General features: G+C 54.0%; 3 protein-coding genes across 5 annotated transcripts; 1 reads left to right on the top strand and 2 right to left on the bottom strand.

Moving 5' to 3' along the window:
* Positions 1–17,530: 17,530 nt before the first annotated feature.
* On the bottom strand, positions 17,531–46,360 carry ALDH2 (aldehyde dehydrogenase 2 family member). Its single transcript, XM_008272245.5, has 13 exons — positions 46,209–46,360; positions 36,993–37,097; positions 35,378–35,518; positions 34,410–34,489; positions 32,230–32,341; positions 31,644–31,772; positions 31,247–31,360; positions 29,345–29,447; positions 28,776–28,960; positions 26,211–26,375; positions 24,637–24,794; positions 23,378–23,492; positions 17,531–17,950 (listed from the first exon to the last, which is right to left on the bottom strand). The coding sequence occupies exons 1-13, from the start codon at positions 46,332–46,334 to the stop codon at positions 17,918–17,920; spliced, it is 1,566 nt and encodes a 521-aa protein (XP_008270467.4). The 5' UTR covers positions 46,335–46,360; the 3' UTR covers positions 17,531–17,917.
* Positions 46,361–53,815: 7,455 nt separating this feature from the next.
* ACAD10 (acyl-CoA dehydrogenase family member 10) lies at positions 53,816–102,224 on the bottom strand. Of its 3 annotated transcripts, XM_051826813.3 has the most exons (22): positions 101,042–101,163; positions 98,654–98,779; positions 97,311–97,510; positions 94,076–94,224; positions 90,837–91,031; positions 88,254–88,412; positions 86,345–86,507; positions 85,152–85,293; positions 79,815–79,883; positions 78,191–78,372; positions 72,233–72,383; positions 71,240–71,385; positions 68,720–68,893; positions 66,731–67,116; positions 62,806–62,946; positions 62,319–62,456; positions 62,149–62,239; positions 61,203–61,361; positions 60,408–60,580; positions 56,062–56,205; positions 54,863–54,940; positions 53,816–54,469 (listed from the first exon to the last, which is right to left on the bottom strand). In XM_051826813.3, the coding sequence occupies exons 2-22, from the start codon at positions 98,701–98,703 to the stop codon at positions 54,329–54,331; spliced, it is 3,231 nt and encodes a 1,076-aa protein (XP_051682773.3). In that variant the 5' UTR covers positions 98,704–98,779; positions 101,042–101,163; the 3' UTR covers positions 53,816–54,328. The 3 variants fall into 3 exon arrangements, with proteins under 3 accessions (XP_051682773.3, XP_051682774.3, XP_051682776.3); XM_051826814.3 differs by lacking the exons at positions 98,654–98,779; positions 101,042–101,163 and adding an exon at positions 102,058–102,224; XM_051826816.3 differs by lacking the exon at positions 98,654–98,779 and having other exon boundaries at positions 101,042–101,181.
* BRAP (BRCA1 associated protein) lies at positions 101,217–138,716 on the top strand. The gene is made up of 12 exons (XM_002719751.6): positions 101,217–101,497; positions 103,373–103,534; positions 105,257–105,443; positions 106,588–106,777; positions 114,685–114,798; positions 117,588–117,736; positions 125,691–125,766; positions 126,911–127,049; positions 127,385–127,494; positions 130,207–130,296; positions 132,694–132,797; positions 136,309–138,716. Exons 1-12 carry the CDS (start codon positions 101,416–101,418, stop codon positions 136,670–136,672), a joined length of 1,767 nt encoding a protein of 588 aa, XP_002719797.1. The 5' UTR covers positions 101,217–101,415; the 3' UTR covers positions 136,673–138,716.
* The last annotated feature ends 213 nt before the right edge of the window (positions 138,717–138,929 follow it).

Raw genomic sequence — 138,929 nt, 5'->3', positions numbered from 1 at the left:
TACCCAGAACAGCCAAGGCTGAGCCAGGCCGGAGCCCAAGTAGAAGCCCAAGAAAGAATTTGTGGGCGTGCCTTGTTGTCTAATGGAGGGAACCTCAAGAAGACTCCCAGGGAAGCACAAAGCCCTTGAGAGAGTTGTATTTGGACTCTAACTGAGGATAAGGCAGAATGGCAAGGCTCCTGGCAGGAAGCGGACCGAGGGCCGTGCTCTATTGCAAGTGTGCTGGTTTCCCTGGAAGGGTGACTCCGTGGACCCAAGAGCTGTGGATATGGCCCGTGCCACAGCTCACTAGGCTAATCCTCCGCCTGCGGCACCGGCACTCTGGGTTCTAGTCCTGGTCGGGGCACCGGATTCTGTCCCGGTTCTCCTCTTCCAGTCCAGCTCTCTGCTATGGTCTAGGAGTGCAGTGGAGGATGGCCCAAGTCCTTGGGCCCTGCACCCGCATGGGAGACCAGGAGAAGCACCTGGCTCCTGGCTTCGGATTGGCGCAGCGTGCCAGCTGTGGTGGCCATTTGGAGGGTGAGCCAATGGAAAAAAGGAAGACCTTTCTTTCTGTCTCTCTCACTGTCCACTCTGCCTGTCAAAAAAAAAAAAAAAAAAAAAAAAAAAGCTGTGGATAATGAGTTCTCAGTCCCTGGGAACGGACTGTGGGTTTTCCAGCCTTTACCCAGCTTTCTCGGAATGGCTAGGCCCTGGGCACTCCTCTGTGCCACTCATTTTCCTCCTTTTTTAAAAAAAAGGTTTTTTAATTTATTTATTTGAAAGAGATACAGAGAGAGGCAGAGACAGAGAGAGAGGTCTTCCATCCGATGGTTCACTCCCCAAATGGCTGCATCAGCCAGAGCTGTGCCAATCAGGAGCCAGGAGCTTCTTCCAGGTCTCCCATGTGGGTGCAGGGGCCCAAGGACTTGGACCATCTTCTGCTTTCCCAGGCCACAGCACAGCTGGATCGGAAGTGGAGCAGCCAGGACAAGAACTGGCGCCCACATGGGATGCCAGTGCTTCAGGTCAGGGCATTAACCCGCTGTGCCACAACACTAGCCCCTCATTTTCCTCCTTTTTGAACAAGGAGGTCTGTTGCTGTTAGCTTTGTTTTCCTCTGGTGGCAGGGGTAGTTTACATCCAGACTGGAGCCCTTGATGATACCAGACCTAAACAGTTGAAGACCATACAGTCTCTCCCTCGCCCCAAACTCTTTTCCTCTAGTGTAGACTTCGGTTTCAGAAGTGTTGTGTTTTTTAGATGTCAGGGATGCAGAAAGTGACTGTCTGCACCAGAGACAGCCCTGTCACCCTGTAACAGCAGCCAGCCTTGGGGTGCATAGTGCACACCCTTTCCCAAGCTGCAGAAATGCGGGCTCCCCCCTGCAATGGGATGGACGCCTCCAGGGTGACTTCCACCTGCCCTTGTATGTTTCGCCTCCTAACAGCGTCCCTGGGCACTGCTCAGCATCCCCATTATGAAGGCTCTCGGTGCTTCATCCAGAAGTGATTGCTGCCTCACTGTGCCCAGCAAGGGGCCGGATCATTGAGCTGCTGAAGTGGCAGCTAGTCCTCGCCTTGAGAGCAGACCCCCACTCTGGCCACTGCCCCGTTCCTGTCCCTGGCACCCATTGGCTCAGCCGAGACTCAGGGCTTCCATGAGCTGCTGAGGGTCCCATCACCTTCTCAGGCCAAGAATAAGTTCAGGCCAGTGCCGCGGCTCAATAGGCTAATCCTTTGCCTGCAGCACCGGCACACCGGGTTCTAGTCCCGGTCTGGGCGCCAGATTCTGTCCCGGTCGCTCCTCTTCCAGGCCAGCTCTCTGCTGTGGCCTGGGAGTGCAGTGGAGGATGGCCCAAGTGCTTGGGCCCTGCACCCCATGAGAGACCAGGAGAAGCACCTGGCTCCTGGCTTCGGATTGGCGCAGTGCCGGCCGTAGTGGCCATTTAGGGGGTGAACCAACAGAAAAGGAAGACCTTTCTCTCTGTCTCTCTCACCGTCCATTCTGCCTGTCAAAAAGAAAAAAAATAATAAGTTCAGCTGTGCAAGGTCCGGCAGCACCTTCAGGGACAGCACTTCCAACATCTCGATGGGCAGGCCGGGCGCCTGGGGATCCAGTTAGACTGCGATCCAGAGTCAGTGCGTCTGAGCCGCGGCCTGAGACTGCATGTCTGACAAGTGCCCAGGTGCCAGTGCTGCTGGCCATGAATCCATGAACCGTACTTTGACCGGCTAGTGCCCTCTTCCGCCTCGAGAATTCGTTTTCCACACCTCCCTGTCCAGGCCTGCATTTCCTGGTTCAGAATAATATTGTCCTTGAGTAACCCCCAGCAGAGTTTTCCTGTCTAGGTATTCTAAACGTGTCTGCATGCCCTTCCGAGTGTGTGTGTGGTGGGGGGAGATGACCACAGATACACAGACAGGAACCGCAAGTCTTCATCAGCAGCCACCAGTGTCACCTCAGAGGTCTCCCAGGTCTCTGCAGGAGAGGGGAGAGGCCGAGTGCACACTGCACCCAGCCAGCTCTGTGGACCTGGGTGGAGGGAAAGAGGAAGAAGAGGAAGGAAGAGAGAAAACCCTGAGATGGTGGAGGGATGATTTGAGGAGAGCCCCGGGGGACGTGACGCTCCCCCTCCCTCTGCCCTCCCAAGACCTGCGACAGCTTGGGTTCAAGCCATGTCTGTTCTTTGGAGAGGATCTGAAACATCCCATGTCTTGTGCACGGCTAGCGCTGGGCATTGGCAGCAGCTGCCCAGCAGGGCCCACTCAGTGTTTGAGTTGCTGCAATGATTACTGTTTTTAAGACATGGTCTAGCCCAAGAGATACGGAAGCATGTTCACACAGGCCTGCTCAGAGCAGTGGACGGACACAATGTGCTCCGCACATACAGTGGAATATTACTTGAGCACGAAATGGAATGCTATACTAACAGACTGCAATGTGGATAAACCTTGAAAACATTACACTAAGTGAAAGAAGGCAGACCACACACAGCTACTGCGTGACTCATTTATATCGTGTTTAGAATAAGTATATCTATAGAGACAGTAAGTAGTGGTCATGCAGGGCTTGGGGGAAAACGGGTGCGATTAGGGGATGATTGCTGACAGGTAACAGGGTTCTTTGGGGGCCAGTGGAGGTGTTGTAGATTGTAGCATGGGAGATGCACAGCTCTGAATATATTAAAAGTTGAATTCTACACTTTAAGTGGGTAATTTATATAGTGTGTGGGTTTTATCTAAAAGCTGTTTTACATGGAAGGAGAGAGAAAGGGAGGGAGGAAGGATGAGAGTCCACTGCCTTTTCTTGTAGACTGGTGTCTCTGAAAACTGCACAGGCTTGCCCCTGGGGACCGACTTGGAGTTGTCAGGTGTGGGGCAGAGCATTGGGTTTTGCGCTGCCGAGACTGCCTTCATGCAGAGCAGCCGGCCAGTCGGGGACCATCCCTCAAGCAGCAGGTGCAGACAGATGCACGCTGCCCCATCGCCCAGCAGCCTGTTTATGGAATAGGCCTAATGTCATACGTCATGTGAACTCCTCCCCTAGCCAAATTGGCTTAAGAATGGACATCTGACCCACGCTGGGCCCATCAGAAATAGCATAGTCTGTTTTCCGTTGCTAAACCAAAACACTTGAGAGCAAGTCATGTACCAAGTGTAGAGGTTTCTTCAGCTCGCTGTTCTGGGGACCGGGAAGTCCAACAGCATGGCGCTGGCACCTGGCACAAGCCTTCTTGCCGCGTGCTGACATGCCAGAGGCGCCTGGGTGCCAGCTCGGCTCCGTCTTCCTCTTGTGGAGCCACCGGTGCCATCGTGGGCTCACCAGTCCACGCCGCATGACTCCATCTGATGGCAGCGGCCCCACCTCCAAATGCCAGTCCCGTATGAATTTGGGGTTCAAGTTTCCAACACATGAACTTCGGGAGGACAGCTTCAGACACAGCAGCAGGTTCCTGGGAACTGAGACGGGAGCAGGAAGCCGACTGTAGGTTGTTGCAGAACGTCGTGCAGAGTGGCGGCAGCGTCCCACTGCCACGCAGACCATGTGTGCCTTGTGAACGGGGGAGTGGTGGGAGCCGGTCTGCAGGGAGAGAGAAGGCTGTGGAGGAGCAGGAAGGAACAGCCGCCCAGCCTGCACTGCCTGCTCCGCGTCCTCCCCGGCGGTCACTGAGGTCGGGAGTTCCGTGGTAGCACAGACAGCTCTGGCTCCAAATGTGCTTCACGCACTTGGCTGCCTGTTTTCCTGGTCGTGGACGGCCCCCCAGAAGTTTGGACTGAGTGACGTTGTCCTTGTAGTGTGACAGCACCACCTGGTTTCTGACTCAACTTTCTGTCCCCCAAGTCTGTCCTATTTGATCATGTCTGAGTCCGTGGATGGAAAGTCCTCAGAGGCGGAGTAGGAAGGAGCCTGCTGACCATGAAGGCCTCCCCTACCCCCCAGCACAGCCCACCATTCCCACAGCAGCCCTGCAGGGGCGCCCCAGGTCCGTCTGGAACACGTCCCCTGACCTGGCGCAGCCTTCTCTGCGAGAGAGCCCCCACTGCCTTCCCTGGCTGCTTGCTGACTGGCCTAGGCCTACCTTTGAGAGCTCACAGAGTAAAGACCATCCCTCCTGGGGCAGCCCAGATCTCTGACTCGGTGACCCCCCCCCCCCACCTTTAAGCATATTTATGTGAAAGACAGAGTGATACACAGAGAGAAGTCTTCCATCTAACGGTTCACTCCCCAAAGCAAGAGCCAGAAGTTTCCACGAGTGGCATCAGCCTAAGCGGTTGAGCCGTCATCTGCTGCCTCCCAGGGTACACAGCAGGAAGCTGGATCAGAAGCGGATCAGGACTTGGTCCCAGGCACCCTGATACTGGATGCAGGTGTCCCAAACACAGCTTAACCCACGGCACCACAACACCCAGAACCTCTCCCATTGCAGTGACAGGTGCACAACAGGCGTACCCTCCAGCCCAGTAATGGCAAGTGCTCACCTTGCACAGCCACTGCAGAACACTTCCTGCTGGAAAATTGAAACTCTACACCCAGGAAGCAGCAACGCCACCTGAAAGCCTCGCGAGTCCCAGGTGGAAAGTGGGACACTGAGCAGGCACGCGTGAGGTCTCACTGTGCAACTCGGACTCAACTTACGGCTGGAAAAGAGGCGGAGAGCACTGCGAATGCACAGGGGCACAGCACTCCGGCTTAGCTTGAAAAATTAACCAATAAGCTCGGTTCATTACTGCCAGCTATCCTCCTCAGGCCCTGCATAGATGATACGGCAGGTGTCAGAGACGGCTGAAGGTGAGGTCCTTTGTGGAAAGAAACCACGTGTGGCCACGCATCCCAGCCATGCCTCATTCCAGCGTATCTCCAATACAGCCACTGGGCATGCTGGGCCCTGTTCTGGACACTGGACTACATTAGTACTAAAGAGGCCCTACGGGGGGTCAGCATTGTGGCACAGCAAGTTAAGCCAACTCCTGCAGCACCGGCTTCCCATAGGAGCACCAGTTCGAGTCCCAGTTGCCCCTCTTCCAGGCCAGCTCTCTGCTGTGGCCCGGGAGTGCAGTGGAGGATGGCCCAAGTCCTTGGGCCCTGCACCCCATGGGAGACCAGGAGAAGCACTTGGCTCCTGGCTTCGGATCAGCATGGTGCACCCGCCGGCCGCAGCAGCCATTGGGGGGTGAACCAACGGAAAAGGAAGACTTTCTCTGTCTCTCTCTTTCACTGTCCACTCTGTCAAAAAAAAAAAAAAAAAAAAAAGTGGTTACCCAGCTGACTTGAAGTAAAGAGGGGTTTCTCTGGTAGACCCTGGGGGCTGATTCAGTCTCATGGGTGGGCTCAGGAGTTCTGTGGTGGCTGCAGGATGGAGGCCAGGCCGCTGGCTGGCAGCTGCAAGCTGCCCTCAGGCCCTGGATGAGCCTGTGGCTCCCTGCCATTGGCTCTTGCCTTAGCCACTTGTGTAGTGGAAGTTTGCTCCTTCACAGCCAGTGGGAGTGTCTCTGTGTATCTGTTAACAAAGGGAGCCATATATATTATATACAAGAGTGCTCCTAAAAGAGCATGGGAAATGAAATTAAAAAAAAGGTTATTTTAGTAGAAAAAAATTTAAATCCACGCACCTAGTTTTTTCATACTACACCTTTGTTGGAACTTTCTGAAGACCCTTCATATGCTAATGACTCATAAAGTGATGTCCCGTCACCTTTACATACTGGTTAGAAGCAAGTCCCCAGTCCTGCCCGTCCTCACATTAATCAGAAAGTGGAGAGCATGGATGGTTATTCAGCCTCAACACAACAAAACTGCATCATGAAAAAATGCAAAAACCCATAGGATTTCATTGTACAGCTTTTCCAGAATTTATTAGTCAGATGTACAGAGTACTTTGGGCTGCATCCCTTGCTTTGCTGTTATAAGAAACACTATAATGTGTGTCCTTAACAGAATGGATCTCTCCTGTGGACATTCAGTGTAGGACGTTCACCACATGCACGTACTCTGGATTCTGTGTGTTGATTGTGTCACCCGCTGCCCTTCAGATGGAGCATCATGTGTGCACCCACTGCTGGTTCTACATGCCCATTGAGCACCTGCTGTGTGCCAGGGGACTGGAACTGGGGGAAGAGTGACGCCCAGGATGCATTAGCAGAAGGCGGGATCAGAAGTGGAACGGCTGGGATTCGAACCAGCATAATAATGTGAGACATGGGTTTCCCAAGCAGCAGCCCAACCCCCTGCACCACAGTGCCTACCCCAAGGTCTATTTTCCATGTTTCAAATGGAAAAGTTCATGTTCTAATTAGGCTTCTGTTTGATTGCACTTAGTTCTTTTTTTTTTTTTTTTTTTTTTTTTTTTTTTTAGACAGAGCGACAGAGAGGAAGGTCTTCCTTCCATTGGTTCACCCCCAAAATGGCCCCTACAGCCAGCGTTGAGCTGGTCCAAAGCCAGGAGCCAGGTGCTTCCTCCTGGTCTCCCATGTGGGTGCAGGGCCCAAGCTCTTGGGCCATCCTCCACTGCCCTCCTGGGCAACAGCAGAGAGCTGGACTGGAAGAGGAGCAACCGGGACTAGAACCTGGTGCCCGTATGGGATGCCAGTGCCGCAGGCGGAGGATTAACCAAGTGAGCCCCTGCACTTAGTTGTTAACCACTCCACTGTGGTGCAGACCATGATCTAGGGTCTGTATGAGGTCCTAGGTGCTAACTCCAGCTGAACACGAGAATAACAAGGAGCTTTAAAATATATATATACCCTTATGGATTCAGGATCAACACACAAAAATCTGTAAACATTAACAGTGAATCCCCCAAAATAAATTTAAGAAAACAATCGTAAAACATCAAAAAGACTGCAGCGCACCGGCTGCAGCAGCCATTGGGGGGTGAACCAATGGAAAAAGGAAGACCTTTCTGTCTCTCTCTCTCACTGTCTACTCTGTCAAAAAAAAAAATCAAAAAGAATAAATATTTAGAAATAAAACTTGGGGCCAGCACTGTGGCACAGTTGGTTAATTCTCCGCCTGCGGCACCAGCATTCCATATGGGCACTGGTTTGAATCCCGGCTGCTCCTCTTCCGATCCAGCTCTGTGCTACGGCCTGGGAAAGCAGTGGAAGATGGCCCAAGTGCTTGGGCCCCTGCAGCCACATGGGAGACCCAGAAGAAGCTCCTGGTCCCTGGCTTAGGATTGGTGCAGCTCCAGCCAAGGCAGCCATTTGGGGAGTGAACCAGCAGATGGAAGACCTTTCTCTCTGTCTTTCCTTCCCACTGTCTTCTCTACTTCACAAATAAATAAAATCTTAAAAAGGAAAAAAAGACAGAAATAAAACTTAAGGAGATGAAAAATGTATGCACTGAAACTACAAAACATTGCTGAGCATTAAAGAAAACACAAATGGAGGGACACCCATGTGCATGTATTGGAACACCCAGTACTGTGAAGGAGTTAGTACTACGCAAAGCAATCTGCAGATTTGGTGTGATTGCTATCAGAATCCAGGCCAAAGCCAGGAGCCTGGAGCTCTACCTGGGCACCCACGTAAGTCATCTGCCTCCCAGGATGTGGATGTCCCTTAGCAGGAGGCAGGATTGGAAGCAAGCTGCTGGGACTTGAACCAGACACTCTGGTCTGGGATTTGAGCATCCCAAGCAGTAATTTAAGCCACTGCACCGAACCAAACGCTACCCCACACTTCCTGCTGTTAAAACTTCCTGCCACACTACAGGAATCAAAACAGTGTGCTACTGGCATAAAGACAGATTTGTGGACTCATGGGATAGCATAGAGCACGCCAAGAACATAACCCTCACGTATATGGCCAGATGGTTTCCAACAAGAGTGTCAAGATCTCTCAACGAGGACGGGACCATCTCACCAACAGATGGTGTTGGGAACACTATCCAGATGGAAAAGAATGAAGCTGGACCCTTATCTCCTATTCAGAAATTAACTCAAAATGGACCTCACACAGAAGGTCTATCATAAGCACTTAAGCTACAAAGCTCCTAGGAGAAAAGACGGGAGAAAAGCTTATGACATCGTATTTGGCAATGATTTCTTGAATATGACACCAAAAGCACAGGCAAGGGGCAGGCTTGAGATGCTGCCTTGGGAACTCCCACATCCCGTATCGGAGTGCCGGGGTTCACGCCTCGCTCTGCGTCCAAGCCCAGTATCCCGCTGAGGAGTGCTGGGAGGCACCAGGTGAGGTTCCCATCCTTAGGTTCCAGCCTGAGTTCTGAGCTCTTGGCTTCGGTCTGGCCCAGACCAAGCGGTTGTGGGCATTTGAGGATATAGGTGAAATAGCTCTGTCTCTCTCTCCCTCTATCAGATAAATAAACAAGAAATAAAGAATGAGCAATGGTGGTCATCCATGAACAACAATCTAACTTAAAAAAACTTAAATCTATTTAAATTGCCATCAATTTTATAAAACCATAGACAGTAAACGTGTAAACAGATTGGACTACAGCAAATCTGGAAACTTCTGAGTCTTAAGGGATCACAGTGAATAGGGTGAAAAGGCAACCCATAGAATAGGAGAAAATACTTGCCAGTCATGTGTCTGATTAGCGTCTGGTGTCCAGCATGTACAAAAAGCATGTGCAACTCAATAGCAAGAAGATGAACATCCCAATTAAAAATGAATAAATGGGACCAGTGCTGTGGCACGGTGGGTTAAAGCTCCGGCCTGCGGCACCACCATCCCATGTCCTGAGTCCCGGCTGCTCCACTTCCAATCCGGCTCTCTTCTATCGCGCCTGGGAAAGCAGTGGAAGATGGCCCAAGTGCTTGGGTGCCTGCACCCACATGGGAGACCTGGAAGAAGCTCCTGGCTTTAGCTAGGCCAGCCCTGGTCATTGTGGCCATTTGGAGATTGACCAAGCAGATGAGGGACCTCTCTCTCTCTCTCTCTCTCTCTCTCTCTTTCTCTCTCTTTCTCTCTCTTTCTCTCTCTTTCTCTCTCTCTCTCTACCTCCCTCTGTAGCTCTGCCTTTCAAATAAATAAAATAAATCTTTTAAAAAAGGGAATAAAGGACCTGACACATCTCTTCAGTGCCAAGTACAAGAGGTCTACAAGCCCAGGACCAGAGGCTGGACCTCACTGATCAAAGCCGTCATGAACACACCTCACGCCCACCCGGGTGGCCGCTGTCATGAAGGCCAGAACAGAGCCAGCGCTGGTGAGCAGGTGGACAAACCGGCCCCCTCGCGCTTTGCCTTGGGGAGGTAAGCCAGCGCTGCACTGTGAAGACAGGGTGGCAGCCCTCAGAGAAGTGAACGGAACCGTCCTGCGAGCCCAGCGCACTTCTGAGAGAGCAGGGCCCTGCCCCACGTTCACGGCAGCGTCGCCCACCGTAACCAGTAACCGAAAGGTGGAGGCAGCCCGACGGCTTTCCCCGCACTCGGCCTGGCCTCTCCCCTGCCTGCCTGCACACCAGCTCCGTCATTCTCTGCTCTGCTTCCATTTCCACGCTGCACCGCGGGCCCCACCGGCTCCACGTCCAGTTCCACAGTGTTGAGGGATCCCACTGGCCCAGCCCCGGGTCAGAGGGCAGTGCTGCACGTGCCAGGGTCCCCATTCCAGGACCAGATGAGGAAGACGATTCTGATGGGGCCGTGAGCTAGGTGGACCCCCCAAAACTCACCGAGGAGACAGAGTGGCTCCAGGAAGCATCACCTGCGTCTCCTTGGAGTAATCCCGCCCCTCGGATGTTTTCAACATTTTCAGAAATTCCCACAATATTGAATCAATGTGGTTCCAATTCGATTTCCCAGATCTGCTAAGCATGTAAGAGAGCATCCCAGGAAAAATGGCACAGGAAACAATGTCAGGAGGTAAGAGGGCTTGGTGCCTGCAGCCTCCTAGGCGGCCCCGGGGGGACAGGGGAGCTGTGTTTGGGAGGTGAGAGGACGGTGGGGCTGGGGAGCGCAGACCAGGTGGGCAAATGCCAAGGGGTGGCCCTGCGTGCAGGGCGTGTGAGAGGTGGATGTGTTGTTCTCACAACTTCTCTGTACCTCTGAAGAGGAGACAAACACAACACTTTCTGAAGGGAGCTGTGGTCCCCCATGCGAAGGTGGGGCCCCTCTGTGATGGGTCCAAGTGGCCGAACGTGCTCCCAAGCGCGGCCCCGACCGCCTGGCCAGAGACGCAGGCGTCAGCCCCTCGGGGGCTTTCACCAGCCCCCCAGGGGACACTGATGCACACGCAGGGCTGAGACGCGCTGTCCTGGGAGGAAGGAGAACGGGGCACTGGGCAGCTCCAGTGTGGAGGGAGCTCCATTGTGGCGCAAGCGCACCGCCATGCACCTGGGGAGGCCAGGTTCAGTCCGGATGTGGCCAGCTGGTGCTGTGTGACCTGTGGGTTACCCCTGCACCCCCATTTCCTAATTGAGGCTAGGGCAGGCTCTTGGCACAGTGGTTAGGATGGCACTTGGGACTTCCATGTTCCCTACTGAGTCCGCGTCCTGGCTCCTCCGCTTCTGCTCACGTTTCCTGCTAGTGCACACCCTGGGGGAAGCAGATGTTGGGGCGAGTGTTTGGTTCTGTCACCCACAGGGGAGCTCTAAACCGAGTTCTAGCTCCTGGCTTTGGCTTTGCCTAGGCCTGGCCATTGCAAGCCTCTGGAGCCTGAACCAGTGAATGAAGGATCTCTCCCTCTGCTCTTTTCACTCCCCTCTCCCTCCCCTTCCCTTCCCTTCTCTCCCTCCTCCCTCTCTGCCCCCCCCACGTTTCAAATATAATGTAAATAAATAAAAAAAAGTTAAGTATATAAATGAAGCTCTTAAGAAGTAAGATCTGGGGGCCGGCGCTGCGGCGCAGCAGGTTAAGCCGCCACCTGCAGTGCTGGCATCCCATATGGGCTCCAATTCCAGTCCCGACTGCTCCATTTCCCATCAAGCTCCCTGCTGTGGCCTGGGAAAGCAGGAGAAGATGTCCCAAGTCCCTGGGCCCCTGCACCTGCGTGGGAGACCCAGAAGAAGCTCCCTGCTCCTGGCTTTGGATCAGCCCAGCTCTAGCTGTTGGGGCCACTTGGGGAGTGAACCAGTGGATGGAAGACCTCTCTGTCTCTCTGTCTCTCTCTCTCTCTCTCTGCCTCTGCCTCTCTGAAACTCTGCCTTTTGAATAAAGAAATAAATCTTTAAAAAATAGAAAAGAAATAAGATCCCAAGTTTCCTGGCACTTAGTAGGAAAAAAGTAAATATTTCTACCTGGGGCTTGTGACTGGGCACCAGATTTCTATTTCACTGAGTTATTTTTTACCTTGTGTATATCCGTTGTGCTTTTGTTAATCCCTCACTAAGTAGCCAAATGAGACCTGGGAGTGACCTCAGGCACTGTGAGATAGCGCAGGCCTGGAGGTCATGTGGTTTGCCCAAGGTCCCAGGACCTCCCCCGACCTGACCAGCTCTGGGACACTGGATTCTTTTTTTTTTTTTTTTTTTTGAAAGGTAGAGTTACAGAGAGGAGGGAGAGCTCTCCCATCCGCTCGTTCACTTCCCAAATGGCTGCAACAGCCGGGACTGAGCCAGGCCAAAGCCAGGATCCGGGAGTTTCTTCTGGGTCTCCCACATGGGTGACAGGGCCTCAGGTTCTTGGGCCATGTTCTGCTTTCCCAGGCCATTAGCAGGGCACTGGGTCAGAAGCTGAGCAGGTAGGACATGCATGGTGCCCACATGGGATGCTGGCACTGCAGGCAGCGGTTAAGGTAAACATGACCTGAACTTGCCATTTTAGAGTGGCGGACTTGTGGCACATAGTCACCGTGGCAGAGCCGCCTCTTCTACCGAGTTACCTACCGCAGAAGGCCTCCCTCGCAGGGGCGGCCCGTCCTCTCTGTCTCTCCAGACTGGCCTTTCCGAGCATCCACAGCATGCGAGCCGTGGAACACCAGAAGGTGCAGCCACTTGGCTGCATGTGTCGGGGTTTCATTTGTTTCTGTGGCTGAAGGCTACCCCAGGGCACGATGCCCACGTGCGGCTTGTCTCCACCTTCTGGTTGTTGCTGCTGTGAACTCTCGTGTAGGGGAGGTGTTGGAGTCCAGGTTTCATGCTCTTTTGGGTGTGTGGCCGGGTGGGTGTCTGTGCGGTCCGCTCTTGTGGAGACAGCGTTGCAGTTCTACACACGGCCCACAAGGTGGCGCCCAGGCTCAGGCAGCTTGGAAAGCTCCCACTGTCTTTTGTTCAGCTTTTCCTCTCGGGGACCTGGCAAGGCTAACCCCAGAAACAGCAGCTGTTCACCCAATCCTCCTGGGACTGACCCACATCCAGCTACCCAGAGAGATCAGCTCTCAGAACCCGAGAGCTTTGTTTTCAACTTCAGACGGCTACATAAGGTTCTAATTGGTTCCTGTCACTGAAAGTGCAAGGAGATTAAGAAGTGTCTAAGGGGGGCCGGTGCTGTGGCACGCAGGTAAAGCCGCTGCCTGCAGTGCCGGCATCCCATATGGGCGCTGGTTCGAAACCCGGCTGCTCCACTTCCCACCCAGCTCTCTGCTATGGCCTGGGAAGGCAGTGGGGGATGGCCCAAGTCCTTGGGCCCCTGCACCCCCATGGCAGACCTGGAAGGAGCTCCTGGCTCCTGCCTTCGGATCAGCCCAGTTCCAGCTGTTGTTCACTCCCCAAAGGGAGTGAACCAGTGGATGGAAGACCTCTCTCTCTCTCTGTCTCTGCATCTCTAACTCTGCCTTCCAAATAAATCAATACATAAGTGTCTGGGCTGTCAAAATCAACCTTGAAGACATTTCGTCCTGGCTGGCATTTGCTAATCATCCTCTTACAGTTCAGTGCGTGCCGCTCACAGGCCTGGGCAAAGACAGGAGCCTCCAGGGTCCTCCAGGTCAGCCGACAGGGCCTCTGGGTCACTGAGGCACACAGCCCCTCAGTCGGGGTCTCGAGTTTCCGTGTCCCCTTCTTCAGCAGTAGCCCTGGTCATCTTTGGGGATCCACTCCCTGGGTAGACTAGGGGGCTTCGCCCCTGGCTGCAGAGGGCACCGCCTGAGCCAGGTGAGCTATCCCCTGTCATCCCTGGCCACAGCACATGGTCAGGGGAAGCGGCGACAGGCCACACCCTGGGCCAGCAGTGTCGACCTCAGGGGCTCTGCAGGGCCCTGCTCCCCACAGTGGACAGCAGCCATCCAGGAAGTCAGACTGCAGCTCTCCAGGGCGGTTGGGTCTTCTGAGGATCCGGACCCGCCAGGAACCAAAATGGACACAGCTGGAAATAGAGGCGGGGCCAGGAGGTAGAAACTTTGGAACCCCTGAAGTAGGCGGCGGCTAAAGCCACGATTGCAGGACTCTGGGAATATTAAAGCCAACGTCTTTCTTACGCCGGCCCGGACTTGGCTTCTGAAAAAACACCGCGTGCGACTGCGGTGTTTTTCCCAACCTTACTGACGTATAATCGACAAAAATAGGGTACCAGGTTTTGGCTCTTAAAACATAGGCAGCCATTCTTCTAGTTTCTAGAGCAATATTTATTTAGAATTGTGATAGCCTGAGTTTATTTCTCTTAACGTTTATTTTCATCTACTTGAAAGGCAGAGGGAAAGGGGGCGAGAGGGAGGTCTCCTTGATTCACTGGTTCAATCCCCAAATGTCCACAACAGCCAGGCTGGGCCAAGGCAAAGCCAGGAGCCCTGGAAGCCCATCTGAGTGTCTGCGCGGCAGGGCTCAGTAGCTGGGCCATCCTCTGCGGCCTCCCATGCATTACCAGGGAGCCGGGCGGAGGCGGAGGCGGAGGCGCAGGACTGGATCCCAGGCACTGGGACACAGCGGGGACATCTCCCACCAGTGACCTGCCCTGTGCCCGCCCCGTCCAGCCGCTTGAAGCTTACTGCAGCAGTAATGAGTGAGTGGATAACATACAACTTAGAAACGTCTAAACCAAACTTCGGAGAGATCCGGGAGCCACTGTGCAAGGGGCCGATAACCTCCAGTCTCCTTTCTCTCTACCGAGCGTGCTCGGCCAGTTCCCACCCCCTGTCACAGACCTGACGCTGCAGGCGGCCTCATGCAGCTGTTTGCTGTGACAAATTCCGTTTCCCGAAGAACGCGTTGCCTCCCGGGGCTGTTGCGGAGATGGCCTGGCTGGGACCAAGGCAGTCAGGATCACGTATCTGTGAATGATCCAAGCTTACGGGGTGAGCGCCCGCCAGAACACTGTCCCAGCAGAACCGGCAAACCGTGGCCCACAAGCTAAGAGTGCTTTTCCCATCTCTCAGTGGTTCTTAAACAGTGTAAAACAAAAACAAAATGTGACACATTATGTAGCCTGCCAAGCTCAGCATAACTTATCGGGGCAGGCGCCGTGGAGCAGTGGGCTAAGCCTCTGCCTGCAGCGCCAGAATCCCCTAGGGGCGCCAGTTCAAGTCCAGCTGCTCCTCTTCGGATCCAGCTCTGCTGTGGCCTGGGAAAGCAGCAGAGGATGACCCAAGTCCTTGGGCCCCTGCACCCGCGTGGGAGACCCGGATGAAGTTACTGGCTCCTGGCTTCAGACTGGCTCAACTCCAGCTGTTGTGGCCACTTGGCGAGTGAACCAGCAGATGGAAGACCTTTCTCTTCTCTGTAACTCAACCTCTCAAATGAATAAATAAAATCTTTAAAAAAAACTCATCTTGGCCTTTTATAGGAAAAAAAAAGCCAGGAGATTGTATAATTGTTTGCATTTTCTGTTTACTAATTACAAGCTCAGATGTCAGGCCAGTGCTGTGGCACAGTGGCTAAAGCCACCACCTGTGACACCGGTTTTCCTACTGGGGCCAATCCAGCTCCCTGCCGGCGTGTCCGGGAAAACCGCAGCAGATGACCCAAGTACGAGCCAGGATGGAGTTCCAGGTGCCAGGCTTTGGCCTGGCCCAGATTTGGCTGCTAAAGGTCATTTGTGGAGTGAACCAGCAGATGGACAATCTCTCTGTGTTACTGTGCCTTTCAAACAAATCTTTTTTTAAAGACATTAAGCAGCTTTGTATCTAGCTCAGCAATTTTTATTTATTTACTTGAAAGGCAGAGGGACAGAGACAGGCAAGCAGCCATCTGCCATCAGCTGACTCACTCCCCAAATAACCACCACAGCCAGGACGGGGCCTGGCAGAAGTCAGGAGCTTGGAATCCAATCCGGGTTTCCCACGTGGGTGCAGGAGCCCAAGTGCTTCAGCCTTCATTCACTGCCTCCCAGGGTTTGCATGAGCAAGAAGCTGGTGTCAGACGCGTACCTGGGCCTCGGGTGTCCCGTGCAGTTGTGAGGGCTATGCTGGTGCCTGTAGGACAAAGCCCAGTTCGTCCCTAGGACTGTGGCACATTTTACCAACAACTCCCTGTTATTTAGCAAGATGAACAAATTCTCTGCCCCGTGACACCTGTGCAACGGGGACTGGATGTGAGCGAGCTTGGGGTGAGCGAAGCCTCGCCTCATCTGTGGTTCAAATTACCCACTGTCATCCAACTGCAGCCCAAAAACATTAAGCGGAGAATTCTAATAATAAATGACGTGTCAATTTTAAGTCGCGCCCCATTCCGAGTGTTGCGATGAGACCTTACCCTATCCCGTTCTGCCTGGCTGAGTCGTCCTGTCCACTGCCCTTGGCCACTTAGAAGCTGTCCCGGCTGTTCGGTCAGCTGCAGTGGCTTCACCGCGCTGTGGTCACGGCACCTTGACTTGACAGTGGCCTGGGCGTGTCGGGAACCCCGTGGGGGGGGGGGGCGGCGGTGTTCAGGGGAGGGGCGGTGCTCGGGAAGCTGCCATCCTCCCAAGTGCCTGGCTGGGGTCCCAGCTGCGCTTCTAGGCTGGGGTCCTGCGATCGCACAGCCTGAGGGGCGGCCAGTGATGGCTGCAGCGCCCGGGTCCCTACCACCTACACAGGAGCCTGGGGTGGAATCCTGGCTCGGCTTCGGCCTGGCTCAGCCTTAGCTACTGCAGGCATTTGGGGAGTTAACCAGCAGGTGGAAGACCTCTCCGTTTTTCTCTCAGAATAAAAAATGAAAATAATTTAACATTCATGGAAAAGTGGAATTAAAACAATGACCTCGAGGTCCAGGAGGACAGCTGGACTGAGGCAGGCGGCGTTCACACGGGAGACTCGAGGGCTGCTGACTCAGGAGGCACACGCCACCGAGACGGACTGACGTCTGGTCTAGGACGCCGCCGCACGCGGCCTCGGCAGCCCTCAACTTCAGTGTCTCTTTCCCGATTCCCTCCCTCTCTGAGGGCGGGAGCTGAGTGGGGTTAGGTTTTGTTTTGTTTGTTTTTTAAGATTTATTTTGGTTAATCCTCCACCTGCAGCGCTGGCATCCCATATGGGTGCCGGGTTCTAGTCCCGGTTGCTCCTCTTCCGGTCCAGCTCTCTGCTGTGGCCGGGGAGGGCAGTGGGGGATGGCCCAAGTGCTTGGGCCCTGCACCCCATGGGAGACCAGAAGGAAGCACCTGGCTCCTGGCTTCAGATCGGCGCAGTTCCGGCCGTAGCGGCCATTTTGGGGGTGAACCAATGGAAGGAAGACCTTTCTCTCTCTCACACTGTCTATATCTCTGTCAAATAAACTAAAGAAAAAAAAATGTCAGACTTACACAGAGAGAGAGAGAGAGGCAGAGAGACAAAGAGAGGTCTTCCATCTACTGGTTCTCTCTCCAATTGGCCGCAAAAGCCGGAGCTGCGCCAATCCAAACCCAGGAGCTTCTTCCAGGTCTCCCACGTGGATGCAGGGGCCCAAGGACTTGGGCCATCTTCTACTGCTTTCCCACACCACAGCAGAGAGCTGGATTGGAAGTGGTGCAGCTGGCATTCGAACCAGTGCCCATATGGGATGCCGGCACTGCAGGTGGCGGCTTTACCCTCTATGCCACCGCACCAGCCCCAGGGTTAGGTTTTAATCCTAGTGCCCAGCTCAGGCCCCTCCATAGGCAGACAGGCCAGAGATCTCTGTTCATTCAGTGCATGGAACAAAAGCATTTTGCCGTCAGTGGAGGAGGGGCCGTGATCAACACGTGGGACCAAGAGCAGGGCTGGCACCGCCCTGCAGCACCGTCCTTGTTCTCGGAGACGCGGAAGTCAGTCACCCAAGGAGCTGAGGACGGCACTGCTTTAATGAGCTGTATTTAGTGCAGAGTGCAACGCGCGGCGCTGGCTGGCGTCTCAGTGCCGACCCAGCCGTGAACAGTGACTTCTCCCATGAGGCAGGTCACAGAAGCTGTCAGCAGACGGATAAGGTATCTGAATCTAAGTTAAAAATCACCCGGAAAGCTGGGAGTGTCGGTGCAGTCTGAAAGCCTTCCTGACCCCCTCACCCCACCAGCCCACCCTGGCGTCAGGCCAGACCCCAGACTTCCTCGCCCAAAAACGATTCGTGGGAAAATTTCTTCTAAGTGTGCAGCATGCGTGCAAGGGTCCTCTCTCCTGCTTTCTGGCCAATCTGTTGAGCAGCTGCTCGGTGCACAGGGAGGCAGCGTGCTTCCTCACGAGTTCTTCTGGGGAACCTTGACCGTGACCTGTAAGAGGGGAGCAGATGCGTTAAATCCCCATGCTCCCCTGGGTGCACCCTGGGTGCCCCCAGCCAGTGCTCCCCGAGGGTGAACACGAGGCCTACGTCCCCCCATCTCCTCTTTTAATTTTTTTTTATTATTTTTATTTTATTTTTTTGACAGGCAGAGTGGACAGTGAGAGAGACAGAGAGAAAGGTCTTCCTTTTGCCGTTGGTTCACCCTCCAAAGGCCGCTGCGGCCGGCGCACTGCGGCCGGCGCACCGCGCTGATCCGATGGCAGGAGCCAGGAGCCAGGTGCTTCTCCTGGTCTCCCATGGGGTGCAGGGCCCAAGCACCTGGGCCATCCTCCACTGCACTCCCTGGCCACAGCAGAGAGCTGGCCTGGAAGAGGGGCAACCGGGACAGAATCCGGCACCCCAACCGGGACTAGAACCCGGTGTGCCGGCGCCGATAGGCGGAGGATTAGCCTAGTGAGCCGTGGCGCCGGCCCCCCCATCTCCTCTTACCCCTGTGGTCCTCAATCAGGACAATACCCACTGATGGCCCTGAACAGTTTTTTACATTTGTCATTAATTTTATTTGAAAGGTAGAGTGTGAGAGGCAGAGAGACCTTCCATCCACTGAGTCACTCCCCAGATGGCTGCAACAGGCAGGAGAGGGCTAGGCCAAGGCCAGGAGCCCAGAATTCCATCTGCGTAGCAGGGACTCAAGTCCTTGGGCCATCACAAGTTGCCTCCCAGGGTGCACACCAGTAGGAAGCTGGATTGGAAGTGGAGGGGATTTGAGCCCAGGACCCTGGATCCGAGATGCGGGCAGGAATCCCACACAGCAACTCAGCCGCTGTGGGGAATGCATGCCCCAAATCCTTAATTTTCGTTAGCATTGTTGTGAATACAGGAAGTTTTTAGAAAAATATTTTTATTTATTTGAAAGAGTGACAGAGGGAGAGACACAGAGATCTTCCATGCGCTGGTTCACCCCATAGATGGCTGCAGTGGCCAGCACTGGGCCAGTAAGGGACTTAATCCAGGTTTCCCACATGGGTGGCAGGGGCCCAAGCTCTTGGCCCATCCTCTGCTGCTTTCCCCAGGCCCTTAGCGGGGAGCTAGATGGGAAGGGGAGCAGTCAGGACACGAACCAGCGTCCACATGGCAAGCTGGCATCAGAGGCGGCGGCTTTACCCACTACGCCACAGCGCGGGCACAGTGCGGGCACTTCCCACCAACCAGCTGGCCTGACCCAGCTCTGCCTCCTCCCCCTCCCTAGAGATCCTCCCAGCTATGCAGTCCTGCCAGTTCTTCCAAAACTGTGGTCCATTTGCCCTAACATCTTGGGTCCTGGGGCCACCAGCATCGCCAGCCAACACCTGGTTCCTCCACAAACCACAGGTCTGTGATCTCCGGGCAGTCCCAAGACACAGCGCTTCCTGCCTCTCACGCCACAGCTAACGGACTCGCCGTGATAGGCCGCCCATGCTATCTGAATCTCTCTCTAATCTGGGGTCTGCTCCTTGACTGTGGCCCGTCTCCCCAATTCCCACAGCCACGCCCACCCCTTCCCCAAGGGAACAGACGCATGTCAGTGCCCCAGCGCACCGCGGGTCTGGCTGGAAGCCTGGACTGCATCCGGGAGCCCTGGTGTGGCTTCCCTGCGGATATCCACACTAATCCTCTCGAAGCTTCTCTCTGATTCCTGTCAAACACACTGGCCTCCTTTCCCTGCTTGGCCACGCCGGGAGCCAGCCTCGCGTCCACCCCCGGTCGGCCAGCACAGACGTGGTGAGCTCCTGCGTTCTGAGACAGCCTCACAGAGCTCTCATGTACACACCATAAAGTCTGTATGTTTAGAGTTGTGCAATCATCACCATGCTGATTTCAAAAGACCTGCATAATCTCCAAAAGAAACCTTGGACCCATTAACAGTCACTGCCCACGCCACACCCTTTCTGTCCTAGGCGACCCCGATCCACTCTGTGTCCACTTTACAAATGCACGTGGAGTCCCTTCATCTGCTGCCCTGTGCTTCCGGGGCAAGCCCACACCGCTCTCAGGAGACGGCCCTCTGTGGGCACCGCGTGGAGCAGGCACTGCGGGCGGCGGGGCGGGCAGGCCGGCTGGGAGCTGAGCTTCGTCACAGCCTCAGGACGGGGGCGTGGGGGCTCGTTACGTCATTACCCCTCCTCTTACGTTATTACACCTTGGAACATTCTGATAAACGAGCAAATATGTGGCTACGGCTTGAACGAGACGTGGCTCGCCAGCTCGTGCAGGCACTTACACCCCAGAGTCCTAGGTTAATGGTGCCAAGGGGTGGGGGAGTATGATCCACTTTCAGTGTTCACAGGAGGTGGGCCTCATGGGAGGGCCTGGGCTGGGTGGGGGGAAGGAGCCCTCAGAAAGGGACGTAAAGGCCTGGGTCAGGCCGTGTCTCCGCTCCCTGGCTCACCACGTGGTCTTCCCTCCGCGTGCTGCCAGCCCAGCCCGAGACTGAACCAGCGGGGCTTCCTGATCTTGGATCTGAACCCCAAAAGTGCGAGCTCCCGCAACCTTTTCTGTCTAGAGTGACTCGCTCAGGCGTTTCATTACAGCAACCGCAGCCGACTACTACACACACTCTGTACCCCAGGGAGTGTCTCCCAGCCTGTCTCCTCACATACCCAGGTCCCCGCGTGCCCCCCTCACTGCCTCCCGGGTGGCGGGCCACCCACAGCCTCCCTTTCCTAATCATGGGAGAACCTACCCAGCTTGGCCCATTTCTCTTGCGTTTAAATGTCACCTCTGTGATGTTTCCTGGTTAAACTCTAACTGATGTCATCGAGGGAGAAAATCATTTCCACTTTAGTATATTTCCTTCCTGTCTTTTTAATGTCTATAGACAGACTGGGGTGTTTACAAGGTGCATTATGTTGTTCTAAAATTGGGCTTATGCAGCCTACGAGGCAGCAGGCGATGGCTCAAATAATTGATTCTCAGCCACCCATGCAGAAGACCCGGATGGAGCTTCTTGCTCCTGGCTTCATCCTGATCCAGCCCTGGCTGCTGTGGGCACTTGGGGGATGAACCAGTGCATGGAACATATTCTCTCTCTCTCTCTTCCTCTCCTTCTCTCCCTCTCCCTCTGCCTCCCTCCCTCCCTCCTCTCTCCCTCTGTTTCCTGCCTTTTAAATAAAAAATTAAAAATAAGTAAAAATTAAAAAAAAAAAAACACCACTGGGGCAGGTATTGTGATGTGGCAGGCTACGCCCCCACTTAGGATGCCCACGTCCAGGATCTGAGTGCCTAGGTGCGAGCCCTGCTGATGCACACCCTGGGAGGCAGCTCAAGTACCTGGGCCCCTGCTGCCCACGTGGGAGACCCAGCTGGAGTTCCTGTCCCCTGACTTGCCCTTCACCCAATCCCAGCTGTTGAGGGCATTTGGAAAGTCCACCAGCAGATGGAAGATCTCAATCTCTCTCTCTCTCTCTCTCTTTTTAAAGATTTATTTATTTATTTATTTGAGAGGTAGAATCACAGAGAGAGGGGAGAGACAGAGAGGTCTTTCATCTGCTGGTTCACGCCCCAAATGGACACAACAGCCAGAATGGGACTGGTCCAAAGCCAGGTGCCAGGAGCTTCTTCTGGGTCTCCCACACAGGTGCAGGGACCCAAGGACTTGGGCCATCTTCTACTGCTTTCCCAGGCCACAGCAGAGAGCTGGATCAGAAGAGGAGCAGCCGGGACAGGAACGTTCACCCATACGGGATGCCGGTGCCCCAGGCGGAGGCTTAGCCCACCACGCCACAATGCTACAACACAGGCCCCAGCTCTCAATCTCTTGTCACTTTGCCTTTCAAATAAATTAATTAGTTTAAAAAATACAATTGGGCTTACACTGCATGCACAAGTATGTAACTTTGTTCTACTTTTTTTTACTTTAATGGATGAGCATTTTCCACACCAAATATTTTATAAAAACTTTTTTAAATTATTTTTTTCACTTATTTGAGAGGAGAGAAAAGACAGCTTCCATCTGATGGTTCAATCTTCAAATGCCTGCAGCCGCCAGAGCTGGGCTGGGGCCAAAGCCAGGAGCAGGAACTCCATCCAGGTCTCCCCGGTGGGCGGCAGGGACCCAAGGACTTGAGCCACCACTGCTGCTTCCCAGGGTGCACTAGCAGGAAGCTGGGTCACAAGCCGAGCAGGTGGGATTCAGCCCCGGGCAGGCGCATCAGTATGGCGTGTCGGTGCCCCAAGCTGTACTTAACAACTACACGAAATACCTGCCCCTCAGAAATATTTTAACGGCTACTTAGTACTCCATGATTGGATGTTCCAAGATTTAGTGTTTAGTTTACCTCTGGTTTTCTCCCTCTTACAGGCAATGCTGTGATGAACATTTAAGGAGCTAAAGCTTTCTTTGTATTTCTGATTGCTTCTTCAGGTGATGGTCCTATCACTAAAATTGCAAAATAAAAATATAGGGATATCTTCTGGCCTTTGATAGCCAAACCCCCATAGCCTGCTTCTTTTTTAAAAGAAAAATTATGGGGCCAGTGCTGTGGTGTAGTGGGTAAAGCCACTGCCTGTAATACCAGCATCCCATGTGGGCGCTGGTTCGAGTCCCAGCTGATCCACTCCCGATCCAGTTCCTTGCTGATGTGCCAGGGAAAGCAGCGGAAGGTGGCTCAAGTCCTTGGGCCTCTGCATCTACGTGGGAGACCTGGAAGAAGCTCCTGGCTCTGGCTTGGCTCAGCCCTAGCCATTACGGCTATTTGGGAAGTGAACCAGCGGACGGTAGACTTTCTTTTCTCTCTCTCTCTCTCTCTCTCCCTTCCTCCCTCTCTCTCCTTCTCTCTGTAACTCTGCCTTTCAAATAAATATACATCTTTTAAAAAAATTATTTATTTAATTTATTTAAAAGGCACAGAGACAGAGAGAGAGAGAGAGAGAGAGAGATCTTCCATTCACTGGTTTACCTCCCAAATGCCTGCAACCACCCAGCTGGGCCAGGCCAACGCCAGGAGCTGAAACGCAATCCAGATCTCCCAGGTCGGTGGCAGGAAACCCAAGCACCGAGTGACCACCTGCTGCCTTCCAGGGTGTGCACGAGCAGGGGGCTGGACAGGAAGCGGGGCCAGGACTTGGCGCAGGCGCTCTGATAAGGGACAGAGTGCCCCAGCCAGCACCTCGACTGCACCCCGATGCCCTCCGGGAGCTTCTCCTCCCTGCCTCTGCCCCCGGGGCCTTTCCTTCCTCTCTGGCGCTGCAGCCCTTGGGTGCCACAAAGCCTAGCAAGCGACTGTGGGCCCAGTGGGCTCAGTCTCTCATTCCTCACAGCGGGGGGGAGCCTGGGTCTCTGCCTTCCCCGGTTTACAGGGAGAAACCAGCAGTCAGCAGCCGTGGCCGCAAGCCCAGGGAGAGGCTGCGGCCCGCCCGCTGCAGGCACCGTACTCACCGTCTTCACTTCGGTGTAGGCCTGCAGACCGTACTCGCCCAGCTCCCGGCCGCTGCCCGACATCTTGTAGCCACCAAATGGGGACTGGGCCCCAAACACATCATAGCAGTTGACCCTAGAATTGGACAGGGGGTTACACGTTCTACATGGTTCTAAATCGTACTGCGGGAAGACGGAGGGCGGAACCCGGGTAACAGCTGGTCACGGACAAGGCCACAGCAGGCCGTGGGAGCCGGGCCTGATGGCAGTAGCACACGGCTGTTGGGGCAGCTGCCTCTGACTGATCACTTCGGCTAATTAGCAGCTAAACTTCGTTATTTGGGGATAATTCTTAAAAATTCTTAAATTTCTTTTCAGGTGTACAATTCAGTGGCTTACAGCCTACTCACAGTGTCCCGCAGCCGTCACCACTGTCTGATTCCAGAGCACCTCTAGTACCCAAGGAAAGGGACCGTGCCCGGTAAGTGTCACCTCCCATCCTTCTCTGCGCTGACCCCTGGCAGGCACTAGCCTTCTCTGTCTTCACGGCTCTGCCTATTCCGGAAATGGCAGAGAGGATCACTCCTGCGCGGCACTGTCGCCTTCGTCTCTCTAAGTATTACGTTTTCAAGGTGCAGTCACCCCAGAGCGTGCACGGGTACTCAGTCCCACTGTGGCTGGGCCCTAGTCCACTGTGAATGTATGGGCCTGATTTTGTTTACCATGATTTGCTGATGGACAGATGTGTTGTGTTCACCTCGGGGTACAGGAGTGAGGCCTCCGTGCACACTCGTGTGAGTGTCTCCGTGTGGGAGTGCATCGTCCCCAGGGCACGTGCCTGGGGTGGAACTGCCGAGTCGCAGAGCGACTCTGCTTAACTTTGTAAGGACTTGCCAGACCGCCTTCCGCGGTGGCTGCAACGTTCCCGTTCCCAGCAGCAATGAATGAGGGCTCCAAACGCTCTACATCCTCCCAGACGCCTGTTACTTCCTGTGTTTGAAAGTTATCACCACATTACTGGTGTGAGGCAGATGCTAGGCTTTTGAATCTGCCCTTGGCACAGCTGGCTGAGGATCCCAGTCACTCGTCTGTGCACCCAGGGAGAGCTGCAGGGGCAGGTGCATCAGACGCAAAGGGGAAGGCTGCAGATCTCTAACCTATTGGCTTTCTACACCCCGGGCCGGGAGAAACCGAGCCCAGCACCCCAGATTGCGGGGTTCCAGAAGACGTGGCTTTGGGGATCTGTGCTGGGTTGTGAGGGGCAACTGGGAGACTCTTACCACACAGTGCCTGCCTGGAGGGCTTGGGACAGATAATTGGCCTTGTCCAGGTCCTTTGTGAAGACAGCTGCAGCCAGCCCATACTTGGAATTGTTGGCTCTCCCAACAACCTCCTCGATGGTCTTGAACTTCAGGATCTGCATCACTGGCCCAAAGATCTGGGGGGGGGGGGGGTAGGGGACACCATGGAGGCATGGCCCTCCAGCTCACCCCGTGATGAGCAAATGACACCAGATACAGATGAGCCCCCCGCCCCCAACATAACCTAACAGTCCCGGAGGGAGAGGACAGCCGCAGGGGGAGCTCACGGGGATGATCACCTCCTGTGCACCTGCGCTTCCCATGCAGAATCTTCCTATCAGTCCTGCAGGGTAAGGGTTGTCTGCACAGGACGTGTGGATTCACGTCAAAGAATTTAAGCCAGCCATCTAGCGAAGATAGCCTAGGTGCAAGGCTCAGACGAGCCACTGAAGAGACTGCAAATAATATGGCCCTTGCTCCCGGGACATCCCTGGTTTGTCCTGTGCTTCTCTGCCCTTTTCCTGGATGAGCCATTTCTTCAAGGCACTCCAGTTCCTATGCGGGGGAATGGTGTTTAGAAACCAAGGTGCAGGTGCAAGGTGTGCTCACTGCCACTGGGCGTCCCTGCTCCCAGGCCTTCTCAGGACATAGCCAGGGGTGATGACAGTGCAATCACTAGGGCGGTGTGGTGAGTGGAGGGCGCAGACGGGGAGGAGCTGGCAGATGACAGACAGGCCGTGGCGTGAGGTGAGGAGCAGCAGGGCAGGGAGCAGACCCAGGCGTGAGCCCGTCATTCTCCACTGAAAGAAAGCAGTGGCCAACTCTGGGCCTGGAGGACGCAGGAATGGGGCTGGAGGGAAGGCAGGGGCTCATCCGGGGCAGTAAGGACTGGGAGGGGCAGCTGTGCTACCGGCCGCAGAGAGAGGCTCCCGTCTTCCCAGAAAGTTCGTACTTGAGACTAAAGAAAGAAGAGCAGCAAAGTAGTCACAGTGGGTGGAGAAGCGGCAGAACCCTCAGCCCGAGCCACGTGGCCGTTTTGTTTGGACTTAGGCGGGGAAGGACGAGGCAGCGAGCCTTCCCTGCACAGGGCCTCCAGCTGAGGCGGCGAAGTCAGCGCCACGTCCAGAGGGCAGAGAACAGAGCCCGGGCAGCCCCGCGTCTCCAGGGTCTGTGCTGAGCTCAGCACGCAGGAGACGTTCGCTGCGCACTTGTGCAATGGACGCGCGGCCGGATGAGAACTGCCACGCCGTGTTCACGGTGAGCACCGAGGGGCGTTTCCAGAGCAGCCTCCCCAGGGCCCAGGGTCGGCCCCCCGGTCTGCTGCGGCGCCCGGCTTGTCTCAAGGCCAGGAAGCCAGATTGAGGGCTCGCAGGGGCCAGCACCCCCAGGCCTGCAGGACATGGGGGGAACTGAGCCGTTCCCTCGTCACGCACTGCAGGGGGGACGAGGTCGGATGGGGGTCACAAGCAGCGTGTTCTGAGCACTGAGATTTCGCCCGGGGCCAGCAGCTGGGCCACGGCAGCGTTCCCTGGAGCGCAGGCCCCGGCGCTCACCTCTTCCTTGGCGATGGTCATGCCGTCCTGCACGTCCCCGAACACGGTGGGCTGGATGAAGTAGCCCCGCTCAGCGGCCGCCCCGCCGCCGCACAGCAGCTTCGCCCCCTCCTGCTTGCCAGAGTTGATGTAGCCCAGAATCTTCTTGAACTGCGTCTCGTCCACCTGTGGGACAGGGAGCGGAGTTACAGAGAGCCAGGTTCAGCCCCTCCTCTGCTTCAGGCCACGCGGTAGCAAGACAAGGGGGATGCGGGCCAAGGTCGTCCTCAGGCAGGGTCCGGAGAGGAAGGGCACGGGGCAGGGAAGCGTAACCATCAGACGTTCAACCTCGGTGGCCATCAGGGAAATGAGCATCGGACCCACGGCTTTGGTTCTCAACTATGAAACCAGCACACCTTTAAGACAGTAAGGAAGCACACGGATAAGCACGCTGTTAGGGCTGCGGAACGGCGCAGCCCTCGCGGCGGGTGGCTTATCCATGTTGGTCAAATTCCATGCGCGCATATCCTTTGACCCAACTATTTAGCTTCCGGGAGTTTATTCTACACATGCACGAAAAAAATGAACACGGGTAATCATTCTCTATTTTGCCTTTACTCTGCGCAAAATACAGAAGCAATTCTAAGTACAAATCGGTAGAAGTGCTGGTTAAGATAATTACAGTGCAGCCATACATCACGTGGTCGCTAACAGAACTGTGAACTGACAGGCAGAGACAGCCCAAGACATCAGAAAGACAGGGAGAAGCTTGTAGGACGAGCCATACCGGATCACCCGAGCACTGGAATCAGCAGCGCAGACACAGAAGGGAGCGAGGAGGCCTTGGTTTGTACTTCAAACACTTGAAGTCCTCCCTCCCTCCCTCTCTTCCTTCCTCTTTCCCTCCTTCCCTTAGTTTTTATTTATTTATTTTTTTTTTAATTTTTTATTTGAAAGGCAGAGTGACAGAGAGGAAGAGACAGATCTCCCATCTGCCGGTTCATTCTCCAAAAGGCTGCAACAGCGAAGTACGGGCCAGGCCAAAGCCACAGGCCAGGAGCTCCATCCATGCGTGGCAGGGGCTCAAGCACTTGGCCGTCTCCTGCTGCCTTCCCAGCTGGATCAGAACCAAACCAGCGCTCTAATATAAGATGCTGATGTCCCAGGAGGCAGCTCCTTCTAGCTCCTTCCACAGCCTTCTAGAACAATTTTATTCATTTAAAGGCAGAGACGGAGACAGACGGAGACCTCCTCCCATCCACTGGTTTACTCCTCAAGCGCCCACATGACCTAGGGTTGGGTCAGGCTGAAGCTAAGAGCCAGAAACTCAACCCAGGGCTCCCCCGTGGATGGCAGGGACCCAGGTACTTGGGCCACTGCCTGTTCCCTTACAGGAAGGTGGAACAGGAGCAGAGTTGAAATTGGACACAAGCACTCAGCTATGGGTGCAGGCGCCCCAAGCAGTATCTTAACCAGTGCGCCAAACACCCAGCTCTTCCCAAATTTCTTATAAAAGTGTGTGTTATATTTATAGTTCAGTAACCACCAAGAAAAACAAGAGAAAAAGATGCTGAGGTTTCCAGCAGCACTATTAACAGCAGCCAAAAGACAGGAAGGCCCCAGCGCCCATCGCTAGAAGTGGGAAAGGCGATGGGCGTTGTCCGTCCGACAGTGGAACATCACTCAGCCTCAGGACAACGAGGTGAAGGGGGCAGTGCACAGGGCTGCAGGCTAAGCTGTCGCCCGCGATGCCCGGCCTCCCGCATCAGAGTCCCGGCTGTCCCACTTCCAATTCTGCTTCCTGCTAATGCGCCTGGGAAAGCAGCAGAAAATGGCCCAGTGCTTCGGCCCCCACACCCACATGGGTGACCTGGAAGAAGCTCCTGGCTCCAGGCTTCGGTCTGGCCCCGCCCCAGGCACTGTGGCCATTTGGGGAGTGACCCCGCAGACGGAAGAGCTGTCTCTCTCTCTCCCTGTCACTCTGCCTTTCAAATACATAAATACAAATCTTGAAAAAACAACCCGCACGAATGAAGAATGACAGCTGCTCCGATACGGAGGGCCTCCAACACATCGTGCCGGGCACAGGAGCCAGGCACTGAAGGCCACGCCTCCTGCGTGAGTCCATCCCTGTAAAATATAATCAGGCCTGCCCACAGCGGGCGCACGGGCCGGCGGCTGCCAGCCTGGAGGAAGGAGGACTCCGAGGGACTGCTGGCGGGTGGGGTGGGGGGATGAACGTGCTCTGGAATTAGTGGGTCAGTGGTCAGGCTACACAGCCTTGTCACTGTAAAGCAGTGTATCTGTGCTGTATGAATCACACCTCAGCAAGGCTGCCGAACAGACAGGCACTGGGCATGCAACCCTGTCCACGGCAAGGTCTTCAGACGGGCTGTGGCCCCCTACGGGCTGTGACCGCATCTCCTGTGCCCGCCGATGGCAGCCGCCACACGGACGGCGGAGTCGGCAGGTGGGGCCTCCAACTTGCCCCAGCAGGGCACCAGCTCACACACAGCAGTCCTGCCCGCTGCTCCACGCCGGCTCCGGACACTGAGCCCCCCCCACCCCCGCAGCTGCCCGGCTGACCTGCGGCCCCTGCTCGGTCTGGCTGTCAAAGGGGTTCCCGACCACGCGGGCCTTGGCCCGGGCCACGCTGCGTTCCACGAACTCCGCGTAAACGTCCTCTTGCACGAAGGTCCGGGAGCCGGCGCAGCAGCACTGGCCCTGGTTGAAGAACAGGGCGAAGTGGGCCTGCTCCACGGCCCAGTCCACTGTGGGAGGGGACAGGGCCAGAGGGGCAGCGTGAGAAGAGGGTCCCGACCCAGCAGCTGCCTGCCCACTTAACACACTCACACCACCCTCCGTGGAGGCGCCTGCGCGGGAACAAGACAGAGCCGTCCCTCCCTCCATGGCGTGGCCGTCCCCAGGGAGGGGCAGCACGAGGGTGAGAGGGAGGCCGTCAGAGAGCAGGTGCGTGCAGGCACTCAGCCTGGCTGCACCCCGGGGAGCCAGGAGGAGAGAGGTGGGGAGAGGCCGCGCTCGGGCAGCTGGCTGCATCCCAAGGCCCTGTGGACGCTGCGCATGGGGGGAGTGATTGGACCACAGCGGACGGGCGGCGCCGCCTTCAGCCCAGCCCTCCTTCCCCGAGGACTCACTGTCGGTGTCGGACATGATGATGTTGGGGCTCTTCCCCCCCAGCTCCAGGGTCACTCTCTTGAGGTTACTGCTCCCTGCGGCAACCTGGATCAGGTGGCCAACCTGTGGGGGACACAGCACCAGACAGGCCCTCAGCGCGGGGAACAAAGAAACAAAGGCTGTGCACGGACAGAACACACCCCAGCACTGGAGGCAGTCACCGCGCGACAGGAGACAGCAGGGTGTCCGAATCCAGCCCCCATTCGCCACTGCCGCCCAGCCCGAGCCTCCGGGACAATGATGGCAGCAACAGCAGGCGTGTGTAGCTCCTGTGACGTCAGCGACCCCTGTACACCAGCACCACACTACTTTGGGCACATGGAATTCACCCCTCCAACGACCCTGGGGTGCCAGGCGATTCCCCTCCACTTGGAAACATGGGCGCCAGGGCTCAGACTGGCCAAGTCACGTGCCCACAGTCACACAGCCGCTCAGGGCGAGCTCAGAACCCACGGTCGTAGTCCCCAGCACGCTGCAGGCTCCGAACTCGCAGGAGCTGGCACAAAGCCACCTGACCTTATCTGTTGGACACACGTGACCCCCGTCGGGCCCCGCCCCCTCTGTGAGCTCCGCATCGTCGCCTTCCGGCGTGGAGTCCACCTGCGACTGGGCTAAGAGCAGCAACGCATCGTCCTGCCTGTACCACGTGCAGGCACCAGCCCAGGGCCCGCGCGCAGGCCTTCATTACGGTGCCCGGTGTCCTCCTGACGTCCCAGGGTGAAGCCCTCCGAGATTTCAGGGGCAGGAAACTTGATCCCCTTCCCAGGAGCTCTGTGTCTGCTTCCATGCGCTTCTCTGTCTCTCCAGGGTCAGGCATGCAGCGGCGCAATGCGCGCCATTCACGGATGGAGCAGACTGCAGGCTCCACGCTCCCTGCGCCTGGTCTCCCGCCAGCCCTGGCCGGGCTGTAGCCATTGGCCCCATTGTGCGGATGGGGCAATGGAGGCTTCTGGAGATAAAGGATTTGCCTCTGGCTACACAGCTAGGAAGTGCTGCTCAGGGTTCGAGTTCTGCTTCCAATTCAGCTCCCTGCGAAGATGCCTGGGAAAGCAGACGACGAGCCAAGTATTGGGCCCCTGCACCCACGTGGGAGACAAGGATGGAGCGCCAGGCTCCTGGCTTCAGCCTGGCCCTGCCCCTGCCATCGCGGCCACTGGAGGAGCGAGCCAGCTAATGAAAGATCTTTCTCGCTGTTACTCTGCCTTTCGAATGACCACAATAAATCTTAAAAGAAAAAACAAAAGGCAGTGCTGCTCAAATAGCTGATTTGGCTCAGCAAGCCTTCCTCCCCCTGCGGCGCTGTGCACGCCGTCTCCAGCTCAGACTGCGCCGTCCTCCCTCCCCCAGCGGGTGCATGCCATCTCCAGCGCTGACGGTACCGCCCCCCACCCCCCCACCCCGCGGCGCTGTGCACGCCGTCTCCAGCTCAAACTGCGCTGTCCTCCCTCCCGCCGCGGTGCTGTGCACGCCGTCTCCAGCGCTGACGGCGCCGTCCTTTCCTCAAACAACCTGAACAGAGCCTCAGCGAATCAGCCAGGTCATACTGGCAAGGCCGGGATTTGAATTCCTGTCTTTCTGAAGCCCACAGTCTCTGTGATGGCAGCGCCAGTCAAGGAGACTGACTCAGCCAAGGTGCTTTGGCCTCAGGCTGGCGGCCGGCCCTGGGCTCTGGGAAGTCCAGCCCTGGGGCTCCTGGTTCCGCCAGTCAAACCACAAGGGCTCAACCCGGCTGCATCACTACCGGCCCACACAGGTGTCTCCCACAAGCTACGCGGAAGAAGTGCTGGAGGCAGAGACGCACACCGCTGCGGGGGGCTGATCCGGAGGCAAACGCGGGGCGCGCGAGGACCCGGGACACCTACCTCGGTGGAACCAGTGAACGCCACTTTGTCCACGTCGTGGTGGGAGGCGATGGCGGCCCCGGCGGTGGGACCGAATCCTGGGACGATGTTGACCACTCCGGGGGGAAAGCCAGCCTGCGGACGAGCAGCCGGGGGACACTGGGGTCATCCTCCTGCGCCAAAGCCCAGACAGGGGAAAGTCCACCCCTCCCGGAGAGGCTGCAGCTTCCTGCTGACCACTCCCGCGAGGCAGTGCGATGGCTCAAGCCACTCAGTCCCTGTTCCTGGGTGCAGCCTCAGCCCAGCACGCATCTGGGGAGTGAACCTGCGGCTGGAAGCTCGCTCTCACTCGCTCTCCCGCTCAAATAAATAAAACAAAATAAAATGATGGCTGTCCGGACAGAACCGCGCCACGCACCTCCTTGATCAAGTTGGCCACATAGAGGGCAGTGAGCGGCGTCTGCTCGGCCACCTTCATGACCACCACGTTTCCAGTCGCCAGGGCGGGGCCCAGCTTCCACGCTTGCATCAGGAGGGGGAAGTTCCACTGAAACAGACAGCAGCCGCCCCCAGACCCAGCTGTGCTCAGAGAGGCCTGCCCTGGGCAGAAGCCGCGCCAGGCCTTCCTGAACGCTCCCCACAGGGTAAGTGGAAGCCAGCGACGCGGCCCAGGGTGGGTGATGGGAGGACGCTGGCGAGTCACCACCACGCTGAGTGACGTGCGGGAGCCACGTTAACGCTCCCGTGTGCCAGGCGCCAGGCCTCCTCAGCACACGCACCATGTTTGTTCATGTCCACTTCAGGGGACAAGGACGTGCTCCAGGTCACCGAGTTCCTGAGCAGCCGGGCTGGGACTTGAACCCAGGGTGGCCTGTCGGAGCCCACGCTCAGCCGCCATGCTGGCCGCTTCCGACGAAGCCCCCTTGGCAAGGAGCCTGGCAGATTGCGGCCCTCAGGACCCAGCAAGCCTTTGGGGGCAGCGGCCAGCAGCGGCCAGCACTCACCGGGATGATCTGCCCGCACACCCCCACGGGCTCGTGGCGCGTGAAGCTGAAGAAGTCCCCGTCGATGGGAATGGTTTTCCCGTGGTACTTATCAGCCCAGCCGGCATAATACCTTTATAAAACAGAGCAGTCCAAGCCTTACCCAGGGGCTGCGGCAGACCCCGGCAACCCCCAGAAGAGAGAGGAGAAGCAAACGAGCCAGCCGTCTAATCCCTGCCGCTGCCTTTGTTATTCCCAGAGAGTCTCGCAGGGCGGCGAGGTCCCAGCGAGCCCCTGTAGGTAACCAGTCCGTACACCCTCGAATCAGCTAGGCTGCTCGCACAACAAACAGCAAACCCCCGGATCCGGCGCTCTGGGGCAGGTGTCCAGGAAGCAGCAGTGTCAGGACACACAGCTTTATGGAAACGTGGCTGCTGTGCCAGCCCAGCGCCACACACCAGCACCGAGAGGCACGGATGAATGGAGGAGAAGCGTGGACCGGGGTGGGCCGGGGTGGACTGAGCAAACGCGGCCCCTCCCTGGGAGAAGCCCAGAACTGAGATGGACAGTCGGACAAACGAGGTCCCCAGCGGGGCCCCAACCCCGTGAAGCTTGGTACATGGACACACGGGGACAGAAGTGACAAAAACTTGCTTAGGAGACAAGTGTTTCAGACTTCAGAATCGGGGACCTGGGACTCTTTGGAATATGTAATGAGATACCTTGGGGATGGGGCCCACATCTAAATATGAAATCGATCTGTCTCACAGACGCCCTATACACGGAGGCTGTAAGTAACTTCACAGTATCTTTTGGTGCACCTGCGTCTCCACTGCGACCTGTCCCGTGAAGTCATGAGGTCGTGAGGTCGGGGGTGGAGCTCTCCACCTGGAGTGCCGTGTTGGCACTCAGGAAGTTTCCGACTTAGAGCGCCTGGGGTTTGCAGACTGGGACTCTGCACCTGCGGTACTGAATGGCTACGTTTTCAGGAAGTAGGAAACGGGAAAGATGGGGAAAAGAGGAGGCGCCTGGTTTGGTAAAAGAAAGACTTCTGGAGTGAGTGGTGTTGGGCCAGGCCAGCCCAGGAGCACAGCTGGCCTGGGTCTGGGTGGGCGCATGGGTTTGCGACCCTGGAGAGAACGAGGCGGGGGTGATCTGCCCCTGGGAGTGCAGGCCTCGGCACCACCTCCCTCGCAGAGCCACACGCAGATGATGCCCCAGGACACTTACTCGGCCAGAGAACAACGCTGAAACGCAGGGGGGAGTGTGGCTGTGCCTGGGATTCGGGGGGCCTCCAGAGGGGGTGCTCAGCCCCGGCAGCATCCCCGCCCCTCCCCTGGGGTCATGACAAGCAAAACCGCCTGCAGCCGTGCGTGGGCGCCCTGGCTGACCGTGGCCCTTCTGAAGGGTCACTGCTATTTGGTGTCCAGCTCCTACTTTCCTGGCACCGCTTCCACCCCCACCCCGTCCCCAGGTCACATGGGTGCGGCCGTTATTTGCACAGTGGGCCGTGTACCTTGCCCACTGCCGGCCAGACTCAAGGCCAGCCAGTCAGGGTCCCTCCCCGGAGACTCTGGCTTCAGGACTGAGGCTGTGGCTCGGTCAGGTGGCGTGGACAGCTAGGAGCCGGCACCAAGGCCCACCCTGAAGGCGCAGGAGCCACGGAGCACATTTCTCTTCCCGGCAACCCTGAGGCTGCTCACAAAGCTCCTTACGCCCAATCCCGAAGGCGCTCGGGATTAAATCCAAGGCCGGCAAAAGGAAGGGACCAGTGCGAACAGGACAGGGCCAGCGAACAGCGGCGAGCGTCAACAAGAGCAGGTGTGGCTCTTTGAAGACGACACCCAAACTGACAGGCCTTAGCTGAACCAAGACGCAGACGGCTAAAAGCAGAAAGAAGTGGGACCCCACAGCCCCACAGAGGTAAAGGGACCATCCTGTGATGGCGTGACGTGCGCCGGCACACGAGATAACACAGAGAAAATGGGCAGGCTCTAAAACCGCCAATCGCCACGAGTGACCAACAGAGAAAGGCATTTATGTCCAGGTCACACTTTGCCACAGGGGGCTTTTCCCTGTGAAATGGAGTCTAACGCAGCAGGCTGCTCTAACACCCGCGTGGTTCCCTCTCGGCCTCCCACTGTCACTCCCTGCCCTCTGGCAGGGCCAGGACAAAGACGACGGGAAACCAGCGCCCTTACCGCAGGCACTTGAGGACCATGTCCAAGTCCACCAGGTAGGAGATCACGTAGGGCTTGCCATTGTCCAGGGTCTCCAGGGCCTGAGACAGAGAACAAGGTCAGCAGAGGCGTGGTGGTGCTGGAGGGAACGCAGCCAGCGAGCTGCTGAGGGCTGCCAGTCCCCTGTGTGCCACTGCCGCAGCCCCTCCCGGGGAGGGAGGAGGAGGGAGGGCAAGGGAGGGGCGAGGCATCAGCTCCCCACCGATCGTTTCACAAAGCGTTCTCTGCTCCTGCACCTGCAGGTGGTAGGAACAGAGACAAGCATGCAGCCACAGAGCAAAACAGGCAGAGAATAACGGCCCATCAGCCAGATGCATTCCGAGGAGGCCCAAGGCTGGCTGAGCCAATCCGAGAACCAAACACCTGCCACAAGGCCCTTCGACTGAAACCTGCAGGACACGTAGCAGGCAACCAGGCCAACAGGGACGGTGCAAACGGTGATGAAGCAAAGAGCACCCAAGACAGCGAGAACCACATGTGCAAAGGCCCTGCGGCTCCAAGAGCTCGCGGAAGACTGGTGACTGTGCCGTGTGGGGACGCAGTCCAGCGTGACTTGGGTGTGGAGCCAGACCAGGATGGATCCTGTGGACAGCACTGAGGACTTTACCCTGAGGGTTCAGTATGCCGTTTAAGGATTAGAGTGCCCCGGCACAGCTGGCCTCCTGAAAGGGTCCCTTAGCAGGACGGACTGGGGCGGCAAACGGAGGCCTCCCGCTTCCTCTGCCTCTGAGGTCGGGGAGGAGGACCTGGGGGTGTGACGACCCCAGCAGAGCTGCCCTCACTCCTCGTGGTCTCCTGCATCAGAGAAGCCCCTGGGCTTGCTCACGCCCGCAGGGCTCTGCCCTCTGCCTTCTGGTCAGTTCTGGGTCCGCCAGGCAGCCCTGGCGGCCCTCCGGGTCCCGCAGCGTGTGAGCGGGCTGCGCACTCACCGCCAGGTAGGTCCGGTCGCGCTCGATCAGATCCGCCAGGCGGTAGAGCAGCCGGCCCCTCTCGGACGCGTCCATGCGGCGCCACGGGGAGCCCAGCTGGAAGGCGGCCCTGGCGGCCTTCACCGCCCTGTCCACATCTTCCTGCAAAACACACACCGTGCTCAGGCCTCGGCGGCGGCGACCACCTCCCAGCCGCCCCGCCCCCACCGCAGCGCCAGGATGACAGGCGCCGGCGCCCCAGACGTGAGCCGCACACCCTCCCCTTCCAGGGGTCACAGGCACTGAGAATCCTGATGGCTTCTACTTCCGAATCTTCACTTTAAAATCCTCCGAAAAGGACTGGGGCCCAGCGCTTGGCTTCTGGCCACTTCTGATCCCCAAGAAAGCAAAGGGAACCTTTCCCTCCAGGTCAACAGGCGTTGTCCAACAAATGCAGGCTGCACCGGCATCGCTCTCCCGGGGAAGCCGTGGGACTGCCACGCGCGCCACCGCTAGGCTCCGTCCCCTCGGAAAGCCCAGTTGAGACCTGACAGCCAGCGGCGATGCTGCCAGGGGGGCATGTTAGGTGGTGACTGGGCGGGGAAGAGGAGCTCCTTGCTACAACGTGAGGCGGCCACGTGGGTCCGTCTCCTGCGCAGGAGGCCGCCTGCCAGAGCGGGGGGCTGGGGGGGGGGGAGACGACAGGAGGCTCTGCCCCAAAGCCGGGCAGGTGCTGGCGCTGCGCTGCAGACTTCCCCGCCCCCGGCACCAAGAACCAAGACAAACCTCGGGCCTCGGCACTCCGCTGTGTGGCAGCCACACTAGGATGCCACCAGGCTCCCCCGTGAGCTTCGCTTTCAGCAGAGGAGGTGAACCTCACCTCCCACAGCAGAGGGCGCAGCGCACGCCTGCATCAGTTTTAAACACCTTTGCTATTAAAAAAACAAAACATGTGGGGCCAGAGCTGTGGCGTAGCGGGTAAAGCTGCCGCCTGCGGTGCATCCCATATGGGCACCAGTTCGAGTCCTGGCTGCTCCACTTCTGATCCAGCTCTCTGCTATGTCCTGGGATAGCAGTAGAAGACGGCCCAAGTGCTTGGGCCCCTGCACCCACGTGGGAGACCCGGAAGAAGCTCCTGGCTCCTGGGTTCAGATTGGCGCAGCTCTGGCTGCTGAGGCCATCTGGGGAAGGACCTCTCTCCGCCTCTGCCTCTCTGTAACTCTGCCTTTCAAATAAATCAATCTTAAAAAAATAAAATAAAACTTTACTAAGACTCTAATTTGTAAAATTTTAAAACACTGTTACTTTTTTTTTGTTCTCCCCAGTATGTGTCATCCAAACTGTCGCCAGGGCCAGACCTCAGCGGACCCAGACTCTGGCCCACGAGGTCCGCGTGTAGCTGTGCATCTCACGTCACAGCCTCCGGCCTCTGGGTGTGCAAAGCACACACTGGCCTGGCCGCTCCTTGGTTTTACTCCAGCCTCGGAGTCCACACTGGGATCCCAGATGCACAACCAAGCACTTGTGTCTGTTTCTTCACTCTATGGCTTCAAAGTGGCGTTTTAGTTACAGTAGGTCATACAGGACCAGGGAAGAAACGAGACGTGCCCACCCGCAGGAAGTCACCAGCTCTCACCTTGTCCCCTTCAGCCACCTGACAGATGACCTCGCCGGTGGACGGGTTGACCGTGGGGAAGGTCTTCCTGCTGGCCGCATCGTGCCACTCATTGTTTATGAAGATCTACAACGAGAAGGGAGAAAGTTCTCGGACCGCCCTCAAGCCAGTCCTGCCCACTGGCAGCACGTGCAGCTCAAACGTGCAGAAACCTGAATCAGCCAGAGCGGCACGGCCCGGAGCTTAAAACACAAGCCATGGCGGCATTGAGGCTGGAGCCGCCCACCTGCCAGGGACCTGGGCCAAGTCATCTGACCTTGGAGTGCCCTCGTCTCTTTGAAGAGAACGTTCCCACCTACTCCAGTCACCTATGGCCACGTGACAATCACCCCCCAAATTCCGTGGTTTGAAGTGACTGAGCGTCTGCACGGATGTGTCCATTGCCTGGGCTCCCGTGTTGAGCTGCAGCGCAAGGGCGGCCGGGGCCGGACGCATCTGAACTTGACGCAGCTACGCATGCTCGACGGCCTGTCTGGCAGCGCGTGGCCGCAGGGGCTTCCAGCCTGCGTGGGGCTCGAGCCCGTCCGAGGTCTCACAAGGCAGCTGGCTTCCCCAGAGTGTCTGTCCCAGGAGCCCAGGTGGAGGCTGAGAGACTGCTAAGATCTAAGCACAGAGTTTCTGCCACCAAATTCTTTTTCCCCTAGAAACCTTTTCCTTAAGGTACACAAACTCCATGCATTTCATAGATACAACCAGAGGAACACAGGGACCCTTCCCACCCTACCTTCCCTCTTCCCGCTCCTTTCCCCTTCTTATTTTTCACTAAGATCTATTTTCAACAACTTTACACACATATGATTAACTCTACACTAAGCAAAGAGTTCAGCAAATAGTATGAAAGAAAAACTGTTCCTCAACAGTCGAGACAAGGGCTGTTCAAGGTCATCACAGCTCACGGTGTCAATCCCACTCCTACAGATTACAAAGTCATCACAGCTCACAGTGTCAGTCCCACTCCTATAGATTACAAAGTCATCACAGCTCACGGTGTCAATCCCACTCCTACAGATAACAAAGTCATCACAGCTCACGGTGTCAATCCCACTCCTACAGATTACAAAGTCATCACAGCTCACGGTGTCAATCCCACTCCTACAGATTACAAAGTCATCACAGCTCACGGTGTCAATCCCACTCCTACAGATTACAAAGTCATCACAGCTCACGGTGTCAATCCCACTCCTACAGATTACAAAGTCATCACAGCTCACGGTGTCAATCCCACTCCTACAGATTACAAAGTCATCACAGCTCACGGTGTCAATCCCACTCCTATAGATTACAAAGTCATCACAGCTCACGGTGTCAATCCCACTCCTACAGATTACCTTTCAGGTGCTCCATCAGCCACCACGGGTCAGGGAGAACACATATGTGTCCTTTAGGGACTGGCTTATTTCACTAAGTATAATGTTTTCCAGTTGCATCCATTTTGTTGCATTTTATTTTTTACCACTGTGTAGCATTCCATGGTGTACATATCCCATAATGTCCTTATCCAGTCTTCAGCTGACAGACATCTGGGTGGATTCCATGTCTTAGCTACTGTCAACTGAGCTGCATGCCACCAAATTGTACTGGTCCAAGTAAGCCAGGGGCCCGGCCCAGATGCACAGGTAGGGGAGAGGGGAGAGGGCGTCCCCTGCCCGTTGGGACTGGAAAGGACTTGCAACCATCTTCAGGGCACCACACCAGCATCCAGGCTGTCGTGAGCCCGGAACCGGGCTGTTGTGTCAGCTCTGTGGTGAGCACCCGCCATCGGCCTGGCGCTGCTCTAGGGCTGAGACACACGGGAGGCGAAAGCAACAGAGACGTGTTCCCCTGGGGCTGTGGTCCTGGTGGGCGCAGACAGGCAGGCAGCAACCGAACAGAGCAGGTAACCTTGGGCAGCAGAGAGAACCTTAGACAGGGGAAAGCGGGTCCTGAGGACGTGGTTCAGCGGGGGCTGGGGAGGGAAGGTCAGGAGGCCCCTGGGGAGCAGGTGCCTGCCTCCAGTCTGAGCAGCCCCGCGTGCTATGTGTTTGCACCGAACCCGGCGTGGGTAAGTGTGACAGTGACAGCTGATGCCAGGAGCCCAGCAAGGAGCCAGTCAGGCAAGGGCCTAGCGGCGGTCACTTCCCCAGGCTGAACCCCAGCTGTGCACCCTCAGCGAAAGGCCCTCGGCACCTGGCAGGAGAATGGGGCAAACATGAACGAGATTTTTTCCAACCACAGTTGTATGGTTTCATGTTAGTGGGTCAATTATTCATCTCTACAGAAATGACACCTGGGGCGGGGGGGGGGGGGGGGGCTGCAGAGTTTCCATCTGGGAGCATGGGTGCGGCTGCCAGTGCTGGGGCCCTGGGCCAAGGCAGACCCCACACCTAGCTCAGTCTGACTCTGCTGTACCGGGGAGGGGCCTGGCCGCATGCTCCCCCCCCCCCGCCCCGCCCCCGTGAAGGTGGAGGGCTGAGAAGCTCTGGGCCGGCAGGAGTCACAGCTAACACGGGGGCGGGAAGGCTGGCTCGGCAAGCAGCCCGTGACCACAGGCTGAGTGTGGTCCCTCTCCCCTGCGGTGCAGCTGTGGGTGCAACAGCACTGGGCGGGGGGGGGGGGGGGTGGCTGCAGCAGGCGGGGTGAGCTCAGTCGGTCTCGCACTGTCCCCTCCAACCTCTGCTCCGCCACGCCTCCCGGCCACCTGCACGTCACTCGTACTGAATCTCCCTAGCTCCTCACATGGCAGCCCCGGCATCACTTGGGCCGTTCCCACTTAAACTCTCTCCACTTCGCAGAGGGCACGGAGGCACAGCCAAGGTCGGCCAGCAGCAAGGGCAAAAGTCAGGATCTGAACCCAGGTCTTTGGGACTCCAAGCTTCTGCTCTTTGTCCATTTCTTCCAGGTCTGCCTTCAAGGAAGCAAAAAGTCTCAATCCCAAGTCTCCGTCTCTGTGGTTTACCCACTGCCCTGCCTTTTAGTCTGGATATTGTAAGACAGCACCAACTTCAAGGTCAGACAGATCTGGGTTTGGATCCTGGGCAAATCCTGCTGGGGGCTGACATGGCACAGGACAGGGCAACAGTTCCAGCCTTCGGCCAGAGCCTGGCCTGGGCGGCCTGGGTCCTGCAGCTCATGCACCCTGGAGACGGGAGCAAAGACCACCGCTTTCTGTGCTGTTCCCCGCACACAGCGCACTAAATGTCCTTGCCCCCAAAGCTCTGCTGTTTTGTAAAGATCAGGAAGTGTGGGGGGGGGGGAGGCAGGCCGGGGAACTCCCGCCAGCTGCACCCCTCCCCGGCACATTTGCCTTGGGAAGCCCTGACTTTGCTGAGTCACCCTTCGCTGGTGAGTTTTCAACAATCATCCTCCCTTGCCAGCTGATAAGATAAACCTGGGCTTATCCAGCGGGAACCTGGAACCTTCTCCCAGTTTAGACTCCACGGCGTGCCCTGGGTGGCAGAGAGGCTGGGGCGGGAACTCTCCCCGCGGAGCCCGCCCCGAACTTTGGCTCCCAGGGAGGAGTTCCTCTGAATAAACACCGGGCAAAGCCCAGGCCAATGTTTTCCAGCCTCCCAGCCCGGCCCGAAACCCAAAGCCCGACTTACATAACAAGCTCAACACAGCCACTTGCGGGGAGTGCGGCCGAGCCCGCATTTTTTAAAGTGCTTCCCCCTTGGTTGTGTAAAAGCTGGATTCATCGTCCCGTGCGCCCCATCCACGGCCTGGCCCGGGGCTGAGCGCCTGGGCACTGAGGTCCTGGCGGGGAATGAGGCCAGCAAGGAGCGGGCTGGGCTGCAGTGCCGTGGGGGCGGGATCTGGGGTGACAGCAGAAAGCACCCGGGGACACGAGGGATGGAACGGGCCTGGGTGGCCGTGAGGGAGGCGCAGGGGTCTCGATTCCGCCGCCCGTGCGCCGGGGCCTGCGAGGCCGGCCGGGTGTCCACTCAGCGTGGGTAGCACTGGCTCTTCTAGTGCATCCTGCACAGGACTTGGCCAGGGCCGCTTCGCCAGCTGCGGCTCAAGTAACCATTTCCTGGCACCATGCTCTCAGCACAAGCCTTCGCTGTCCCCGGCGCGGCTGCCGCCAACCCCCCTCTTCCTCATGTGTGGGGGGTCAGCCTTGGGCAGATCACGGGGCAGGAGTCGGAGTTGCTGAGTCGGGGAACGCAGTCCTCAAGGCCTTGGGTGCCTTGCTTCCCTGGCCCTCCAGGTTACAACTTGCAGATGGACACTAGGAGCTGGCAGCTGCAGGAGGGGAGACTGGGCTCTCTGGAAGCTGGGGCACGGTCAACAGGGCCCTGGGGGCAGAGGCCACTGCTGCCACCCCCCTCCCAGGACAGTGACAGTGGGCAGTCCAAAGCGTGGAGTTCTTCAATAACGTTACGTTATGTTCAGCAGCTCTGACTTAAGGAGGCAGCACACATTCGAGAAAATTCCCTCTCCAGCTTTGCTGTCACCTAGGAAATCTGTGTCCCCGGATGATCCTATTTGCCCAAAAAGTGAGTGAGCGCAAGTTGGGGTTGAAGTGGCAGTGGGAAGCAGATGGCGTCTTCCGTGTTGCAAGATCCCAAGGAGAGAAGTTCAAGGCAAGCAGGGAAAGCCACACACGCACCCTGAGGTTACTCTGGGGTCAGGGCCAGCGCCAGCCATCTCCCCAGACTTGCCAGCTGCTTTCTGCCAGCTGGCCTCAGCCCGCCTCCCCTCTCCCCTGCTCCCTGGGGCCTGTGGTTCCACGATGGGACTGTTGGCTGGCTGGGCGTGGCTTCCATTTGTCCCCGCACTGTGTTCATGGGTGGCGCCCGGCCGCCTTGCCCTGGACAACTGAAGCGCACCCTGCGCGTCCCCACACTCTCCATCAAGTTCACAACAAGCCCCTTCTGAGTGGAAGTGCTGGGTTCCCACTCCGCGACTTTCATAAACAGCAACCATGCCTGCCTCCCATAAATATTTACTGAGCAGCAGTTCTGTGCCAAGCTTGCATCAGGGCTCCGTGCTGGGAGTGCAAACAGGGCCCCTCCTTTCTGATTTCAAGCATTCAGTTCAATTGTTCTGCAAATATTTACTTCCTTGCGTGACCGACAGGGTCTGCTCCTGAGGCGGCACCACTGTGGCTGATGGCACGCAAATCTTGCAAGTGAACCTGAACCTGACCTCTCTGAGCCTCCGAGAGCACAGAGCAGCAGGCAGGATGAAAGGCAAAAACATAGGCTGCATCCTCAGCACAGGGCCGTGGAGAGAACAAGTGCCCGCAACCACGATCCCGGGATCAGGAATACACGCACACGTCCACTGCGCTCACCACGACCCGACGCCAGACAGCGCTGCAGCCCAGGCCCGGGCCCCGCGTGTGTCCACTGACCGCTGGCGTTTCCTGCTAAGACACTGGTTAGCAGGAGCAGGAACTGGCGGAGCCCAGCGAAGCCCCCAGCTCCCCAGGGTGGCCTGCATCTCCCAGAGGCTCTCAGAACCCCTCCCAGGCAGCCACCAACACGGTTTGCCTGATTCACCCAACAAAGACCAAAGCACAGCTTAGCCTGCTGCAGGTTTCAGCTCATCCCCGAAGAACCACCCAGAAAGCAAGAAAAATCCAGTTCCTGCTCCGTAGACACTGCCGACAGGGATTATCCACGGCAGGGTGGCTGTCAGAGGACCACTGTTGTCTCGTGTGCTCACCGGGCAACTACTGATCTCCAGCGTCCCAGCTTTCCCTAAACCAACGCCTTCGCCAGCGCCCCGGTGACCATGGACGTCTGGGCAAATCCTTTGTTTGTTGCCCACGAGTTTCAAGCTTGCAGACTTCGGTACTGCTTGGTTCTTCTTGTTCTGATGATGTGTTACTGTTGGAATCAGAAAATTCTATACAGGACGATCCTTTCTTTATCCATTTTTTAAAGATTTATTTTTTGGGGCCAGCCTGTAGTGCAGCTAAGCCATCCTCTGTGACGCTGGCATCCCAGATGAGTGCTGGTTCGAGTCCTGGCTGCTCCATTTCTGATGTTCCAGGCTCCTGGCTTTGGCCTGGCCCAGTCTCAGCCATTGCAGCCATTTGGGGAGTGAACCAGAAAATAGAAGACAACCCCCCTTTCTGCCTTTCACATAAATAAAAAGCTTTATTTATGTGAAAGGCAGAGAAAAGATCTGAAAGGCAGAGTGATGAGATCTTCCATTTGCTGATTCACTCCCCAAGTGGCCACAACAGCCCGGCGCCTGGAACTCCACCCAGGTCTCCAGCATGGCTGGAGGGGCCCAAGGACTCGGGCCACCTTCTGCTGCCCTCCTAGGTGCACGTGAGCAAGGAGCTGGGTCAGAGGCAGCGCAGCTGGGACTTGAACTCGTGCCCCAATGTGCGATGTCATTTTTGCAAGCAGTGGCTTAACCTGCTGCACCACAAAGCCAGCCCGAGAGCCTCACTAAGTCCCTTTTGTCCACTCTCTAAGGGTGGGGTCAGGAGGCGAAGCACGGAGGCGCGAGTGCAATTCCCCGCAAGCTCTCGTTCAACCTGCCCACAGCCTGCTGACCTCTTCAGGAAAACAAGCCAGGCAAGCGGGCCGCCCGTCCGAGGGCGGTGAGCTCAACAGCGCCACCACTCTCCAGCTCTGAGGCTGCCATCCATATGGAGGCGCCGCACCATGAGCCAGGCGCTGCCAACAGCTGCCTGCGAACGGCTGGGATTCGGCCCCGCAGCAGCCCTACGAAGATGGCATCCTGACCCCATTTGACAGACGTGGCGCAGCCGCCCCTGCACACACCGGCTCCCTCTCCTCTGCTGCACTTCACTCGAGCGCATCTCCGCGTGGGTCCGTGGGCCGCATCCTTGTCTGCCTGCTCCTTGGGACTGAGGGTGCCCGGGAGGTGTCTGCTGACTCAAGGAGCCTCCCCAAGGCCTCATCGCCCTGCTCACTTGTTACCGTACCCGACGAACCGCACTGGAGAGGGTAGACATGATGACTGCCCGAGCCCCAGGCGGAGGGGCTGCGCTGAAACCCCGGCCCAGAAACCAGGATGGAGACGGACGCCAGTTTCCTTGCCACAGCTCTGTCCCTGGAGCCCCACGAGGCTGGGGACTGTGGCTCTGCCAGAAGCACAGGGCGGGGCTCCTCCTGCAATCTCCCACATCCAGCCTGGAGATTCGCCCACCCTGCGGCCAGTCCGCCTCCTCACCCTCCACCGGGAAGAAGACCTGCTGCCCGACCCCATCTTGGTGAGGCCCGACAAACACAGCATTGCCCAAATGCCCCAAACCCCCCGAAGCCGTCAGGAAGAGAGCCCCACCCCTGTGGAAGCCACCCTGGCTAGCAGCTCCTTTGTGAGAACAGTTCCCTGAACTTCAAGGAACCCATAAGTCCGCAGGACCTTGTCCAAGCAGGAATCTATTCCCATGCCTCCCCCTCCCCCACCCCCCCACCCCGGGTTTGCAACAAAGTAACACTGGAAACAGGCAGGGAGCATCAAGTTCCAGCAAGGTGCTGCCATCCCTGGTGAGAATTTAAAGGGAACTGACTGCACTCAGAGCCGTCACAGGTCAGCCACGGCACCCCACTGCTGTGAAACAAGCTGGCGCAGGTGCTCCGGCATCCTGAGATGGATCTCTCTCTCTCTCTCTCTCTCTCTCTCTCTCTCTCTCTCTCTCTCTCACACACACACACACACACACGCTTGCGAATGCTAAGGAAGTGTCTGCAGGTTCACACAGCCACCTCTCCTCGGTGCTCTTGGAAGGAGTCCAGTGGCGGATCCAGAGACACAGCCAGCACTCAGCATTACTGACAGTGAGCAGGCGCTCCTGTGATGGTCTCACAAAGTCATCAAGCAGAGCAGCTGCTGGGAGAGCTCACTGCTCCCCCAACTCCCTGCCGGGCCGACGCCCACCTCCACGTGGGAAGAATCCGGGCTCAGGTGCTGCCTCTCCCCCGATGGCATTGCTGCTGGGACTCCCGATGTTCAAGTCTTCCGGGCATGAAGCCAGCTGCCTACCTGCGCTCCAGCTGCTGCATCTGTGGCTTGTGCTATGCAAAACGCGTTTCACCTTCCCCGTTCCGTTTACTCCCTTTGCGCAGGGCTTTGGTAGCAGTCCTTAAAATCACCCAGGTGCGCCTGGACCCCACCTGGTTCCCGGCCAGACCCGAAGGCGCCCGACGAGAACTCTGAGCTGGGAGCTGACTCGCAGCACCCTAAGCCCCCGTAATCCCAGAGGCTGGGTGGCCCCTTTATTCCCACTCAGGGCTTCCGCGTGCCACACCGTGTTCTGGCTAGGACCTGCTGTCGGGAGCCAGGACGAGAACCCCACCTCTGCCACTGACTTCAGACTTTTGACAAGTCACTAAACCTCTCTGTGACTCAGTCTGCTCGTCTGTAAAGTGGAGATAATTACAGTACTTACCTACAGGACTGAATTACAGGACAACACAGGTCAAACGGCTAGAACCTGCCAGGCGCCAGGGCCCTACACAGGGCACAGGAGCTGTTACTAACCACGAGGGGCTACAGCCCGTGCGTGAGGCCTGTACTAAGACCCTCCGATGCACGGAAGAACGGAAGCCAGCGAGGAGCAGCCAGCTCGCAGTTGTTGCACAAACGAAACGAACTCTTTCATAACCAGTTTCCTCCGTGTGAACTCCAGCACTCTACGCAAACTCAGAGATCAAACGAAAAAGTATTTCGAAGTCTTGGCCGAGCAGGACAGCGGCCACTGGGCATGGGTTTCGGGCCAGAGAGCTCCCCCTGGGTCGGTGAAAGCCGCCGCCACCATCTGCCGACCCCGGGGACCCGCCGTTTGCCACTTCCGTGGCGCACGGACAAGCCTTCGCTAAGCGCCCCTCTCCCGCGCGGTTTCTCCTTTCCAGCTTCTGTGTGCAGGAGGGCGGGAGGTCAGAGCGATGGCCACGGAGCAGGCGGAGACGCCGCTGCAAAGACGGGGGCGACCCCGCGCGCACACGGGCGACGAAGGGGCCGGGGCGCCGTGGGGAGACTGGCACCAGGCACCGCGCTGGAAACCCAGCCGCGGCCAGACGCGCCTAGGCCTCCGCGGGGTGTCGCGCCAGGGGCTGAGAAGGGGCAGGCGCGCGCGCACACCCACCGCGGCGGAGCCCCGCACCCCACGTGGGTGAACTGAGGCCCACGGCTGCCAGGGCCTTCCCGGCCGGCCGCGTCGCGCCCAGGGCTGTGCGGCGACGGGGGCCCGAGAACAAAGCGGGGTCTCACCTGATTGTAGAAGACCTCCGGCTGCTGGTTGGGGGCCGGCACGGCCTGGGTGGCGGCGGCAGACAGGAGGCGGCGGCCCACGAAGGGCCGGAGGCCGGTGGCGGCGAGTGCAGCGGCGCGCAACATGCTGCTCGGGCGGCTGGACGCGGGGCGCGGGCTCCGGCTTTGGGCCGCTGGGGTCACTGCTCCCGCACCTCCCCGCCCCCCACGGCCGCCAATGGGCAGGCGCGGGGCGGGGCGCGGGGGCGTGCCCGTCCCCCCCCTCGGCCAGTGCGCGCCGGCGGCCGGTGCGGCGCGGGGGGCGGGGCGGGGCGAGGGCCCCGGCATCCCGGCTGGGGGCTGCCCCGCGCTGCTGAGGGCCCTGGGGCGCGCCAGGCTCCTGCCTAGCGCTCGGGCTAAGCAACCATGACGGGGAGAAAGGGGTGACCAGGTGACGAGGTGGTTGGGGCACAGGGTACTACTTTTTTTTTTTTTTTTTTTAAGATTTACTTATGTATTTGAAAGAGTTCCGGGGGTGGGGGAGGTCTTCCTGCCACTGGTTCACTCTCCAGGTGGCCAGAAGGGCCGGAGCTGGGCTGGTGCAAAGCCAGGTGCTCCTTGCAGGTCTCCCACGTGGGTGCCGGAACTCAATCATGTGGGCCGTCTTCTGCTGCGTTCCCAGGTGCATTAGCCGGGAGCTGGGTAGGAATCGGAGCAGCCAGGTCAGGTCTTGGTGCCCATATGGGAAGCTGGCATCGCAGGCGGTGACTTTACCCACAATGCCACATGCAGGCCCAGCGCACTGTTCTTAAGCCCCGTGGTCGAGAAATGAGCGGTGAGTCCTGAGAGACCAGAGGGAACCAGTGTCTCAGAGGCCCGAGAGAGGCCCCCCTGGCCTGCCCCCGAGAAGCGCAGAGAACGCAGCAGAGTTTAGGGCAGGATGGCTGGCCTCTCCCGGCACGTGTGGCCTCTCCCCCCCCCCCCGCCTGCCTCCGCCCCCCAGGACTGGCTATGCCGGAACCAGGGCGGGACACACAATTCCCAAAGGCTCGTTCCCGGGGCGGGCGCTACTGTGTGCCTGCAGTGCCAGCCTCCCGTGTGGCATGAGTCCTGGCTGCTCCACTTCCGATCAGCTCTCTGCTGTGGCCTGGGAAAGCAGTGGAGGACGGCCCAAGTGCTTGGGCACCTGTATCCACGTGGTAGGCCCGGAGGGGGCTCGGGGTTCCTGGCTTCAGAGCAGTGCAGCTCTAGCCATTGTCGCCGTCTGGGGAGTGAACCAGAGGATGAAAGATATCTCCTCCCTCTCTCTCTCTCTCTCTCCCTCCCTCTCTCTCTCTCTCTCTCTGCTTCTCTGTAACTCGGCTAGACACTGGGGAGCCGGCCGGGCAGCTGCAGGAGGGAGGGAGAGAGCATGGGCCGGGCAGGGGCGTGGATGCTGCCAGCTGTGTGCATTTCAGCCTGATAGACGTCAGTAGAAGCCCACGAGGAGGGAAGGGGCCCCGGGCAGGAGGAGCCACTCCCACCGAGAAGCAGGGCCAGGCCACAGCCAGGCCACAAGTTGTTTGAGGCTGGAGCCCCTGGAGCCAACCCCTAAGAGGATGTCCAAGGCCCCAGTGTGGAATGTCAGGCAGCGCTGACCTCGGCGCTGGGGAGACCAGAGAGTGTCTGAGTGCTTTTGTCGTCTTCGCTTTGCTGAGTTTGTGTGATGCCACGAGTACTGCAGGAGGGCTTCTGCGGGAAGCGTCCTGAAATCCCTGCTCACACCTGCCCGGCCGGCCCGAGCCCGGGACCCAGGCCCCCTTCTCTGTGCTACTCTGATTTAGCGCCCGATTGATTGCCAAAGCCACTCGGAGGCTAAGCACCAGCCCACGCCCAGCAGAGAAGAAAAAATCGTCAAGGGCGGCACCTGCGTGGATCCTGAGGCTAAACGCCAATCACGTGGCCACTGCTGCCGCAGAGGAGTCTGGGAGATGAATGGCGGCTGTGTGCTGGGAAGACAGGGGACGGCTTGGGCCTGGGACCAGAGAGCGTCTGAAAAGTGAGTCTCCCCGTCTGTCTCCAGGGACCCTGCTTCCCAAAGGCACTCTGGCTTCTTCACTCTCATGTGGTCACAACCCGCGGCTGGGCGGGGGTCTCTGTTCTCTCAAACTGCTACGTGGATGTTCCCGTTTGTACTTATTGAATTTCTTGTGGATAATGCGTAGGTGGTTTCCCGTCTCTTGTCATTACACACAGCGCCACGATGTGTGTCTGACTTCCTTGAGAAATTCATAGAAAACAACAGAACCACTGAGTCAGCAGATGTCCTGCTGGCGCTCCTGGGCTCAGGAAGGGGTCACACCGCGACAAGCCCACTGCCCGCTGAAAGTGCCGGTGTGTTGAAGATGCAGTTAGCACGCGAATGGCTGCCTGACCGCCACCCCAGCTCTGCAGCCCGGGGGCTGTAGTGTTGTCAGCTGTGTGCACTTGGGATCACAGGCCGCGAAGGAGCTGCACCTGCTGCCACTGTCCACACAGTGAGCAAGGGCCTTGTGCCTGGCTTGCATGAGCCAGGAAAAATCAAAGTTCTAAAGCCCCAGAGTGGTTTCCACGGGACGCAAAAGGCCTTTTTGCACGGTTGAGATTGTTGGCTGAATCACAGTAAGCCAAGGACAGTCTGCACTACCGCCATGAGCCTTGACTTCTTACACCCTAACCCCGTGGCGTCTGAGTTTCTAACACCCATTCCAGTGGGGTTTGTGACCAGGCTGCTGTTGGGTTTTGTGATCAGCTGGCAGAAGACGGCGCGTCACCATCACATCCGTCTTGGTTTCTCATGGATGGGTGGGTGCGCCTGTGCCCGTGGGCTGCGTGTTTCCCTGCTGCGTCCACGTCCCGTGGTTCTGTTCGGTTGGTTGTTGGCTTCTTTAACACTGGTTTATAGGAGCTTTCTGTGTATCCGGGCATTCCAGTTCGTCATCTCTGGTGCGAATCCTTGGGTTTGCAACCATCGGTTATCTTTCTCCCACGAATTGCCTGAAGCAGCTCAGTGTCTGTGTAACAGCCTCTCCTGGACCAGTTCGCATGCTCGTCATGTGAACGCTTTCATCCCTGAGGCGTTCTCCCAAGTCGCGGTCTCTCCTCATTTCTTTTCTCTTAGCAAGGTTAGGGATGAGGTTGGGCCTGTGTTCCGGAGGGCTCCCTCGGGACGGCGATGGCCCGGGCTGAGGGCTGCAGTGAGAGGCAACCAGCGCCTGGCTGAAGCATGACCGAATGATGACTGGGGCGGGTGTGGGAGGGCACGGAGGGTGCCCTTGAGCCAGGTGCAGAAGCAGTGAGTGGGGAGGGGAAGGAGGGCCGCTCAGCTCCCCGCTGAGTCCCGCCCACGTGCCTGGTGCGCGTGTGGTTCCCAGGTCACGTGTTCCAGTTTGTCCTGAGTGCTCAGCATCCCCCCTGCCAGCAGCTGCCTCCCCCTGCCTCCCCCCGCCTCCCCCATCCCTCCCCCCTCCCTCCCCATCCCCCCTCCATCCCACAGGGCCATCACCTGGGGAAGCCTCTCTCAGCTGCCTTCACACTCTCGTTCAAGGTCAGTGGGATGAGCTGAAACCCCAGCAGTGACAGCTCTGCTGGCTCAGTCCCCCAGAGAATTCATTAAAATTTAACTCTCGGGGCCGACACTGTGGCATAGTGGGTAAAGCTGCCACCTGCAGTGCCGGCATCCCATATGGGCACCAGTTCATGTCCCGGCTGCTCCACTTCTGATCCAGCTTCCTGCTAATGTTCCTGGGAAAGCAGTAGAAGATGACCCAAGTGTTTGGGTCCTTGTACCTGCGTGGAAGACCCAGAAGAAACTCCTGACTCCTGGCTTCAGTCTGGTCCAACCCTGGCCGTTATGACCCTTTGGGGAGTGAACCTGCAGATAGAAACTCTCTCTGTGTCTCTCCCTCTGTCAGTAGCTCCACCTTTCAAAGAAATAAAAGTAGATCTTGAAAAAATAAAATTTAACTCTCAACCTAAATCTCTCCCTGACAGCCTGTATGGGCTCTCTTTACTCTTACACATTCTTTATTTGTTTTCTTAGTCTTGAATAAGTCTTTGGTGTGATTAAAAAAAGAGAACTTTTTTTTAAGATTCATTCATTTATTTGAAAGGCAGGGTTACAGAGATAGAGAGAGAGAGCTTCCATTGGCTGGTTCATTCCCCAGATGGCCACAGTGGTCAGAGCTGTGCCAATCCAAAGCCGGGAGTCAGGCAGGAGCTTATTATGGGTCTCCCATGTGGGTGCAGGGGCCCAAGGACTTGGGCCATCTTCCACTGCTGTCCCAGGCCACAGCAGAGAGCTGGATGGGAAGTGGAGCAGCTGGGACTAGAACTGGTGCCATATGGAATGCCGGCACTGAAGGTGGTGGCTCGACCTGCTGGTCCACAGACCGGCCCTTCAAATCCATTGTAATGTGGGTCTTTTGAATCCAGAACCATCTTTCATCAAACTCTAGCCAGGCTCCTCTGAGCTGTCGTCTTAAACAGGCCTTGGCCTTGGCCTTGGCCTACACAAACTGCAGGTTCTCAGCACAAATGATTCCCCTGCCCTCCATTCCTGGGGAAAGACTAACACGGCACACGGTGTTTCTAGCAGTTCAACGTCCCATCGCTAGGACCCCCTAGGCCCTTGAAGTGCCTGAGAAAGCCCCAAGCTGCCCAGAGAAGTCACTGTGGGCCCCAGGTGTCCCCTAAGACCTGTCTCCCAGCCTCTGCCGGGGCGGGGTGGGGGGGAGTCAGGAGCCTTGTGTTGGTACATGGACGGGTCTCCCCGTGCTTCTGCTTTGTATAAATTTCCACTTCCCCACTGCTCGAGCCCCATCCCCACCTCTCCCTGCTGTCTTTCTCCCTTGAAGAGGCCCAGTCACCCCTGCACAAATCACAGTCGAGTCCAGCTGGTGCTGGCCTGTTCCCTTCGGCAATGGCACCTGACTGATGACAGCATGTCCTCACCGCGGCAGGTCCATCTTCACAGCTCGTGTACTGTCCGTCCTTCCCGGGCCATTTCTCTACGCAGTCAACTTGATTAAAAGAAACTCAGTCCCAAATCCTGGTCTAAGAGATTGTCACTTGGGGCTGGACCCCATCTGCTCTGAGGCTCGTGCCTCATGGCATTCGGGGGACACTGATGTAGGGAGAAGTCTGTGGCCGCGTGGCAGCACGGAGAGCGGTGTGAACAGCATTGCAGCTGGGCCTTGGGGGTGCTCACCAGCCCAGTGCCCTGGCCTCGGTGATTGCAAAGAGGCGAGCCCCGAGGCATCCCTGGGGAGCTGTTAGGACCCAGCTGGGCAGAGACAGGGCTGTCCCCGGAGAGCCACTCCAAGGCTGGGGACGTGTGGCGGGCCACTGCAGCTTGTTCTGCAGGCTTCCCTCCCAGCTGCAGGCTTCAGGCAAGGTGCCCAGAACTCGGACTGCTCCTGGGATTATCTGACCGTGTTTGCAAGCAGCCTGTGGATGCCAGGCCCCCACGGGGCTGCAGGAGGCCCCTCCAGGGATGGCGGGTACACAGGACCAGGGGCGTTTGGACAGTCCCCGGAGGGCCAGGCCTGCAGAGCCCAGCCCTGGTGCTCGCCAGCACGGGAGCAGAGGAACGCGCATTCTGCCACTCTGGGACGAAATACGGCAGGGAAGAACAAGTGCATGTGTGACGATCACGTTTGGCTCCCTTTCCAAGGCAGGTCCCGTCTCGCAGGGGTGGAATTCCATAAATAAAACTGGCAGATTCGCTCACTGCCAAACCAGCTCGCTCACACCCAAGCCTGCGCCCACAGCCAAACATCTGCTCGTGGGCTGGAGGCGACTGAGAGATTAATGAGGCTGGGTGTAGTTTCCTCTGACTCTCTGGCTCTTTCGCATGTGTCTTTTGGTAGGTTTTGCAGGTGGGCCTCCTGGAGCTCGGAGCTGCGAACAGGCTCAGCCCCTCCTCGGCGCCGCCTTCATCCCAGTGACCTTGGGTGATGGAAGGATTTTTGAATTTTTTTATCTTTTTTTTTTTTATTTGAAAGGCAGAGAATCTTCCATCTGCTGTTTCACCCTTCAAATGCCCACAACAGCCAGACTGGACCAGGTTAAAGCCAGGAGCCCACCACTCAATCGAGGTCTCCAATATAGTGGCAGGGACCCAGGTACTTGAGCCACCAGCTGCTGCCTCCCAGGGTGTGCAACGGCAGGAAGCTGGATTGGAAGCAGGGGAGCTGGGACTTGAACCAGGCACTCTGACGTGGGACGTGGGCATCCCACACAGCAACTCAACCTCTGTGCCAAACGCCTGCCCCGGGAAGATTCTTTTAGAAACCCATCATTCATATCACATCACTACTTTGTCACACGGGGAATCGCCATGAAACTGACACCTGGCCCACCTCCTATCCTCTGTCCTGCTCCTCCAGCGCCCCCCCCCCCATCCTCAGGGCCTGTCCCTTGCTGCTCCCACCTCTCGAAACTTGCCTTTCTTCTTGCCATGCAGCTGCTGGCTCCAACGCATCTTCTAGAAAATGTCGCTCCGAGACACCCAGGAGTGTGCCAAGCACCCACCACCGTCGTCCAGGGCACTCGCCACCTCCCCCCACTGAGACGCAAACCCCACCAAGGCAGCAGCTTTACCCATTGTATTCACCCGCACCCCCCCCCCCCCGGCCTGGCTCAGAGCCTGGACTCGCAAGATAGCGATGAGTGAAACTGCCTAGCTGAACTAGACACCGACCAGGGCTGCTGGAGGCAGCCTGAGGGCCCCCGGCCCCTGAAGCCGGGCATCCGGGAGGTGTGGGGTCATCCTACAGCTGCACCACTGGACGAGCAAGGTCAGCCTCCAAGGCCAGGAAGAATCCTCAGTGCCATGTGACAGGTCAGGCCATGACCACTTCCTTCTAAAAAGTCCCTCTTCGGCCCTGAGGCCTGGGGCTGACATGAGAACTCGGGCTTCGAGAATCCTGCCAGTGTGCGAGGGTTCTTTGCCAGGCTGGCTGGCACTGTCGGGGCAGTTAGCGCGGGGGCTGAGTGTAGCTCTCCCATCCCTGGGTGACAGACGGGCTCCCCACACAGCTTGGGACAAGTGTATCTAAGGAGCCTGTGCACAAACCACCCCCTCCCAGCCTCTGCAGGGACGACTGGGGCTCTTCAAGGGAGAAAGACAGCAGGGAGAGGTGGGGACTGGGGCTGCAGCCGGGACGTGGAAATCCGTACAAAGCAGAGCGCGGGGTCCTGGCTGCAGCACGTGGTGGTGCTGGGGACGGCAGGGCAGCAGGCTCCCGGGCTGAAGGGCGGCGGGCTCTGGCCGCACAGCCACAGGGGTCGGGTCAGCGGCCCAGGGCTTATGCCCACCGGCCACCTCAGCTCTCAGGGCACCCGTCCCTCAGGGGGCTCAGACCCGAGTGAGCGAGCACTGCCATTCCTCCCCGCGGATTCTGTGCCCGCGAGGCACACGGGGAGTGCGAGTTGGAGGGGCCGGTGCCACGGTTCTTTGGGGGAAGCTAATAGGAGCGCAGAATCCAGAGAGAGGTAGTGGGGAGGCGGTGACTCGGGACCCACGGGTCCCAGCATCCACACCCCTGATGCGTCTGGGGCGCAGACGAGATCCAGCGGGGACAGACAGAAGCGTGAGGGGGTGCTGATGGGGTGGGGGGGACTTTATTCTCCACTGCTTGCAGCTGACAGAAGCTCAGAGTCTCAGACGTGTCTCCTTACTGTTCTGTGACCCCCACCCCCTTCCAAAACAACACTTTGATCAGCGTTCTAGGTTGTGGACACTCGAAGAGAATCAGCTGCAGTGGCTTCAGGGTTTTGGTTTCATCCTGCTTTCCCAGAAGCACTCTGGGCCCTGGGATCCAGACTGGAGGCCCCACAGAGCAGGGGCTGCGGCTGCTGGAGCCCCAGCAGGGTTCCTGATCCGTGCTCCGGTTCCCAGGGCCAGATAAGGGGGCATGAGACGGGAGACCAGCTCTCGGCCCGTCCCTTTCCTCCCCGCCCTAAACAACCGGAGGACTTGGCACAGAAACGTCTTCTATCCCAGGCAGAGCTGCCGGGCGCGGTGCCAGCCTCATGCAGGCCGGGCCTCCCCAGGCACACCGCTGGAGCCGGGCGAGGCTGGCGGGGTGAGGCTGCCTGGCTCCTGCAGCCCGGCAGGGCTAGGCGCGGCGCTTCAGCTCCATCTGGGCCACCGTCCTCCGGTGCACCTCGTCAGGGCCGTCGGCGAAGCGCAGTGCCCGGGCCCAGGCGAAGAACTGCGCCAGTGGGTAGTCGTTGCTGAGGCCTGCTGCCCCGAAGGCCTGGAAGACACGGGGGGGGGGGGGGGGGGGGCCTGAGTCCTCCCGTGAGGGCCCCGCACCCGCGGCTGCTGTGAATGGCGGGTGCTCTCCCAGGGATGTCCCCACCCGTGACCACTGCAGCTCTGCAGGGCGGCTTCCACTCCCAGGAAAGCCCCGGGTTGGGGCCAGGCATTGGGATTTGAGGGGAGGCGGCCCCGGGGCGTCAGTGTGAGGTCAGCTGCTCGCCAGCTGGGTGACCTGGACAAGTCCCCCCACTTCTCTGGGCTCTGACTCCCAATGGGGCTAGGGTTGCTCCCACGGGGGAAGCGAAGAGCGCGTGCGCGGGGAGTGGGGGCTAAGCAGCGGCTGTCGGGCACAGCCAGAGGCCAGGAGGCCTGTCCAGCCCGGGCTCACCTGGATAGCACGATCGATCACTCGGGAGGCCGTGGACGGCACCACCAGTTTAATCATGGCAATATCTAAAGCAGCGGCCTGCAAGGAGCAGGAAGAGAAGCAGCGCTAGAGCCCCGAGGGCAGGGTGCTTGGGACAGCTGGGTCCACAGGGGGCAGCAAAGACCCAGGCTCAGCACGGGGCCCTGCGGCGGTGCCTGCCGGTGCCGGCCCAGTGCCTGAGGACGGAGGGTGCGGTGCTGGTAACCACGAGGGCGACTCGGAACGGGAAGGGGCGCCTGAAACCCTCCCACCAGCACAGAGGGCCAGACAGGAAGCAGCTGCTTCGTTCAGGACCCCAGCCCCGTGGGGGCCTCCAAGCAGTGGGGGCCAAGGCCGGCCAGGGCCGCAGGAGACCGAGCTGCCAGGATCTGCCGCCGTCACGACATTCGAGTGAGGGGTCCGAGAGCTGCCGGCATACCCGGCACGGAGCCTGGGCCCGCCTCCTGACAGTCTCCCGGCCAGGGGGAGGGGCTGCCCCCAGAAGGCTGGACAAGGCAGAGGTCAGTGAAGGCCATCAGACCTGGAGATGAGTGGCTGGTGACAATTGAAGCTACGTTTGGATTACGGCTGGTAGAGGCCTCTTTTCCATTTGTTGGACACCTGCACCAGTGGCCCTGGGAGTACAAGGCCCTGTCAGGCCTCGGGAACCAGTCCAGGGAAACAGAGAGGTCACCCTCTTCTCGGACGTCCTTCCTGTTTGAAAAGCTGCAGGGTGGGTGTGGGCACAGAGGGTCAGGCTGCCACCTGAGATGCCCACGTCCCAGACCGGAGTGCCGGCTCAGGCGCCGGCTGCTCCGCTTCTGATCCAGCTTCTTGCTAATGCGAGATGGTGACTCAAGGGCTTGGGCCCTGGCACCCATGTGGGAGACCCAGTTGGGGTTCCAGGCTGGTCTAGACCTGGCCCAGCTCTGGCTGTTGTGGGCCTTTCAAGAAGATGAGAACAAATACACATTAAAAATATAGACATATATAGCACGTGAAAATAACATTAAAAAGAGAAAAAGGTTGGACTTTTAGAAAAAAAAAAAAAAAGCTGCCCAAATAGCTCCAAGCAGTGCGGACAGACTTTGAACGTCGGGAAGCCAGACTTTGTCCAGTCCTCGTTGTGGAATGACGGAAGACCCAGCTCCCCCACCTTGACCTCAGCCCGCCCTGCCCACCTTGTTTCCCGCCACGTCCATGAGGTGCGCGGCTTTCAGCACCAGCAGCCGCGCCTGCTCGATCTCCACGCGGGACTGCGCAATGTCCGCCAGGATCGTGCCCTGCTCCACCAGGGGCTTCCCGAAGGCCACGCGGGACTTCACCTGTTGACACAGGGCCCCGGGGCTAACACCACGCAGGGCTGAGGTGGCCGTGCGAGGTGGGGCTGCGTCTGCAGAGGTGGAGGAAGCATGCAGGACAGGCACGAGCAGGAGGGCGGAAGCAGGAGCGTGGGCCGTCTGCCAGTTCGCCAGCTCTCTGGCCACAGGCGGTCTCCAGGGAGATCTAGACTCCGACAACATTCATGGCACGGTGGCTGAACAAATTGCTTCTAAGAACCCTGTATTCCAGCGAGCCAGGCGCCTCCCGGCAGGCCCCGACACCAGGCTGGGGCAGCTCTTGTAGTTCCAAGCCAGCATCTGGCCCAGCGCTGCTGCAGGAAACTGGGGAACCACAGTGGGGCCTCGCAGGACGCAGGCGAGGGCGCCCTCTGCTGACCGAGGCCTGGCTGCACATCCTGAGCGCTCCTGCGAGCAGCTAGGTGCCACCTCATGGGCAGTGGGGATTTTTTTTTAAGTGAGAGCCACAAGGCGTCAGAAAAGATCAAAAGTATTGTTCCCCTTGTTTTATTTACATTTACTGAAAGCTATAAAAATAATCCATTTTTAAACCAAAAAACCCACAAAAATACCTAGTATCCATCATCCAGTCATGCATGGATCTCTTCCAGACTTTCTGTGTGCATATCCAGACACAGCAGCCGGCACAGGGGTCTCATGAAAGTGGAATTGAAAGATAAGTTTATTTTGGAGCAAATGTTTTTCAAATCCGTGCATATAAGGGGTCTTCAAAATTTTATGGAAAATGAATGAATATTATCAAAAACAATTATATACAGATTTCTAAATTTCTTTGCACCAAAATAAACATCTTTTAGAAATAAACATCTCTGGGGGCTGGCACTGTGGTAGAGCGGTAAAGCTGCTGCCTGCATGCCCATAAGGGCACCAGTCTGGTCCTGGCTGCTGTGCTTCTGAGCCAGCTCCCTGGTATGGCCTGGGAAAAGCAGTGGAGAATGGCCCAAGTGCTAGGGGCCCTGCCACTCAAGGGGGAGACTCGGAGGAGGCCCTTGGCGCCTGGCTTCAGCCTGGCTCAGCCGTTGTAGCTATCTGAGGAATGAACCGGAAGATGGACAGTCTCTTTCTCTGTAACTTTCAAAATCAATACATTTTATAAATATCTTTTAATTTCATTTTCTCACAAATATTTTGAAGTACTTTGATATGTACAATTTATATTTTACAAAAAAAAAAAAAACCAGCAAAATATATTGCTGTGTAGCATGCTTTTTTAAACTTTAAGAGTATGGGGGGGGGCGCGCTGTGGCATAGAGGGTAAAGTCGCCATCTGCAGTGCTGGTTCGAGTCCCGGCTGCTCCACTTCTGACCCAGCTCTCTGCTATGGCCTGGGAAAGCAATAGAAGATGGCCTAAGTACTTGGACCCTGCGCCCATGTGGGAGACCCAGAAGAAGCTCCTGCCTGGCTCCTGGCTTCAGATGGGTGCAGCTCCAGCCGTTGCAGCCATCTGGGGAGTGAACCAGCAGATGGAAGATCTCTATCTCAGCCTCTCTGTAACTCTGCCTTTCAAATAAAATAAATAAATTGTAAAGAGAAGAGTATATAGTGGGGTAGGTGTTTGCCCTAGAAGTTCTGACACTGGATAAGACAGCAGCCTCTCATTCTGAAGAACCTGGTTCATGTCCCACACCCCAAGTCCAGCTTCTGCTAGTACAGACCCTGGGAGGGAACGGGTGATGGTTCACGCTGGGCCCCTGCCATCCATGTGGGAGACCTGGATGGAGTTCCTGGCTCCCGGCGTTGGCCTGCCCAGTCCTAGCCATTGCAGGCATTTGGGGAGTGAAGCAGCAGATGGGAGTTGTCTCTGTCTCTGCCTCTCAAATAAGGAAGGAAAGACCAGAGCCCATTTCTGGATGTTAAGAACTAGATTCCCAGGGCCAGCATTGTGGGCAGCCAACCCCGGCATCCCACAGGAGTGCCGGTTCAAGCCACCCAGGTAGAGTCCCAGAGGGAGTTCCAGGCTCCTGGCTTTGGTCTGGTCTAACCGTGGCTATTGCAGGCATCTGGAGAGTGAACCAGCAGACGAATGATGGATCATGGATCTCTGTCTCTTCCTCTCTCTCTGTAACTCTGCCTTTCAAATATACAAATCTTAAAAATTTCCACAGCATCTTTTAGATTTCACTGCACACCCATACCGCGGTGTATTTGGCCCGTCACCCACTGTTAGCCTTCCGGGTAGTTCAAACACTGCCAGTATAATCAGTATTGTAGTGCACCTCCTAGGGGCATCTTTCACTAATGACTCCCTGGGAACACAGTCCTGAGCAGTGACCATGCTTCGGCTATGCGCTTTCTCAGGATTTCTGATTTATATGTGGAGTCGCACTGCTGGGAGCCTGGCCTGAGTTCAATGTCCCGTGAAGCTAAAATACTGCACCCGGCCCCCTAGGGTGGCATGGTTTATTTTCAGAGAGAAACAAAAGAACAGTCTCAACCAACAGGATATAAATCACAGCTTTGTGCAGCGATCAGAGTGTATCTGACTGCTGTTTTTTTGTTTTTTTTTTTTTTTTTTTTTAATGTTCATTCGATATTCTTTTGAAAGGCAGAGAGAGAGTGAGAGAGATCTGCAGTTGGGAGTTGTGGTGCAGCAGGGTAATCTGCTGCTCAGGACAGCTGCATCCCGCATCCACCACACTGCCACTCTGTCTTTGAAATCAATTTTAAAAAATGAAGTAGAGAAATTGTCCATTTTCACTCCTCAAAAACCCACAACAGTCAAGGCTGGGCCAGGCCGATGCCAGGGCCAGGAACCGCATCTGGGTCTCCCACGGGGGAGGCAGGGACCCAGTTCTGAGCCATCACCAGCTGCCTCCCGTGTCATCAGCAGGGAGCTGGCTCAGGAGTGGAGCCACTCTGACACGGGATGTGGACGGCCCGGGCAGCAGCCTCCGCGCCGCAACACCGCCCCTCCGCTCTTTACAGAGCCTTTCTTTCCTTTCTTTCCTTTCTTTCTTTCTTTCTTTCTTTCTTTCTTTTTTGACAGGCAGAGTGGACAGTGAGAGAGAGAGAGACAGAGAGAAAGGTCTTCCTTTGCCATTGGTTCACCCTCCAATGGCCGCCGCGGCCGGCGCACCGCGCTGATCCGAAGGCAAGAGCCAGGTGCTTCTCCTGGTCTCCCATGGGGTGCAGGGCCCAAGCACTTGGGCCATCCTCCACTGCACTCCCTGGCCACAGCAGAGAGCTGGCCTGGAAGAGGGGCAACCAGGACAGAATCCGGCGCCCCGACCAGGACTAGAACCCGGTGTGCCGGCGCCGCAAGGCAGAGGATTAGCCTAGTGAGCCGCGGTGCCGACTTATAGAGCATTTCTTTTTTTTTTTTTTTTTTTATATTTATTTGAAAGGCAGAGTTGCAGAGAGGCAGAGGCAGAGAGAGAGAGAGGTTTTCCATCTGCTGGTTCATTCCCCAATAGCCACAAGAGCCAGAGCTGGGCCAATCCGAAGCCAGGAGCCAGGAGCTTCAGCCGGGTCTCCCACACAGGTGCTGGGGCCCAAGTACTTGGGCCATCTGCTGCTGCTTTCCCAGGCACATTAGCAGACAGCTGGATTGGAAGTGCAACAGCCGGGATTTGAACTGTTGCCCCTATGGGATGCCGGCACTGCAGGCAGCAGCTTTACCCGCTACACCACAGTGCCGGCCCCCTAAATACCATTTTTTGTGAGATATTTGTTTTGGTCTCAAGGGTTTGCTTCCTACTTGTGAAATCACTACCAGTGATTTGAATTGCTGTCCGTGGTAGGTGTCTTTTATGTAGGCTCCCAATGAGAGAGAGAGTCACAGCAAAATAGTATTTTCCGGACACGTTGTAGGAGGAGGGTGACAGAGGGGCAGACGCTGGAGTCCCAGGGATAAAAATGAGTTTTTAAAATGAACAGGAGTTCTCCCTGCTCTCTGCTATTTAACCACGCGCTGGGAACCTGAGTGGCTCTGGGCAGCCCGTGACCCTCTGGACCTTGGAGCCTGCCCTAGACCTGGCCTTGCGCTTCGGGTCACTTGGCCGGAGCGGGTCACTTGGCCGGAGCGGGGCCCTTGGGCTCTGAATTTCATAACCGCAGCAAAGCAGCACACGTGGAGTGAAGGCAGCGACAGGGCTTCCTGGCAGGGCTCAAGCTGACAGCAAAGCAGAGGTGGCTCCGCCTCCGGGCGGGGGGGGGGGGCACTCACGCGGGTCTTCATGAGCGCCAGCGCCCTCTCGGAGTAGCCGATGAGCCTCATGCAGTGGTGGACCCGCCCGGGCCCCAGCCTGCCCTGGGCGACCTCGAAGCCGCGCCCCGGGCCCAGCACCACGTTCTCCCGGGGCACACGCACGTTCTCAAACCGGACTTCGCCGTGGCCGCCTGCAAGACCCAAACACACCAGCCTGAGCCGGCCACCAAAGCCCTCTCCTGGGCTGGGGTCGGCCCGTGCCTCGGGCTCATCTGCTGCCCCGGCACAGGCTTCTATGGGGACACAGGGCGGGCAGGAAGGAGGCGCCCATTACAGATGGAAAGTGAATCACTGATGTCTAATGGCAAACGGCTGTTTTGCCGTTACTCTGACAAACAAAATGGCTGAAGCTGACAGCCCCTAGACGTTCAGGATTCTAACAGGGTGGTGGCCCGGGGAATCCCCGAAGTGCACACTGCTGCCAGGGAACCCCGTGACGGGCCCCACCCACAGCTCTGGCCCCCGGGTCACTCCTAGGGTCACTCCGCACACTGGGGCCTGGTGGACGCTTGCGCCTCTGCCTGGGCTCCCCGGGGTGTCTGTCCCCCGGGGTCCTGCTCCTCTTCTGAGTGTACTAGAGTCAGCTGCGTGGATGCCTGCTGGACATCTGCCCGTGTGGCTGGGTTTCAAGGTACGGGACTGACATGCAGGCGTGCGAGGCCCTCCAGATGTCGCCGTACCCTGAGATGCAGGAGTCCTGAACTTGAGCAAGGACCAGACCCACCCAGGGCGCCCCGCCCGCAGGGGTCTGACCTGGAGCGTCCTCCAGCCCGTACATCGTCAGAGGCCGGATGACTTTTACCCCTGGCGTGTCCATGGGGACCAAGAGCACGGACTGCTGCTGGTGGCGCGGGGCGTGTGGGTCTGTTTTCCCCATGAACACGCAGAGCTGGCAGCGTGGATCCAGGATGCCTGCCAGGAAGGGAGAGAGACGCCAGAGCCATGACACTTGCCATCACCTGGTCCCGGGCAGACAGAGCCGGGAAATACTCCCTGTCATTTGACAGTACTTGCGGGCTTTCAGCCAGAAGTAAGAGCAAAGTGGGTTTTGGCCCAATGAAGAAGGAATCCAACATCATAAGCATTTTTTTTTAAGTGTCTTGTGGAGTTGGAAATGGAATTTAAGGACAAGAGGCTGAGGACTGTGGCCTGGTCGGCTCTGTGCACACAGGTGTTGGAGCAGACGCTTTGGGCACCAGCCAGCCCTCTCACTCTGGGTCCCTCTCTGCGGCCAGTGACTGGAGTTGCTGCCCCGAGTCCTGCCTTCCTGCCCTGTAAAACGGGGTGACCCCACCTGCCTTCCCGCCCTGTAAAACGGGGTGGCCCCACCTGCCTTCCCGCCCTGTAAAACAGGGTGGCCCCACCTGCCTTCCCGCCCTGTAAAACGGGGTGGCCCCACCTGCCTCTCGGGAGATGAAAGCCTCTGGAGTGCTCATGGGGGCCCTGCAGAGGTAACCCCAGAGAGGGCGGGGCTTTCGCCAGCCCTTGGGTTGTAACGCACCTGACCCGGGAGCGAGGGATGTGGCCGCCACCCGTCCCTAGCAGCTGTCCCCTCCGTGAGGCACACGCCTGTCATCGGTGTGGTCTCCTGAGAGACAGCACGCCCCCGCAGGGCCCTCTCGTCCCCGGGGGTGTGCTGCCCTGCCAGGCATCTGACACAGCACCGAGGGCACTGAGGAGCCAGTTTCAGGCCAGATACCTGTGATCCACCACTTGTGTCCGTTGATGACGTAGCAGCCGCCCTCCTCCCGGATGGAAGCCTCTATGTTGGTGGCATCGGAGGAGGCGACCTGCAGGACAGCGTTCCACTCAGCCACGGTCCCGCTGGCAGCCCAGGGCCCCGCAGTGGGGGCCGCCCTAGCGAGGTACCTGGGGCTCGGTCATCGCGAAGCAGGAGCGGGCCTTGCCCTGCAGCAGGGGGAGCAGCCAGCGGGCCTTCTGCTCCTCACTGCCGTAGCGCACCAGCAGTTCCATGTTCCCCGTGTCCGGCGCCGAGCAGTTGAATATCTGAGGAGCAAAAGGGCGCCCACACGATGCCTGCGTCTGGTGCAAACGCCAGACACCCCGGAAGTGCCGGAGCAGGACCCCTTCCAGTCACCCTCTGACAACCTCACGAAGCCCCGCCTCTCCATCGCACATTTTGATTCTAGAATTCCAGAGCCCCTGTCTAGGTGAAGTGGAAGGAGGCTGGGGGCTGGCCCACTCCCGTCTTCCCAGGTGACTCCCATCCCTGGCCTGTGCTTGCCCTTCCTCTCTAGGGAAAGTTCAAGTTCACACAGGTGCCTCGCTCTCCTGTGGGGAGTGGGACTGGCAGAGCGTGGTGTGCTCGCCCCCGAGGGCATGACGGAGCAGGTACCTCGGGCGCCGGCAGAGACGTGCCCATGAGCTCGCACAGGTGCGCGTACTCCACGTTGGTGAGTCCTGCCCCGTACTTTTTCTCAGGATCAGTCTCCAAGGGTAGGAAAAGGTTCCAAAGTCCTTCGGCCTTGGCTTTCTCCTGTTATGGGAAAGTATGTCAGGACTGGATTTTATTTTTACAGCGGAAGAGAAGGATGGGGCTGGGAAGGAAGAAGAGAGCCCGGATGCAGCAGGTGCCTAAACTGACGTGAGCCGGCCCTCAGGCTGGGTCTCTGCCTACAGAGGTGTCTGGGGAGCAGCGAGTCCCGCCCGGGGCTCCCCCTCCCAGACGCACCCTCTCCACGGTGAGCAGCATCCCCCGGCACCTGCGGCTGCAGCCCCAGCCAAGGCTGAGGTTGAAAAGGGGGACCCTCCCTCCCCCGACAACACACACACAAGCTCCTTTATGAGGCCAGAGGCCAGCTTTGCTCTTGGGACAGGAACCTGTTCCTACATGTCTGTCACTCAGAATGGAGAGCCAGGCAGTGTGCCCTGGGACGAGGCACTCAGGCCTCCGTCAGACCCAGCCCGGCCACAGCAGTGGGGGGACGCTGGGTTTCGTTCTTGTCTGTGAGATGGGACCGTGAGCAACCTCCCTGACCGTCAGGCGCTGCAGTGCAGCCCCAGAGACGGACTGCAGATGAGGGGGTAGAGGAGGAAGCCGTAGGCGCTTCTCAGGACTCCGGATGGGACAGACTCCAGAGTGGGGCTCCTTCCGAGGCGAGGCGAGGCGAGGGCCCGGCCACCTGGAGGGCAGCGCCCGGGCCGCTCACGGCGGAGCTCAGTGCACACGGCTGTTCCGATCTTCCAGTGCAGGAAGGCGGAGCTGGCTGGCCCAGGGCGCTCCCGTGCCCACTTCTTGGCCAGGGAAGGCCTGGCCAGGACCCTGACAGTCCCTCTACACCACAGCTGAACTGGGGCGTGGAGTGGCGGGGAGAGGGGGAGAAACACCCTGAGTAGGACTCTGGTGCTGCTACCAAGAGAAGGGGTGGGGTGGCAGACACCGGGCAGCCCGAAGCCAGCCAACGTCCACAGCAGCCACACCTGGGCTGTGCGCAGATGGACTGAGGCGCCGGGGCAGAGGTGGGAGGGCTGCGGCGAGCCCGGCGATCCGGGTGTGTAACTCTCGTCACCGCTGCTCGCTGGGAGGGCCCCGGCCAGCCTGGCTCAGTGTCATGCGCTTCCACAGTCCCTCATGTACTCATCTCCCTCTCTGCTGTTGATTGGGGCAGGGTGACCGTTAACGGAACAAATGGACGGGAAGGGAGGCGGAGGCAGAGAGGGAGTTCTGAGAAGGAGCAAGGAGGAAATGGACGGGCTGTTCACTTGAAGGGTCAGGGAGTAGAACAGGATCTGAGCCAGAGATCTGGATGGAATCCAGGTGTTATTCCTGGCTGCGTACCCCACACAAACCTGTTCCTTTACCTTTAAATTGAAGACACTAACGGTTACGTGTCCAGATTGTGAACCGCAAGGTAAAGAGCTGAGCGCTTCTCATTTATGGGCAGTAATGACACTTTGGATGAAAGTCTCAGGCCACGATTTCACCAAGCTGGCAAAATCGCAGCAGAATGTTTAGGGAGGGGGTTTTGCTAGGTGTTTCTTTAGAGTCTGGTGTCGTTGTGCCGCTGCCAGCCAGGAGGAAGCATGCTGGGAGGGAAGAGGAGGGGAGCCCAGGAGAGCTCTATGGGCCAGGAGGAAGCGCGCGGCCGGTGTGAGGGGGCCGGGCACTCGACACATGTGCGATGGGAGCACACCCTGGTGACAATCCGACCGTGTTTATTACGCCTCGAAGTGGTCTCATTTTTGGACCACTGTTTCACTGCAGAGAATGTCTCCTGTGGCAACAGTGAATGCACAGAGGAATACGTAAAAGGACACACAGTGCACCTGCTGGCAGAGGGGCCCAACCCCCTTCCTAACCGGGGACCTCTCTCCCCGTCTGAGTTTTGCTGGGGCAGGGCCAGGTACTGCACTGCAGAGGCAGAAGGGGCATGGATCTAGCGGCTTAGACCAGGCCAGCTGGAATCCCCACCTCAAACCCCAGGGCTGTGCCCGTGGCCTGCCTCCCCTGGCTTCTGTCTCAGGAAGTCAGCTCCTCCCTCAGGGTCCCTGTCCACGCTGCTGCCTGTTTTTTTTTTTTTTTTTTTTTTTTTTTTGAGATTTACTTATTTGAAAGCTGGAGTGGCAGAGAAAGAGGAGGGAGAGGCCGGCGCCGCGGCTCACTAGGCTAATCCTCCACCTAGCGGCGCCGGCACACCGGGTTCTAGTCCCGGTCGGGGCGCCGGATTCTGTCCCGGTTGCCCCTCTTCCAGGCCAGCCCTCTGCTGTGGCCAGGGAGTGCAGTGGAGGATGGCCCAGGTGCTTGGGCCCTGCACCCCATGGGAGACCAGGAAAAAGCACCTGGCTCCTGGCTCCTGCCATCGGATCAGCGCGGTGCGCCGGCCGCAGCGCGCCGACCGCGACGGCCATTGGAGGGTGAACCAACGGCAAAGGAAGACCTTTCTCTCTGTCTCTCTCTCTCACTGTCCACTCTGCCTGTCCAAAAAAAAAAAAAAAAAAAAAAAAAAAAAAAAAAAGAGGAGGGAGAGAAGCATGAGATCTCTGTCCACTAGTTCACTCCCCAAATAGCTGCAACAGCTGGGGCTGGGCCAGGCTGAAGCCAGGAGCCTGGGGCTCTGTCAGGGTCTCCCAGCGGGGTGGCAGGGACCCAAGCACTTGGGCCACCTTCCACTGTCTTCCCAGGAGCATTAGCAGGGCGCTGGATCAGAAGTGGAAGGCAGGGTTGGTGCTGTGCAGTGGGTTACCCGGTGTCTGCAATGCCAGCAGCCCCTGTGAGTGCTGCTTCAAGGGACCAGAGTTGGCTTCAGGACTTGCACCTAGACTGCCAATGGCCTTCAGCCAGGGATGGGAGTGGCCCCACCACTGTGGGGCCCCTGGGAGGCAGCTGTCCATGTGCTGATGTGGAAAGGGGCTATGCTATTAAGACGCAGAGAACGATTCCATTACAACATGGGAATAATACCACATGTTAGCAGATGACAAAGATGCTGGGCCCATCAGCAAACTGCCGACCTGGCTATCTCAGAGGGCGGGGAATCTCAGAGAACTTTTACTTTCCACGTTAGTCCTTCGGTCATGTTTGAGCTTTGTTAACTTTTGCAATTGGTTTGTAACAAGAAAAAAAAAAAAACTGATGATGGTATCTTTTTTTTTAGAAAAGAGGTGATGCTTACATTGTTCTCCTGTTGGTAGCAGGTGGGGACGGGCACTGCAGCGCAGCGGGTTAAGCCGCCACTTGGGAGGCTGGCATCTGTATCAGAGAGCCAGTCAGAGTCCTGACTCCTCCACTTCCCATCCAGCTTCCTGTTAATGTGTCTGGGAGCAGCAGGAAACGACTCGAGTCCTTGTGTCCCTGCCACCCAGGGGAGAGACCCAGATAGAGTTCTGGGCTCTTGGCTGTGGCCTGGCCCAGCGCTGGCTGCTGTGGCCATTTGGGAAGTAAACGAGCAGGTGGAAGATCTTTCTCTCTGTCTCCCCCTGTCTCTCTGCCTTTCAAATATATATTTTAAAAGAATCTCAAGTAACTTACAAACTAACAGAAGCCCAGGCTAACCCTGACTGAGGAGTCAGCTGCAGCGGCGTCACTGAGATGCACCTGATCTGGCCGCCAGCTGTGCCGCTGCAGACTCTAGACTTTGTGCATAACTTACGCACGGCACAAGCCCGCCTGTCCCTGGTCCCTAAGGCACAGACACAGCTTCCTCTGCCTGGGCCGCGCAGGCACACCTGAGCACGAGCAGAGTAACAGAGAGCCCAGAACAGTCAGCGTGGGCCCCCAGCCTCCTCAGTGCCTGGGAGGGGCCGCCGACAGCCTGTGTTACCTTGAGGTCCTCCACCAGCGGGTGCGGGCTCCATCTGTCCGCTGAGGCCTGGTGCCTCTGCAGCTCTGGCTCCGCGGGGTACACGTGCTGCTGCATGAACCGGGCCAGCCGCTCGTACAGCTCTCTGGCGGCTGGGGAGAGGCCCTCCGGAGAGAAGACCAGCGCTCCCGAGGCAGCTCCTGCAGCGGAGCTGTAACTCCTCGTGCCTGTGCGGCTCGGCGGGGGCCGCGGACCGGCCCGTGTGTGGTGGGACCTCGTTAATGGTCTCGTGGCTGGCATCTCTTTGAACACCCGGAACCCTTCTTTGACGGCGAAATCCCACGCCAGGTCAGCCATAAACTCGGTCAGCTTCCCACTGTCCTCAGCAGAGGCTGAGCTTGCTTGCCCTAAGTGGAAGCAAAGAAAAGCAGTGACTCCTCCCAGCGTCCCTCATCCTGGCGTCAGCCTGGGACAGTGTGGTCGTTCTACCCGCAGCTGCAGCCGGCCCTGAGCACCTGCTGCGTACTGTGCTAAGAGCTAGTAGAGCTCGCTGATTCCCAGAGCCACGGGACACTGGGGTGCTCCCTCTGTGGGAAAGGCAGGGAGTCTCAGAGAGGGAGGAGACTTGCGTGTGCTGCGAATGAGCGGCTGCGAGCCACAGGTCTGCTGGGCCTGCCGGGCCCCTGCGCCCCACGCCTTCTTTCCCTAAGAAGCAAAGCGTCATCAGCGACACCTCACGTCACGTCTGCTGTAAGAAATCCTGCATGATCCTCAGGCAGCCCACCAGGAAACGGACAAGCACCACAGCAGGGGCGTGTGCACAGCACAGCGGCTAAGGCCCACGTGCCACATCAGAGGGTCTGGGTTTGAGTCTCTGTCTGATTTCGAAACCAGCTTCCTGCTAACGCACAAACCCGAGCACTTGGGTCCCTGCCACCCACACTGGAGATCTGGATTGAGTTCCAGGCTCCTGGGTTGGGCCTGGCCAGAACTTGGCAGTTGTAGCCATTTGGGGAGTGAACCGGTACCTGGAAGATCTCGCTCTGTCTCCCTGTCACTCTGCCTTTCAAGTACATGAAAACCAATAAGAATTTTATTACTTCTCTTTTTAAGGTTTATTTAGTCAAAAGGCAGAGACAGAGAGACAGACAGAGAAGACATTTCTCACCCAATGGTTCCGCCAGGTCTTGGCCAGGCCGAAGCCAGACGCCAGGAACTCCATCCTAGTCTCCCACACAGGTGGCGTGAACTCAAATACTTGTGCCATCATCCGCTGCCTTCCCAGACACATTAGCAGGAAACTGGATTGGAGGTGGAGCAGCCAGGACTCGAGCTGTCACTCCAACATGGGACGCTGGCATCGCAAGCGGAGGCTTAACCAGCTATGCCATAGTGCCAGCTCCAATAAGCATTTTTTAAAAAGTTATCAAATTTCGAAGGATACATATAAGTATGTCCAGACACATCCTTATATATGTGTTTCTCTCTGTGTGTGTACACGTGTATGTATTTAATGATAAACAGTTGAATTAACTGAATCTTTAAAGAATTCTGGGCCGGCGTCACGGCTCACTAGGCTAATTCTCCGCCTGCGGCGCCGGCACCCCGGGTTCTAGTCCCGGTTGAGGCACCGGATTCTATCCTGGTTGCTCCTCTTCCAGTCCAGCTCTCTGCTGTGGCCTAGGAAGGCAGTGGAGGACGGCCCAAGTGCTTGGGCCCTGCACCCCCATGGGAGACCAGCAGGAAGCACCTAGCTCCTGGCTTCGGATGGGTGCAGCGCCGGCCGTAGCGGCCATTGAGGGGTGAACTAACAGAAGGAAGACCTTTTTCTCTGTCTCTCTCTCACTGTCTAACTCTGCCTGTCAAAAAAAAAAAAAAAAAAAAAAAAAAAAATTCTGGCCCAACCCATCCCTCCAAGGCCTGGGCGGCCAGGCTGGGCGGGCTTCTGGACAGAGCGGCCATTCTGCCTGTGACACAGGCCCTCCTGGCTCTTCCGGGCAGCCCCCTTACCTGTGAGCGCCCGCTTGTAGACGCCCTGTAGGATGGCGGCCACGCGGAAGAGCGAGAAGGCCAGGTAGAAGTTCCAGTTCTCGACGGCAGGGATGCCCATGTGCAGGCAGTACATCTCGAAATACTCCCCTGCGGCAGGGATCCCCAGCTGGGTCAGGTCCTGGTCACTGAAACCTGGGAGGAGAGGCAGAGCCGGCCCCGCCGTCAAAGGCTTCCATGCAGATGTCCCCACGACCTCCAGAGATTAGTGTCACCGCCAGGTCAAGGGCTCCTTCTCCCTCGGATGGCTGGGGACGCAGGTGGAGGTTAGCAGCCACAGTCTGGCTCTGAAAGGCTTCGGGCTCAATTAGCGGCAAAGGAGGGAATGAGGCCTCCAGTTCTATCTCCCCCGCCCCCACAGTTCAGGGCGGCTGTATAGTGTATTCAGCCAGTGACTTGATTAAAAAACAGCATCGAAAGGGATCCCATCAAATTATGGAAAACATAAGAAACAAAACACTTCACTGAGTCTTTTAAAAATTATTTGAAGGACCAGTGCCGTGGCATACTGGGTTATCCTTCCGCCTGCAGTGCCAGCATCCCATATGGGCGCCAGTTCTAGTCCTGGCTGCTCCTCTTCCAGTCCAGCTCTCTGCTGTGGTCTGGGAAAGCAGTGGAAGATGGCCCAAGTCCTTGGGCCCCTGTACCAACGTGGAGACCAGGAAGAGGCACCTGGCTCCTGGCTTTGGATTGCTGCAGCTCCGGCCATTGTGGCCATTTGGAGAGTGAACCAATGGAGGGAAGCCCTTTCTCTCTGTCTCTCTCTCGCTGTTTGTAACTCTACCAGTCAAGTAAATAAAATCTTTTTTTTTTCTTTTTTTGACAGGCAGAGTGGACAGTGAGAGAGAGAGACAGAGAGAAAGGTCTTCCTTTGCCGTTGGTTCACCCTCCAATGGCCGCCGCGGCTGGCGCGCTGCGGCCGGCGCACCGCGCTGATCCGATGGCAGGAGCCAGGAGCCAGGTGCTTTTCCTGGTCTCCCATGGGGTGCAGGGCCCAAGCACCTGGGCCATCCTCCACTGCACTCCCTGGCCACAGCAGAGAGCTGGCCTGGAAGAGGGGCAACCGGGACAGAATCCGGTGCCCCGACCGGGACTAGAACCCGGTGTGCCGGCGCCGCTAGGCGGAGGATTAGCCTAGTGAGCCGCGGCGCCGGCAAATAAAATCTTTAAAAAAATTATTTGAAAGGTAGAATGACAAAGAAAAGGGAGAGACAGAGATCTTCCATCCACCAGTTTAAATGGCCACAGAGGGTAGGCCGAGGCCTGGGGCCAGGACCTCCATCCCGGTCTCCCATGTGGGTGTCAGGGGCCCAAACACTTGGGCCATCACCCACTGCTTTGCCCAGGTGCATGAGCAGGAGCTGGATCGGAAGAGGATCTGCCAGGACTCGAACTGACGCTGTTGATGTGCAGGCGTCACAAGTGGCAGCTAACGTCGCTTTGCCTGGCGTGCCTGCCCCATTCACTGGGTGACCACATTTTCATGATTTACAAGCAAGTGAGGGATTCTGTTCCTAGGAGCCGGTCCTGGGAGTATACCTTGTATATAACAAAGGTATCACTACAACACGTTCACTGCTTTTGCAGAAGAGGGCTAATATTAAAAAACCGGAAACAAATGAAATATCCAAATAGAAATTGAACAGAATTTCTTACTTCTATACAATGAAATCCCATGCTGTCATTAAAGACTGTGTAGTAGAGGAAATATTTAATGGCAGGAAAAATGCCCAAAGTATGTAAGTAAGAGAAAAAGTCATAGCATCATACAATCACACTTTTGTTTTTAAAAAGTGTACTTATAGAGGCAGGCATTTGGCCTGGTGGTTAAGGTGCTGAGTCCCACACTGGAGTGCGTGGGTCCATACCAGCTCTGGATTCTCACCCTGGCTTCTGGCCCAGCTTCCAGGTTAATGCAGACCCCAGAAGGCAGCAGGTGACGGCTTGAGCATTTGGGTTCTTGGCACCCATGTGGGAGACCTGGATTGAGCTCTCGGTTCCCACCTTCATGCTAACCATTGCGGACTTTTGGAGAGTGAATCAGTAGATGGAAGTTCACTCTCTGTCTGTCTGTCTTTCTCTTTGCCTCCCAAATTTAAAAAAATGCACATAAAAGGTAACAAGAATAGATAACAAAATATCAGCAGGGATTTTCTCTGGGACTAGTAATGATTTTAACTTTTTCTTTTTCTTTTGCTCTCTGCTAGGTCTATAACATTTTTACAATAAACTTGTATTTCTAATCTAAAAAGTTAACTAGAAGTTAGCTGTGTGCTGTGCACACACAGGCGTGCTCCTCACTTACTGTGCACCCTACACGCACTCCCCCAGGGTGACACGAAGACGTGCCAGTTACGTTTCTCCCGAGGACCAGGGCCTCACTGTCACGCCCCAGCCCGACTGCAGACCGCTTCAGTTTGCTGCTGCAGGCTTTGAGCAAGGAGCTGGCTGGCCCAGTCCGCCCCCTGCAGCAGCTCCTACCTCGCAGCATGGGGAAACTGGACGGCAGGTAGTGCGCCAGGCAGCTGTAGGCCACATCGGCAAGGGGGTCGCCCAAGGTGGACAGTTCCCAGTCCAGCACAGCAAGCACCTCGGGCTTTTCTGGATGGAACAGCAGGTTGTCGAGCCTGAAAAGCCAAGGAGGAACGGAGAGACGCAGCCAGGGGCTGCGCGGGGCCTGCGCGGTCCACCTGCCCTTCCAGGCCCGCTCCCCACCCGCCAGGGCCAGAGCTGCGGCTTTGCCCTCTGGCTCCCCGCTGCACGCAGTCAGTCGGAGACACCTGCAGGAGACGGGAAGGGCTTGCTTAGTTGTCCCCAGCCCCTTCTCTGCAGACGGCCATGGCTTTGGAGCCCTCCCCACGGACACGCTCTCTGGGTCCTGGTCATTACTTCCTCCTGGTGATGGTTTTAAAACAGATCTGCAAATTCTTTGGCTCTCCTCCCACAGCAGGCGGAGTCTAATCCCTCACCCCCTGAAGCTCCTCACTGCTACCAGCACACCACAGGAGGAAGCAATCACAGGGCCCCAACCAGATGGGGCCTGGACACGTGAGCCAGCTTCTGCCCAGGCCGCTCACCTGTGTGGCTCTGAGACCACGCTGGACAGACCATGCAGGGAAGCCCAGAGACACACAGAGGCCCCCTTTTACTTCACACCCAGTAAGAATGTCCACTGCTGGCCTGGCTCTACCATCCCTCCTCACAGAGGTGCTGCCTCCCAGGTCAAGGTCTGCAGATGCGTTTGGCTGTCACAGTCAAGGTGGGCAGAGCCCAGGGATGACGCCCCCGCCACAAAGAGTTCTCTGACCCAAGATGTCACAGCACCCAGGCAGAGAAACCCCGCCCTGGCAGGCCACGCCCAGGGAGGTGCTGGGGATGGGATAAGTCCCCACTGGAAGCTGCACCAAAGGGCTTCAATGCCCTTCCCCCGATTCTGCACACCCATAGAGCGGTCTTCCGGGCGGCCGTGTCTACCTGAAGTCCCCGTGCACCACCGTGGTCCTCTGCTGGCGGGGCAGGTGCTGCGGCAGCCACGCGGTGAGCCTCTCCATGGCTGCGATGGTGCTGGTCTCGGAGGCGCGGTACTGCCTCGTCCAGGTTTGCACCTGACGGGCAATGTAGTCCCCTGAGGGGGAGGAGCAGGTTGACCAGGGAGTGCCCCTCCCACAGCAGCGCCTGCAGTGCACAGCTGTGGGACTTCCCGGGGGCTCTCCTGGCGCCCCCAAGGTGAAAGCCATGGGCCATTTCGTCTGGGTGGGATCAGTGTGGTGTGGGCGTTCTTCCCAGCCACACACTTCCAAGCCCAATCCCAGGCCCAGTTAGAAATCCCCTGAGCTCCCTAGCAGCCGTCAATGAATCCCTTTTCGGACTGGGCGTTTGGCGTAGCTTCCCATTCTGGAGAGCCTGATTCAAGTCCTGGCTGCTCCACCTGCTGTCCAGTCTCTTGCTAAGGAGCACCTGGAAGGCAGCAGGTGATGGCTGAAGTCCCCGGGTCCCTGCCACCCTTGGGGGACATCTGAATGGAGGTCCTGCTCCTGGCTTCAGCCTGGCCCAGTCTTGGCTGCTGTGGGCATTTGGGGAATGAACCAGCAGATAAAGGTCTCTAAAAATGAAAAAAAAAAATTTTTTTTTTTGACAGGCAGAGTGGACAGTGAGAGAGAGAGACAGAGAGAAAGGTCTTCCTTTGCCGTTGGTTCACCCTCCAATGGCCGCCGCGGTCGGCGCGCTGCGGCCGGCGCGCTGCGGCCGGCGCACCGCGCTGATCCGAAGCCAGGAGCCAGGTGCTTTTCCTGGTCTCCCATGGGGTGCAGGGCCCAAGCACTTGGGCCATCCTTCACTGCACTCCCTGGCCACAGCAGAGAGCTGGCCTGGAAGAGGGGCAACCGGGACAGAATCCGGCGCCCCGACCGGGACTAGAACCTGGTGTGCCGGCGCCGCAAGGCGGAGGATTAGCCTAGTGAGCCGCGGTGCCGGCCTAAAAATGAAAATTTTTAAAAATCCCTTTTTGGCTCCGCACCAGCGGCTGGCTGCGGGCATGGACTCTGTGGCCGACTGCCAGGGGCCGCTTCCCAGCTCTGCCAATCTCAGGTTCCTCCACCTTGCTGTGCCTTCGTGTCCTCATTCTGAGATGGTCCCCATAGAACCCTTGGGAAGATAAGACTCGCAAAGCCCTTGGACCGGTTCCCGGCATGTCGTAAGTGCTCCAGGAGGAGTGTCTGGTACTATTACTCAGTCGCTCGCTCAGAAGCCTGGGCGAGGCCATGGTCTAGGGACTGGAAGGTTATGTCTGTGAATATAAGCTGGAAGGGGTCACGAAGAGGTGAGCCAGCTCAGGCTCCATACTTGGCTTGACTTCTCCAAGCCTCCACTGCTTCACTGACCCAACAGAAACGCTGATACCTACATCCCACAGAGCGGCTGCAAAGACCGAACGAAATCCACACATCACATGCCCCAGCCAGTGCTGGCACACACGGCTGCTCAGCGGAGCCTAGACAGCTCTATGGAATTTCGCGTCCACAGATCCAGCTATGGGTTCGAGAAACCTGCAATTTATCAGGCTACCTATAAAATAGCTATGTATATGCCACCATTCATGTAAATAGAGGGTGTATGTATGTATTTATTTATTTTAAAGATTTATATATTTGAGAGGCAGTGAGAGAGAGAGGGAGGTAGGGAGGGAGGGAGGGAGGGAGGATCTTCCATCTGCTGGTTCACTTCCCAAATGGCTGTGCTAGCTGGGGCTGGGCCAGGCCAGAGCCAGGAGGAAGTCCATCCTGCTCTCCCATGTGGAGGACTGCAAGCCATCATCTGCTACCTCCCAGGCACATTAGCAGGGAGCTGGGTTAGAAGTGGAGGCAGGTGTCCCACGCCACGATTGAACCCACTGCACCATAACGGCCACCCCATGGTATTTAAGTACATATAAATGTTTAGGTAGGTTTAGACGTTGGTTTGTGTGAGCATAGACTACCTCCAAAGGTTACCTAAGGAGCTGGTCACCCAGGCTGCCTCGGGGCAAAGGAGTGCAGTGGCAGTGCGGACAGCTGGGAGGAAGACTTCATTGCGTCCTTTACTCTGCTTTCTGCTGTCCGTCCAAACACGGCAACACTGGCCCTGGGCCACGTGAAATCAATCAGATTTCTGCTTTGTCTCTTTGTGCTAATAGGTCAGTGGAAGGAGCATCGGAACAGTCCATTCGCAAATTTAAAAAATGTGGGGCCAGTGTTGTGGAGTTAACAGGTTAATCTGCCACCTGCAGCGCGGGCATCCCCTGTGGGCGCCAGTTTGAGTCCTGGCAGCTCCACTTTTTTTTTTTAAGATTTATTTTATTCATTTGAAAGACAGAGTTAGAGAGAGAGGTAGAGACAGAGAGAGAGGTCTTCCATCTGCTGGTTCACTCCCCAGATGGCTACAACAGCCGGAGCTGTGCCAGTCTGAAGCCAGGAGCCAGGAGCTTCCTCCAGGTCTCCCATGTGGGCCCAAGGACTTGGGTCATCTTCCACTGCCTTCCCAGGCCATAGCAGAGAGCTGGATGGGAAGAGGAGCAGGCGGGACTAGGACCGGTGCCCATATGGGATGCCTGCGCTTCAGGCCAGGGCTTCAACCCGCTGCACCACCATGCCGGCCCCCCGGCAGCTCTTCTGATCCAGCTCCCTGCTAATGTGTCTGGAAAATCAGCAGAAGATGGCCCAAGCCCTTGGGATCCTGCGCCCATGTGAGAGATCCGGATGAAGCTCTGGGTTCCTGGCTTCAGCCTGGGCCAGCCCTGACCATTGTGGTCATCAGGGAGTGAACCAGGAGATAGAAGCCCTCGGTCTCTCTCCCTCTCCCTCTCTTGTAACTCTGCCCTTCAAAGAAATAAAATGTCTTAAAAAATTAAAAAGAGGTAAAGGACTTACTCGGATGGGAGAGTACATGAGACAGCCTTCCATAAACTGTCATCTCTCCATAGCAGGCATCACACAGCTCATGACTTCACTTGCTTCAGGCTAGCTAGTGTCTGTCTGTCTGTCTGTCTATCTATCTATCTATGACAGAGAGAGCTCCCACCTGCTGGTTCACTCCCCAGATGCTTGCAATGGAACCGAGCCAGGCTGAAGCCGGGACCTGGGAACTCTATCCAGGTCCCTGATTTGGGTGGCAGGGACCCAACTACTTGAGCCATCACTGCTGCCTCCCAAGGTCCGCGTTAGCAGGAAGTTGGACTCAGGAGCTGGAGTGGCGGGTCTGGCTCAAGCGCTCTGATATGGGACGTGGGTATCTTATCCTGCCCAAGGCCTTACCCTGCCTCATTCAAAGCACTAGGCTGCTGCCACCTCATCTGCTGCCTCCCTCACCCTGTGGGGGAGACAGGACAGAGCTCTGGAACTCCACCTCCTTCCTGAGAAAACTATGACGAGAGCCGGCGCCTTGGCTCAATAGGCTAATCCTCCACCTTGCGGCGCCGGCACACCGGGTTCTAGTCCCGGTTGGGGCGCCGGATTCTGTCCCGGTTGCCCCTCTTCCAGGCCAGCTCTCTGCTATGGCCAGGGAGTACAGTGGAGGATGGCCCAGGTGCTTGGGCCCTGCACCCCATGGGAGACCAGGAAAAGCACCTGGATCCTGGCTCCTGCCATCGGATCAGCGCGGTGCGCCGGCTGCAGCGGCGGCCATTGGAGGGTGAACCAACGGCAAAGGAAGACCTTTCTCTCTCTGTCTCTCTCTCACTGTCCACTCTGCCTGTCAAAAAAAAAAAAAAAAAAACTATGACGAGATAATGTTACGTACCCAAGGTCATCAGACAAATGGCCATCTGATTTCTGGTCCCAGTGCTCTTTCCACTTTAAAATAATGGGCCAGCATGGCGCACATCTGTTGGCTCGACCTGTCTAACCTTGGTTGGCCCTGTTATTGATTACTAGGGCTGCCAGATCAAACACAGGACGCCCTGTTCTACCTGATTCCCAGGTAGACGACACAGGTTAGTGTAAGCACTTCCTGAGGGGACCACCACAGTGCAGGGAACCCCGCTGAGTTGGTACCTGTGGGTAGTGGCTTACTACGGACCTGCTGCACTAGGAAGGGGGCACGGCGAGGAGCCCCTCAATTTGAGGAGGAAGTTGGCAAGCCTGTTAGGTTGTAAGTTATCACTAAATCCTTAAAGCTGTTGGTTTTGGGAATTCAGATCGTGTGTCCAAGAAAACAAATTATTCATTGTTTATCTGGAATTCAGCCCCAACGAGGCATCCTGCATTTTCAGTTTGCTGAGTGTGGCACCTAAGTTTTGCACAGTGAGATTTCCTCTGGAGAAACTGTCTTGGTGTGGCTGACACCCCCTCCCTGGATTTACAGAATGGGAACCCAGGACCGCTCAGATCACTGCACCCCCTAGCCAGTCGCTGGCACCCAGCGGGGCCCATGACCCCACCCGGGTTTCTCTTTGCCCTGGGTTTGAACCTGGCAGCCCACACCACTGAACCAAATGAGGATCTGAAAATGAAACCAAAAGAAGAGCTGAGAAGAGAGAAACTGAGAACGACAGCCCGCAGGTCCTGCAGGCCCCAAGGCCTGATTCCTGCACCTTTCAGTCGTGACGGCCAGTCAAGTTCAAAATTCGAACTTGGCCAGTTTGGACTGGGTTTCTGAAATTTGCAACTCGAAGAGTCCTGCCCCATAGGGGAACTGTTTTCAGGAATCGGGTGCTGCAAGCGTCGTATCAGAACACGCCGTGGCTGTGCTCGGAGGAGGTGTGGGCAGCGAGGGCCCCCTCGAGTCTGCGAGTCTAGGGGCTCAGACCAGGTGCCCGTGGAGAGGGGGAACTTCCATCCCAGGGCAGAAATGTGTGGGGAAGCTGACGGACATCGCACGCACAGCACGACCTTTGATAAGATCCTGGAGAACACACACACGTTGGGTCACAAGCAGCGGAGGAAGCAAACACAGCTTAGCTGAGAGATCTCTTCCCTGTGGCCAGGAGCCCACCCTGGTCGACGGTCAGATCGCCTTTCGCAGAAGCGGAATCTTTGGCTCAGGCAAAAGTTTCCTCATACAAACACAGACCTGTGGCGGTGGTTATGAAACCGCGTGTGCGTTTGTCAAAACTTGGAGACTGAGTCAACCTCAATTAACCCAAGTTTTAAAAAAAAGGGGGGGGCCGGCGCCGCAGCTCACTAGGCTAATCCTCCGCCTTGCGGCGCCGGCACACCAGGTTCTAGTCCCGGTCGGGGCACCGGATTCTGTCCCCGTTGCCCCTCTTCCAGGCCAGCTCTCTGCTGTGGTCAGGGAGTGCAGTGGAGGATGGCCCAAGTGCTTGGGCCCTGCACCCCATGGGAGACCAGGAGAAGCACCTGGCTCTTGCCATCGGATCAGCGCGGTGCGCTGTGGCCACCGGCTGCGGAAGCCATTGGAGGGTGAACCAGCGGCAAAGGAAGACCTTTCTCTCTGTCTCTCTCTCTCACTGTCTAACTCTGCCTGTCAAAAAAAAAAAAAAAGGGGGGAGGGAAAACCCTTTGTCAGCAAATGCTGACAAAGATGAAGAACTGGAACTTCTGATATTAAAAACTAGAAAAAGGCAGAAACAAAGTATGTGAGCACAAAAAACAAAACAGACTGCCGGAGTGGCATTTAAAATCCCTGCAGAAAAGAATATTCAGGGGAAAGGGTAGGAATGGAGAAGAATGTGTCTTAAACACCTTTGACCAGCAGAAGAAAGAAAAATGGAAAACGGTTTAGCGAGATAAAAGTTACAGTCCAGGGAAGGATCTGTCCAGGATAAAATGTCCACTTAAGCAGCAGCTCCATTAACATTCAACTGGATTTCCTCGGAGGGAGCCAAGTCCACCCTGCTTCCAGCCAGCGCTCGGGGCGCTGGTCCCGAGGCCATTCCCGTCCTGGGAGCAGAGCCGCCAGGGAGGAGGCAACCAACAGAGACACGCGGCTCTGGCTCACCTCGCTTCCCGTAGTCTTCCAGGCCGGCGGCCTGGGGGTCCACGCTGTGGATTTTGCACAGGACTCTGTTCATGGCAGTGTATATGGCTCTCCTCTGGCTTGGCTCCAGGCCTGGCAGCGAGGGGTCTTTGTAGACGTGGCCGGGGCAGTACTCCATCAGATAGAAGGGGGTCCCGATGACACTGGCAGGGACACAGGCAGAGTGTCTCAGGGGCTCAGCTCACTCTGAGGTGGGCGGATGGTCACAGCATTGCTGTGTGCAGAGTCTGCACGCTGGTGAGCTCACACCCGGTGCGCTGCACGTCTCCTTTATCCTCTGCACAAACGTGCAGGGCACTGAGCCTCGCTCAGCTGATCCCCCTCCACACCCCCTGTCTGTGCTCCCTACGGGCATGCCTCTCTCTCCTTTGGTTCATCTGTAGAAGCCATGGGCACGGGCTAAGTGTGACAATGTGGGAAGCAGCATGGTTGGCAGAGGGGCTTTGCGGTAAGAGGGCAGCAGGTGCAACTCCCACCTCCGCCCTTGGCTAGCAACGTGGCCCTGAGATACTTGAAAGCCTCTTCCAAGGGCAGTTGTAAGAACTCAGGGAGCAAATACACGGGGGTGCCGGGCATGGCGTCTGATGCCAGTGAGGGGCCCACAGATGTCCCTCTGTAGGGTGTTACTGCTGTAGGGTGATTGGTGGCTCGTGTGGCACACACACGGCCTGGCAGCATTAGGGTGGCCCCTGGATGTGTCATTAATGACCGTGGTCATGTCTAGAAGTCAGTTCACCACCCTGAAACGTTGTCTTGAAAAGTACACCATTGCAAATGTTTATCCTGATGGGAAGTTATAGAAAACATTCCTGGGATAACTGGGGGAATCTAAGCAGGGGCTAGGTATTAAATATTATTAAATTATTATTAATTGTGTTAGGTGCAATAGTGGTGTTGTGGTTATGAAAGAAAATGTCTGTATTCTTAAGAGATGCAGGCTTTCAGCAACTTAAAATTTCATCCAAAAACATTATTTCCTAAGTACACTAAACACATACATACACAGAAAGCAAGTGTGGCAAATATTAATGCTATTTTAATTCAGGTAAGGCTTAAATTGTAAAATTTTGTCTTCTTATCTTTCCTGTATGCTTCAAAATTTTCATAATTAAAAAATTGGACAAAAAAAAGCATGTGATTAAAGTAATTAAAAAAGCTGAATTGCTTTTAAACTAAAAGACTGCCATTCCTATGAAATTTATATTTATTAAATAAAAACTTCCTATAAAAAAAGACCGCCGTAAAAAATAAACAAAAATATGCAACATGAAACTAGATGGATCTCCATGTTTTAAATGTTAAAGAAAGGACTGTTTTCTACCAGCTCTCACAGAAGCAGGCATCCACATCTTTCGGGACAGCTTGGAGATCCGAGAGCCTCCGAGGGCGGCAGCTGCAAGGTGCCTCTTCTACCTGGTCTGCCTTTACTCTTTTTTTTTTTTTTAACTTTTATTTAATGAATATAATTTCCAAAGTACAGCTCCCCCGCCCCCCGCCTTTACTCTCACAGGCGGAACCTGAGCTCGCTCATGGACTTTGCTCTCCTAGCGTGGCTGTGCGGTGGCAAAACCAGGCTGCACTTTACCTTGAATCTTCACAGAGGTCAAGCACCTTCGGCACGGGTACTCCAGCACTTGCAAGGGCTTTCATCACCCTGCCATAGCAGATGAAAACAAGCATTAAAAAAGAAAGAAAATGAGTCTAACTCCTGGGTGAACTGGCGAGATTTTCTAGAAATTACTTCTCTGACTTAAAAACTAGGGGCCAGCACTGTGGTGCAGCAGGCTAAGCCAGTGCTTGTGACGTTGGCACCCCTGCAAGAGTGCCAGTTGGAGACCCGATTGGGAAAGCAGCAAACCATGGTCCAGGTGCTTGGGTCCCTGACACCCATGTGGGAGACCAGGTGGCATTCGGGGCTCCTGGCTCTGGCCTAGCCAAGCCCCTGCCACTGCGGCCATCTGGGGAGTGAATCAGCAGGTGGAAGATCTTTCTCTCCCTGCCTTTCTCCCTTTCCCTCTCCCTCTGTCACTCTGCCTTTCAAATAAATTAATCTTAAAAAAAATCATATGGAACAAAAAACAAATGGCAAAACCACATCCCTACATCAAATGTACTAGTTACACTGAATTTAACAGCTTACAGTTCCCATCAATGTCAGAGAAGACGCCTGTGTCCCACACCAGAATGCCTGGCTCGATCCCCAGCTCTGGCTCTGACTCCGGATCCTGCACCGCAGCCCTGACATGCGGCACTGACGGCTCACGTGGCTGCCTGTGGGCAACCTGGATTGTGTGTTGGCTCCTGGCTTTGGCCCTGACCCAGTTCTTGTCACTATGGGCATTTGGGGAGTAAACTAGGAAGGCAGTTCTCTCTCTCTCTCTGTGCCTCTCGGATAAATAAACATTTCAAGAAATGACAGAATTATCAAGGCTGATAGAAAAGCACAACCTAACTCCATGGTGTCTACAAGAGACAAACTTGGATATAAACACACAAAAAGAATGGAAAGGCAACCAGCATGCAGTTGGCAAGGCCACCTGTAGCATCAGGTAAAGTACACTTTAAGACAGAGTATTACCAGAGACAAAGAGGTATTTCCAAATGATGCAACAATGAATTCAATACATCAGGAAGATATTACAATCATAAATGTATATGTGCCTGACAACGGGGCTTTAAAATACGTGAAGTGGGGCTGGTGTTGTGCTGTAGTAGGTAAGGCTGCTGCCTGTGATGCCAGCATCCCATATGGGCAGCAGTTCGAGACCTGCTAATAGTCAGAGAAAAGCAGTGGGAGATGGCCCAACTGCTTGGGCCCCTGCCCAGGGGGAGGGAGACCTGGAGGAAACTCTTGGCTTGGGCTTGGCCCAGTGCTGACTGTTATATGTCCAATCGGGGAGTGAACCAGTGGATGGAAGATCCCTCCCCCCACATACACACCTCTGTAACTGCCTTTCAAATAAATAAGTAATTTTTTTAAGATTTATTTATTTACTTTAAAGGTGGAGTTAGAGAAAGAGAGAGAGACACACAGAGATTTTCCATCTCTCCCTCAAATGACCACAATGATTGGGGCTTGGTCAGGCCAAAGCCAGGAGCCAGGAGCTTCTTACAGTTCTCCCACATGGGTGCAGGGGCCTAAGCACTTGAGTCATCCTCCACTGCTTTCCCAAGCACATCAGCAGGGAGCTAGATAGGAAGTGGAACAGCTGGGACTTGAACCTGAGCCTATATGGGATGCCAGTGCTACAGGCCATGGCTTAACCCACTGTGCCATAGTGCTGGCCCCAATAAATAAATCTTTTTTTTTTAAAGAAAATGATCAAAAGTAAAGAAATAGGCAAATCTACAATCAAAGTTTAGATTTTAACACCCGTCTCAGTAATGATGGAATTAGACGAAGGTAGATCTAAAAGACACGGGTCTGAATGGCACTACCAACCAACCGGGCCTAAGGACACCCCTACCACACCTGGTGGACAACTGTGGAGCACATACTACATCAAGTGCAGACAAGGCATTCACCAAGATCAGTCACACGCTGGCCCAGGAACTATGTCTCAATAAATTTCAGCAAATACGGGGATCTTATCGAATAGTCCCCAGACCGCAACAGCATTAAGCTAGAAATCATTAATGCATGATATCTACAAAAAATTTAGTACCCAAATATTGGGAAATTTAATAACATTTCTATGTGATCCAGGGATCAAAAAGGAAATCACAGGAGAATTAGGGAAGATTTTAAACTGGAACAACACCACCACCAACACAAAATGTCAACATTTGTGGGCTGCCGCTAAAGAACTGCTTAGAAAGAAATCTGTATCTTTAAATGCTACTATTAGAAAAATGAAGATTTATTCATCTTTTTATTTGAGAAACAACATGGTGGGGGGCAGTGGACAGAGAGAGAGAGATAGAGAGAGAGAGAAAGTTCCATTCACTGGTTTACTCCTCAGATGCCCACAAAGGCAAGGACTGGACGGGCTGAAGCTGGGAGCCAGGAACTCTATCCAGGTTTCTTGCCTGTGTGGAGCCCAATTGCCTGCCTCATCACCACTGCCTCCCAGGCTCTGAGCTGGCAGGAAGCTGGAGTCAGGAGCTGGAGCCAGAAATCAAACCCAAGCGGTCTACTACGGGACACGGGCATCTCAAACACTAGGTCAAGCACCTGCTCCCTGTGCACAACTGTGTTTAAAAATAGTTAAAACACGACTACACGTCTACTTCAAAAAGTCCTGGAAAAGGGGATTAAGAGTCAATTAAGCACCTGGCTCACAGGTTCAGCCCTATCCCATGTCTTGCTGTTGTGGGCAACAGTGGAAGGGATCTCTCTTTTATATATATATATATAATATTTATATATCAATTATTATATATAGTATTTATATATAATTAATATATATTATGTATATATAAAAAATAAATAAAACACTTTTTACAAAAGAGGTTGGGCAGGTGTTGTGCTGCAGTGGATTAAGCCCCTGATGAAGGTGCTCACACCCCATACTGGAGGGCCAGTTGAAGTCCCGACTCCTCGGATTTTTCTTTTATTAAATTTATTTTGAAAGGCAGAATAGAGAAAGAGGGAGAGGGAGGAGAGATCTTCCACCTGCTGCTTCACTCTCCAATATGCCCGCGAAAGCCAGGAGCCAAGAACTCCATCCTGGTCTCCCATGTGGGTGGCAGGGCCCGTGTACCTCAGCCTTCTTCCACTGCCTTCCGTGGCACATTAGCAGGGAGCTGGAACAGAAGCAGAGCAGCTCCAGTGTGGGCTGCTGGTGTCACGAGCAGTGGCTTAGCCAGCTGCACCACAATGCCAAGCCACCCCTCGCCTAGCTCCTCTGCTTTTGATCCAGCTCTCTGCTAATGTGCTCGGGAAGATAGCAGAAGATGGCCCAAGTCCTCGGGTCTCTGCTGTCTACATGGGAGACCCACAGATGCAATTCCCAGCTCCTGGCTTTGGCCGCCACAGCCCTCCCTGTTGCGGGCACTTGGGGAATGAACGATTAGGTGGTAGATTTCTCTGTGTGTCTCTCCCTCTTTCTGTTGCTCTCTTTCAAATAAATAAGTGTTTTTAAAACCAGAGATCATGTTGAGTGATTGATCTGCAGCATCTAGGTGTGTGTAAGTACACTGAAGAATGTGTGCTGAAATCACTCAATGCATTTCTCAGGACACAACCCCATCATGAAGTGGTACTTGTTGCAACAAGTAGATGTGCCAGGGTTCACGTATTCATCTCCCGGTCATTGTACCTTGCAGGGGTGGAGACTGTACCTGTATAAGGTCTAGCCCTGCCAAGGCAACCACAGGCAGAACTTGAAATTCAATAAATCTATAGCAGGCTACTTTTTAAAAAAAATTCCTTTATTTCTTTGAAAAAGAGAGAGAGAGAGAGAGAGAAAGAGAGAGAGAGAACACTTCCCTCCATTGGTTCACTCCCCAGATGGCTACAACGGCTAGTATTGAGCCAGGTCCAAACCAGGAGCCAGGAGCTTCATCCGGGTCTCCCATGTGGGTAGCAGGGGCCCAAATATTTGGGCCATCTTTCACTGTTTTTCCCAGGCTATTAGCAGGGAGCTGCATCAGAGTGGAGCAGCCGGGACACAAATGGGGACTGATATCGGATACTGGTATCACAGGTGACAATCTTACCCGCTATGCCACAATGCTGGACCCAGCAGGCTAAATTCTTGGTAGAGTTATAGAGAGATCTTCTATTTGCTGGATCCATGCCACAAATGGCTACAATGGCTGGAGCTGGGCCGATCTAAAGCCAGGAACTGGGAGCTTCTTCCAGGTCTCCCACATGGTACACGGAACTTGGGCTATACTCTGCTGCTTTTCCAGGTGCATTAGTAGAGAGCTAGATTGGAAGTGGAGCAGCCAGGACTCATAGGGGATGCCGGCATCACAGGTACTGGCTTTACCCACTATGCTACAACGAGCTAACTTCTAAGCGGATAATTCTGTATGGCCAGTGAATGATGTAGTAAATATCCAAATGGCTGTTGGCAGAAAAAAGGTTCCCCACCCCTGCCTTTGGGTGTGCCCCAACTTTTTATTATTATAAATAACACCATAGTAAACATATTAATGCATAAAGCTGTTTTTTCCTATTTAGAATTATTTAAGATATAGCAATAGAATTGGAACTAACAGGTCTAAAAGGAAGCTCATTCTGGTTGTATCATGTTTTCTAGAATAGCTCACATTTACACTGGCATTTTGTAAGCAGATCCTATGTCATGTTTCATCTTCAAATGAACATCTTGTTTTTTTACAATGGAAATTATGTGCATTTTGGGATTTAACTAAATTTTTATTTCTTTCTTTTCATTTTTAATTTGAAAGGCAGAGAAATCTCTCATTCACTGATGGACTCTCCAAATGCCTTTAACAGCCAGGGCTGGGCCTGGCCAAAGCCAGGAGCTAGGAACTCAATCCAGGTCTCTCACATGGGTGCAGGAACCCAGGGACTTGAGCCACCTCATGCTGCCTCCCACAGTGCACATCAGCAGGAAGCTGGGGTTGGAGGAGGAGCCAGGACTTGAACCCAGGCACTCTTGACAGAGACACGGTGTCCCAAGCAGTGTTTTAACCACTGCACCAAACACTGGCCCCTCTTGGATTTTTAAAATTTCATTAGAGCACTTCAGAACTCCTTGGTACTCTGGGAATACTCAGAGTTCAGAAGCCAGATGCACAGGAAACAGTTGAGGCCTTGGAGTTTTAGGGTCTTTCACACTCCTGCTATGTAGAGGGCCCCTAGAGAAAGGCTCGGAAGTAGCTCACGCAGGTGCAGGTTGTCATTCTGAACCCTGCAGGGCCCCTCTGCACGGGGCTGGCTGTCACCTCAGGGCTGAGCGTGTGCACTGTCCAGGCTGTGGGGAGCAGACAGTGTGCTGCCATTTACCTGAACTCCCTCTCAATTGCATGGGCAGAGGGCAGGAGTGTCCCTGGGGGCTTCTTCCTCAGGACCAGCTGGTGGCCGTGCAGCCGGATGTAGTAAGTTGGATTGGACTGTCCGTGATCAAACTGGAGGAGTTCCAGGGGACCTGCAAGTTTGCAAACAAAGAAAACTCAAAAGCAGACCTGCAGGACCCACCTGGACAGACATTCTCTCCAGAGTCCGCGTTTGGGACCTAAGAAATCCTCATCTGGCGTGCAGCACGAGACAAGCGTGTCCACCCGGGCCAGTGGGGTCCACCATCCCATGCTGCCACTGTGTGTGGCAAAGGCCACCCGCTTGACAATCCTGTTCTCAGGCCGTGCTGGCATCCGGTTTTGTCCTCCCTGCCAACTCCTGCTCCGGGAACAGTGGCATGTTGGCTGTCAGCACAGCACAGCCAGGGCAACCCGCCTGGCCATGGGGAACACTTCAAGCCTCAGGATGAGAAGGGCCCTTGCGTGTCACTCACCTGGACTGGGCCAAGCCACAGTCACACTGATGTGACAGCTGAAAGGAGCCGTGCAGAGCCCTTCAGGCTGGGCCAGGCTGCTCTCCCATGAGGCCATTCCCCACCCTGCAGGCCAGATTCTGTGGCCCCTTGCGGGCTCCTGGCAGAGATGAACCGAATTCACCCAGCTTTGTAACACACCCAGACTTCACCTGAGTCGGCCTGGGCGGGGTCTCAGCGACCGAGAGCCCAGCCACTGGAAAACAAGGGAACACGGACTGCACGAATAAAGCCCTTTGTAAGGGTCAGGTGGATGAGGGGGCCCTCCTCTCCAGGCAGAGCTCTCTGCAAAGGCTCCCAGACACCTGTGTTTCTGCAGATGTCATGTGAAGAAGGAGAGGGTGCTGTGCACCCTGGCAGTTGCCTTCTCAAGCCAGCAGAAACAGACGCCCCGTGCGCGTGCGACAGTCCGTGCCGCGCTCCCCAGTGGACGGCAGGGGACGACGGCCCTGAGCAGGTGCCCGGGGAAGGAGCTCGATGCCTTTGCCGAGGCCAAACTGAAAGCAGCACTCAGATGCACTGGGCCCCGTGGCTGTGGTCCTCACACACAGCCCCTTTGTTTCTGGTGTTTTCCATCAGGGTCGGAAAGTGAGAACCAGGACGAAAGCCTCGGCCCGGAGACAGCTGCCAGCAAACAAACCACACCCACCTGCTGTGCTCTGGGTCCCCAGCAAGTCTCTGAGGTACTTCTCCAGGGGCCCTGTGGGAATCTCCATCGTCCTCCTCACGGGACGAGTGTCCCTGACACCCGGCCGCAGAGGGAAGCCCAGCAGCGTTTCTAATTCCTGCACTGCAGTCTCCGGGTCCCGGACCTGGTTTCAGAGAGAAGACTGACGTGGACCACAGCCACCCTGCCGTCTCTGCGCTGGTTCTCTATGCGGGTACTTGCAGGGTTTGGCTTCTGTTTTTTGTTTTTGTTTTTATTTATTTGAGAGGTAGCGTCACAGACAGTGAGAGGGAGAGACAGAAAGAGAGGTCTTCCATCTTCTGGTTCACCCCTCAAATGGCCACAGCGGCCGGAGCTGTGCCGATCCGAAGCCAGGAGCCAGGAGCTTCCTCTGGCTCTCTCACGCACGTACAGGGGCTCAAAGACCTGGGCCATCTTCTACTACTTTCCCTGGCCACAGCAGAGGGCTGGATCAGAAGAGGAGCAGCCGGGACTAGAACTGGTGCCCATATGGGATGCCAGTGCTGCAGGCGGAGGGTTAACATACTACACCACAGCGCTGGCCCTTTTTTTTGTTTTTTTGTTTTTTTTTTTTAAAGATTTATTTATTTAAAAGGTGATGAAACAGAGAGAGAGAGAGAGAGATCTTCCATCTGCTGACTCATTCCCCGAATTACCACAAGGCCAAGGCCAGGCCAGGCTGAGTGAGGAGCCCAGAACTTCATCTGGGTCTCCCATGTGTGTGGCAGGGACCCACACAGTTAGGCTGGCCTTTGCCGCTTTCCCAGGCACGTGAGCAGGGGGCTGGGTCAGAAGCAGAGCAGCCCAGATGAGCTCAGACGTGGGGTGCTGGCATCGCAGGCAGTGGCCTAACCTGTGCCACACGTGGGTCCCAGCGAGCGCAGTCCTTTAGGAGGCAGCGCCTGAGGAGCCAGTTCCCTGAGGAAGGGCCGGAGCAGGATGTTCAGCTGAGGAGGAAGCCGTAGGATGAGGTCCCCCTCCTTCAACCTCTGACCACGCTGAGCGGGAAAGCGTGCTGCTGCAGGCTCCACGGCACACGCTCACGCACGGGGCGCCTAGGCTGCAGTGTGGGCTCTGTCCCTACAGGCCCTCAGCTCAGTAATGAAAACCCCAACACAGGAGCCCCTCACAGGGCTTCCTGGGCCGCACAGCCATGGCCCCGGGTGGCCTGGGCAGCTGTAGCTGCTGGTCACCGGAACAGCGGCATCAGTACAGGCTGGAGGGCGCCAATGCCCTGGGCTGTCACTTGCCTGCTTGTGGGTCTCTTTTCTCTGAATGCCTTCTTACTACGCGTTTGTCTTGCTTTCCATAGAAAATACAACCCATAGCTAGTCACATACGTTTCACAGTTCATAGAACACGACCATGGAAACTTGGGGGCAGTCACTAAGGAGAGCTACAATGATGAACGTAAAAAAGACTGCGTAGAGGGGCCAGCATTGTGGTGTTGCAGGTGAAGCGGCCGCCTGTGACGCCGGCATCCCAGTTCAGGTCCTGACTGCTCTACTTCCCGTCCAGCTCTCTGCTAATGGCTGCTAATGGAAAAGCAGCAGAAGACGGCCCAAGTCCTTGGGCCACTGCACCCACATGGGAAACTCAAGTTCCTGGCTGCTGGCTTTGGCCCACCCCAGCTCTGGCTGTTACAGCCATTTGGAGAGCAAACCAGTGGATGGAAGATCTCTCTCTCCCTCTCCCTCTCCCTCTCCCTCTCCCTCTCCCTCTCCCTCTCCATCCCTCCCTCCCTCCCTCTGGAAGTCTGCCTTTCAAATAAATAAATAAATCTAAAAAACAAAACAAAACAGACTGCATAGAAATGGTTGTATTAATGTCTAGCACAAAGACAGGAGTTCAAAAAATAGTGACCTGTTACCTTCACGGTGTGGATACCAAGGCTGGCTGCTGCTTTTAGATTTTGTCCGAGATCGTCAAGGAAGATGGACTCGGAGGGCTGCAGGCCCAGCCGCTGCAAGCACAGCTGGTAGATCCGAGGGTCTGGCTTACTGATGCCCTCCAGGCAAGATTCCACGACCTGCGGGCGGGCGGGCGGGGCAGGAGTGAGCCTGGGTGCTACAGCTGGAGCTCCCACACACACTCTCTGCGCATGCACATTGCTGTGGTTTCGGAAGGAAGACAGCTGAAATTTGCTGTAACAGGTAACGGTGAGAGTATCATGATATAACATGATGGTGCCTGCTTACGCTGAGTGACAGGGAAATACTAGGTTACAACCTGGGCCAAGCTCAGGAAACCAGAGTTCTGGTTCAGACACTGTGACGTGTGCCAACAGCCAAGACGCAAAAGGCCTCAGTTTCACCATCAGTAAAATGGGAATAATAACAGCCATCTTATCTACTGGAGTGGTTGTGGGGAAACTTGAGTGAGTTCCAAAAAGACAGAGTGTTTTGCTAATGCCATGTGCAGAAGCAAGACAGCATTTCAGCTCTACGGAAAGAAGGCCCTGTTTAGTGCTACAAAATAAACTCAACCTTGATGTTTATTGCAGAGGTTAAACAATGAACTGTCAATACAGATAAATCCCCTGGGATGGCTCACACCTCAAGGACCACCAATTCCTTTCATGCTCACAGAGTCCTGTACCTGACAGCCGCATGTGATCTGGAACCAGGGGGCTGGGGAGGTTAGAACTCCATAAAAGCTGCCTTGGCCTCAGGCTCTCTCTAATCTAGAGACCCCCCTAGAAGTCCTCTGACACTCTCCCTGGGGCTTAATCACCTATAAACTGGGTCCAAGCCCGTCATATATACCAGTTACCAGTACCCTCTGCACTGCCCTAAGAATAGAACTAAATCCCTGACTCACCCTGAATGATCCAAGCTCTCCAAGGCCAAGGACAAAAGCAAGGGCCCCTCCCACCACTCCACACTTGCATTCTGGGTTGGGTAGGAACTGCTCTGTCAGGGAAATAAATATCCTGCACCAACTGCACCTTTCTCCTTACCCTTCCTGGTCTGCTAAGACCTGGGATATGCTAGAGGAAGCAAAGAAGGTTCCCTAAAGAGAAAGGGACGGCTCAGACCCCATCCGTGGTTGAGGCTAGCGATGGGAAGGGGCGGGAACTGGGGGAACAGGCCCCAGAGCCGCCTGTAGACAGCTCCCCTCACCAGGTAAGCTATGTTGCAGGCTGTGGAGAGGCAGGATGTGCTTGATAAGACCCCTGGACACCTCCTGCTCTTCTAGTTTGCACGGTATGGCATGTGCCTGTTAAAGTTTCTATCACTTTGTTGGCCAACCAGGAACTGTAGGAGCAAGGCCAGCATTTGCCCAAATAGGTATGAGATAAAAACAGTCTTGGTTTATCAGGGACCTGCCAGAGGTCATGAGACGAGAGAATCACAGGTGGGTCCACAGGCCCCTTGCTGCCTCGAGGGAGGGAGCTCTCGCCCTGCCAGCACAGCAGGAGCAGGTCCCCTGTGGCGCTGTCCCTAAATTCACATGGCCAGGCCTCTACGCTCCAGACCGCTCAAGGGGAACCTCCTGGACAAGCTCCAAGGTGACAGTGGAGGGCAGGCAGAAGTGGACACCTCTACTTGAACCTAGTGGTCCAACGAGGGGCACTCACGTAAGAACAGACTTAGGACTATGGAGGCAGGGAACACACCACTTTCTGGAGTGAAACCAAACTGCTGTTCCCATGGATGCAGAGAAACAGAAAGGGGCTCTGTCACTAAAACGCACAGCACTCAGGTTATCAGGGGGCATTTTGCCTAGTGCGTCCAAGGCTCTACATGGCTCTCGCTCCATCCGGGGAGAGGTTTCCCATCTGCCTGGAACATTGCGGTGAGGAAGGCTCCTCGTGATCCAAGCAATTCTGGAAGGCCCCGGAAGCCCCCTGCCCAGCTGGGCCTTGCAGGCCCTGGGGAACTCATCACTGCTCTGAGATGCGAGACACGGGGACGCATTTCAGAAGTCAAGATGGTGACCTGGGTGTCGAAGCTGGTGTGCTCACACGCAGCACGTCGTGCAGTGCAGCAGGGAAGTAGGTCAGGCTCAGGGACAGCACTGGTCTAGGGACGAATATGGCAGATATAGTGAGTGGAGGGCCCCATAGATGCTCTTAAAAGAGAAAAGGTCAGAGGACCCACTAAGAAGCGAGGCCAGGGGTGGGCACTGTGGCGCAGCAGGCCAAACTACAACTTGGGACACGCACGTCCCGTATCAGAGTGCCTGCTCTGAGTTCCAACCACTCCACACCACCAGCTTCCTACTCTGTCTCTCCTTCTCTCTGCCTTTCAAATCAATAAACAAATAATTAAATCTTCAGATGGAAAGATAGGGGGCTGATGGAGGTGCCTGTGCTATGTGAAACTTAAGGTTGAACTTGGGAATGTACGGGGTCTCCAATCAGTTACCAGTCCCATGCAGGATTTGATGGGGCATCCTGGAGCAATCCCACAGAGCCCGTGTTAGTGCTTCTGGATCATCTCAAGCTCACCACATCAAACTGACTCCGGTCCAGGGGAAAAAAGCTTTTCCCATCGGGAAGATAAAAATTGTTGCTCAGGACTGCGGTCTGAAGGCCTCTAGCCCGGATCCGAGTAATGGCCTCCGTCATCACTGGGAACTGCTTCGCCACCCGCTCGCTGGTCAGCAGAGAGAAAAACGAGGCCACAGGTACCGAAGCCTTTGCCTAGGAACAGGGAGGGGAGAGCAGTCACTGAGAGTGAGAGACAGGGCTGGGGTCTGGTGCAGCACCTAAGTGCCCTCCTGGGACGCCTGCAAGCCACGTCAGAGTGCCTGGTTCGAATCCTGGCTCTTCTGCTTCCCGTCCAGCTCTCTGCTAGTGCACCACCCTGGAGGCAGCAGTAATGGCTCAAGCACTTGGGTCCCCACCACCCACATGGAAGACCTGGAGGGAGTTCCAGGCTCCTCGCTTTGGCCTGGTCCAATCCTGTAGGCATTTGGAGAGAGAAACAACAGAGGCAAGGAGCTGTCTCTGCCTTGAAAATGAAAATGAAAATGAAAAGAGTGAGAACTACTCATAACCAACGGAATAGCACTGACCCCTGGCTTCCCGCGGCCTGCTGCCCAGAGGAGCTGTCTCTCAATCCTGTGCTGACTCTGCATGCGAACCTGGAATAGTGACTTCGAGTTCCCAGCAGAGAGCGAGCTAATGCTTGCGGTAAATGAGTTCCTGATCCCACTCATGGATTGATAATATTTTAAAAGTCAGAACACTGCAGGGTACGGTAAACAATAGAAGTGTAGGAAGGCAGATGTCATTTGACTTTTAATGATCCAGAAAGCACTTACTGATTTTGTAGTGCCTCAGCAGCACCTTTATGAATTTTAGTTTCTCATCAATTTTGTTTTACATTCAATATGTGCGGTTATCAAGCAGTTTATTTTTGTTTATTTATCTATTTGAAAGGCAGAGTGCAGAGACAGAGATCCTCCATCTGCTACTTCACAGCTGGGGCTGGACCAGGCTGAAGCAGGAAGCAGGAATCCGCCTGGGTCCCCCCTGTGTGTGGCAGGGGCTCAGTACCTGAGTCATCACTCCTACCGCCTCCCAGGGTGCACACTGGTGCGACGCTGGATTAGAAATGGAGGCAGATCTCAAACCCGCATTCCAGTGTGGGATGAGGCACCCCAAGCAATGGCTTGATCTGCTGAGCCACAACTCCTCCACCCTAGATAGGTTTTCAATGCTCGTATTTGAGCATGTTTCAAAACATGCGAAGGCAAGTCTACTGTTTTATATAAACACACACACATACATATATATACATACACATATATAAACACACACATAATCATTCACATAAACACACAAATATAAATATGTACACATATACACAAACATATAAACACATAGACACAAAAAATATAAACACATACATACATACATATATATACACATATTTTATCACAGCATAGCTTGGAACAATGCACAGCACAGTAAAAATATTCAATATTATTCCTTTTATTACATATAAAATATATATGTACATTTTATCATAGATTAACTGAATATAATTAACAAATCATACAGTTCACCTATGTGAAGTGTACTGTTCAATGGTATAGTCACAAAGTTTTGCAACCATCACCACAATCAATTTTAGAAACTTTTCTTGTTACTCTAAAGAGAAACTCATACTCGTCAGCAGTCACTCTGCCTTCCCCTCTCACACCCCAGACACAGAAAACCATGAACCTCCTTTCTGTCTCTATAGATCTGCCTACTCTGAACATTGCACACAAATGGAATCAGACAATACGTGGTCCTTTTTGACTAGTTTCTTTCACTTAGCATAATGTTTTAACATTTCTGTTGCTATTTTCTATGTGGAAAATAACATAAAATTTATAGTTCAACCGTTTGCAGGGTACAAACTCAGCAGTACTAAGCAGTCACATCGCTGTGCAGCCATCACTGCCACCCACCCATGCACTGTCTCTCGCACTTTCAATTATATTTTAATAGAATGAGAGTTACAAGTTAGTATAAGGGATATGAAATGCTGCATGGCACAGAGAAAATGCTCAATATTATTATTCCTTTAAGTAAGTTTTTAAAAATATTTTTATTCATTTGAGTGAGAGAGAGACAGCAAGCTCCCATCTGCTGGTTCACTCCACAAATGACCAACGACAGTGGCCCTAGGCTGGGGCCAACAGGAGGAGCCAAGAACCCAATCCAGCTCTCCTGCGTGAGTGGCAGGAACCCAGCTACTGGAGCCGTCACCACTGCCTCCCAGGGTCTCCATCAGCAGCCAAGTGTTGAACTCAGGGGCTCTAATATGGGAGACAGGCGTCTTAACCACTAAGCCACATGCCCACTCCCAAGAAAGATTCTGCCAAAGCCAGAAGCATTTGCTTCCTAGAGAGGCTTAATGAAGAATATTTTTACTTTTTAAAAAGATTTATTTATTTTATTTGAAAGGCAGTTACATAGAGAGGAGGAGAGAACCATCACTGGTTCACTCCCCAAATGGCCATAACGGCTAGGGCTGGGCCAGACCAAAGACAGGAGCCAGGAGCTTCTTCTGGGTCCCCAAATGGGTGTAGGGGCCCAAGCACTTGGGCCTTCTTGTAGGGCTTCCCCAGGAACATTAGCAGGGAGCTGGACTGGAAGTGGAGCAGCTGGGACTTGAATCATCTCCCATGGAGGACGCGAGCATTGCAGGTGGCGGCTTAACCCACTACACCACAGTGCTGGCCTCATAATGTTTTTACTTCTTATAAAAGTTAAAGTTGAGTACATAGGAGTGGAAAAAATTGCTTAGGGGCTGATGGTCTGGTGCAGTGAGTTAAGCCATGTCTGCAATGCTAGTATCCCACACAGGTGATGGTTCAAGCCCCAGCTGTTCCACTTCCAATCCATCTACCTGCGAATGCACCTGAGAAAGCCCCGAAGAAGACCCAAGTGTTTGGGCCCCTGTATCCCTGTGGGGGACTCAGAAGAAGCTCCTGGCTTCGGTCTGGTCCAGTCCCAGTCATTGTGGCCATTTGGGGAATGACCCAGTGGATGCAGGATCTTACTGTCTCTCCCCTTCTCTCTCTGTAACTCTGCCTTTTAGGTACATAAATAATTTTTTAAAAAATAGTTTAGAAACACATAATGGATTAAGTTTTCACTTTATTTTCAGTCTAACTAGCTTAGGATACATGTTGCGACCACTACTGAAGGCAAAATGACTCAGAAGCAGAGGAAGGTTTATCACTCACCATTTCAGAGCAGCAGTTCCCAAATTCTTGTAAGAAATCCTCTCTCGTTATCTCTCCTCTCATAAATCTCATCCAGGGCCCGGTTTCACCACCTCTGACCAAGGCCTTCAGTACCGTTCCAGAAGGGATACGGTTCTGAACCTCCCATTCTGTAGGAAGTAAAACAGACAATGGGTGAGGTTTGGGGAGCTTGGGGGAATGGCCGCGCCGATTCCTGGGGAATTACCATGGTGCCGGGGGGGGAGTGTGTGTGACGAGGGGACCTTGAAGAAGTTCATGCAAGGCCAAGTCTCAGCCTCAGAGTCCCCAAGGAAGAACAAGGTGATGAGACGGCTCTGGATGCCAAGCAATGCATCTCCTCCCTGGGCCTCTCGTCATGAGGGAGACGCAGGAGGAAACAGCCAGAATCTGACAGCACCCCCAAACCCCAAATCCAGCTCTCCTCTGAACACTACGCTGATCCTCGGCAACTCTGAAACCCCTGTTGACAGTGCTCTCGCCGCGTAATTGAGAGGAAAGCTTCTTTTCTTTGTAAAGAATTATCTGTTTTTAAGGGAGGGCTGAGGCGAGGAGAGGCAAGGCAATGGCCACAGTGGCTGGGGCTGGGCCAGGCAGAGGACAGGAGGCAGAAATTCCATCTGGGTCTCCCACTTGGGTGAGAGGGGCCAAAGCACTTGGGCCATCTGCCGCTGCTTTCCCAGGCACATGAGCGGGGAAGTAGGTCAGAAGTGGAGCAGCTGGGACTCAAGCTGGTGTTCTGATATGGGGTGCTGGCATCACAGGTGGCAGCTTGCACTGCTGTGCCTCAACACCAGCCCCAGGAAGAAAATTTCTACCCATGAAAAGTTAGCGCAGCAGATGGATCAGCATTTGTGTGACACTTGGAGCATCTGAACAGCGTTGTATTTTTCCTGTACAAGGTTGTTTTTCTTTCTGTAATACAACTGCTGGGGACAACACACACACACACACACACACACACGCCTGCATATGCGTACACATATATGCACACACATATGTATTATATAACATATATACAGAGCACTCATAATTATACAATTTACCTAAGATATACTACTTGTGCATTTTACACGTCTTTTATTTTGACATGAAAATATTTTTGTTGTTTTTCTGATAAAGTGGTGCCTGTGCATTGAAAATATTTCAAAGAATGTAAAATGACAAGCAATCCCACTCCTCAGAAATAACCAAGGTTAACAACCTAGTGCATTGAGGTCAGCACTGTGGCTCAGTAGGTTAATCCTCTGCCTGAGGCGCCGGCATCCCATATGGGCGCTGGTTCTAGTCCCAGCTGCTTCTCTTTCAATCCAGCTCTCTGCTGTGGCCTGGGAAAGCAGTGAAGGATGGCCCAGGTCCTTGGGCCCCTGCACTTGCATGGGAGACTGGGAAAAAGCACCTGGCTCCTGGCTTTGGATTGGCGCAACTCTGGCCATTGCGACTATTTGGGGAGTGAACCAATGGAAGGAAGACCTTTGTCTCTGCCTCTCTTTGACTGTAACTCTACCTCTCAAATAAATAACTAAAATCTTAAACAACAACAATAACCCAGTGCATGGTCATTGAGACTAGAAAGACATTTAAAACTCACTCCACGGGTGGGCACTGGCACAGTGGTTAAGATACCACTCAGGATGCCTGCACCTGATATCCAGTGCCTAGTTGAAGACCTGGCTACTCAGCTCCTGATCCAACTTCCTGCTGATAGTACACCCCAGGAGGCAGCAGATGACAGCTCAAGTGCTTGGGTCCTTGCCACCGTGTAGGAGACCTGGATGGAATTCCTGGCTCCTGGCTTTGGCCTGGCTCAGACCCAGCTGTTGTGGGCATTGAGGAGTGAACCAGGAGATGGAAATCTCTTTCTATTTCTGACTTTAGAATAAATAGATTAAAACTCAATAAAAAAAAAACTTCTTTAATTTTGGAGCTAATCTAACATGTGTAGCCTTTTCGACAGTCCCTGAGTTGGCGAGCATGGAAGAAACTGGCACTCCCATCCACTGCTGACAGCAGCCTGAACTATCACTACCTCTACGGAGAGCAATTTGGCACCTTCCGTCAAAATCTTAGATGCATATGTATTTGGTGCAGTAATTTCACTTCCAGGAATTCTTTTCACAGATAGAAAGTAAGCAAAGATTAGGTACAAGGCTCTTTGTGCAGCACTGCTTGTAATAAAAGGACTAGACCGTGAAATGCATACAAGAGCTGGGGGTGGGCGCTGCGGCACAGCTGGTTAAGCCACCTCTTGGGACGCCCACGTCCCATCCCAGACCGGAGTGCCTGGGTGTGGGTCCTGGCTCCGCTCTCCATTCTACCTTCCTGCCAATGTGCGCCCCGGGAGGCAGCAGATGAAGGTTTAAGTGCTTGAATCCTTGCTGCCCATGTGGCAGACCTAAACGGAGTTTCTGGCTCCTGGCTTCAACCTGGCCCAGCTCGGGCCATTGTGGGCAGCTGGGGATGAATCAGCAGACGGGAGATCGCTGTCTGCCTGTGTCTTTCTTTCTCACTGTCTCTCTGGCTTTCAAATAAATCCTACAAATAAATAAATCATAATTTTTAAAACTGAAAACTTGGCATGAGCATTTGGCCTAACAATTAAGATGCTGGTTCATGGGGTAGCAGGTTAAGCTGCTGCCTGTGACACCGGCATCCCATGTGGGTACCAGTTTGTGTCCCAACCGCCCCACTTCCAACCCAGCTCCCTGCTAATGGCTTGGGAAAAGCAACAGATGATGGTCCAAGTGCTATGGGCCCTTGCTACCCACGTGGGAGACCCAGAAGAAGCTCCTGGCTCCTGACTTCAGCCTGGCTCAGCCCTGGCTGTTTTGGCCATCTGAGGAATAAACCAGCAGAGACAGAGAGAAAGGTCTTCCACCAACTGGTTCACTCCCTAAATGGCCACAATGGCTGAAACTGGGCCGATCTGAAGCCAGGATCCAGGAGCTTCTTCTAGGTCTCCCATGTAGGTGCAAGGGCCCAAGCATTTGGGCCATCTTCCACTGCTTTCCCAGGCCATAAGTAGAGAGCTGGATTGGAAGAGGTACAGCTGGGACGTGAACCAGCGCCCACATGGGATGCCAGTGCTGCAGGCGGTCGCTTAGCCTACTACACCACAGTGCCAGTCCCAGCTTCTCTAACTTTTTAAACCACTCCCCACTCTCTCCCCCGCCTCCCATCCCCAAGACCCAAAAAGTAAACAGGACGCAGAGCTCACCTGCAGCCACTGCCCCTGGCGAAGGAATGAGAACTCCGCCCATGTCAAAAATCACCACTTTGTAGGCGCTCCCTCTGGAATGTGTCCATCGCCGGGCTCCCCGGTGCGCGCACTGGATGCGGTTCAGGAAGGCTGCCCCCCAAGCCCAGCGGCGGAGCGGGAACTGCAGAAGCCTCCACGTGCACATGGTGAGGCTGAGGCTGTGCAGGAAGAAGGCACGGGTCACAGTCCGTCTGACCTGTGTGTCTCTCCAGCTGACCTCAGCATCTCTCCCTCCCTGACTGCTAGAGCTACACAGCTGGGATGCACCGCGACTTTCATCATCTCAGCCCAGCTGCCCCGCCTCCGGCTGCGCTGTGCTGTCAATTCTTCCTCCTGGAAATCTCCGCGTGCCTCTCTCCATTCCCACTGCCATCATCCCCCCACAGAGCCAAGCAGTCTCTTGTCTCTTTGGAAACCTCCCCTCGTTGGCCACCGTCCTCTTTCACAAGTGCAGATCTGGGGCAGGTACTGGGCACAGTGGTTACGACATGCTTGGGATGCCTGCAGCCACACTGGAGTGCCTGGTTGGACTCCCAGCTCCATTTCTGATAACAGGTTCCTTCCTTAATATGCACCCTGGGGGGCCGGTGCTGTAGCAGGTAAAGCTGCTGCCTGCAGCACCAGTATCCCATATGGGCACTGGTTCTAGTCCCAGCTGCTCCACTTCCGATCCAGCTTTCTGCTATGTCCTGAGAAAGCAGTAGAAGATGGCCCAAGTGCTTGGGACCCTGTATCCGCGTGGGAGACCCAGAAGAAGTCCCTGGCTCCTGGCTTTGGATAGGCCCAGCTCTGGCTGTTGTGGCAATTTGGGAAGTAAACCAGCAATTGGAAGATCTCTCTCTCTCTGCCTTTGCCTCTCTGTGACTCTGCCTTTCAAATAAATAAATCTTAAAAAAAAAAAAAAATGCACCCTAGGAGGCAGCAGGTGATGGTTCAAGTACTTGAGTCCCTTCCCCCATGGAGAGAAACCCAGATTAAATTCTGGGCTCCTAGCTGTGACCTGGTCCAGCCCCAGCTGCTGACGGTGTTTGGGGAAGTCAGCCAGGATACAGATGATCTCTCTCTCTCTCTCTGCCTTTCAAATAAAATGGGGAAAAAAAAAAAAAAAGAATTCCCCACAAATGTAACTGTATCCTAACCCCATTTAAAACTAATGGTTGCCAGTGCCCTCACGGTAAACTCTCAGCTCCTTAACCTGGCTGTCCATTACCCCTTTACTAAACTTTCAAAATGTCCAAGAAAAAAAAAATAGACATCCGCGAGCATATTCTATTTACATGTGTATAGACAGGCATACATACATATACATGTAGACGCTGTGTACAGTGACAATCCAAATATGGGAACACATTCATTGTCAGCCTGGGTGAAAGGTGTCAAATCACTGTACTGTTTTCAACTTCCCTATAGGTTTAAAATTAAAAGCGCTAGGGAAAAAAATGAAATAACTAAAGCAGATTCTATTTTTCACATGAAAATCTTTAAGCTTTTAAATGTGATTTCTATAGTTAAAAAGCTTTCTGAGGATCAAGACAGACCAAATCAGGTTGGCAAGACAGCCTATGACGTTATGGGCGTCACTTCAGATCTACTGTGAAGACAGCAAACTAGACAGGCGTCTAAAGAAAGAAAGTCTTGAAAATATGGAATGTGGGGGCCGGTGCTGTGGTGCAACAGGTTAATGCCCTGGCCTGAAGCGCCGGCATCCATATGGGTGAGGTTCGAGACCTGATTGCTCCAATTCCGATCCAGCTCTCTGCTATGGCCTGGGATAGCAGTGGAAGATGGCCCAAGTGTTTGGGCCCCTGCACCCGCATGGGAGACCTGGAAGAAGCTCCTAGCTTCTGGCTTCGGATCGGTACAGTACCAGCCATTGTGGCCATCTAGAGAGTGAACCAGTGGATGGAAGACCTCTCTCTCTCTTTCTCTGCCTTTCCTCTCTGTGTAATTCTGACTTTCAAATAAAGAAATAAATCTTAAAAAAAAAATAATAATAATGGAATGTGCCTCTGAGGTCATTGGAAATTTGCTGAATTGGGGAGTAAATTTTGAAGTAAAAATTTGGAGGTTGATTTGCATTTTCAGTTTACTTAATATTCGTTCCCACACCAAGGCCGACATTTACATGACACACAAGGAAATCACCTACAGGCTCACAAAGGCATCACCACATTTTGTATGAGGGCTCAACGAGACGATCAGTGTCCTTGGAGCCTGACAGGGCACGTGTAGTGGTTGCGGGGACACGACCTGCTGTTGCTGCCGTGTGGGCAGCTTGCTTAGACCGTCCACTGCAGGCACTGGCTCGGTTCTGGCCACTTCCCAAGGCTCAAGAGCAGAAAAACGCTGCACCTGCTCTCGCGTCCAGGCCTTTGCCTGTGTGCTCAAGGGCGGGAACATCTCTCCTTGCCTGGTGAATCCCACTCACTCTTACAGCCCAGCCCCACCCGCCGCCCGCGGAGGTTTGCTCTCCTTCCGCAGGCACACTGTGTGTTTTTCCACCCTGTTTCTCCAGACCTTCAGGAGTGTGCTTACCGCATCACTCAGAAACTGTTCCCATGTCTGTAGGCTCCGGAAGGCAAGGACTAAATTAGTCATGCATTCCCTGGAGGCCTGCAGTTTTTGAACAAGCAGCAGGTGCCCAGGATGAGCAGGGAAAGATGCATGGAGGCCGGCGCCGCGGCTCACTTGGCTAATCCTCCACCTGCAGCGCCGGCACCCCGGGTTCTAGTCCCAATTGGGGCACCAGGTACTAGTCCCGGTTGGGGTGCTGGATTCTGTCCCGGTTGCCCCTCTTCCAGGCCAGCTCTCTGCTGTGGCCTGGAAGTGCAGTGGAGGATGGCCCAAGTGCTTGGGTCCTGCACCCCATGGGAGACCAGGAGAAGCACCTGGCTCCTGGCTTTGGATCGGGGCAGCGTGCCAGCCGTAGCAGCCATTTGGGGGTGAACCAATGGAAGGAAGACCTTTCTGTCTCTCCTCTCTCTCACTGTCTAACTCTGCCTGTCCAAAAAAAAAAAAAAGTCAGTCTGGGGGCAGCACTGTGGCATCGCAGGTAAAACCGCCACCTGCAGTGCCCGTATCCCATGTGGGCGCCGGTTCGAGTACCGGCTGCTCCACTTCTGATCCAGCTCTCTCTGCCGTGGCCTGGGAAAGCAGTAGAAGATGGCCCAAGTCCTTGGGCCCCTGCACCCACGTGGGAGACCTGGAAGAAGCTCTTGGCCTCTGGCTGATGCGGCCAACTGGGGAGTGAACCAGCAGATGGAAGACCTCTCTCTGTCTGCCTCTCCTTCTCTCTCTGTGTAACTCTGACTTTCAAATAAATAAATAAATCTTAAAAAAAAAAAAAAAGCCAGTCTGACACCATGTCACTTCCACCAGCACCCGGGGAGGATAGTGACGACGGCGCAGCGGGTGACGAAGGTCGACTCCATGGGGGCGGGAACCGTATTTAACTTTCTCACCGATACACCCCAACAGTGCCTCGCTGTGGGCAGCGACGGGCCGGGATGGGGAGGTCTTAACCAGCCCATCGCCCTAAGGGACTGCCACCGCGCCATCGCGCTCCCGCGCCGATCGGTCAAGTGGACACAGAGCAACCCTTCCTGGCACAGCCCAGGACACCAGAGGGCCCCGCGCCATCGGCCGAGGTGCGCTGAGCAGAGGCTACCTCAGGTCTCCCGCAAACCCACCGCTCAGCTGCAGGGGAAGCGCAGCGCCGCACACCGCAGCCGCCTCGGGGCTCCCGGGGCTCCCGCAGACCCCGTCTCCCGGCGCGCGGCCTCGCCCCGCCCCGTCGGCGCGCGCCCGCCCGCCTCCGCGCATGCGCGCCCGCCCGCCTCCGCGCATGCGCGACCCCGCAGGTCGGCGACGGCGGCCGGGAGGCGGAAGTGGAGGTTGTTGTGGCTGCGAGGGCTGCGTGCGGAGCTGCTGCTGCCGAGGCGGCGGCGGCGGCGGCGGCGCTCAGGCGGTGGCGGCGCTGCTGGCCCCGGGCCACTCGGCCTCTCGGCTCGCTTCCCAGCCTCACCTGAGCCCGCCGGGGCCCGCGCCGGCCAGCGCCTGCCCTATGAGTGTGTCACTGGTTGTCATCCGACTCGAGCTCGCGGAACACTCGCCGGTCCCCGCCGGCTTCGGCTTCAGCGCCGCCGGTGAGTCCCGCGGCCGCGCCGCCCTGCCTGGGCTCTGGCCTGGGGCGCTCGCCCTTCCGGAGCTCGGCCCGGGCACTGGCGGCGGCGAGGGCTGTTCCCCCGGCGGAAGCCTGGGGGCCGTCGCGTCCCCCGTCCGTCGGTCCGGTCCGGTCCCGTGCCTCGCCCGGGCCTTCTCCTTCCACCCGCGCGTCTCCGTCCCCGTCCTGCCTCGCAGTCGGGGTGCGCGTTTGCCTCCCTTTTCCGGGGGCCCCGTGACGCCGGCGGTCTCCGGGTTACTTAAACTGATTCTCTTCGGAAGGACATGCCCCGTAACCTTAGAAATAAGAACCAAAACGTGGACACCTGCCGTGTATCCCGGCTCTGTACCCGCACTAGAACCACCGTGCGTGGTGATCGTCTTTAATTACCGTGCAACACGGGCGGCGGCATGCGCCCTACCTACTGAGGCCCAGTGACTGAATGGTCCGCCCGGGGTTATCTGTAAGTGGTGACCTGAGAGCCGGCACCTCCTCGGTGGGGAAGGCAGCCGAGACCCCGTGCCCTGGTCCTCCAGGCCTTACCTGATGCTGCGTGCAGAATTCACACCTGGCCTCCGCTTGTTAGTGGACTCGATGCCAGCAGTTCAGTGGGGGCAGCAGTACTGTGGTGGGGCTGGGGCAGGTAGGGCTTGTCCCTGGACAGTTCCCCGGCTTCGCTGCCCTCTGTCCTGGCAAGCTGGAACTTCCACGCCCTACCCGCTGTTCTGTCCCCTCTGAAATACATCTCTTCCCTGCGTACATGAACCCTGGAGCTACAAATTAAACATTGAATGTGACTGAATTCAAGGTTAGGAGTAAAGGACATGTCCCCGCCCTTTTGTTGAGACCCTTGGTGCCTGACCAGGCCCTTCTAGAGCCCTTGCAAAACAGGAAAGCTGCACGGGACAGCTTGTGACACAGTAAGAGGAAAGTTCCCCCCGGGTTCAGAGAGCCCCTGCTCTCCCACCAGCTGCCTTCTACCTCCCCCCCCCCCCCCAGCAGGGGCAGATTCCCTCTTTAACCTGTCTGGGTAGGCACGGGCTGTCACCCCCCCCTTTTGCTTTAGTGAAGTAACCTGTCTGTTGAGGTCCGTCCTGGCGCCTTTCTGTCTCGTGGGGGGGGGGGGGGGCAAAAGGCCAGAAACAGCTATTCCAGTAAAGCTAACAATGAGCACTCTGAAAGACCCAAGTGGCCTCTAAGTTCTGAAAGTCAGCTACATTGGCCTTAGTCACTTAGCGGCCGTGGGCCGGTCCTGGAATCATGTATTTAGCAGATTTTTAGAGAGCGTCGGCTGTGCTTTGGGCTCTGTGGTGGTATCAGTGCTGGCTGGGAGTGCCGTGGTGGGCAGAACAAGCCGGGTGCCTGCTCCGACAAGCGTATGTCAGGGATGCGCCACGTGAACCTGCAAACTCCCTGTCCCTTTTGATGTTCTTGCTTGATTTAAGACAATAATTACAGATTTCCACGGCGTGACGTGAGGGTAGCGCCGGATGTTTCCTACAGGCGTTTGGAATTCTGCCTGTGAATGGATTTGACTCCTTCATTTCGGGCTCCACACCGAGAAGGTGTTCATCAGTGTTGCTTCATGCCAGCAGGTGTTACTAAAGCGGGCGTTCACTGTTGAACCTTCTCCAGGGCTCCTGGGCATGTTGATTGGCTTTAAATTGCCTGCTGTCACGTGGAGCAGCCCTGCGTGTCTGAATTTATCGAGCTGGGTACTGCAGGAGTCCCAGAGCTGAGAGAGCTGCGTGTGCAAAGGCACTTCAGGGGAGAGAGAGGCGCTGTCTCTGGACGGGCACGTTGGGAATGGAGAGGGCCTGTTTTATTTTCAGGTATTAATCATTCATGTGTTCTTCAGCTGGGGAAATGTCTGAGGAGGAGATCAAAAAGAAGACACTAGCTTCCGCAGTGGCCTGCTTAGAAGGAAAGTCACCCGGGGAGAAAGCTGCAGTCATCCATCAGCATCTCGGCCGTCGGGAAATGACGGATGTAATCATTGAAACCATGAAGTCCAACCCAGGTACGCCCTCTGCAGCCCTGGGCGTGGCTTTCCGGTGCATGTCTGAGGAACCCTGCTTGACCGTTCTGGACATGTCTGATGAGCCCGTGCCCATCAGATCCAAGCGTGCTTTCCGTGAGGTCATTAGGCCCCATTTCAGCATCTCCAGCTGTGTCTCCCAGTTACCCGTCACGAGTTGGGTTGACAGCTCGTTTCAGTGGGGGAGGGCTGCTTACGCCCGAGTCAGGGTGGACGTGCATCCAGAAAGGCCTGTTGTGCTGCGGCCAGCTCGTGCCGGCAGGGCCGTGAGTGTGGGTACTGCACCTGCACCTGCAGCGTGGAGGTGGTCCCGTCCCGGACGTTTGGCTTTCAGACTTAATACACAGGGTGTTTGTCCTGCTTAGAGCGGGCGATGGAAGATACCTGCTTGTGTTGTGGTGTAGCCGAAGGTATGAGCCAGCTTGGAGTTTCTGAGTGTTAATGAGATTTTTATAGGGCAAAGAGAGCTTTAAAATGAAAATGCCCCAAAATTGGCTGGTCTGCAAATACAGTTCTTTTGTTGTTGTGGTTAATGATTTATTTATTTATTCGAAAAGCAAGGAGTCAGAGAAAGAGGAAGAGACAGAGATCCTCCATCTGCTGGTTCACTCCCCATATAGCCACAAAAGCTGGGGCTGGGCCAGGCTGCAGCCAGCAGGTAATAACTCCATCCTGGTCTCCGATGTGGGTGGCAGGGGCCCAAGCACTTGGGCTATCTTCCTCTGCATTCTCAGGCATATTAGCAGGAAGCTGGATTGGAATCAGAGCAGCCAGGACTCAAACCATCACTTTGATATGGGATTCTGCTGTCACAAGTGGCAGTTTAACCAGCTTTGCTAAAATGCTGCCCCTCTCCCCCCAACAAATATAGTTTTTTGTTTTTGTTTTTTTAAAGGTTTGTTTACTTTATTTGAAAAGCAGAGTTATGGGGCCGAGGGGAAAGATAGATATTCCACGTGCTGGTTTACTCCCCAAATGGCCACAATGACCTGGGCTGGGCCTGGCCAAGCCAGAGCCAGGAGCCTCCTCTGGGTCTCCCATCTGGGTGCAGGGGCCCAAACACTTGGGCCATGCTCTGCTACTTTCTCAGGTGCATTAGCAGGAAGCTGCGTTGGAAGTAGAGCAGCCGGGACATGAACCAGAGCCCATATGAGATGCTGACATCGCAGGCAAGTGACTACCTGCCATGTCACAGTGCCAGGCCCGCGAATATAGTTCTCTCTCTCTCTTTTTTTTTTTTTTTTTTTAAGATTTTTTAATTTATTATTTGAAAGGCAGAGTTACAGAGAGGCAGAGAGAGAGAGTCTTCCATCTGCTGGCTCACTCCCCAAATGATCGCAACAACCAGAGCTGAGCTGATCCTAAGCCAGGAGCCAAGAGCTTCTTCCAGGTCTCCCATGTGGGTACAGAGGCCCAAGGACTTGGGCCATCTCGTGCTGCCTTCCCAGGCCATGGCAGAGAGCTGGATGAGAAGTGGAACAGCTGGGACTTGAACTGGTGCCCATATAGGATGCCGGCACTGCAGGCAGCGGCTTTACCCACTACGCCACAGCGCCAGCCCCACGAATATAGGTCTTAATGCAATACATTACTATTTCTTTTAAAAGTTTATCCTTTGTGAGATTTGAATGTAGTGAATGTAGTTAGAATACTTCACCGTATTTCCTGTTCATTTATAATGTGCCCACTTGTGATTTGTGAAAGGTGAACCCAAGGATGCCGTGGAACAAAGGAAGTCTGCAGAAGCGTCTCCCTCTGCCCAGAAAAGCAAAGACTGCATGAATGCCGCTCCTGACTCCCCATCCAAACAGCTTCCAGACCAGATATCGTTCTTCAGCGGAAACCCTTCAGTAGAAATAGTCCATGGTATCATGCATCTCTACAAGACAAAGTAAGAGAGCACTTTTTCACGTTGGGTGGTCACCTTGTGTGTTGGGCTTGAGAAGACTTGCACAGAGGGGAAATGGATATTTTAAGCTACAGAACAATGAGACCATCATGTATTTTGTGTTAGAGAATTCTTAGATGTTTTACATTTGGTTGATCTTGTAGATTGGGTGGGTGCACTTAGGAAAACAGCTGGGTAAATACTGCCTTCCAGGTAGGCATGGAGGGTAATCGGGGAACTAAAAGGAGGGAGGGTTTGAAATAAGAGCAGGTGGCCCGCAGCGTCACTGTAGTCTCTTATCCCCATGGAATTTCTGCTAAATAGACTGCTGAGAAGTCACGTGCTTGGTGACGGTTTTATCATTTCTTTTTACCTCTTGGTGTGATCCAAACAAAAGCTTGCGGCAGGCTCAAAAGGAAGGCTTGGCTAGGTAGTCCACAAGCTGGGCCATCAGCCGCCCGGTACTGTGGCTGGGGTCTTGAGGACTGTTCCTGTCCTAACTTGTCTGCTGGGAAACGGAGTTCCCTCCTGGGAAAGCAGTGGGTACTCGGGTCGCCTTTTTGGATCATGGCTGCCAAGTGAATTTGCAACATATCAAAAGCAAATTGCACTGTGGTCGTCCCCCCCCCCCCCCCCATTCTGGCTTTCCAACCCAGCAACGCCTCGTGTAATCTCCCGTCACATCCTCATGGTTTAGGGTTCTTTCTTACATTTGCGCTCTTCAGAACTTTTACCTTCTACACCCTTTGAGAGAGTTCCAAGCTAGAGTCATGCTTTTTCTAGGTTACCCAGTAGCAGATTATTATTTAAGAATGAATGGAAACTAAGAATTTGTGTAATGCAGATTATAACCATAACAAGCCTTTAACCAAAGATTAAAAATTCCAGTGGGGGAGGGGGAAGGAGGTGTGTATAACTTTAGATCATTCTAAAACTTGCCTTAAACCCATTGCAGCTACATTTAAGGAGTTTTGTGTTTACCCATTTAGTGTGTATTTTCAAATGAAGCGACAAGCCATTTAAATTAATTTGTGAAATATTATGTTTTATTTTTTCCTATTTTCCTAGACATAAAGGTTGTCTGATTCGTGTTGTCTGAACTAACCATGCCCCTCTGTTCAAGACTGTCTCATTGTTGTCTCGTTAGCAAGATGACCTCCTTGAAAGAAGACGTGAGGCGCAGTGCCATGCTGTGTATTCTCACAGTCCCTGCTACGATGACCAGCCATGACCTCATGAAGTTTGTCGCCCCCTTTAATGAAGTAATTGAACAAATGAAAATCATCAGAGACTCTACTCCAAATCAGTACATGGTGCTGATAAAGTTTAGTGCACAGGTAAAGGTTAAGATACTAAAATCTCTACCACGGCTATCTGTGTGTGATTTATGATGTCTTGCACTTAAGGTTCTTGGTGTGAATATATTTCTACTAGAGATAGCTCTAGATGTATATGAGTTCATCAGCAGGAATACAGGTGTAATCCATACCCCTAAATTCTTTTAAAATATAAACTTAATTTTCTTTTTTCAAAGATTTATTTTATCTGAAAGGCAAAGTTTATATATATATAGAGAGAGAGAGAGCGAGAGCGAGCGAGCGCGCAATTTGGAGAGAGAGGTGTCTTCCATCCACTAATTCACTCCAGATGCCACATTGACCTGGACTAAGCCAGGCCAAAGCCAGAAACCACGAGCCCCATCCTTGTCTCCATGTGAGTTGCAGGGGCCCAAGCATGTGGGCCTTTTCCCACTGCTTTCCCAAGCTCATCAGCAGGGAGCTGGATCGGAAGTGGAGCAGCCAGGACTGGAGCCAGCGCCCATATGGGATGCCGGTGCTACAGGTGGTGGTTTAACCTGCTGCGCCACAGTACCGGTTCCCATACCCATAGTTTTTTTTTTAGGAATTATTATTTTATTTTTATTTGAAAGGTAGGGAGTTAGAGATCTTCAGCCTGCTGATTCACTTCCCATATGCCTGCAACAACTGGAGGTGGGCCAGGCCAGGAGCCCAGAAGGCCATCTAGCTTCCCATGTAGGTAGCAGGGACCTCCCGCGGGGTGTGTGTTAGGAAGCTGGAATTGGAAATGGAGCTGGAACTTAAACCAAGGTACGCCAGTGTAGGATGTGGGTGAGCCAAGTGGCATCTTAACCACTGTATCAAATACCTGCCCAATACCTGAGTTTTTTTTATATGTCAGATTGGACATAAAATCTAGTGATTTTTTTTAATCCAGAAAAGCAGTAGTTCCCAAATTTTTTTGAGTTGACATCATCTTACCTTAACCTGTTTCTTTCATTTTTCTTGGAAAGGTTCTTTTTGGCAAATTTTAGAAAAATAGTGACTTTTTTTTTTAAATTAAGCTTTGGTGACGAGGAATTTTGTGACATTCTTTAAATATTAAAGATGCTTTTAGAGTTCTGACTGGAAATCATGGCAGCAGAGAGGCAGAAACACGGAAGGAATAGTGATCTTTGCCGTTTTTAAAGTGCCTCTGTGTTATAGCAAGTACTTTTTGATGTAGGGAAGTTTTGCCCTCCACCTGTATCACCTGTGGCATTCACAGCTCTTTGCATGTGCCTCTGTCCTACAGATGCTAGAAGGGTATTCTCGTGGCTTTGCATACTCATTTTTTGAGTATGCATATTTCCCTATGAATATAAACATGAGGCAAGCTTTAGGTGTTACTCATGCTATTACAAAGCCACCTTATCCATAAGTTTGATCCCTTGTGTGTGTTTTAATAACCTGTTGTATTTGTCAACTATAATTTCTTTAGGTTTTAACATGCAGCTTTGTCAGAAGTTAACTTCTGCCTCACCTCACTGATAAATAGCCTTCCTGAATTTGCCCTAGTTAGACAGTTCCGACTTGCTGATTCGCGAAGAGATGGGTGTGCCTGTGAGATCATTAACCGTTGGCCCTCTTACTGGTCACAAAGATTTGTGGGTGAAAGCCGGCACCGCGGCTCACTAGGCTAATCCTCTGCCTTGCGGCGCCGGCACACCAGGTTCTAGTCCCGGTCGGGGCACCGGATTCTGTCCCGGTTGCTCCTCTTCCAGGCCAGCTCTCTGCTGAGGCCCGGGAGTGCAGTGGAGGATGGCCCAAGTGCTTGGGCCCTGCACCCCATGGGAGACCAGGAGAAGCATCTGGCTCCTGCCATCGGATCAGCGCGGTGCGCCGGCCGCAGCACACCAGCCGTGGCGGCCATTGGAGGGTGAACCAACGGCAAAAGGAAGACCTTTCTCTCTGTCTCTCTCTCTCACTGTCCACTCTGCCTGTCAAAAACAACAACAACAACAACAAAAACAAACAAACAAAAAAAAAGATTTGTGGGTGAAAGGGAGGCTGTGATAGATGCATTTGCCATCTCCTTCCTCCTTACAGAGCTCCAGAGCTGAAGCCAGTGACAGCGTTCAGTGGCCATGTGGAGGAGATAAAGAGAATTGAGAGCTGTGTTGTTAGAGTGTTCGCACTCGTGCTGTGGCCCCTCGAGTGTGGAGCTCTCTGCACCGGAGGTCATCCAGCCCTTTCACCTTGACAGGACCCCGCATGGGTTCAGCTCTCCTGTTCTTTTCTCTTTGTGAATTGACAGTAAGACCAGAAAGACACCTGACCCTTCCACTGACTGCCAGTGGCCTTCCAAGGTCAATGCAGACAATGGGAATGTGGTGCCTTAACCCATTTTAGTCTGGTAGCACATGACTAATAATGATGTCACTTGGCTGCTTCTGAACCGCTTACTGTGCTGAGTGCTCACTGTGCAGTTACCTCATTTCAGCCCCTGCAGCCCTTTCACATAGATGGACACTTGTTTCCCAGTTGAGGTAACTGACAGTAGAGGGAGGTTAATGATTTGTCCTTGGTTACATGGCTAGAAATGAATAAGCCAGTATCGTGCCCTCACTTGTAATCCCTAGGACACACTCCTAGTAGGATTGGGGTGGGGCTGTGGGAATGGAGAGTAACTGCAAGCATTCTGTTCTAGCGATATTTGGTCGTATTTCTGCTTAACGAGAGTGAGCAGCAAGTAGCACAAAGGGGAAGTCACAGAAGTAGACTGGAAAAAACTAAGAACGTGCGGCCTTCCAGCTAGTCTGCAGTGTGATAACGCCACAGCACGTCTGAGAGACTCACAGCACGTCCAGCAAGGGCCGTCCTTCCTAACAGCAGAGAATACTGTGGGGATTTTCTGTCAGTGCTAAGTGGGTTTTCTTGATCTACCTGCAGCGTCTTCCCCACTTTCGTCTTTTGATCAAGTCAGGCTGCTCAGGTGGAGGGAGTTTCTTCTTACCCTGAGGCTGTGAACAGGATTCCCCTTGCAGTAAACCCTTGACCTTGTTCTCACAAATTGTAGTATTTGTTGCTGATCTTGGATTCTAGGGTCTGATCTGTATCCTGTCAATGCTGATCCTATCAAGGATTTTCCAGGACATATTAACACCCTCTTGGATTGATTTGGCCTTGTTCAATTATATTGGACTCTCCTGAGAATAATAGACTCTGTTGGTAATATAGCTACCAACTCCGAGCACTTCTAGATACCAGACTGTACAAAAATATTTTTTAAGCATGGTCCTTTTTTTTTTTTTTTTTTTTTTTTTTTAAGATTTATTTATTTGAAAGGCAGAGTTACAGAGAGGCAGAGAGAGAGGCCTTCCAATTGCTGGTTCACTCCCCAAATGACCACCACAGCCACAGCTAGGCCATTCAGGAGCCAAGAGCCACAAGCTTCTTCTGGGTCCCCCATGTGGGTGCAGGGCCCCAAGGACTTGGGCCATCTGCTGCTGCTTTCCCAGGCCATAGAAGAGAGCTGAATCAGAAATGGAGTAGCTGGGACTCAAACTGGCGGCCATATGGGATGCCAGCACTGAAGGCTGCAGCTTTTCCTGCTGTGCCACAGTGCTGGTCCCGCAAAGGGTTCTATATGCATTACTTTTTGAATTCTCTCAACAATGCCACAAGGGAGGTGTTGTTATTTTCTTTCTTTCTTTCTTTTTTTTTTAAGATTTATTTATTTATTTGAAAGAGTTACACAGAGAGGGAGGGAGGGAGGGAGAGAGGGAGGTCTTCTATCTGCTGGTTCACTCCCCAGTTGGCCGTAATGGCTGGAGCTGTGCCGATCCGAAGCCAGGAGCCAGGAGCTTCTTCTGGGTCTCCCATGAAGGTGCAGGGGCCTAAGGACTTGAGCCATCTTCCACTGCTTTCCCAGGCCACAGCAGAGAGCTGGATTGGAAAAGGAGCAGCCGGGTCTCAAACTGGCGCCCATGTGGGATGCCATCGCTTCAGGCCAGGGCGTTAACCCGCTGCACCACAGCAGCGGCCCCAGGGTATTGTTGTTTTCATATTTTAGAGTTGAGAAGCAGATCCTGGTAAGTTACTTGCCCAGAGTTGAATAGCTGAATGTCAGATTCAAGCCCAGGCGGCTTGACCTTATAGCTTAAGCGGCTAGTTGCATCCTTACTCCTTTCTTTTTCTCAACAGAGGATTTTTTAAAAGAACTCATAAGCTTTATGTCTTTTATAATCTTTTAAATTTCTGCTGAAGTTGGAGGTCTTATGCAGAGATGTGTTTACAAACTTGCGGTGTGACCTTTAGCAGCTGTAGGCTTCGGACCAGGAATCTGTAATTCATCAGGACATGTGAAAGCAGGAATGTGTGCGATTTTGTTGTTCTTGGGGACAAAGAAGGACAGATAACGTCTCGGTGGAGTGCGTTGGCTCATCTTTACTTGCACACTTCGGATGGCCTCAGAGACCCTCCCACGAGAAGGAGCATAGTTGGTCACTGTGGCAGTGAAGGGGCTCTGATCATGATGGATTTGACTTTTCTGGGTTCATCCTCAGATGGGAATAAAAACAACGGGTTGGAAAACACAAAAGCTGGATTTCCTTATATTTCTGGCCCCATACAATGCGGATATTTTAAAAAGGTTCTTCTGTGTGCTTTGTGGTTTGCTTCAGGCATTGATTTCCTGTATGCAGATGGTGTTTTGTCCATTTTGGTCCCTGCTCTCTTCCTAGTACACGGCACACTGCCTAGCATGTCCAAAGTGCTCAGTAAATGCTCCAGCAAGTGAGGCTGCGTTCCTGATGCTGACCAGAAGACCGTCATGCAGTATAAGAAGCCTCATTGCTTCATAGATACCTCCTTCCAGAAAGCACGTTTCTTCAGTACAGAGCAGCCACTCTCCAGGAAGGGGACAGCTGGTTTGGTGTGGCGTGCCTGGTCCCTTCCGCTGGGAGCTTAGCACGTCTGCAGCTCCGGATCCAGAGGTCTGCCTTTCCTGGGCAGCCCTTCCAGATCCTGGGGGTGCTTGAGGCCCTGAGAGCAGAGCCAAACTTGCCTCCCAGGCCGTCAGTTCTTCAGTGAATCTGTGTGCTCGCTCATCAAGAAGCATCTGGCGCTGCGGCTCACTAGGCTAATCCTCCACCTGCGGCACCAGCACCCCGGGTTCTAGTCCCGGTTGGGGCGCCAGATTCTGTCCCGGTTGCTCCTCTTCCAGGCCAGCTCTCTGCTGTGGGAAGGCAGTGGAGGATGGCCCAAGTGCTTGGGCCCTGCACCCCATGGGAGACTAGGAGGAAGCACCTGACTCCTGGCTTTGGATCGGCGCAGCGTGGCGGCAATTTGGGGGGTGAACCAACGGAAGGAAGACCTTTCTCTCTGTCTCTCTCACTAACTCTGCCTGTCAAAAAAAAAAAAAAAAAAAAAAAAAAGAAGCATGTCAAGAAAAGGTCACTGCTCCTGGAGAATGGGGGAAGCCATTTTAAATCCCTAGCATTAAATATTTTTTAAAAGATTTATTTTATTCATTTGAAAGAGTTACAGAAAGGTTGAGCCAGAGAAAGAGAGGTCTTACATTCCGTTGGCTCATTCCCCAATTGGCCGCAGTGGCCAGAGCTGAACTGATCCGAAGCCAGGAGCTTCTTCCGGGTCCCCCACGTGGGTGCAGGGCCACAAGGACTTGGGCCATCTTCCACTGCTTTCCCAAGCCATAGCATATAGCTGGATCAGAAGAGGAGCAGCTGGGATTCAAACTGGCGCCCATATGAGATGCTGGCACTGCAGGCTGGGGCTTTAACCCACTGCACCACAGCGCTGGCTCCTAAATAGATTTATTATCCAAGAACTGGCTTTAAAATGTTTTGAAGTTTAAATGCACTGTACCCAGTACAGAGATTGTTTCCTGAAGGAAACCCTCACACAGACCTAGGCCCCCCTCCCCCAATAAAACTGCATTCAGAAATGATCATCCCTCCTCAGCTGCTTGGCTCGCTTGATCATATTAAGAAGGCATACATAATCAAGAATGGCTGATCTAATCACATCATAGGAGTGGAATTTAAAGTTATTTGCAAGGCTTATGGTGGCTTTGAGATTCGGAAGCCTGTGACGGAAGTCAGGCAAGGCTGCTTTTTGCCTGGTACAGCCTTGAGTCTTGCTGGAGGTTGACAGTGTGGCACTTTCTTCAGCAGAATCTCCCCACAAGCAGCTAGTCTGTGGTAGCAGTGCCAGAACACACAGCTTCCTGTGTTTGGGCTAAGGCCCGCGTGGGAGGGGAATCCAGACAAGCCTCGGCCTCCCAGCTGCCGCAGAAGATTGGCTGCTGAAATCTTCAGTTTGCTGCTTTTAACTAAGGCTAGCTGAGAAGGTTGATTTACCTGTGTCCATACGTGCAAAAGTGTGTGTGCCTTTGCAGCTTTACCTGAAGGGGCTGTTTCTCCTTAATCTGTTTCCCATGTAAGGGAATGACACTAGTAGTATTTAAAACAAAAACAAAACATTGAGAGACAGCCCATTACTGTCTGCTCCTCCCGAGCCAGGACCTCGATCCAGGTCTCCCACGTGGGTAACAGGGACCCACCTACTTGAGCCGTCACTGCCGCCATTTGGTTTGCAACAGCGAAAGACTGGAATTGGGAATGGAGCCAGGACTTGAACATAGGTACTCTGATGTGCAGTATTCCGACTGGTAGCTTAACTACTCAGCCTTCAGCTATTGATTGTATTTTTTTTAAAGATTTATTTTATTTATTTGAAAGAGTTACAGTGAGAGGCAGAGACAGAAAGGTCGTCCATCCTCTGGTTCACTCCCCAGGTGGCTGCAACGGCTGGAGCTGCGCCAATTCGAAGCCAGGAGCTTCTTCCGGGTCTTCCACATGGGTGCAGGGGCCCAGGGACTTGGACCATCTTCTACTGCTATCTCAGGCCATAGCAGAGAGCTGGACTGAAAGAGGAGCAGCAGGGACTAGAACCGGTGCCCATATGGGATGCCAGAGCTTCAGGCCAGGGCATGACCCACTGCGCCACAGCTCTGGCCCCTATTGCTTGTATTTTAAAGGATGGTTCATCTTGACCTGGACCAAGAGTTTTTGGTTATGGTGTTAGACATTCCTGATGGGATCTTTATCATGTTAGTATCATTTGATTGGAGCTGGTTTTGTTCTTTCTTTTTTTTTTTTTTTTTGACAGAGTGGACAGTGAGAGAGAGAGATAGAGAGAAAGGTCTTCCTTTGCCGTTGGTTCACCCTCCAATGGCCGCCGCAGCTGGCGCGCTGCGGCCGGCGCGCCGCACTGATCTGATGGCAGGAGCCAGGTACTTCTCCTGGTCTCCCATGGGGTGCAGGGCCCAAGCACTTGGGCCATCCTCCACTGCACTCCCGGGCCACAGCAGAGAGCTGGCCTGGAAGAGGGTCAACCGGGACAGAATCCGGCGCCGCAAGGGGGAGGATTAGCCTAGTGAGCCGTGGCACCGGCCTGGTTTCATTCTTACACCAGTTCCACTGATCTTGTGTTTTTTAGCATAAATGCTAATACTTGTTTAAAAAAGCACTCAGTTGTCAGTTATGATTTAGATTCACGCTTTGCAAAAATGAATGTTTATTTTCAGCTACTACAAAAGTGATGACTAGAGGGATAAAAATTGTTATTATGGGAAGTGTTGACTATTGCTCATTGAATATTCAAACTGAACTAGCTGTCAACTTGCTGCATTTCAGTTCTTTCTGCCGGTTCGAGTGTAAACCCTCACATGACCCAGGAAAGTTGTTGGGATCTAGAATACTGACCGCTTGAGTTTGATTAGCCTGCCAGCCCGCTTCCGCAGATGTTACTTCTGGCAGCTGGTTTTTTTTCTAAGCATACATTTAAAAAGTTGATGAGAATAATTGAAGCCATGCATCTTCAGTATAAAGCAGATTTTCAGGGTATCTGATTTATTTCCTTTTCCCCTTTGGTCTACCTAGACTGACGCAGATAGTTTTTATATGGCCTGCAACGGCCGCCAGTTCAACTCCATAGAAGACGACGTTTGCCAGCTGGTGTACGTGGAGAGGGCGGAAGTGCTGAAATCGGAAGATGTAAGTGTGAACGGCCCTCTTACTCGATTGACATAAAAATTACTGTTCAGATATCTTTAGAAGTGTCCAGAATAGGCAATCCATAGAGGCAGAAAATAGATTAGTGGTTGCCAGGGGCTGGAGGGAGAGAGGATTGGGGAGTGACTGTAACAGTTGTGGGGTTTCTTTTTGATAGAAATGTTTTAGAATGAGATAGCAGTAATGGTCGTACACCTTGGGGATGTGCTGGCAGCCCCTGACTTGCATACTTTAAAATGGAGAGTTTTATGTAAATTTTATACTGTTTTTTTGAAATTGAAAAAAAAAATAGGGAAAAAGATGCCTGCTTTGTTGAAATTAAATGTTTACAAAGGAAATATTACAGGTCAATAGAGCATAGCCTAGAGCCAGAAATAAATGGTTTTGTTTTAAATATTAGCCTTTAATCTCCTTCTCAATTTTTTTTGAAAGATTTGTTTATTTGAAAGAGTTAGAAAAAAAAAGAGGAGGAGACAGAGAGATCTTCCATCCACTGGTTCACTTCCCAAACGGCCACAATGTTTGGGCCAGGTCTAAGCCAGGAGTCAGAAGCTTCTTCTGGGTCTCCCACATGGGTGCAGGGCCCAAGCACTTGAGCCATCCTCCATTGCTTTCCCTGGCGCATTAACAGAGAGCTGGATCGGAAGTGCAGCAGCCAGGTCCTGGACCGCTGCCCACATGGGATGCTGGCATCTCAGGTGGCGGCTTTACCCGCTGTACCACAGCGCTGGCTCCTTGATTCTGTTTTGATAGCAGTTTTGTAACTGCTGTGATCTCGTGGCCTCTTTAGGAATCTCTGCTACAATAAGTGCTTACTTGAATCATTTTATAAAGTACAAAATTCAGTTCTGTGATATTTAAGTAGACATAAAGATCTTTCTATCTTGAGATCACCTTGATGGAAATAAGATCTAGGGGCCTGCGCTGTGGTACAGTAGGTTAATCCTCCGCCTGTGGCCAGCATCTCATATGGATGCCAGTTCTAGTCCCGGCTGCTCCTCTTCCAATCCAGCTCTCTGCTGAGGTCTGGGAAAGCAGTGGAAGGTGGCTCAAGTCCTTGGGCCCCTGCACCCACGTGGGAGACCCAGAAGAAGCTTCTGGCTCCTGGCTTCAGATTGTTGCAGCTCCGGCCATTGCGGCCATTTGGGGAGTGAACCAACGGAAGGAAGACCTTTCTCTCTGTCTCTCTCACTCACTCAGTCTCTCTCTCTGTAACTCTATGTCTCAAATAAATAAATATCTTAAAAAAAAAAAAAAGAAAAAAGTTCTAATATGCTCGTTTAGTCACTAAATTGAGGGAAATAAAATTTAATAAGTACTAAAGATGGCTTCCCTGTGCTAGGTGTTGTACTTTCCTCTAAATGAGGAATAATTTTTTTTAAAGATTTATTTATTGGGGCTGGTGCTGTGCCATTGTGGGTAAAGCCACTGCCCGCATTGCCAGCATCCCATATGGGTGCCCATTTGAGTCCCAGCTGCTCCACTTCCGATCTAGCTCTCTGCTATGGCCTGGGAAAGCAGTAGAAGATGGCGCAAGTCTTTGGGCCCCTGCACCCACATGGCAGACCCGGAAGAAGCTCCTGGCTTCGGATCAGCGCAGCTACGACCATTGTGGCCATCTGGGGAGTGAACCAGTGGATGGAAGACCTCTTTCTCTGCCTCTGCCTCTCTGTAACTCTGCTTTTCAAATAAAAAATAAATCTTAAAAATTTTTTTTACTTTATTTGAAAGAGAGATCTTCCATCCACTGGTTCACTGCCCAAATGGTGGCCAACAGCTGGAGCTGGGCCAGGCTGAAGCCAGGAGCTCTTCTGGGTCCCCCACATGGGTGCAGGGGCCCAAGCACTTGGGCCATTTTCCTTTTCTTTCCCAGGCACATTAGCAGGGAGCTGGATCAGAAGTGGAGAGCAGTGGAGAATCGAACCAATACCCATATGGGATGCTGGCGCTGAGGGCAGCAGCTTAACCTGCTAGGCTACAGTGCCAGCCCCAAGGAATAACTTCGGAGAGGTTTCCTTTCAGTGTCGGCTCTTCGGGGCCTGTGAAAGACCATGTTTTCCCCCGGGTCCCTCTAGGTGTGCTTCCCCACCTTCGCCTGGGTAGTTCCTGCTCACCTCTGGCTTGCAGGGCTCAAGTCAGACGTCGCTGTCTCGGGGCACTTTCCTGACCCCTAGACTGCAGGCTTCTATTTCACAATGTTGTACTTTCCTGTACTTTTATTTAGATTAATTTTATCTCTATGTTTAATTAATGGATAAGTAAAACCAGTGTTGTTGATGTGTTACATTTTAATTTACTGTGTGGAAAATCATTCAGCTCTGTTGCTATTCTTCTTTTAGTACTTTGGGTTCTTTTAGAATCAAAGATGTTTATGGTGAGGGCTGGGGGTCTGGTATCATTTTAGATTTATGCGAGAGTATCTCAGAGTTCATGGAAAAGTGGAATTAAATGATTTGTTTGGTTCGTAACATCTTTGAACTGTGTCGTTTATACATAGTGCGCGTTGTGAAGACCCTTAAGGCTTTGCAGCATCTCCCGTCGTCGAATGTCAGCGGGGAGAGCAGGGATCCTTGCCCGCTTTGTTCAGCATTGTATTCCCAGTCCCTAGCACAGTGCTGGGAAGAATGAAAATCTTACCAGTTACTTGCATAGAGCAATGATGTGGAGAAAATCCTGCCAGGAGTCAAAAAGCAACAGGAAAACAATTGTTAAGGACAAAACAAACTACTGATGAGTGAAGAGTGAGGCTCACGTGAGATGTCTCCCTGCAGGGCGCCAGCCTCCCGGTGATGGACCTGACTGAGCTCCCCAAGTGCACAGTGTGTCTGGAGCGCATGGACGAGTCTGTGAATGGCATCCTCACCACGTTGTGTAACCACAGCTTCCACAGCCAGTGTCTGCAGCGCTGGGACGACACGACGTGAGTGCAGGCGCTGCCCCCTCCGTGTCAGCACCCATGCTGGCCTTTCCCAGGTTTAAAATAGCTACCACCAAAAATGAATCACTCCAAGTATTTGGCTTTTGAAATCTGGCCCTACGATAGTTAGGAGGCCACAGGATGCTCCTTCCAGTTCTCCCTTTCCTCTTTCTCAGTTCATGTGAGAAGCTGCATTCTTTTTTTTTTTTTTTTGAGAGGCAGAGTGGACAGTGAGAGAGAGAGACAGAGAGAAAGGTCTTCCTTTTTTTTTTTTTTTTTTTTTTTTTTTTTTTGGCCGTTGGTTCACCCTCCAATGGCTGCCACGGCTGGCGCACCATGTTGATCCGATGGCAGGAGCCAGGTGCTTCTCCTGGTCTCCCATGGGGTGCAGGGCCCAAGCACTTGGGCCATCCTCCACTGTACTCCCTGGCCACAGCAGAGAGCTGGCCTGGAAGAGGGACAACTGGGACAGAATCCGGCGCCCCAACCGGGACTAGAACCTGGTGTGCCGGCGCCTCAGGCGGAGGATTAGCCTAGTGAGCCATGGTGCCAGCGAGAAGCTGCATTCTTAGAACAAATCATTTGTAGAACGCGGATCCTGAATCCTCGCAGAATTTCCCAAAGCACCATGAGTTGTCCTTTCCTTCCAAGAGCCAGAGAATGGAAGAAGAAGAAGAAGAAGAAAAACTAAGCATAGCTCAGGTCTAGGCCAAAATGAAACCTAGATATAAAGTCGCTATCACTTGTACTTGGTGTCTGCCCTTCACTTCTGCATTCTTATCAACCAGGCTCCATGGCCTAACATTTCAGGGTTTTTTTGTTTGTTTTAAGATTTACTTATTTATTTTGAAAGTTGGAGTTAGAAAAAGAGTGCTTCCATCAGCTGGTTTACTCTCCAGAAGGCTGCAATGGCCAGTGTTTCACCAGGCCAAAGCCAGGAGCTTCACCCAATTCTTCTATGTCTGTGGCAGGGGCCTAAACACCTGGGCCATCCTCCTCTGCTTTTCCCAGTCCTCTAGCAGGGAGCTGGATCAGAAGTGGAGCAGTCAGGATACAAACTGACACCCATATTCTTTGCTGGGTTCACAGGTGGCAGCTTAACCTACTATGCCACAACACGGGCCCCAGCATTTGAGCTTTCTCAAGCTGTTGAAGGTTCAGTGTCCGGTAGGAATAGCAGCCGCCAAGTATGAGGCACACAGCTATAGTGTCCTGATTCCCGTTGTGCAAGAGGCCTTAGTAGTTGGCAGCGTTGCTGTAGACAAAGAACTGAGATGGCAACGGTGCATTTTTAAGTTGTTTTCCTAGATCAAGAGTAGCTGCTCCCTTGGCAAGCTGCACTGTGGGAGTTAGAAAGATATCCCAGGTGCTGGCCTCAGGAATTCCCCGATACACAGAATGGCTGAGAATCACATAGTCACACAATGTAAATGTGAAATCACAGGCTTAATCAGTGTTAAGAAAGAGCGATGTGCAGCTGGGGTCTGACACAGCCAGGGCCACTGGAGAAGTGAGGTTCCCGAAGGTTAAGTAGGAGTTAGCTGGGTGAGCAGTAAGAGCGGGATGAGGCAGCATTGGGGAGGAGATGTGCAGGGCAGGAGTCTGGAGGTTAGGAGGGTGGGAGTCCACAGGAGTCTGTTTACCCGCACCCGCAGGGCTCCAGGAACCAGAAGAATGCCAGCTGTCCCAGAGCAGGGGCCTGGCCTGGCTTACACTGCTGTGCCCCCACACTGTAGGAGTGCAACAGATATTGGTGAAAAAGAAAGAAACCCTGGTTTTCCATAGCTTACTTAGCTGATTTATCATTTGGGAGTTCTTCAGAGAACTGTCCAGGTTTAAATTTGCCTTGAACGAGGCAGCAAAGACAAGCATGACGTGTTTGTGTATCCTGTGTCCGTCTGCCGGGCCATTTCAGTTTTGGGCACTTCTGTGCTCCTGCCACTCCGCTTTTACTTATGCACTACTAAACTCCATGGATGCACAGCATTTTTTTTTTTTTTTAAAGATTTGTTTGTGGCCGGCGCCGCGGCTCACTAGGCTAATCCTCCGCCTTGCGGCGCCAGCACACCGGGTTCTAGTCCCAGTCAGGGCGCCGGATTCTATCCAGGTTGCCCCTCTTCCAGGCCAGCTCTCTGCTGTGGCCCGGGAGTGCAGTGGAGGATGGCCCAAGTGCTTGGGCCCTGCACTCCATGGGAGACCAGGAGAAGCACCTGGCTCCTGCCATCGGATCAGCGCGGTGTGCCGGCCGCGGCGGCCATTGGAGGGTGAACCAACGGCAAAGGAAGACCTTTCTCTCTGTCTCTCTCTCTCACTGTCCACTCTGCCTGTCAAAAAAAAATTTTTTTTGTTTGTTTATTTGAAAGAGGGGAAAAGGAGGGAGGAAAAGAGAGAGGGAGAGAGGTACACAGAGATCTTCCATCCACTGGTTCACTCTCTGGATGGTTGCAATGGCCAGAGCCGGGCTAGACTGATGCCAAGAGCTTCATCTGGGTCTCTTGTGGGTTCCTGGGGCCCAAACACTTGGGTCAACCTCTGCTGTTTGCCAGGCCTTTAGCAAAGAACTGGATTAGAAGTAAAGCAGGGGCAGGTGCTGTGGCGTAGTGGGTAAAACTGCTGCCTGCAGTGTGGGCATCCCATATGGGTGCTCATTCAAGTCTTGGTTGCTCCACTTCCAATCCAGCTCTCTGCTGTGGCCTGGGGAAGCAGTAGAGGATGGCCCAAGTCCTTGGGCCCCTGCACCCATGTGGGAGACCCAGAAGAAGCTCCGGCTTCAGATCGGTGTAGCTCTAGCCATTTCGGTCATCTGGGGAGTGAACCAGCAGATGGAAATCCCCTCTCTCTCTGCCTCTGCATCTCTGTAACTGTGTTTCAGATAGATAGATAGATAGATAGATAGATAGAAAGGTAGAAAGGTAGAAAGGAAGGAAGGAAGGAAGGAAGGAAGGAAGGAAGGAAGGAAGGAAGGAAGGAAGGAAGGAAGGAAGAAAGAAAGAGGAAGGAAGGAAGGAAGGAAGGAAGGAAGGAAGGAAGGAAGGAAGGAAAGAAGGAAGGAAGGAAGGAAGGAAGGAAGGAAGGAAGGAAGGAAGGAAGGAAGGAAAGAAGGAAAGAAAGAAAGAAAGAAAGAAAGAAAGAAAGAGAGAGAGAGAGAGAGAGAGAGAGAGAGAGAGAGAGAAAGAAAGAAAGAAAGAAAGAAAGAAAGAAAGAAAGAAAGAAAGAAAGAAAGAATCTTTTTAAAAAAAAAAAAAATAAAGCAGCCAGGGCTTGAACCGGTGCCCAGGTGGGATGTGGCTTTACCTACTATGCCACAATGCTCACAATGCTGGGCCCTGGAACCATAGCCTTTTTTTTTTTTTTTGGACAGGCAGAGTTAGAGAGAGAGAAAGGTCTTCCTTTTTCCGTTGGTCCACCCCCCAAAGTGGCCACTGCGGCCGGTGCGTTGCAGGTGGCGTGCTGTGCCGATCTGAAGCCAGGAGCCAGGTGCTTCCTCCTGGTCTCCCATGCAGGTGCGGGGCCCAGGGACCTGAGCCATCCTCCACTGCCTTCCCGGGCCACAGCAGAGAGCTGGACTGGAAGAGGAGCAACTGGGACAGAATCCGGCGCCCCAACCGGGACTAGAACCTGGGGTGCCGGCGCCTCAGGCAAAAGATTAGCCTAGTGAGCCGCGGCGCTGGCCGGAACCGTAGCATTTTAAAGTAGGAATTTCCTCAGGAACCACCTTGTCCAGTCCTATCTCCTCACTTTATCGAGGAGGAACTGAGGCCCGGAGGTGAGAATTAGCATGCTCAAACTGTCATGGCCAGAGAATGTCAGAACTGGGACAAAAATGGAACCCACTGTATAGGGTGTGAAGCATAGTGTGTACTCGCAAAGGCATGCAGTTGATTTAGTGAGTGTTTTTGGAACTTCAAAATACACATGCTACAGCGGTAGGTGCTGAGAGGAGGAGTCAAATCCAGGCCCTCCCTGAGGAAGTTGAGCCTGAAGGCGTTTACACGTGTGTGCGCGTAGGTGGGTGTGATTCAGGAGAGACGGAAGGAGCCAGAGACAGTGCCTGATGCTCAGGAGGGGCTGCCGTAGGAGACAGCGGGGGCGCCTGGTCTGCCCCAGGAAGGAGGGGCTGCCGTAGGAGACAGCGGGGGGGCGCCTGGTCTGTCCCAGGAAGGAGGGGCTGCCGTAGGAGACAGCGGGGGGGCGCCTGGTCTGTCCCAGGAAGGAGGGGCTGCCGTAGGAGACAGCGGGGGCGCCTGGTCTGTCCCAGGAAGCAGTCAGAGAAGGCCAGAATGGAAGGGCTCACTGAAGAAACTCGGAATTAGGTTTGGAGAGAAGACAGAAAGACTTTAATTGTCAAGTATTTTTTTAATAGATGAGATGATATATCCTAGAGTGCTGGTTGTCTAATGCAAATAAGTTTATTTTTCCCTATGCTTTATTATTACTCCCCTATTACATTTTCATTTTTGAAAGATCATTCTAGCACATGATCTACAATCTAAATTAGATTTCAGAATTAATTTTTTTTTAAAAAGTTCCATTTGTCTTTTTTTTTTTTTTAATGAAATATTTATTTACTTGAAAGTCAGAGTTGCACAGCAAGAGAAGGAGAGGCAGAGAGAGAGAGGTCAGTCTTCCATCTGCTGGTTCATTCCCCAGACGACCACAATGGCTGGAGCTGCACCAATCTGAAGCCAGGAGCCAGGAGCTTCCTCTCGGTCTCCCACAATGGTGCAGGGGCTCAAGGACTTGGGCCATCTTCTACTGCTTTCCTAAGCCATAGCAGAGAGCTGGATCAGAAGTGGAGCAGCTGGGACTCGAACCAGCACCCATATGGGATGCTAGCACTGCAGGCGGCAGCTTTACCCAGATGCCACAGCACCGGCCCCCGTTTGTTTTCTTATCTCACCTCTGCCACAGCCATCACACCGACAGAATGATACAAAGATGGTTTCTGCTCTTGACCAAACTGCTAGTTACTCACCAGCTGCCATTTCTTTCTTCTTTTCTTTTCAAGATTTATTTATTTATTTGAAAGGGAGAGGGAAGAGAGAGAGAAAAATCTGCTACTGCTGCTTCATTTCCCAAATGGTTGCAACAGCCAGGGGTGAAGCCAGTCTGAAACCAGGAGCCAGGAACTGCATGTTTCTCCCATGTGGGCGGCAGGGGCCCAAGCACTCGGGCAGTCTTCTGCTTTCCCAGGCCCATTGGCAGGGAGCTGGATTGGAAGCAGAGCAGCTGAGACTCATGCATACTCTGATGTGGGATGCTGGCATCGCGGTGGCATCTTTACTTGCTAGGCCACAACGCCGGCCCCTGGCTTCCATTTCTGTTATTTCTTTGAGTTTGTCCTCTGTCTCCTCTTTTGTTACAGAGACGGACTTGGCTCTTTCCCTTAGGAAACACAGATAGGGCCTTCTTGCTGTGATGGGAACCTCATGTTCTTCCTGCTTGTTTCCTTTTCTTAGTTCTCTGTACTCGGTTGGGGTGACACACTGATACTAGTTATATTTTGAGCATTCTTTCTTCTTGATGCCAATTCAGTCAGGCTCAATTATAACCCACTTCCTGTCATGTTTGCACAACCAACAAAAATATACCTGACGTGGGCTGGTGTTGTAGCTGGTTAAGCCACTGCCTGCAACACTGGTACTGCCTATGGGTGCCAGCTCATGTCCCAGCTGCCCCACTTCCGACCCAGCTCTCTGTTAATGCGCCTGGGAAGTCAGTGGAGGATGACCTGAGTGCTTGGACCCCTGCCATCCACATGGGAGATCCTGATTTAGCTCCGGACTCCTGGCTTCAGCTTGCCTGGGCCAGGTTGTAGTGGCCATGTGGGGAGTGAAGCAGCAGCTGGAAGATCAATATCCCCCCCCCTTTTTCCTTCCCTCCCTCTTTCTCTCCCACTCTCTCCTCCTCCCTTCTTTTCCCTTCTTCCCTCCCTCCCTCCCTCCTCTTCTCCCTCTCCTCTCTATAACTCTGTCTTTCAGATAAGTAGACAAATCTTTTCAAAAATTTATTCCTGGGGCTGGTGCTGTGGTATAGCAGTTAAGACTGCAGCGTTGTCATCACATATGTGGGCACTGGTTCGAATCCTGGCTCCAGCTCCCTCATAATGTGCCTGGGAAAGGAGCTGAAGATGACCAAAGTGCTTGGGTCCCTGCACCCGCATGGGAGACCTGGAAGAAGCCCCTGGCTCCCAGCTTCAGATCTGCCCAGCTCTGGCCATTGTGGCCACTGTGGGGAGGGAACCAGTGGATGGAAGATATCTCTCTCTCTCTCTCTCTCTCTCCTCCCTCCCTCCCTCCCTCCCTCTTTCCTGCTCTGTAACTTTGCCTTTCAAATAAATAAATAAATCTTTAAAAAAAAAAAATTATTCCAGGGGTCAGCATTGTGGTTAGCAGGTTATAGCATCCCATATGGGTACCAGTTCAAGTCCTGGCTGCTCCACTTGTGATCCAGCTCCCTACTGACACACCTGGGAATGCAGTAGAGGATGGCCCAAGTACTTGGGCTCCTGCACCCGTGTGGGAGACCTTGAAGAAGCTCCTGGCTTTGGCCTGGCCCAGCCCTGACTGTTGTGGCCATTTGAGGAATGAACCAGTGGATACAAGATCTCTCTCTCCTTCTCCCTAACTCTGCCTTTCAAATAAATAAACCTTTATGAATAAATAAATTAATCTTTATATGTGTGTGTATGTATTTATGAATACATATTCCTGACAAGCACTTACCATTACTTTGTCTTGCGTATAAGCAAAGGGTTAGTGGATGTTTTTTTTCATTGCGGCTTTTATTGGCTCTTTCATACGTTGAAACTTGAATAGTCAATGGAGCACTGGTATCTTTGACGTGATATTTATTGTGTGGTGAGATGTCTTGTGCATTTCAGAAAGTACATCACTGTCCTCCATTATTTTTAATTCAGTAAAATGTGCCGTAGATTTGAGAGCCAGCTGTTGGATGCTGGCATCGCATGCGGTGGCTTTACCCACTACACCACAACACTGGCCCCTCAAGTCTTCATTCTTACCCATAAGTATTTTTTTTAAAGATTTTATTTATTTATTTGAAAGTCAGAATTACACAGAAAAGCAGAGAGAGAGAGAGAGGTCTTCCATCTGCTGGCTCACTCCCCAGCTGGCCACAATGGGTGGAGCTGTGCTGATCCAAAACCAGGAGCTTCTTCCGGGTCTCCCACATGGCTGTAGGGGCCGAAGCACTTGGGCCATCCTCTATTGCTTTCCCAGGTCATAGCAGAGAGCTGGACTGAAAGTGGAGCAGCCGGGACTTGAACCAGCACCCAGCTTGGATGCCGGCACTGCAGATGGTGCCTCTACCCCCTTAAGCCACAGCGCTGGCCCCACCCATAAATATTGAGCTTTGCAATCTGAGATTTAGACAGAAGAATGGGAAAGGGTATGAGGCAGATCAACATTTTTCCCTTTTCCTCCTCTTAACAAGATTTTGTGTGCTTTCTTTTGTTTAAGAATAGGTCAGGCCAGCACTATGGCACAGCAGGTTAAGCTGTGGACTGCAGTGCCAGCATTCCATGAGTGCTGGTTCGAGTCCTGGCTGCTCCACTTCTCATCCAGCTCCCTGCTAATGCTCCTGGGAACATAGCAAGGGATGGCCCAAGTGCTTGGACCCCTGCAACCATCTGGGAGACCCTGATGAAGCTCCTGGCTTCAATCTGGCCCAGCCCTGGCTGTTGTGGCCATTTAGGGAGTGAACCAGCAGGTCAAAGATCTCTCATTTTGTCTCTCCACCTCTCCCCCCACTTTCTAACTCTGCCTTTCAAATAAATAAATCTTTTTTAAAAATTGAAACACGTTTGTCTTTTAAATGATATATACTTATTTATGATAAAAAAATAGCATAGTGACAATTTTTATGACTTTCAGATTTCAAAACTAGAATCTTTTTATATTTAATGGGTGCCATTGTCTCTTGGTGTCCTGGCCAGGTGTCCCGTGTGCCGGTACTGTCAGACGCCAGAGCCAGTAGAAGAAAACAAGTGTTTTGAGTGTGGTGTTCAAGAAGTAAGTAATGGGTAATAGAAAAGAATGATGAGCACAGCTTTAATTGTCTGGGATTTTCTTCTCATTAAGATTTAAATTTTTAAAATAATTCATTTTAAGACTGATTTTTTTTTCTCTTTGTGTCTAGGGTCAGGCAAGACATGAATACAAAAATTATGTGACTCCTAAGCAAAATTTTTCAAGTTTTTTTTTTTTTTTTTTTTTTTTTTTTGACAGGCAGAGTGGACAGTGAGAGAGAGAGACAGAGAGAAAGGTCTTCCTTTGCCATTGGTTCACCCTCCAATGGCCGCTGCGGCTGGCGTGCTGCGGCTGGCACACCGCGCTGATCCGATGGCAGGAGCCAGGTGCTTCTCCTGGTCTCCCATGGGGTGCAGGGCCCAAGCACCTGGGCCATCCTCCACTGCACTCCCGGGCCACAGCAGAGAGCTGGCCTGGAAGAGGGGCAACCAGGACAGAATCCGGCGCCCCTACCGGGACTAGAACCCGGTGTGCCGGCGCCACAAGGCAGAGGATTAGCCTAGTGAGGCGTGGCACTGGCAGGTCAAGTTTTTGCACTCTTATTTATTTTTTTATTTTTAAATTTATTTAACAGAGTTATAGAGAGAAAGACAGACAGAAAGGTCTTCCTTCCATTGGTTTACCCCCCAAATGGCCACTATGGCCGCCGCTGCACTGATCCAAAGCCAGGAGCCAGGTGCTTCCTCCTGGTCTCCCAGGCGGGTACAGGAGCCCAAGCACTTGGGCCATCCTCCACTGTCTTCCCGGGCCACAGCAGAAAGCTGGACTGGAAGAGGAGCAACCTGGACTAGAACCCGGCGCCCATATGGGATTGCCAGCACCATAGGCGGAGGATTAACCAAGTGAGCCATGGCGCTGGCCCCTGCACTCTGTTGTTTTAAAAGGCTTGGGTTTTTACTGATGAGCTGAATCTTTTGCTTATTATTTACATAGCACTCTTCAGAAATCAGAGCGAAGAAATTGATTGAGCCAGAAAATGGACCTTGATGGTTGGCTTTTAGATTCCTACTGATTGATGACCCCTGTGGAGACAACGCCCAGTCCCCTCCTGTTAGTCCCTTCCCACCTGGAGTCGGCCAGGTCCAGTATTTTTATTTATCTAACGAAGATCTTCCCTTCTTGGCAGAACCTTTGGATTTGTTTGATATGTGGCCACATAGGATGTGGACGGTATGTCAGTCGACATGCTTACAAGCACTTTGAGGAGACACAGCACACGTATGCCATGCAGCTCACCAACCACCGAGTCTGGGACTATGCTGGAGGTGAGCACCACTCTCGTTTCTAATTTGGACTCCTTCTGTCTGGCAGTGTTTCTGTGGAACCTCCTCTCGCTCACAGTCTGGAATGTCATCTTCCCGATGGCATCTTCCTGGGCCTCTGAGGGTACCAGGCCTGAGCCTCATTTCATAAAGAGAATTAACACTTCCGCTCTTGCCTGCTCACTCTCTCCAAAATTCAAATGATTTGACCCAGTTTTAAAGAAATAAGATACTTTATTTAGGTCTGTAAAAATGAAAATTTTGCCAGAGGTAGAAACATATGAAGGCCCTTTTCATCCTGAAGAGACGCACTTTCATTGACAACTTCTTTTCTTTAGATAATTATGTCCACCGACTGGTTGCAAGTAAAACAGATGGGAAAATAGTCCAGTATGAGTGTGAGGGCGACACCTGCCAGGAAGAGAAAATAGATGCCTTACAGTTAGAGGTAAGACTTTGATGAGTTGGCACTGACATCTGTTACAACTTGAAGGGTTGCTTGGACTGTAAATTTTGCCATTCACTCTGTATCTAATTTTTTTTCCAAAAAGTTCTATCATTCCTGTGAAGGATTATTAAAATATTTTCATTCCATCTGTTTTTCTTTGGAAGTCTGAGCTTTGCTGTGCTTACTGTTTTCAATGTGATATTCCGAATTTAATGTGATATCTCAGGTTCAGGGTAATTAATTGTTTGTCTCCCTTAGCTGCAGTAAAGCTGGAAGTTGAGAAATGTTCTCACTGGCATCACAGTGGCAGTTAGAAACTGAGCAGACCTGGCCAGAGGACGGAAGACCCAGTAGCATTTGTCCAACCTCAGGAACTTTCTCACGTCGACGAGGCTGGCATTCTATGAATTGGATGCTTTTCTATTCAGCTGTGTACTCAAACTATATATATATATATATATATATATATATATTTAAGATTCATTTATTTGAGAGGCAGGGTTACAGAGAAAGGCAAAGACACAGAGAGAGATCTTCCATCTGCTGGTTCACTCCCTAAATGGCCTCAAGGACTGGGAAATGGAGCAGCTGGGATTCGAACCTGCACCCATATGGGACGCTGGTGCTGCAGCATGTGGCTTTAAGTGGTTGCGCCACGATGCCAGTCCCTCACACTATGTATTTTATAAGTTAGAGGCCTGTGTACTTAAAGCCATTTGAGGATATTCATGTACTTGAAGAAACAGCAGAATTAATACAATCTGATTTTTCTTCATAGCAGTATATCATATGTACTATAAAGCTGATACATAAATTTGATGTAAATGAAGGGGAAGTTTAACATAGTCCTGTTTTAAATACTTTAACCTTGGAAGGAAATAGACATTGCAAAACTTCCTCATCTGCAGGTTTTCAGTAAAGTGGCGTAAAGTAAGGCTGACGTTACCATTAATAAAATATGGCACGGCCGGCGCCGCAGCTCACTAGGCTAATCCTCCGCCTTGTGGTGCCGGCACACCAGGTTCTAGTCCCGGTCGGGGCGCCGGATTCTGTCCCAGTTGTCCCTCTTCCAGGCCAGCTCTCTGCTGTGGCCAGGGAGTGCAGTGGAGGATGGCCCAGGTGCTTGGGCCCTGCACCCCATGGGAGACCAGGAGAAGCACCTGGCTCCTGCCATCGGATCAATGCATTGCGCCGGCCACAGCACGTGGGCCGCAGCTGCCACTGGGGTGTGAACCAACAGTAAAAGGAAGACCCTTCTCTCTGTCTCTCTCTCTCACTGTCCACTCTGCCTGTCAAAAATAAAAATAAATAAATAAATAAAATATGGTACTGGTATGAAAAAGATAAAACCCTTTTTGTTACATTTTTAGAATGAGTAACTCTTCCACATTGAGAATGTGTGTGAGCATTTTGTATTCAAGAGGCGTTTATTGAGGGCTGCACTCTGTCCACCTACAGGCACGAAGCGAACTCCCCGCCCTTGTGGAGCATACGTCCTTATGGCCCAGACATTCCAATCATCCCTTCCCTGCACTTCTGCTGTTCTAGAGTGACCCCTAAACTAGGGATGTGCTCTTGCTCCCTGTTGGCCTGGGCCTACCCTTCCCCACATTGCACAACACAACACCCCACCACCTCGCACAGACCCCATTGCTGTCCTCGGCACCCCAGCCTCATCAGTGTTGCAGCTCATCTCTGAAGCGATTCTAAGCATCCAAAGCATCCAGCACTCTGTTGTGGTCCAGTGGGTCCCTGGGATCAGAGCTTGGTCTGTCAGGTTCCTCCTGTCTGTCAAGAGCCCTTGTAGCTCCAACCTTCTCAGCTCCTACTGTCATTTACTGTCCATCCCCTCCCTGTCCTTACCCAGGGCTTCATTCATTCATGCAGTCAGGCAGCAATCTTCCGTAACCCCCGCATGTGCCAGCACTGGAGACACTGAGGTAGAGATGCAGTCCAGGTGATGGGCACATGGCGGTGATCAGGTGTGCTAAGACGTGCTGTTAGTGCTAGACAGGTGGCTGTGAGCTGTGAGGGGCAGGACAGCTCCCCAGAGGCAGGTAAGTGGATGAGTGGGTTTGAGTTATGCATGATCACTGTAGTTCTTGTTGTTTTGTTTCGCTTCTTCTTAAAGATTTTATTTATCTATTTGAGTGGAAGAGTTAGAGAGGGAAAGACAGAGAGAAAGGTCTTCCATCCTTGCTGGTTCACTCCCCAAATGGCCACAATGGCTGGATCCAGGCCAATCTGAAGCCAAGAGCCAGGAGCTTTTTCTGGTCTCCCATGTGGGTACAGGGGCTCAAGCATTTGGGCCATCTTCCACTGATTTCCCAGGCCATCAGCAGAGAGCTGGATCAGAAGTGGTGTAGTCAGGACACGAACTGGCACCTAAATGGGATGCTGGTGCTTCCGGGCCAGAGTGTTAACCCGCTGTGCCGCAGCACCAGCCCCCTGTAGTTCTTCTTAGAGTCAGCTTGGCCAGAGTCAGTTCTTATAACTGAACACTCCCCCAGCTAGAACGTAAGCCCCAGGAGGATAAAAGTGCAGTTGTCACGTCTGTTGCCCAGCCCAGCGCTGGTTAAGCAGGTTGGAGCTAAAGTGTCATGTTCATTCTCATGGCTGCATATTCTTCTCTAGATCATGAAAGGTCAGCCTTTAATTAGATTTCAGAAACTTGACAGCAGTGACTTACGTTTTGATATTTTCTGTTTCTAGTATTCATATTTACTAACGAGTCAGCTGGAATCTCAGCGAATCTACTGGGAGAACAAGATAGTTCGGATGGAGAAGGACGCGGCAGAGGAAGTAGGTCTCTGGTGCGGTGACGGCTGAAATGCCTGTGGCCAGGCAGTGTGGCGGGCGGGGGAGGCAGCGTGCAGGGAGAAGGAATCCTAGACACGTCCCTTCTCAGCCCGATAACAACTGCAGAACTGTTTGCCTCTGGAAAGAAACCTTGGATTTCAAGACCTGAGTGTTCTGGGTACTGGGGGAGGATCTTAGGAGGGTTGGTTTGTTTGTTACTTCAATCAGGTTTTCTAATGCCTTGTGTAATTCCATTTTAAAAATCAGAAGTACATACATAAGAGTTTGTAATTTGAGTCAGCCAGTTGGTTTGTCAGCTTAGGAACAGCTGCTGTGAGGAGCTGAATGTGAACTTCTGAGGCAACAAAATGGTGTTGAGCCTTTTAAATAGAAGGAAATAAATTTGGGCAGAGATACCAGGGCTTCAGTGCTCACCTGCTGTTTCACTGGGCAGGGGCAGCAGTTCCCACGTTTTCAAAGGCCACCATTCACCACTCTGGCGTGTAAAAGAGAAGAGTAGCGCGATTTTGGTGGGAACTCGGATGCAGGGCCTGGAACTCTACCTGTGTGGTTTTTTTCTTTTCTCCAGAAAGTTCAAGGAACCCTGAAGGTTCCAAAGAAGGTAGTTTGAAAACCAAGGGACCCCTGAGGGTTTGTGTATAATTAGGCGCTAGAAATCATTTTCTGGTGTGGAACACTATCTAATTCGGTAATTCCCTTAATATTAGATAAACACTCTTACAATCGCCACATGAGGCCGGCGCCGCGGCTCACTAGGCTAATCCTCCACCTAGCGGCGCCGGCACACCGGGTTCTAGTCCCACTCAGGGCGCCAGATTCTTTCCTGGTTGCCCCTCTTCCAGGCCAGCTCTCTGCTGTGGCCCGGGAAGGCAGTGGAGGATGGCCCAAGTGCTTGGGCCCTGCACCCGCCTGGGAGACCAGGAGGAAGCACCTGGCTCCTGGCTTCGGATCAGCGCGGTGCGCCGACCATGGTGGCCATTGGAGGGTGAACCAATGGCAAAGGAAGACCTTTCTCTCTGTCTCTCTCACTATCCACTCTGCCTGTCCAAAAAAAAAAAAAAATCGCCACATGAATATTAGTGACGTTGTGGGTCCCTACCAACACCTGAGCCTTCAGATGGGGGCTGCAGAGCTGAGCTTGGGGCCACCTCTGTGGTGGTCGTGACTGCCCTGCTGCTGAGCAGGCGGGGTCCAGCTCTCAAGTATGTCCATAAATGGAAAAAAATCGATTCTTAACTCCTTTTTTGTTAGGATTTATTTATTTATTGGAAAGTCAGAGCTACAGGGGGGGCTGGCATGGGAGAGGGTTCTTCCATCTGCCTGTTCACTCCCCAAGCAGCTGTCAGGGCTGAGCCAGGCTGAAGCCAGGAGCCTGGAACTCTGTCCAGGTCTCCCACATGGGTGGCAGGGGCCCAAGCACTTGGGCCATCTTCCACTGCTTTTCCCAGGCCATTAGCAGAGCGCCAGTTCAGAAGTAGAGCAGCCAGAATACAAACCCGTGCCCATATGGATGCCGGTGTCACAGGTGGCAGCTTTACCCACTACACCACAGTGCTGGTCCCTTAACTCCAGTTTAAAAATGATCTGTAGTGAAAAATGATTGGTAAGGTTCCTACAAGAACCTACCAAACATAGAGGTGTCTTTCCAGAGGCGCTTGAAGTCACTTGACTCACTAGTCCTTAACGGGGCTTGACTGTGGCACCGCAGGGAAAGTCGGCCTCGGGGAACACTCAGCAGAGGCAGAACACAGTCGCTGCCACTCAGGGTCAAGTTGTGGACTCGACACTGTCGCCTCGCTAGTGGCTTTTCCTGCAGGATATCCGGCATGGCTGCCTGAAGTGCTTCATGCAGACCCTTGGGCTCCGCTGGTGGTTCTCTCCACCCTGGAGGAGTCTAGGATTGATCGCGTTCCTAAGGCCAAGGACAGGGAAATGAAACACTGAACCCCGAGTTTACTCTTAGGTAGGGCTGTGATGGAGGCGCGGGCAGCCCCAAGCAGGAAGCTTGAGCTGCGTGAAAGAATGCTTTGTTTTCTGGCAACAAATGTTGTTTATCCATAGTTAGTGAACGACACAACCCTTTGTCCTGCCACTGTCCTCCTCCTGACCAGTCCTGTGGCCAGTAGCACCCCAGCCGTAGGGCGTGGACAAGGAGAAACCGTCCTGATTCTGGGTTTCCCTGGAGAGATTCTTGTTTTGGGGCCTCATACAATGTTCACATAGGGCAGAAGAAGGGATCAAAGTTGGAATTCATCATTGTGGACTTCTAAAGTTGGTTTGTAAAAATTTTGCTCAGATAATTGGGGAGGGGGAGTTAGGACTATCCCCAGAGAGCATGCAGTTTTGCTTCACAAATGAGTAGGATTTCTGTCCTTTCAGATTAACAACATGAAGACCAAGTTTAAGGAAACAATCGAGAAATGCGACAGCCTGGAGCAGAGGCTGAGTGACCTCCTGAAAGAGAAGCAGTCTGTGGAGCGCAAGTAGGTGCAGCCGCTGTGTGCCTTGGCTGACCGTTTCACCGTGATGGGCTCTGTAAGCAGGTGTCGCCTGCGTTCCTTTGGAAACACCTTGTCTTCCAAGTGTGTTCATCGCCAGGTTTTCCTGGGTGTCCCTGAGTGGCGAGCAGGCTCACCGTGGCTGCTCGTAGACGTGCAGCGTCCGTGCCCGCGGGGGATGCAGCGTTCCCTCCTGGTGTCTGTGCGCTGGGCCCGTTGCAGTGTCTTCTAGTTTTACCTTCAGCGAGCAGTGCCCTCCTGTCAGGAGCCTGCAGCTTCTCTGAGCCGCGGAGCTGAGAACTAGCAGTGAGGGAACAGACTCCGTCTGAGCCGTCGCCGTCCGCGGCTCTGTCCTGGAGCGGGAATGAGAGGTCGGCGAGAGTGGATATGGGGCAAACGTTCACGAACCACGTGGCAGGAACAGCCCCCGTGGCTGTTTTTTAGGGAAGAAAGTTGCTTTTGATTGAAATGATCCTTCCAGTTTAAGGTATTTTTAAAGGTTAATTTGTTTGAAAAGCAAGTGACAGAGATATCTTCTTACCCTGGTTCACTCCCAAATGCCCGCAGCAGCCAGGGCTGAGCCACACCAAAGCCAGGAACCAGGAATTCCATCTGGGTCTCCCACATGGGTAAACGCTACTCAGTGGAGCCGTCATCAGCTGCTTCCCACATTAGCAGGAGCTGGTTCAGAAGTGGAGTGGCTGGGACTGGAACCAGTGCTCATGGGACGTGAGGGTCCCGGGCAGCAGCTTAACCTGCAGTACCACAATACCAACCCCTGTGGGTTAAATTAGATTAAAAAAATGTATTTTTTACCTCCTTCATACAAATGGATAAAAAAAACTGTACACCATAAATGTGCAATTACTATCTCATTTATGCTTAAAAATATATATTTAAAGCAAGTAATTGGTCTGTTGAGGGGGAGTAATTGGTCTTTAAGGAAAAACTATTTGGAAACATTTGGGAATAAATTTCGACTTATAGAAAGACTGCAAAGATAGTATGGAGAGGCTGCTGTTTGGCACAGCAGTTAGGTGCCTGCATCCCATATCGGAGTGCCTGGTTTGAGTCTTAGCTCCTCTGTTTCTGATCCAACTTCCCTGGGTCTCCCACACAAGTGGCAGGGGCCAGCCAGCTGAGCCATCTTCCACTGCTTTCCCAGGCTCATCATCAGGGAGCTAGGTCAGCAGCAGAGCAGCTGGAACTCAGACCAGTGCTCTGCTACGGGATGGTGGGTCAAGGCGGCGGCTTTACCCACTGTGCCACAGCGCCAGCCCTGGAGGCAGCCAGTATCGATGGTGCCAGTGAATAGTCTTCTAGACCTCTAGCTCTGCCCACATGTCTCACAAAATCTTTTTATTTATTTATTTATTTGAAAGAGTTACACAGAGAAGGAGAGGCAGAGAGAGAGGTCTTCCATTCGCTGGTTCACTCAGCTAGCTGCAGCGGCCCTAGCTGTGGCAGTCTGAAGCCAGGAGCTTCTTGCAGGTCTCCATGTGGGTTCAGGGGCCCAAGGACTTGGGCCATCTTCTACTGCTTTCCCAGGCCATAGCAGAGAGCTGGATTGGAAGTGGAGCAGCCGGGACTCAAACCGGTGCCCACCCAGGATGCCGGCGCTGCAGGCGGTGGCTTTACCTGCTTCGCCTCAGTGCCGGCCCCTTTTTTTTCATACTGCACATTCAGATTCATGTTCTTTGTATCAGTTGCTTGGTGCTCCAATATATGAATACACCATAGTAATTTTCACTTTAATTTACTTATTTAAAGGGCAGCGAGACAGAGACAGAGTTTCCATCTGCTGCTTACTTCCCAAATGCCTACACTAACTGGGGCTGGACCTGCAAAAGCCAGGAGCCTGGAACTCAGTCCAGGTCTTCCATTGGGGCAGGAATCCAAGTACTTGATCCATCATCTGCTGCCCCGAGGGTACAGATTAGAAACAGAAAGCTGGAATGGAACTTGAGCCAGGACACACCCAGGCACACTTTTGATATGGGGCGTGGATGTCCCAAGCAGCATCTTAACCACTCTGCCCGTGCCCATCCAGTGTTAATCAGCTCCCTGATGATAGACACTTAAGTGAGCTCAAGTCTTACACTGTTACAGTCAGTGCTGTGCTAAGCATCTTCTCCAGGTGTCTTTTTGCATAGTCCTGAATATTTTTATTATATAGAATACCTGTGAAATCAGACAACACCCCCTGAAATTTACGCTGAAATGTGGCCCCTTAAAGTTCACTAGAAATGCTATCCGGGGTGCCACATGCGCTACCGGAATTTGGGGTGCCTTACGATTATTACGATTATTAGACTTATTACCAAATCCCCGATATTAATAAGCCCGAGAGGGTTCTTGCCTAGTATTTAGAGAAGAATTCTAAATACCGGCACAGATAAACGAGGCAGCATGGTATGTTTTAAGCTTTTATTTAGTAAGAAAGGTGCATAAGAGAATGAGAGCTTTATTTAGGGGAGAGAGGTGAATAGGGGTTCATACCAAGCACAGGAACCAGCCACGTGGATGAGCATCTAGGCCGGGAAGCCTAGAGCACATGGCCCAAAGGCCACGCACCCTGGAGGCGCAGGGCTACAGCAAGCCCTGTCCTGGCAAGAGGTCAGGGAAGAAGAGCAGGGCCGGGCACACGGTGCCCCAGGCTTTTAACCCACTTCCAAAGGGGAGTGGTTAATTAACCTGATTGGCTGGTGGGCACCCCGGTGTGGCCAGGTAGGGGAATGAGGCCACATAGGGGCGTGGCAAAGGCATCAGGTAGGAGCATGAGGTCACACAGGGGCGTGGTTTTCCAGTTCACTAGTCTGATCAATTTTAACCTGTATGCCTGTCTACTTCACCTGTGTCAAAGGACTTGTGAATTTTCTCCTCCTGCAGCCATTGCCAAGTTGACTTCCAAAGTCTTTCTCCAGCTGATGCTGCAGTGCCAGTGTGTAGGAGTGCCTCTTTTCCCATGTCTAAGCTCCCTGGCATTCTGATACATAAAAATGGTATCTCAGATGGTGTTTTAATTTGTAATTCCTCCCTTATGAGTAAGATTGGGCAGCAAGAATGGGACACTCCTGAAAACCCTTTGGTTAGAATAAGCACGTTTTTTCCCTTCCCCAGCAAATGCAGTGAGGTCAGAGCACTTGACTCTTCAAGAATGTCACTTATCCTCATAACTTCCTTATCACAGTTGTCTCTAAGGCACCTGTTTAACCACTGACCTCAGAGGAGCAGAAGTTTTGCCATGAGTCACAGAGTAGTTTCTGCTATTGGAAAACTTCTGATGCTTAAAACAAAAAGTATCTTGAACACTTGGGTTAACTGGAGCAAAATTCTTGCTTTGTGCAGCTGACTGCAAGGTCGGCAAACAGCGCAGGAGGGAGGGGTCTGTTCTCAGTGGATTCTGAGGCTGTGGCTCCTCTGTGCAATCCCAGAGCAGAAAGAGGACTGTGTCAGCAAATGAAAATGTGCTTTGTCTTCCTTTGTTTTGCAAAAGGTGCACTCAGCTAAACACAAAAGTGGCCAGACTCACAACTGAACTTAAAGAGGAGCAGGAAATGAACAAATGTTTGCGAGCCAACCAGGTCCTCCTGCAGAACAAGCTGAAGGAGGAGGAGAGGGTGTTGAAGGAGACCTGTGACCAAAAAGACTTGCAGATAACAGAGATCCAGGAGCAGCTGCGTGATGTCATGTTCTACCTGGAGGCGCAGCAGAAGATCAACCACCTGCCTGCTGAGGCACGCCAGGAAATCCAGGAGGGACAGATCAACATCCCCGTGGCTGCTGCCTCCAGCCCCTCCTCGTCAGGGGGCCCTGGGAAGCTGCCCTCCAGGAAGGGCCGTAGCAAGAGAGGCAAGTGACCTTCCGAGAGACAGACCTCCTGAGACGGGGGTGTGCCGGGACCCTCAGCTCCCTGTGCGGGTGGGCCCTAATAAGTGCAAGTGAGGATCTCGCCACAGTCGTTCGGCTTTTTCATTTGCTGGTGTGCGGTGTGTGGAATGTAGAGGGTGCCGACGGGAGAGCTGATGGAAAGTTGAATAGTTCACTAACCTTAGACGTTCTGATGACCACTTTGCCTTCCTGCTTGGTAGATGTCCCAACTCTGCTGTTCATTTTTCTCTTGTATTTATTGAGTTGGTATTCTTGACATACAGTTCTGGGGTAGGTTTAAGACATTAAAGGTTGTTTTTTTTTTTTTTTTTTTTTTTTTTTTTTTTTTTGTAACCTCAAAGGTATTGTTAACTAGCACTAAAGCACCACACCTCCCTGAGGTGGCCACAGCTGCTTTGAAGGTGGTTCCCATTGGCTACGGAGAAGTTAGGAAAATTCCCTGGCCTAGTCTCCTGTCATTGTCATCCCTCCCTCCCTCCCTCCCTCCCTCCCTCCCTCCCTCCCTCCCTCTGGGGAGTTAAAGAATTGTTTGAATGTTGGATGAAAAGAGACTGGGGTTGTAAAGCCGGCACTGGCCTGTGGCCAGCAGCCATCTCTTCTTGCTCTCAGGCTAGCCAGAAAGCACAAATCACCAGGGGCCGACTGAGTAGACCCAGTGTCAGAAAAAATGGTGGCAGTTGCACTTCGTTTATTTTTGGTGACCCCACACATCATTATGAACCTCAGATAAGAAAGGATGCTTAATGGCTGCTCCAACACTCAGACCTCAGAGTGGATTTCCTAGCATCTAGCAACAAGAAGCAGGGAGATTCACCATCTCTGGAGATGGAGGAGGCCTCTGACGAGCTAATTATGCGTTTTGCTGGTATCAGTGTTTTCGGAGTGTTTACAGAAGATTAGGCTGCAGGTTCAGGTTGCAGCTAGAGGGAGCTTGTGCAGATTCCACGTATGCTTGAAGGCTGATTCTGAATGCTAAAGTGGGGATTCCCGCAGAGCCCCTGCACAGCAGTCATGCGCTGCCTCTCTGGCCAGCGAAGGCTGGGTCCTTTCTCCAGAGCCATGATCATCCGACACTCCGTAACTCACAGAAATGGGGCCAGATCGGTTCAGACCCTTGTCGGAAGTTCGCTTCTAGGTGAGGTGGCTGGATAGGTTAACAAGATGAACCATTAAATGATGGGTTTTGTTTTCTGCTTTATAATTAGCCAAAGGTTTCCAATGACCACATTTCAGAAGTGTTTAGCCTGTGAGTAGGCCTCGTCCCCTTTGATGTCCTGTGTGTCTTACATGTTACTTGTTAATGCACCAGCTGGATCCCCAGTGCCATCCATCTCTATGGGACATGCTGCAGCATTTCCCCAAAATGTTCCCTGTAACTTTGCAGAATGAATGTACTCAGATGTTCTTAACTTTCACTAGGGCAGACGACTCCGCAAGTCCTCCCTGGGCTTGAATCACAGCTGTCCTGGAGCAAGAGAGGGAATGCAAAGCAGACCCTAACTCTCTTCCCTATAGAGATTCTATTTTATTTAAATCTATTTTTACACTAGTTAGAACCCTGCTGTTTGGGCTGAGGGCGTGTCTTGCACGTGGGACCTTGAGGAAGCCGAGGGGATTGCTGCGCTAGGGAAGAGAATTAGAAGCCGTGTACAAAGCGCGTGCTCCTCATTTCTCTGATTGCTCCCATCAAGCAGCCCCACCACCAGCTGGGAGATGGAGCCTTCTGGCACAGGTGGGACAGAGCTCCCAAAGGCCGTGCCCAGAGCAGTGCGCAGATCATCAAAGGTTTCCAGATTAGTTGAAGGTTTCAGAATGTTCCAGAAAAAAAGAAAAATCTTAACAAAATGTGTAAACGAAGTGTTTTTTAAGAAGGGCCAAAGAGTCATGTTTAAATTTGACACAGTAACGTAAGATAGAAGCCGTTAGTGTTCTCTTCAAGAAGTGAACCAGTTAATACACCCCCTATGACCTTGAACAATGACATTGCATTAAAATTACCAAACTTTGGAATTATTTTGGCCTGTGTGAAATGTGTGTGTCTAACTCGACTTTTGGGTGGGATCTGTATCGGCGTCTCAGTGTTCCCGGCCCGGATTCAGAAGGCAGCGTGAAAGCGTTTCAGTAGTACAGCGAGGGGCCAGATGACGGCTTCCTGCCGCTGCTCCAGCTAATGGAAGTGGGCCGAACCAGACCGACGGAAGCCAGGGAAAGTCTTCTCAACTTAGA

This window comes from Oryctolagus cuniculus, chromosome 21, assembly GCF_051225735.1.
Source record: "Oryctolagus cuniculus isolate XC-2025 breed Fujian yellow rabbit chromosome 21, ASM5122573v1, whole genome shotgun sequence".
In the NCBI taxonomy this organism is placed as follows: Eukaryota; Metazoa; Chordata; class Mammalia; order Lagomorpha; family Leporidae; genus Oryctolagus; species Oryctolagus cuniculus.
The sequence above is the reverse complement of the archived record's forward strand: the minus strand, read 5'-3'. Positions and strand labels throughout refer to the sequence as shown.

What these genes read in the sequence shown, in the direction of transcription:
- ALDH2 (XM_008272245.5), bottom strand. Translation starts at nt 46,334, where the DNA reads ATGTTGCGCGCCGCTGCACTCGCCGCCACCGGCCTCCGGCCCTTCGTG. An exon ending in TGGCCAACTTGATCAAGGAG is followed by an intron (nt 31,361 to 31,643) that starts GTGCGTGGCGCG and finishes GCTCGTCCGCAG; the next exon opens with GCTGGCTTTCCCCCCGGAGT. An exon ending in TGACCATCGCCAAGGAAGAG is followed by an intron (nt 24,795 to 26,210) that starts GTGAGCGCCGGG and finishes CCCCCCCCCCAG; the next exon opens with ATCTTTGGGCCAGTGATGCA.
- ACAD10 (XM_051826813.3), bottom strand. Translation starts at nt 98,703, where the DNA reads ATGTGTTCCCATATTTGGATTGTCACTGTACACAGCGTCTACATGTAT. An exon ending in CAGTTTCCCCATGCTGCGAG is followed by an intron (nt 68,894 to 71,239) that starts GTAGGAGCTGCT and finishes CTCTCCTCCCAG; the next exon opens with GTTTCAGTGACCAGGACCTG. An exon ending in TGATCGATCGTGCTATCCAG is followed by an intron (nt 54,470 to 54,862) that starts GTGAGCCCGGGC and finishes CGTGTCTTCCAG; the next exon opens with GCCTTCGGGGCAGCAGGCCT.
- BRAP (XM_002719751.6), top strand. Translation starts at nt 101,416, where the DNA reads ATGAGTGTGTCACTGGTTGTCATCCGACTCGAGCTCGCGGAACACTCG. An exon ending in CTTCGGCTTCAGCGCCGCCG is followed by an intron (nt 101,498 to 103,372) that starts GTGAGTCCCGCG and finishes TGTGTTCTTCAG; the next exon opens with CTGGGGAAATGTCTGAGGAG. An exon ending in AACCATGAAGTCCAACCCAG is followed by an intron (nt 103,535 to 105,256) that starts GTACGCCCTCTG and finishes GATTTGTGAAAG; the next exon opens with GTGAACCCAAGGATGCCGTG.